The following is a 144,179-nucleotide window of genomic DNA, read 5'->3' as shown; positions in this document are numbered from 1 at the left end:
CATTTTTATCTGTCCACTGCTTGACAGACATCTAGATTGTTTCCACTTTTTTGCTATTCTGAATAATGCTGCTATGACCACAAGTTTTTGTGGGGGGGCATCTTCATTTTGTACAAGAAATTCATCTTAACAAAAGGACATAAGTAAAGATTTTAATGGTGTTACTATATTAATATCAGACTTCAAGACATGCAACATTATCAGAGATAAAGAGGGATATTTCATGATGACAATAAGCCTAATACTCAGAAAGATAGAAATTTAACATATGTGTGGATCAGAGCAGAAGGTATACCACAAGGACAGAGCACTTGCCTAGCATGAGCAAGGCCATGGATTCAATCTCCATCAAGCACCACCCAAAAAAAGAGAGAGAGAGAGAGAGAAGAAAGAAAAAAAGTAAAAGTATGGGTTTGCTATAAGAACTTCAAAATATATAAATCAAAAATTAACAGAATTAATAAATTCTGTTAAGATAAATATATAAGTACATACAAAAATCTATAAACATGGTTGGAGATTTTAACATCCTCTGTTCTATAACTGATAGAGCTAAACAAAAAGCTAATTAGGATATTGGAAGATCTATATAACACTATCAAGTGTGTTAACCAGTTGGGCGCCAGTGGCTCACACCTGTAATTCTAGCTACCTGGGAGGCCGAGCACAGGAGGATCACTGTTAGAGAACAACACAGGCAAAATTTCATGTGACCCCATCTCAACCAATAGCTGGGTATATCTGTCATCCCAGCTATAGCAGGAAGCATAAAATAGGATGTGGTCCTGGCCTGCCTGGGTAAAAAGCAAAACCCTATCTCAAAAATAACCAGACCAAAAATAGCTGGAGGCATGGTTCAAATAGGACAGCACTTACCTAATAAGTGCAAAGCCCCGCGTTCAAACTCTAGCACCACCAAAAAAAAGTGTCTTGACCAAATCGGCATTTATGTAACACTATCCCCAAAAGCAGGCTATACGTGCTTTTGAGTGCACGTGGAATGTTCATTAAGGTAGAGTACATGTTAGCTTATGAAATGTGGCAATGTCATTCGACATGTGCTGCATACTATTTCAAGCAATTGAAATCTTACAGAACACCGTCTCTGAGCAGAATGGAATTTAAATTAGATGTCATGGGCTGGCGGAGTGCTCAAACACCTGCCTAGCAAGCATGAGGCCCTGAGTTCAAACCCCAGTGCCACCAAAAAAAAATTATATAAATTAGACATAACTAATGATAAGATATTTAGAAAAAGTACTACATCCTGGAAATTAATTAATATACTTCTAAATATCTCATGTGTTAAAGAAGAAACCACAAAGGAATTTTTAAAACATTTTGACCTCAATGAAAAATTTAAACACAATACATTAAAGTTTGTAGGATGCGAAGTGGATAACTTAAAGCTTTCACCATTCATATTAGAAAAGAAGCAAATCTTAAAAATCAATTATCTAAGTTTCCACCCAAAGGAACTAAGAAAAAATGAGAAAATTAAATCCAGTATGGAAGGAAGGAAAACAGAGAGCTAAAACCAGAAATCAATGAAAACACAAATTCACAAGCAACTGAGAAAATTAAGAAGGCAAAGAAAAAGAGATGCAAATTAACAATATCAGAAATGAAAGATCCTCCAGACTTAAAAGAATAACAAGGAAAGAGTATGAATGGGTTTATACCAAATAAATTTGACAGATTTCTTGAAAAATGTAATTTTGCAAACAGATACAATGAAGGAATACCCTGAGTTCAAACCCCAGTGCTGCTGAAAAAAAAATTTTTTTAGATAAAGAAAACTATGTAATATCACAAAATATCCTGAAAGGACTAAAATATATTTTAAAAAAATAAAACACCCTACAGAATTGAAGACTTGATATTATAAAAACTATCAAATTTCTTATATTTAATCTACAATTCTCAATTAAAAATCCCAACATTATATTTGTAGAATCCAAAAAGTTTCTTTTAATGTTATTGAAGAAAAAGTGCATAAGATTTAGCCCTGCAATTTGGGTAGGGGATAATGTTTTATAGCAAATATCAAAGTAGATTGTAGAGCTGTAGAAAATAATAAAAATAAAATGATGCAATATTAATTCAAAAATGGGCAAGAAACTGTCTAGAAAATAGAATCAAGATTCGTGGGCCAGCTTAGTGGTACATGCCTGTAGTCCCACTACTAGGGAGGCAGAGATTGGGAAGATCAGAGTATGAGACCAGCCCAGGAAAAAAAGGTTGGCAAGACCCCATTTCAACCAACAAACCAACCCTACACCTGCTATCCCAGCTATGTGGGAGGCAAAGGTAAGAGAACTGCAGTCTGAGGCTGGCTCTGGGCAAAAACGCAAATGTCTATCTGAAAAATAACTAAAGCATAAAAGGGATAGGGGTGTGGCTTAAGTGGCAGAGTGCAAAGGTGAGGAGGAGGAGCTGGAGGAGGAGGAAAAGAAGGGGAGAAAGAGAGAGAGAGAAGGAGTGGGGAGGGAGGGAGAGAGGGAGGAGGAAGAGAGGAAGGAAGGGAAGGAGGGAGGGAGGCAGGGAGGAAGGAAGGGAGGGAGGGAGGGAAGATAAACACCAAGCTCAGAGAGACATACTTAGAACTGCATTTATAATTATGGTATTTTTAGAGATTTTACAAATGAGATGAAGAGAAAAGCATCCAGGAGGGAAACAAAAAGTCTCTGAACAAGCAATTCACAGAAGAATAGATGGGAATGGCTGGTAAACAAAAAAGATAATCAAACTCATTATTAACCAAGAAAACTAAAATTAAAATTAGCTTTCACTCTACCAAAGTGCAAAATTTAGAAAGAGTGATAATATACAAAGCAATATTGGCACAGGCATGGGAATAGGTGCTCTTGTGAACTATTATGGAAGTGTAAGTTACTACAGACTTTCAGAGGTATAATTTGCAGTATAATTTAATACACAGCTTTTAATGCTTAATGCTTAAGCCATTGACTCTATGTTAGGAAAGTAACCCACAGAAGCGTCCACATAGATCCCCAAGATATTTATATTTGTTACAGCATTGTTCCTAATGCTGAAAGATTAGAAACAACCTCAAGGTCTTCTCATAGGGGACAATTAAATAAATCAGTGGAACACTATGCATCTATTAAAAAGAAAGAGAGTTTTATATACTGGCATGGAACTTCTTCAAGCCACAAAGGTCAAAATGTGTTGCTGAATAATTTATAAAATGTTTATATGAATTACATAATTTGTATAGGTACACATATGGATATTAAAAAACTACTAAGTATGATTAGCTTTGGTTAATGAGGGGAATGAAATGGGAGGAGATAGAATAAGAACTTCTTTTCTCCATTCTGCACTTAAAATTACAGTAAGAATGATCTCTGGTGAAATGTTTGTAGTTACAGAGGTTGTTTTGCAGAGCACATGCTGCCTGGGCAGCACTCAGATCTCTTTCTCAGGGCAATGGCACTGCAAATGCTCAAGCCCTAGTATTATTGTAGTCATTATTGTCAGCATCTTTACCCCTTACAACTATCGACACTGGTATGCCTTTCATCAAGAAATGTTAACAAGATTTATAACAGAAGTTCATCTATTCACAGAGCACATCCATGAGGCCAGGCTATAATTCAAAAAAAACACAGACATAATAAATGACTTGCCAAGATTCTAAAACAAGTCAGGAAATGATCCAGAGCTAGGATTCCACTCTTGTATAAATAAATATATACACTGGCTCTCAGTGCAGTACTATAAATAATCCCATCGCCTGGTACTTCAGTCTCTCCTCAAGTAATTGAGTGTTTAAATGACTTGCAAACCTTCACTTTGACTTAAAAATTGCCTATGTCTGGCATTCTTTTTAAAGGGGTGGCATTTAAAAGTTTAACATCAACCTTCCCAAGAAAGTCAAGAGAGTAAAATGAGTTTTCACCTTCTATAAGAGGACGACGCTAGCAGAACATAGTGTTTTTCCAAATGACAGCTCTGATCATATCATTTAGCCTAAAATCAAAAACTTAGCAGGAGTGCTCTATAATTCCATTATCCTAGTTCTTACAATTTTCTTAAGAAAAGGAAAGCATGAGCAGAGCTCCAGTGGCTCACACTTATAATCCTAGCAACTCAGGAGGCAGAGATCAGGAGGATCGCAGATCGAAGCCAGCCCTGGCAAATAGTTCAAGAGACACTATCTCGAAAATACCCATCACAAAAAGGGCTGATGAGTGGCTCAAGGTGAAGGCCCTGAGTTCAAGCCCCAGTACTGCAAAAAAAAAGAAAAAGAAGCATGAAAGACACTGAACTGAATCAGGAAAACTGATTAAGCACTACCTGTCCTAGTAACTGTGTGTGTGACTATGTGGTTCCTCGTTTGTAAAATGAAAGGAATAATAATTTCCTGATTAACTACATGGGGTCTCTTGAGGTTCATATAAGAGAGAGATTGAGAAGGTACTCTACAAAATTCCAGATAAATTATGATTAACGTATGAAATTGGAGTTCTTCATACAAGTGTATTTTCTACTCTGCCCCAAAATAGGAAAAAAACAAGTCTGACTTGCTACCCTCCCTACACTTCTGTTGCTCACATGACCCTCCTTTTCCTAGACCACAGTCAGAGCTGAGTTAAAGGAGGCAGTTCAGCAGTTCCCGAAATCATTTACCTATAAGAGGCACGGAAATATCACTGGAATGATTAGCAACTATAGAACCAATTAAGGTATTCATAGATAAGTTCTTAAACAGCTGGAGGAATATAAACTTGCCCCATTTGAATACAATTCAGGAAAGTGAAAAGGAAAAACAATAATATTAATTTAACTATTTATTATTATTATTTTATTATTCATATGTGCATACAAGGCTTGGGTCATTTCTCCCCCCTGTCCCCACCACCTCCCTTACCACCCACTCCGCCCCCTCCCTCTCCCCCCCCTCAATACCCAGCAGAAACTATTTTGCCCTTTTTTCTAATTTTGTTGGAGAGAGAGTATAAGCCATAATAGGAAGGAACAAAGGTTTTTGCTGGTTGAGATAAGGATAGCTATACAGGGAGTTGACTCACATTGATTTCCTGTGCGTGGGTGTTACCTTCTAGGTTAATTCTTTTTGATCTACCCTTTTCTCTAGTTCCTGGTCCCCTTTTCCTATCGGCCTCAGTTGCTTCCAAGGTATCTGCTTTAGTTTCTCTGCGTTAAGGGCAACAAATGCTAGCTAATTTTTTAGGTGTCTTACCTATCCTCACCCCTCCCTGGTGTGCTCTCGCTTTTATCATGTGCTCAAAGTCCAATCCCCTTGTTGTGTTTGCCCTGGATCTAATGTCTACATATGAGGGAGAATATATGATTTTTGGTCTTTTGGGCCAGGCTAACCTCTCTCAGAATGATGTTCTCCAATTCCATCCATTTACCAGAGAATGATAACATTTTGTTCTTCTTCATGGCTGCATAAAATTCCATTGTGTATAGATACCACATTTTCTTGATCTATTTGTCAGTAGTGGGGCATCTTGGCTGTTTCCATAACTTGGCTATTGTGAATAGTGCCGCAATAAACATTGGTGTGCAGGTGCCTCTGGAGTAACCTGTGTCACAGTCTTTTGGGTATATCCCCAAGAGTGGTATTGCTGGATCAAATGGTAGATCAATGTCTAGCTTTTTAAGTAGCCTCCAAATTTTTTTCCAGAGTGGTTGTACTAGTTTACATTCCCACCAACAGTGTAAGAGGGTTCCTTTTTCCCCACATCCTCGCCAACACCTGTTGTTGGTGGTGTTGCTAATCATGGCTATTCTAACAGGGGTGAGGTGGAATCTTAGTGTGGTTTTAATTTGCATTTCCTTTATTGCAAGAGATGGTGAGCATTTTTTCATGTGTTTTTTGGCCATTTGAATTTCTTCTTTTGAGAAAGTTCTGTTTAGTTCACTTGCCCATTTCTTTATTGGTTCATTAGTTTTGGGAGAATTTAGTTTTTTAAGTTCCCTATATATTCTAGTTATCAGTCCTTTGTCTGATGTGTAGCTGGCAAATATTTTCTCCCACTCCGTGGGTGTTCTCTTCAGTTTAGAGACCATTTCTTTTGATGAACAGGAGCTTTTTAGTTTTATAAGGTCCCATTTATCTATGCTATCTCTTAGTTGCTGTGCTGCTGGGGTTTCGTTGAGAAAGTTCTTACCTATACCTACTAACTCCAGAGTATTTCCTACTCTTTCCTGTATCAACTTTAGAGTTTGGGGTCTGATATTTAGATCCTTGATCCATTTTGAGTTAATCTTGGTATAGGGTGATATACATGGATCTAGTTTCAGTTTTTTGCAGACTGCTAACCAGTTTTCCCAGCAGTTTTTGTTGAAGAGGCTGCTATTTCTCCATCGTATATTTTTAGCTCCTTTGTCAAAGACAAGTTGGTTATAGTTGTGTGGCTTCATATCTGGATCCTCTATTCTGTTCCACTGGTCTTCATGTCTGTTTTTTAATTTAACATTTTAGGATGCTTTTTTACATACTAAGCTCATGCCAAGGGCTTTATGTGAAGTATTTCACTCATGTACTTGTTTTTAAACTTATTTTTCTGATTAAGGAAATTGAGATGCACAGTGCAGATGGTAGAGGTACAATTTGGAAGTGTCTTCCCCCAGGACCTGTACTAACTATGTCTCACAGCCCTCCCCAAGTCTAGCTAAGTCTGTCATATGTGTTTGCATCTTGCATTTGTGCAGGAACAATTCAATGAAATTGATCAGGTAGACTAAATCTGAAACCAAATAATTCACAGATCATGCTGTTGGCCAGGAACCAATGATCAATTTTAGAATACAAATTTTAAACCTTTAATATATCACCAAACAATGTGTCTGGTTCAGAACCCTGCAAAAGAAAATAGACAGAAATCTGTGAAATAGATTGGCAAAATTGTTTCAAAATTTTGGCACTGCTTAGGGATCTATAATTTTAATTGATAGAAAATTAGTTTTTCACTGGTTCCATTAAATAAGTACTAAACATGCATTTATAAAACACTTTTGAAAGGAGTGTCAGTTAGGATTCAATGGTATGTTAACATGTTTCACTCTACCTAATTTAAACAGAAAGGGATTTACTAGGATGAACTGGAGGTTTATAAAAATGCACATGAAGAGCTGGCACAATAGGTTTGAGGCTGGGATTTCAGGGACAATATCCAGAACACCATTACAAAACTGACCCAACATGGGCACCATGCTTCTGTAACACTTATGGAGTTGGGAGTCTGAAGGTTCTCCATAGCTGTGGACTCTGCCATGATCTGAATCAGAAAAATGGATGCCCTGCTCCCTGTCTCTCATTACCCTTGAAATTTAGGGACTGGACACTGGCACCTCTCAGTTCCAGACTGTCAGAAAAATCAATACCTGCCAGTGGAAATAACTAAAATGGCAGCAGTCCACCACAGTGTTCACTTTCAACTTCCCTATTTCCCTGAGGTACATCCGTTTTACAGAAACTAGGTTTATGAATCCAAGCTGTAAGGTCTTCTGGGAGATGTAGTATCTAGGTTTCTAATCTCACACAGTAAAACCTGCTAGTAGGGAGTTATAGTTGAATTAAATGCTTCCATCTGTGATGTTAGCTATAATTAGATATCAGATAATTAACCAGGCTGAAGTACTCACCCATCTGACAACAGTTCAGAGTAGATGCTTGACTTAGGGCAGCTCACTCAAAGGGAAACCAGTCCTTAAAATTGAAGGAGATATTTGTCCCAAGGTGGCCGCTCTGAGTATTCCTTCCCTGGATAGTGTGTTTAGTTCACAAACATAACCCAAAATGAATAAAAGTCCTTTCTGGGAATCTTTTTTCCCAAGGTTGCTAGGGAGGTTGCTTTAGGATGTCACTAGGTCATCTTACTGTTTTCTCAGGTCTTCATTTGAGCCATTGAATCCACCTGCCACCAATGGGCTTTTGTTGTTCCTATTGTTGAGACAGGGTCTACACTATGTAGGCCCGGATGGCTTCAAACTTTCAATCCTCTTGACTCAGCCTTACACTAGAAGCATGTACCACCATGGCCTTGCTTCCAATGAATTTTTAATATGAGCCAGGAAAATAATTTTTTGCTTATTATTGTATACATTAAATTTCTATCATTTTGTTTAAAAAGAGGATTTATTAACAGGGAATCAAAGATGGTTTACTTATAAATCAACAAATCTTAACAATGTTACACTGTATGGCAGTCTAATATTCACTACAATGGGAGATAAAAGGGAGTTCTAAAACATGTCCCACATGCCTTGAGATCTATTCCAGCACTCACTTATTATCAGAGTCATGCGATAGCTCTGAATTCATTCTTCTACAAGTCTGAGCAAAGGGGGAATTGCATTGTATTATTTTCTAAAGATTTTCTTTAGCTCCTCAGTTTTATGATCCTATGTATGACATAGGGTCATGACAGAAGAAGTAGTGAGAAAAAGTGAGTAAAAGTTTCTGAAGACTGACATGCCAAGCAGGTTAAATGGATAGCAACTGAAAGCTAGGGAGACTATGGCAGTCATTTTTATTTTATTTTATTATTCATATGTGCATACAAGGCTTGGGTCATTTCTCCCCCCTGCCCCCACCCCCTCCCTTACCACCCTCAATACCCAGCAGAAACTATTTTGCCCTTATTTCTAATTTTGTTGTAGAGAGAGTATAAGCCATAATAGGAAGGATAGCCATACAGGGAGTTGACTCACATTGATTTCCTGTGCGTGGGTGTTACCTTCTAGGTTAATTCTTTTTGATCTAACCTTTTCTCTAGTTCCTGGTCCCCTTTTCCTATTGGCCTCAGTTGCTTCCAAGGTATCTGCTTTAGTTTCTCTGCGTTAAGGGCAACAAATGCTAGCTAATTTTTTAGGTGTCTTACCTATCCTCACCCCTCCCTGGTGTGCTCTCGCTTTTATCATGTGCTCAAAGTCCAATCCCCTTGTTGTGTTTGCCCTGGATCTAATGTCTACATATGAGGGAGAATATATGATTTTTGGTCTTTTGGGCCAGGCTAACCTCTCTCAGAATGATGTTCTCCAATTCCATCCATTTACCAGCGAATGATAACATTTCGTTCTTCTTCATGGCTGCATAAAATTCCATTGTGTATAGATACCACATTTTCTTGATCTATTCGTCAGTAGTGGGGCATCTTGGCTGTTTCCATAACTTGGCTATTGTGAATAGTGTATGGCAGTCATTTAGAAGGAACATTTCTTGAGGCTGATTCAGGAACATGTGAAAATGATGAAGGAAGAGGATGGACATTAGAAAAATTAGCAGAAAGTAATATTTTGGTGCCTATATATACTGAATATGAAGATGAGTCAAGATAGACTGCTGACTCCAAGTTTGCTAGTTTAGGATATTAAAAAAATAATAAATCAGATGCGGTGGGATGTGCCTATAATACCAGCACTCAGGAGGATATGGCAGAAGAATCACAAGGTTTGAGGCCAGCTTGGGCTACATAGTGAGTTCCAGACCAATCTGGGCTACATAGTGAGAAGGAGGAGGAGGAAAACAAGGAGGAGAAGGAAAATAAGATCATTTGTAAAAATGAGATTGTTGGGTACAAGCATATGGGAAAGAATTAGTTATCTTCCTTTTTTTTGTGGTACTAGGATTTGAACTCAGGGTCTTGGTCTTGCTAGCAGCCACTTTACCACTCCACCCTCCTTTGCTTGTAGTTTATTTTTCAGATAGGGTCCTAGCTTTTTGCCCAGGGTCAGCCTCAGACTATGATCCTCCTACCCCCACTTCTACCCACTAGGATTACAGGTGTGGGCCACCATGCCCAGCATGAGAATTGGTTGAGTTTTAAACAAGCTGAATCCAAGCTGTTAGTATATATTCAAGTAGAAAATCTACAGACTTGAAAATTAAGAATTGAAATTCAAATTCCATGAATGAGAAGAGTCAAGCAAAAAAAGTAGAGACAAAATTCTGTAGAAAACATTGTGAAAGAGGTAGCAGGACAGCAGAAAAGCACAAAGAAACCAAGGCAATGGAGAAAAGCAGGAAACAGTTACAAACCTGTCCCTGGCTCCTCAGAGGGGAAAGGAAACTGAACACACCATCACAAAGTAATCCAAATGTCTCTGATGACAGGCTGGCAATTCTACCCTCTGTGAGTCTTAAACCTAGTGCAGGGATTTGATGAGAAAGTGACTGCTCTGATGTGGAAAGCTAGTTTCAATGAAGAAAGACATTCTGTTGCTTCCCTTATATCAGAGGGCCATAGCAATGTGCCATCTTGAGAGAGAGCTTACTGTTTGAGAATGAGATACTCTGGGGTGCAGAAAACAAGGTTCAGGGAGCCTTGGGACACTTGGCCATAATATCTGGATAGAAGACAGCCACAAGAGGTGGCCGAGGAGAGGAAGAGGGTCTCATGTGGGCCTACAGAATTCAAGCAGTAGAGGGCTCCAGTGGTAGTGAAGGACAAGATAGTTAAGGCCCTAACTTCCCTGGCCAGGAGCAGTCCCATCACCCAAGGCTGGGCAGAAACAAAGCACCATTTGTGGATGGCTTAGTATTCAGCCTCTAGGACAAGCTTCCTGGCTGCCCAGACCCCCAGACCCTATGAATCAAATGATGCCCACAGTCTTCTCCCCCACACAGGGAGGTGAATTGTCAGGGCCTGAAAGTACTGAGACCTGCCCCTGGAGGAACCGCATCCCAGCCTATGTTTACTGACAGTCAGGAATGAGGGCCCAGAGTCCAGACCTTCTGACTTCCATAGCCTCCTTCTTCCCACAAGGAGGCGAATTGCTTCCCAGGCTCTGTAAACATTAAGACCATCAGGCAGAGCAACTAGGTCCCTCAGTTCTCCCTCAGTCAGTTGCAAAACTCAGTGATCTGTTTGCTTACCCACTCTCTGACACATTTAGAGGTAACCTCCAGTTTTGATGCTTGCTACCTTGGGGATGCAAATGTTGGCGGGGGAGTGAGGAGCAAGTGGGAACCAGCCCAGCCCATAGGCTATAAAGCTCTGTACAGCAGGCTCCAAGTACACAATGAAGGGAAGCTTCTATAGTGAAAACAGCCCAGAAGCAGATAACTGACCCTTCTACAAGAGTCTCCAACCTTGATCAGAGCAGCACTGGGGATCATGCCTGGTGCCCTGAGCTTGTGGACAAATGCTTGGCTTCTGAGAGCCATATCACCAATTCAGTGGTGAGAAATAGCACCTCAACCTGGCCACTACTCTGTCCTGCCTGAGCACTGAAACTATTTCAACTGAAAAACTGTAAGTGATTAAAACTTCCAACTGGGTTGAGTGCATGACTTAAGGGATAGAGTGTCCGCCTAACAAGTGTAAGGTCCTGCAATCAAACCCCAGTACTTCAAAAACACAACAAAAACTTCCAACCAATGACTTTTCTTTAGATATGTAAATCCGAAGTGATATTTAAAAAATAAGGCAACATGTCACTCCAAAAGTCAACAATTCCACAATAAAGAACTTGGATGTTAGAAAAACAGATGAAATTTTAAACAATGAACTCAAAAGAATAATGATAAGAATGATCAATGAAATTAAAGAGGACATATATGTGCTTGCTTCAGCAGCACACATACTAAAATTAGAATGATACAGAGAAGATTAGCATGACTCCTGTGCAAGGACAGCATGCAAATTTGTGAAGTTGCATAAAAAAATAAGGGGATTGTATAAGCACCTGAATGAATTCAGAGAGCAGACAAATAAGCAGATGAATGAAATAAGGAAGACAAAACAGGATATGAAAGAGTAATTCAATAAAGACATAGAAATCGTGAAAAAAAATCAAATTGAAATTCTGGATATGAAAAGACCAATAACCCAAATAAAAACCTCAGTTGAAAGCCTTGCTAATAGAATGGAACAAGATGAAAAAAGGGTGTCAGGAATTGAAGATAAAGTAGAGGAACTGATCAATCAAGCAATGACAAAGAAAAAATACTAAGAAAATACAAATGGAACATGCAAGATCTCTGGGACATCATCAAAAAGAACAAACCTGCAAATCATGAGTATAGAAGAAGAAGAAGAGATACAAGCCAAAGGCATAGACAACATATTCAATAAAATAATAGCAGAAAATGTCTACAAGCTTAAGAAAGTGAGGGTCATCTAGATACAGGAGGCTTTCAAAATACCAAACAGGCAAGATCAGAAGAGAAACACCCCTCAGCATATTATAATTAAAACACTAAATATACTGAACAAAAAAGGAATATTGAAAGCTGCAGAAGAGAAGCAATAAGTTACATATAAAGGTAAAACCATCAAAATAACAGGAGATTTTTCAATACAAACTCTAAAAGACAAGGACATGGAATGATATATTCCAAGCCTTGAAAGAAAATAACTGCCAACCTAGATTAATGTATCTAGCAAAGCTATCCTTCATAATTAAAGAAAAATTAAAAACCTTCCATGATATAAAAACTTAAGGAATTCATGACCACTAACCCAGCACTGCAAAAGATATTTAAAGGAAAGAGGAAAATAAATGCAACCAAGAAAATTCAGGCAAGAATAAACCCACTAGATGAAAAGATTAGCAAATGAGTGATTAGGAAAGCAGCAAACTTCACAAAAACAACAAAATACAAGAAATACTACATACCTTTCTATATTACCACTAAAATTTATTGGTCTCAATTCTCCAATTAAAAGACATATGGTAGATTGGATTAAAAAGAAGACCCATCCACTTGTTACCTACAAGAAATGCATCTCACTGACAAACACTGGCTTAGTGTGAAAGGATGGAAAAAGATTTCCTAAGCAAATTGACCCTGAAAGCATGCAGCAGTATCTATACTCATATCTTATAAAACAGACTTCAACCCAAAATTAGTCAGAAAACACAAAGAAGATCACTTCATATTAATAAAGGGAACAATCTATCAAAAGGATATAACAATTATTAACATAAATCTACCAAACATTGGTGAACCCAATGTCATTGAACAAACACTACTGGACTTGTAATCATAGATAGATTACAATACAATAATAGTGGGAAACTTCAATACCCCACTCTCACCAATAGATAGGTCATGCAGACAAAAAAAAAAATCAACAAAGATACTTCAGAATTAAATAATACCATAGACCAAATGTACTTAACAGATATCTACAGAATGTTTCATCCAACAGCTTCATAATACACATTCTTCTCAGCAGCCCACAGAACTTTCTCCAGAATAGATCATATTTTAGGACATAAAACAAGTCTTAACAAATAAAAGAAAACTGAAATAAACTCCTGTATTCTATCAGACCATACTGGAATAAAACTAGAAATTAACAGCAAAAGAAACTACAACACAAACAAAAAAACACAAACATGTGGAGACCGAATGATACATTGTTGAAGGACCAGTGAATCACTGAAGAAATAAAGGTGGGGGAGATAAAAAAAATTCCTAGAATCTAATGAAAATGCAACTTACCAGACCCTCAGAAATACAGCAAAGACAGTGCTAAGAGGAAAGTTTATAGCTATGAGCACTGACATAGAAAAAATAAATAACCTAATTATATACCTCAAGCTCCTAGAAAAACAAGAACAAGCCAAACCCAAAATTAGTAGGTGAAAAGAAATAATAAATATTAGGGTAGAAATTAGTAACATGGAAATTAATAAACAATACAATCAATGAAACAAAAAGTTGTTTCTTTGAAAAGATAAATAAGATGATAACCCCTTAGCCAAACTAACCAAAAGGAGAGAAAGACCCAAATTAATAAAATTAGAGATTAAAAAGGGGCTATCACAGCAAATACCAATGAAATACAGAGGATCATTAGGAAACACTTTAAAAACTAACATGCTAATAAACTGGAAAATCAAGAATAAATAAATAAATTTCTAGATGCATATGGCCTACCAAAATTGAAACAAGATGATATAAATCACTTAAACAGATATATAACAAACAATGAGACCTAAGCAGTAATAGAGTCTCCCAACAAATAAGCCTAGGATCAAGTGAATTCACTGCTTACCTTTAAAGAACTAATATCAATGCTCTTCAAACTATTTCATAACATAGAAAGGGAAGGAATGCTACCAAATTCTCTATGAAGTCACTATTATGCTGATACTAAAACCTAATAAAAACAGAGAGAGAGAGAGAGAAATTATAGATCAATTTCTTTGATGAATATAGATGCAAAAATTCTCAACAAAATACTTGCAAACCAAATTCAACAACACATTTAAAAGATCATACACCATGATCAAGTTGGTTTCATTCCAGGGATGCAAGTCTGGTTTATCACATGCAAATCAATAAATACAATAAAGCACATAAACAAAATCAAGGATAAAAATCACACGATCATCTCATATGCAGAAAAATCCTTTGACAAAATTAAACACCTACCTAGGAGCCAGTGGCTCACACCTATAATCCTAGATACTCAGGAGGCAGAGGTCAGGAGGATCTCAGTTCAAAGCCAGCCTGGGCATATAGTTTGCAAAAAAATCCTATCTCAAAAAAATCCACCACAAAAAAGGGCTGGTGGAGTGGCTCAAAGTATAAGCCCTGAGTTCAAGCCTCAGTACCACACCAAAAAAAAAAAAAAAATTAAACACCTTTTCATGATAAAAGCCCTTAAGAAGCTAGGAATAGAAGGAACATACTTCAACATAGCAAAAGCTACATACAACAAACCTATCGTCAACATCATACTAAGTGGGAAAAAAACTGAAATCATTTCCTCTAAAGCCAGGAATGAGATAATGGTTTCCACTCTCCTGACTCTTACTCAGTATAGTACTGGAATTCCTAGCCAGATCAATAAGGCAAGAGAAATAAATAAAAGGACTCAAATGGAGAGGGAAGAAGTCAAATTATCCCTACTTAAAATTGATATGATTCTATACTTAAAAGACCCAAAAGATTCCACCAAAATACTCCTAGATCTAATAAACACTTTCAGCAATGTAGCAGGATATAAAATTAACATACAAAAATCAGTAGCTTTTCTACATACTAACAACAAACAGGCTGAAAAAAATCAAGAAAGCAAGTCCATTCACAATATTCACAAAAAAATATCACAATAATAAACTTAACTGAGGAGGTAAAAGACCTCTACAATAAAAACTATAAAACCTTGAAGAATTGAAGAAAGGGAGGGGAGATGAAAGGAAGCAGTGGAGGGAGTAAATTCAAGTATGATACATTTGATACAATGTAAGAACATTTGTAAATGCTATAATGTACCCCCACCTAGCACAAAAAAAAAGTCAAAAAAAAGAAAGAAATTCAAGAAGACACCAGAAGATTGGAAGTCATTTCCTGTTCATCATGGGTCAGCAGAATTAATATTGTAAAAATGGCTATACTACTGAAAGCAATCTACAGAATCAATGCAATTCCCATCAAAATCCCAATATCATTCTTCACAGAAATAGAAAATCAATCCTAAAATTCATATGGAAGCATAAAAGACATCAAATTTAAACATAATCCTGAACAAAAAGAGCAATGCTCTATATATCATAATTCCTGACTTCGAATAGTATTACAGAGTCATAGCAATAAACACAGCATGACACTGGCACAAAAACAGACATGAAGATCAATAGGACAGAATAGAAGACCCAGAAATAAACCCACACAACTACAGTCATCTGATTTTTGACAAAGGAGCCAAAACATATGCTGGAGAAAAGACAGCCTCTTCAACAAATGGTGCTGGGAAAACTGGTTATCTACATAGAGAAGTCTGAAACTAGACCTCTATCTCTCATCCTGTACAACAATCAATTCAAAATACACCATAGATCTTAATGAAAGATCTGAAACTTTGAGACTATTATAGGAAAACATATTGCACATACTGGAAAATATAGGCATAGGCAATTAGTTTCTGAAGAGAACTCTAGTTGCCCAGGAAATAAGAGAAAGATTGACAAATAGCATTGCATCAAATTTAAAAGCTTCTGTAAAGAAAACAATTACTAGAATCAAGAGGCAACCCATGGAATGGGAGAAAATCTTTGCCAACTATTCAATGGATAAAGGATAAATATCCAGAATATACAAAGGATCAAAAAAAAGAACACCAAAAAAATGAGTAACACAATTAACAAATGGGTAGATGAATCGAACAGACAGTTCTCAAAAGAAGTACAAGTGGTTAATAAATACATGAAGAACTATTGAACATCCTTTGCCATAAAGGAAATGCAAATCAAAATGGTATGCAATGAAATTCCATACCACCCCAGTCAGAATGGCAATCATCAAGAAAAGAAACAACAATAAATGCTGGTGAGGATGCGAGGTAAAAGAAACCCTCATAATACTGTTAGTAGAAATGTGAACTAGAGCAAACACTATGGAAATCAGTATGGAGGGTCCTCAAAAAACTAAAAATTAGACTTACCTTATGACCCTGCTATACCACTCTTGGACATATCCAAAGGAATATAAATCAACATACGAGAGAGATACCTGCATACCCATGTTTATTGCAATATCATTCACAATAGACAAACTGTGAAATCAGCCTAGCTGCCCAACAACCAATGAATGGATAAAGGAAATGTGGCATACATACATAATAAATGAAATTATGTCAATTGCAAGAAAACAGATGGAAATGAAGATCATCATATTGCGTGAGATAAGCCAATTTCAAAAGTCAAATATCGAATGTTTTCATTCATATGAAGAATCCATACTTTAAATGATAATAATAATGAGACATGAGTTTGAAAGGTGGATGGGTGGGGGGCGGTGGGGGGGTGGAATCAGTGGCGGCGGGGGGGGGGGGGGGGAGGGGGGCAGAGCAAAGGAGATCCTTATATTAAAGGTTGCAAATTGTGACAGACATAAAGATGTGCCACTCCAATCCTTCGAAAAAGGACTTGCTAGCTAGGGCATAGTGGCATGCTACTGTAATTTGAGCACTTAAGATACTGAGGCAGGAGGATCACAAATTAAAGGCCAGCTTGGGCAAAGAAAAAAGAGAAGAGAGGAGGGGAGGTGGAGGAAGAGGGAGGAAAGGAGATAGAGGGAAGGAAACTTGGTGCCTTACTTGGGGAGGAAGTAGTATGATAGCAGTGGCCTACAGCTGTCAACTCAGGCTCTGCCTTGGAGGCAGTCATGCCCTTCAGTACTGAGGAAGGCAAGGCAAGGTATAAAGCCCAGATGAGACACTCTGACCTACAGTACTGAATCCAGGGCTCCCTGTTTCATCATCCCTTTTCCACTGTCTAACTGCAACACAAACTAACCACAACAAAGTTGCCATCTCAGACCTCCTACAGCAACTGAAGCTGCAATTTTGGGTTGAGCCCCAGGTTAACAAATTGAGTTCCTTTTTAATGATGAGGCTGTATCTGCTCAGCTAATATATTACTACAATCTTATTCACAATAGTTTTCTGCCTAATATAAATTAAATTTACATACAAACACAGAGCTTGTAGTTCCCACAGCTAGCATTACCACTAAACCAGACTCTGCCACCAACTTTAGAAATTTGGACAAGTTATTTACCTCTATTCTCAATGTCTTTATCTGTAAATAAGGTCTGATCTTAGGGTTGTTCTGAAAAATAAATGAGTTAATACATCAAAAAGTATATATAACAGACCCTGGCTCATACAACGTATTCAATAAATGCTATTAATATTACTGGCCTGAGTTCTTACATTGTCTATATTTTTTTCTTATCTGTCTTATCAACCAACATTTTATAATAATTGGACAAAGCAATTATGAAACCGGAGTTGTGGACCAAAGGGCCAAACTCCTGAGATTCATATGCCAGGTCTGGTTAACCACCACTAAATGGCAAGTAAAGAGGCATGGTAAAGCAGAGAAAGGAGGTTTATTACACAGCTCAGAACATGCCATGGGAAGAGGCAGAGTAAGCACTCAGCTCATCTTCAGCCATCTTTGAGGTACAGACATGAACTACAGCTTTAAGAAGACAAAAGAACTGGGGTAAGGGGACAAAGGTATGCATAGTTAAACAGTTCAAGTCACAGGTATGTTCTGTTTGACCTTTATCTCAGTCCAAGGGTTCCCAGAGGGATTCAGGAGAAGCTGTTATCACTGTCATCACTTGAGGGGAGTGATCTGTTTCCCATGAAATGATTGCTCCTCTTCTAGGGTGCAGCCTCATTATAGGTAATTGTCCTCATTTGGAGGGGTGGTCTGTTCTGCAAGTCTCCTCTGTTTCTTATAGGAAGTTTCATTCCCTTGTCATAAAGATGTTATCAGTTCTGTCCTTTCTGAATCGAAGGTGATTGCAAAGTGACTGCAAAGAGAATGGATTAGAGCAAAGGTAGATACACAACCAAGGACAGATGCCATACTTTTCTCTTGCTATTAGTTAACTCATGTGCCCAAGAAAGGAGTTGGTGCTTTTCAGCAAAAGCAATTTGAGTGTGTCTTACAACCACAGATAAGGTCCTTATATTTCAAGAACCCTAATTATCAGACTCTTCGGATTTGAGGACCTAAATTAAATCCTCTTTAGTTAAAATAGTATTTTTTCCTATCAATTTAATGTTTTGGGTTTTCCCAAAAACATGAAAAAAATGCACGAAGATGAAAACCAAATAGATATGTGAAGATTAGATTGGGAACATCTATGTACAAAGTTTTTCTGAAATATAAAACATAAAAAGATCAGTTATCATTCCAAAATTATTCTGAAGATGGACTTGAGCACCTCTTACACAATCACAGTCCTGAAAATTATTATTTAGGGGTTAGGCTTCTTTCAACACCTTAGACATTGGATCACATGTTGAAGAAGCATGTTTAAGAAAAACAAGCTGTCCTTGCTTTTGACTCCAAGTTTGGGACTTTCTGTCGTTGGTGTAGAGCCTGAAAAACATGACTCAATTTTCAGCATTTCTACAGGACCCTACAAAGTTAAAATACTGCAAGCAATGGGCCCCAATGATTTAACACTTCCCCTCCCCAAAATGAGAATTCCAGGGCGCGTTGACAACTCCACGCGGGCGCTTCTGTGAAGCGCAGAGACTTTCGGGCTTCCCTCCCAGACCACCGCGGCCCGTCTGCGAGGCCTGGCGGAGAGACGTATGTCTCCTTCCGGGTTACTGCGGGGAAACAAGGGAAAGGGGCAGTGGCTGCGTGACCTGGCCTGGGGTGCGACTTCGGGGAACAAAGACGTCGCGAAGGCTCCGCGCGCCCTCTGAGCCGCTGCCCATCCACACCAATCACGATAGCGCGGGCAGAGCGCGCCAATAATGGAAACGCAGACTCGGGACTTTTCTCCGGTGTGACAAGATCCCTAACCCTATGTAGCAGCACCTAGGACTCTGCATTCTGAACTGGCGCCCGGACCCGCGAAGTTTGAGAACAATCGCTTCACACCCAGATGCATGGCTATCCCCAATTCAGCGACCGCGCGCCTCAACCGAGCTTGGTCCTTTCCTTTGATCCCGCCCCGCTGCTCAGCGCGGATTGGTGACTGGAAGCATCTCTGGCGCTGATTGGGCGGCGGTGGAGTCGTTCCTAGCGACTGTAGAGTTCGGCTGCTCCAGAGTGCTAAATTTAGCTCCAGACCTGGACCGCGCCAGCAGCAAATCGGATCTCTATGGAGGTGGCATAGGCGGTGTCCCCGAGCTAACAGCATCACCCTGTTCCCGCATCCTTCTTTCCTCTGTTTTTAACTCCCTCCCCTTCCCTCCTCTCTTCCAGTCCGCGACGACTGGCTCTTGATCTCGTTCAGAACTCGGTGAAGGTGAGGAGCAGAGTCGCCACCGCGGCTAAGCGGTTCGCTCTGAAATGGCCGCTGCCTTAAGCTGTCTAAAATGGCGGTCAGAGGCTCAGCTGGGGTCCGCGGCGCTGCTGTGCAGCCCAGCCGCGGCTAAGACCGTTGTCTCTGCATGGCTGGTGGAGATGAAGTAGAAGGAAGGTGCTAAGATGACTTCAAGTCGTTAGCAGAGATGACAGCCTGGGGCGCGACCAGAGTCCGGAGGCGAGGGTGGGATGCGACAGGAAGTGAGCCCGGGACGTGGCGGTGTGCGGGCAGCGCGCACCTGTGACAGGTTGGAGCTCAGGGGTGGCTGGCGCGGGTCGCGCATGCAGGTGAGCTTGTGGAAAAGCGATTAGGGGCTGGCGGGGCTGTACCTCCTAATTACTGAGCCTTTATGCCTGGCCTGCACCCCGACCTTGCCCTCCTGCTCCTAAGGGTATGGTGCAGAGCTGGAGCCGCCCGAGGATGAAGGTGAAAGGATCGTGTTACCTGTCAGGTTAGTCCAAAGAAGAGACAGAAGATGAGTGGTTCCCCCTCATTTCCAGGGAGTGGAATGGAAACTTTTACTCCAGGGCCTGCAGATTCTTTGTCCTCCAGAGATCTGGGAGATGCCTCACAAGAGGCAGGGATAAGGCAATCCTTTGTGAAGACCAACCTTCCACTGTGCTGTGCCCGCTGACAGCAAGGCAGAGGGATCCCAATCTTTCAGTGAACCAGTGGCTCCAGAAGTGCTTTATTTTTTTCGTTAAATCCAAATCGAGACTGCAAGGAGAATCTACTGCTCTTTTACCCCCAGTCAGAAACAGGTTTTTGTGTTGCTGCCAGTTTGAAGTTGTTGACTTCCTGACATGGTAACCCATTGTTAAAGCATTTGTCTGCACAGCCCAACTACTACTATCAGATTTTTTTCCATTCTGGGGGGAAATAAAAAGAATGTTCAGGAACACACAAGTAATGGCTAGACACGTGGACTGTGCAGTCAACGTTTTGGGGCTCTGTTCTTGGTTCCTCACAAGATATGTTAACTTAGTAGGTGACTTCACTTCTTTTCGTCTGTTTCTAAAGTGAAGTTATTTCTAATCCCTGGCTCTTATTTAAGGATTAGGTGAGTTGATGTATATGAGGAATTGAGCACAGTTACTGGTACAGAGTAAACAGTGATTACTCAATCACTGCCATAAGAGATTGGTTATTGAGAGAATAAAACTGTTCTCTGAAGGCATACTTCATGTAACATTTTCATGTATAATTCCATTTAGACTTAATGCTTGATATTAGAGACATGAAGATGGGGCTGTACTTTTTTAAATTAGGCTTAGAATTTGAAAGTGTTTCTGTGAAGGCAGGGGACAAGGAAGCATTTCAAAGGGGTGAAATTACCAAAATTTTAAGCAGGATGAAAATACTCTAGATGTTAGGCAGCTTGTGTTTTAGTCCAAGAGCTGCATTGCAGTGAAAAGTCATTTGCACTGCTTAGGTCTAAAATAAATTATAATGCCTGGTTGTTTTAGAGGTTGTAGTTAGTTCTGTTGTTGCAGTGTCTAATTTTAATTTTTCTTATTCTAGGCTTTTGGTTACTTCCCTTCCTACCCCATCCCTTAATTTTAGTCTTTTGGAGAGTCTACATTTCAAGATGCTAAGGTGGAAAGTGTGAATGCAGAAGGGAATACTCCCCATTTCAGGTATTCTACTCTAGTTACTAATAGAAAAACCATTTGATTCAGGACCTAACAATGAGAATATGAAACTGATTCTGTAACCAGATTATGAAGTTTAAATCAAAAGTAGCAATATTTGTATAGGCACAATTTGTATGCCTTAACTTACAAAATTTAATTTAAATCATAACTTAAATAAATAGTATGCATTGGAGTTTAAGTTTGCATTATTCTTTTAATTGTGCTTTTTACTACATGAGGGGGAAAAACCTATTAAAGTGAGAGTTTATATTTTCTTTAGGTCCTGGTTAAATTTTCACCTATAACATAATGGAATGCAGAGTAATCACTAAAAATATATATTACGTGAGTCTTAATTTGAGTTAGTAAATGTGTGTGTAATTTTTAAGTCCAAGGAAATAGTATGTAAACTTTGATCTGTAGTTCATCCTTCATTGTTAACACATAATACTTAGTACATCTAATGGCAGTAGTCATCAGTAAGCTAAAATAAATTTCATATACTATGCACCATGAGATGGGGTTGATAAGTTAATGGCCCATGCAGTCTGTTTTGGTACATACAGTTTTATTTTTCCATACCTTTCCTTTTACCTCTAGTTTATGGCTGCTGTCGTACTACAACTAGAGTTTAGTAGTTGCAACAGAGACCATATGGCTCACAAAGACAAAAATTTTACTTTCAACCCCTACCATGGACCATATTCCTAAAGATCCCTTCATTAGAAATATGCTTATCAAGTCTTCATTTTTCTTAGCCCAATGGTTCCCAGATTTTTTTACATACAATATTCTTGAACTTAGTGTTTTGAGAAAAGGATTGATGTGACAAGTTTTTTTAGCTTATTTTTGTATAAGTTTATTTAAATATAAATCTAAGACTACTAAACTCATTTCTATAGCTTTTATTTTTATGTGATAATCTACCTTTAAGAAAGGTGTGCCATGCCTGAGAGCACCAGGAAGTCGCATGAGAGATCACCTGATAAGCGAGCGTGTGATGTTCCATCTTCGCATTGATGCATAGGCAGCACTCACAAATTAACTGATGTGGTACTATTTATCATCTCTCGTCTTACAGTTTCAACGTATTTGTGATACTCAATGTTTATTCTAAATTAACCATGTTTTGTACCACAAACTCGTTGCCCATGGATCTTTTGCTAAAACAAGGAAGTCTTAAGCAAGAAGTAGAATCTTTTTGTTACCAAATTGTATCTGAATCAAATAATCAAAAGGTTGGAATATTACAAAATGAAGATGAACAGTTGCAACCTTCAGTTTCTAAAAAATCAGAAGGTGAGCTTTCCAGGGTCAAATTTATGTCCAATTCCAACAAAATAACATTTAGTAAGAAACCAAAAAGGAGAAAATATGATGAAAGTTACTTGTCTTTGGGATTTACTTACTTTGGAAACAGAGATGCACCTCATGCTCAGTGTGTATTATGTAAGAAAATTTTATCAAATAGCTCTTTAGCCCCTAGTAAGCTTCGAAGACATTTAGAAACTAAACATGCTGCGTATAAAGACAAAGACATAAGCTTTTTCAAACAGCATCTTGACTCACCTGAAAATAATAAACCCCCAGCACCCAAAATTGTCAATACAGATAATGAAAGTGCTACAGAGGCATCATACAATGTGAGTTACCATATAGCCCTGAGTGGAGAGGCTCATACTATTGGAGAATTGCTTATCAAACCTTGTGCAAAAGATGTAGTGATGCGAATGTTTGACGAACAATACAGTAAAAAAATAGATGCCGTACAACTGTCAAATAGTACTGTTGCACGTCGAATTAAAGATCTAGCTGCTGACATTGAAGAAGAACTTGTTTGTAGACTGAAAATTTGTGATGGGTTTTCACTGCAACTAGATGAATCAGCTGATGTTTCAGGACTTGCTGTGCTGCTTGTATTTATTCGTTACAGGTTTAATAAGTCTATTGAGGAAGACCTATTCTTATGTGAATCTTTGCAAAGTAATGCTACTGGTGAAGAAATATTCAATTGCATCAACAGTTTTATGCAGAAACATGAAATTGAATGGGAAAAATGTGTTGATGTTTGTAGTGATGCTTCTAGGGCAGTGGATGGGAAAATTGCTGAGGCTGTCACCTTGATAAAATATGTGGCTCCCGAAAGCACCACTAGTCACTGCTTGTTATATCGACATGCACTAGCAATAAAAGTAATGCCTACATCTCTAAAAAATGTGCTAGATCAAGCAGTCCAAATCATCAATTATATTAAAGCTCGACCACATCAATCCCGACTACTGAAAATTTTATGTGAAGAAATGGGTGCTCAGCACACGGCACTTCTTCTGAATACAGAGGTAAGGTGGCTTTCCCGAGGTAAAGTTCTTGTAAGACTTTTTGAGCTTCGGCGTGAACTACTGGTTTTCATGGATTCTGCTTTTCGGCTGTCTGATTGTTTAACAAATTCATCTTGGCTGCTAAGACTTGCATATCTTGCTGATATTTTTACTAAATTAAATGAGGTTAATCTGTCAATGCAAGGAAAAAATGTTACAGTATTTACAGTTTTTGATAAAATGTCATCGTTGTTAAGAAAATTGGAATTTTGGGCCTCATCTGTAGAAGAAGAAAACTTTGATTGTTTTCCTACACTCAGTGACTTTTTGACTGAAATTAATTCTACTGTTGATAAAGATACTTGCAGTGCCATTGTGCAACACCTAAGGGGTTTGCGTTCAACTCTTCTAAAATATTTTCCTGTGGCAAGTGACAATAATGCTTGGGTTAGAAATCCATTTACAGTAACTGTTAAACCAGCCTCATTACTAGCACGGGACTATGAGAGCCTGATTGATCTAACATCTGATTCTCAAGTGAAACAAAATTTCAGTGAACTTTCATTAAATGATTTTTGGAGTGGTCTAATTCAAGAATACCCAAGTATTGCAAGACGTGCAGTTCGTGTACTTCTTCCTTTTGCTACAATGCATCTGTGTGAGACGGGGTTTTCATATTATGCTGCAACCAAAACAAAATATAGGAAGAGACTTGATGCTGCACCTCATATGCGGATCCGACTTAGCAACATTACACCTAATATTAAACGAATATGTGATAAAAAGACACAAAAACACTGTTCTCATTAAAACTGGAGGGTTTTGCATGTCTCTTGATAACCAAATGTAAGATGAAAATAAAAGATGATTTACTTCATTTCTAGTATTTGGGGTTTTAAGAAAACTAAATCAAAAAAATTAAACATGTTATTGGTGGCATTTCTTTACATTTCAAAAAATTTCATGGTCATAATTGGGGAATGCTGATCCAGAAGATAAAATTCCAGTTCCTATGCATAACACTTTAGTATCTTATCACTACCCATTTTTCTGGCTGTGCTTGCCCTTCACCTTTCCACTCCCATGAAACTTACTATTCCCTAAACATACCCACTGTTTCATGCTGTGAGTTCTCAAAAAACTATTGTCATACCCACCTTGTTTTCTGACAACTCCTATTTGCTTTTCAATAATTTGACTTTATTTATTTTAGGTGCTTTCATTTTCTTTATCTCTGTATTTTGGCCCTATTTTATACCATTGTATTTTGTTTGTCTCAACTGAATTCTGTTGGTCTCATGATTCCCAGCGTTTCTGGAGAGGGTCTTTTTCAACTCTATGTCTCAGTTATCTAGCAGAAGGCTTTATTAAAGTAGATGCTCAATAAAAGAAAAAATGTTAGTGAAGATGAACCAACAAAAAATAGAAGTCTCCTATATCACTGTTAGGCCTGGTGCCATGTGTACATCACACTACCCTATGGGGGGTTTGTTTCGGTTATTCTAGTAGCTAGAATTCATTGTAGCCATTCCATAGAAGTCATCAAAGATACCATAGTTCTGTGATTCCAGCTGATCTACTGAGGGAGAGGGAAAGAAAAATTAAGAACTCCAGGGCTGGTGGAGTGGCGTAAGTGGTAGCATGCTTCATAGCAAGCACAAAACCCCAAGTTCAAACCCCAATACCTTCATTTTTTCAGTTTTTTTTTTTTTTTTTTTTTTTTTTGCAGTACTAGGACTTTCACCTTGAGCCACTCTGCCAGCCCTTTTTGTGTTCAGTATTTTCAAGATAGGGTCTCACAAACTATTTGCCTGGGCTGGCTTCGAACTGCAATCCTCCTGATCTCTGCCTCCTAAGTAGCTAGGATTACAGGCTTGAGCCACTGGTGCCCGGCTTCTGTATAGTACTTGAAGGTGACTAAACTTGACAGTTTATTCTTGAAATACAACTATAAAAGATTCATAGCTGACTTTCCTATCTGGACTACTATTCCTGTGTCAAATCATAGGTCACCTCAATGCTAAATATTTTGTGCTGTTTCTGTAGTCAAGAGCTACTGTATGTAACCATTATTTATTTAATTTCACTTATTGAAACATCTCCCATTTTGCAGAGTAGAATTACCTCTCACATTGAGGCAAAATGTGGTAACAACTAGTTATTTGACCATAGCATTCTGAACTTTCTTGAGCTTCAGTTATCTCATTTGTAAAATCTCCTTAGAAGTGTTACTTTGAAGATTAAATGAGATCGTATATAAAAACCCCTAACAGTGAGTGGTCAGGAATAAGTGTACAACACAATTTCTGCCATATCTAGCCATGTGCCAGTTAAACTTATCTCTACACATCTGAGTTTTTGTTCCCTGAAGAGACTCAACTTTTTAGGCCATAGGACATCATGATCTGGAGAGACCAAAATTAAGCACCTCTAGTCCTGGTTATTTCCCCTTTGTCCAGGGTAAGCACCTATTCATCTGTCAGGCACCTTAGTAATTGCTTTGTATGTGATCAGTAACCTTTACAATAATCCTACGCAATTTGGACTTGCTTGAAGTCACAGTAAGTAGCAGAATTTATCTTTCCCCAAAATGGTGCTTTTTCCAGTCATTGCCTTTCAGATGTTTCTAAAAGAATCAAATAGTGACTTGTGAGTATAGCCAAAAATTCCCTACCAAAATCTGGACTTCTATTTGAAATCCTGTTACCTTCTAAGTTCACCCAAAATTAACCATCCACCTCATAGTGTGACTGCTTGTTTTCATGTAAAAATGTGGATTAAATTGCTGTCAGATAAAATTCTCAAAAAAGATGCATCATAATTTCTCATACATGTATTACTTTTTATGTTTTAATCCCAGTATTAAATATGCCATAGTTTGAAAAGTATGTGCAATGTCATGTCTGTTACCTCAAGACTGTTAACTAGACTCCTTATGTGATTGCTGAGCCTGACCCATTGATAAGATCATCCATCCAGGATGTCTCCCTCTTAATATATGGCTGCTTGTTTTCTTGTCTTTCCTGTAACCTCTGGATTCCTACATTTAAATCCAATCTCATTGACTGGGACCTGGCTATCTGCTACAAGACCCCCTTAATGCTGATCCTACGAACTTGATACCAACTGTGCACCTGTTCTGTGGATTGCATGGCTAGTGAGAATGGGCTTTTAGCCCCTAAAGACAGGTCTGACTTGAGTCCCAGTGGCTCATGCCTCTAATCCTAGCTACTCAGGAGGCGGAGACCAGGAGGATTGAAATTTGAAGCCAGCCCTGGGCAAATAGTTCATGAGACCCTGTTTTGAAAAAACTCATCACAAAAAGGGCTGGTGGAATGGCTTCACCTGCCTAGCAAGCATGAAGCCTGAGCCTGAATTCAAACCCCAGTGCTGGGGGTAAAAAAAGTGAGTCTGGTACCTGTCAGATGGCAGGCTAGATGATAGTCTAGTTTCAAACAGCAATTTCTAATTGCTCTTACTCTACTGCTATTAACCATGACCAACTCTCATAAGATTCCTGGTATTCAAAATTGGCTTTCTATTTCATAAGAACCAAAGTAAAATAAGCAGCGCTGCCAGCCTCTTTGCCTACTAACAAAGCACTTTGGTTATTCTTCTGCCAGACAGAATAGTATCCAGAGATGGATACTAGAGCCTCTGTTGAACTAAAGGGAAGCCTCTGACAAACCTTTCACACAAAAGAACTATTAAAAGAAAAAATGAGTGGCATTTCACTGAATAGTGGAAAAGCTACTTGGAGGTCTTAAGTGATATTTACATGGCACCCTCAAATAACAGCTTCCCTTCCTGCTTATGCCTGGAGCAATAAAGTTCTAATGTGTCCAACCCCAAAGGACTTTCTGGCTTTTAATTTCTATAAGTAACTGAAATTACCTGATTTCTTAATTGAGGGTTGTTTCATATTAATCTTGCCTTACCACCACATACCCATAAATACACCAATGGTAAGCTCTTTGTTGCTTAGACTTCTTTTGGAGTTATGTATAAAACTAAGGAAGTTACTAATCATAAAAAATTTCCTAGTTTAAAAGGTCAATTATGGTAAAATACAATTTGTACTATAGCATTGTGGAAGATTAGCTTTATAATCCATTTAAGCAAAAAAGGCAGGACCTAGTCTTGCATTTTAAGGGCTTGTAATCTCCCCAGTTGCCTTAAAAATGAAATTTTACTCACCAAAAAGTAATTCACCTATAATTCATGAAAGACTCCATCAGCTGTGAAGATCTAGCTGGAACTTACTCCTGTTTATTTAGTTTCATTTTTTAAAAGTTGGTATAACTGCATTGTTAATTAGCACAATGGAAAGGATTCTGGGTATCAAGAGACTTGTGTTCTGCAACTAATTAACTGCCCTTAAGTTCAGCCCTCTCTCTAGGCCTTACGTTTTTTTTTTTTTTAATGAAAGACTCGAACTAGAATGAGTTCTAAAGTTCTTATTCGATGAGAATGTGGATTAGGTGCTCAGTTATTTGAAGTATGTATTTTTTTCCTAAAAAGCCAAGCCCTTTTGATGAGTCTTATGCCATAATACTTTCTATCAACCAACTGATAAAATTTATAAATTGCCCCATCATGGATACTTACTGTGTGGAAGGAATGAAGTGCTTTTTTAAGAAACACTTTGAAATTTACAAAACATTTAAGGGGAGACTAAATATATTTGGTTAGTCCTAGCTAGTCTTCATCCCATACATGCTCAGTTGGTAGAGCTTAAGACAGTAGTTTTCAAACTGGTTTGGACTCCAATCCATAAGAAGAAACAGATTTTACAATATGATTCATGTATGTACCCTAAAATTTCATGACAGTACTAATCCTGCATGTACTTAATGCCATCTCAAAGTTTTTATTCTAGTTACTTTTAAATGATGGTTGGGACCTAAATCAACTTCATAATCCATTTTTAGGTTATAACCCACTGTTTGATAAACACTGGTGAGTATAAAGGTATGCCCTTAACAGAAATCATTTAGGAACCTGGATCTAAGCCTATTAAGGTATAGTATTACTCTAGCAACAGGAATTGGTCCAGGAATTAGCATGTGACTCCAAAAAAACCAGTGAAAAGTAGGGGCAATATTTTTGGGGCTTTGAAAAATGTTTCCTCACTCTTAAAGAAGAGATAAATGTCCTCTGTGGCAGCTGGAATAGTGTAGCTCCCTTGCTACCGGCTCATGGATAAAACCAGCACATAACAGAAGCAAAAAAAAAAGAAGTTAAACCAAAGCCCTAACTGTACCACACTTGCACTAGCTTGGCATTAATTTTTGGGCTACCTAGGCTAATGAATGCCCTTTATTATTCAAGGCAGTTTAAATAGAGTTTTCTATTATAGGCAAAATTATCTTTAATATAAATAGTCTGGAGGGAAAGCAATGTAAAACTAGAATTTCTTAGTGAAAGCAATCCCAAATTAAGATGGTCTAATTCCTGGTTATTCAGCCATCTACTAGTGTTCTCATTTGAAACTCTGCCACTGATAATATATGTCTTAGTGGAACAACTTGATAATGGATTTTATTTATTAGCTTAGTCATAAATCAGCCATAAATTAAATTTATATCATTCATTTTTTTCTTTAATATGCTGAAGACCCTGATAAAGATAATGGAATTTTTTTAAAAAGCACAATGACATTCTTTGCAGAAGAAATTATCAGCCAGAAGTAGTTTGGTCCTCTACCTTAAATTAGTTTTCTGTCAAAGTTGTAAACAAGGAGCCATTAGTAGCATAATATCCACCTATACAGGACGCTTTCTTTTGAAAAACTTTTAAGCTTAGACAATAATAGGACCTTCAAAGACATGGAAATCTTGAACTGTAGGTAACTCCAGTTTGAAGAGTATATGTCACTGAAAAGAATAAAGGCCATACTTTGGATCTCTTCATCCCATACAACACTATGCCAAGCTCCTGTCACTGTTTAAATTGACAACTATCGAAATTGTCATAAAGAAATGCAGTATGCCAAATTTGATCTATAAAAATTTGCTTTTTTTTTTTTAATTAAGCAAAGGGATAGTCAGTCTCTACACCTCAACTAGGGACTCTTCAACCTGACTCTCACCACCATGTGTTTTTTGTTTGTTTTGCTGCTACAGTTCTTCCCTGACTCTCTAGGAAGAGGGTCCCAGAATTCTTAGTGGGTAAAAGCAAAGTATACTCACCCATAGGAATTTCATTGTTGGAATTATTTTAAGCTTAATTTTAAACTCCCTCCTTGAGTCATGATTTCAAGAATTCATATAAAGAAGTATTTTATCTCTCCAAAATATGTAAGGGAAATGCTGAGCTGAATAAAAAAGCACTGAGCTTGAAAAGACAATAGGATTTTATTCCAAGACTGTTCTCTATGCTACTAAGACAGTATTTTTAAAATCACTATGTCCATTTCCAGAGCACTTCATAGGAGTTAGGCAATTGGTTCTTGACAGATTATATAACTGTGTTACACCTATGGAAGAATTAATTGTTTGACATTTAGGAAGTACTTGGGTTTTTTAGAGAGGGGCCTTTAAAATGCAAAATGTTAATTTTACTGTTCTAGATATATAAATGAAAGAGTTAGACATCACCTCCTATACTACTAGAGGTAAAAAGCTATGGTATATTGTATATTGTTAAAGTCTCAAATGCTTTTGAAGTGCTTTCAAGAGTTTTCCAGATTCATCCAACATTCACCATTTTTTTCCCTCAACCAAACACCTATTTCAGGAGGCCAGTGAAGATTGCTATAGAACACATCTAAATAGCAACTCACTTTTTAAATACCTGTCCTAGCTTTCAAATATACATATGAACTATCAAAGCACCATAATTACACCAGATAGCTGTCATCAGGAATTAAGCCAATCTCCCTATTCAGAAAGGCTTTGATAGGGAGTTTTGGGTTTTTTTGGCAAACTACTTATTCTAGAAAATAATACTAAAGGCTATAATATCTAGACAAATACAATATTGTGGTCTAGTCTGTTGTAGGCTTGAAGTTCTGAGTATTAGTAACATTTTCACAGTAACCTGACTACAAATCAGTAGTCACCTTATTCCTGTATGTATGAAGTGAGTCCAACACTCCTTAAAAATTGTTTGACACCACTAAACTCGACCTATTCTGATTTACTTAAATTTATGCTCAAGAAAAAAGGCACTTTAATCAATTAAACTATGCCAGAACGTAAGAGATGAATAAAGCTTATGAAATAAAAGCCTGAAGCTCAAGACACAAACTCTACCAAAATCAATGAAGAATTATTTGGTGTATGTATGCAGCATTACCTAATGAAATATGGAAACATAACCATGCCTCTGTCTTATGTTGCATAACTGCTACTAAAAACCCTGGGAATCAAGACAAAAAGTAAACATTGCATTTTTGAATAAAATATTTAAAATCAATGAATCCTGTTTAAATAAAGGAAATATTTCATTAATGAAAAGCTCTAATTTTTTCCAATTTATTATAGAGTATAAGAAGAAATGTAAGCTTCAAGAAGGACCTTGAGTTTCTCATCCACCTCTGTGTTCTCAGGGCCTAGAATAATGCCTGATACTAATAGTTATTTAAGAAAATGTTTAATGTCAACATGGTAGTGGTGGGGAAAAGACTAGATTTGAATCTCAGCTTTGATACTTTTTAATTGTGGAAACTTGAACAAATCATTTAAATTTTCTGATTTCTGGTTTTTTCATCTTTGTTTCTTCTTAAGAGGAATACTATATAATCCTCTTTTACTTAGCCTGCTCTAAGTCAATCTAATTATGTAAAATCACCTAAAGTGTATAACATTATTAAAAATCATTATTTTAAAACAATGTTGCTTAGTAGAGATCCTGTGTGGACTGGAGTTAATAGGAGCCTTCTTTTTTCTTTTTCTTTTTGACCATATATTGGGTGCCAGATGCTTTAATTATATGGTACTTCATTTAATTATGATAACAACTTTGTGAAGTAGTCTAGCAACACCCCCCCCCTCCATTTTGGAGATGAGGAAACTAAGGCTTAGTGTTAGTCATTTCTTGCATAACAAATTACCCCTTAAACTTTTTTTTTTTTTTTGCAGTGCTGGGGATGGAACACAGGGCCTTACATAAGTAAGCCCTCTACCACTGAACTCAATCCCCAGACAACATCAACTTATTAACACAGTTGCTATAGGTCAGGAATCATATGCAACTTAGCTTTAGATTCTGCTGCTGTCTCACAAGCTGCAATGAAGGTGGTGGCCAGGGCAGCAGTCATTTTAAGATTCCACTGGGGAAGAATGCATTTCCAAACTCTCTCCTCTTGGTAGGATTCTGTTTGTCTCAAGCTGTTAGAAGTTCTTTAAGACACATGGACTTCTGTAGGGCAGCTCCCAACATGCCAGCTGGCTCTATTCAAGTGAGTAAGTGAAAAAGTGACAGTAAGGTTGAACTCAATCTTTTATAACATAGTTTTGGAATTGACATCCCATCACTTTTAATATGTTCTATTCATTAAAAGCAAGTCACTAGATCCAGCCCATATTCTAGGGGAAGGTATTACACAAGGGCATAAATACCATGAGGCAGAGATCATCATGAGCCATTTTAGAAGGCATCTCCCACAGGCTGAGTGTTCAGGTTGCTTATCCAGTTTCACAAAATTAATGAGTAGCAAACCTGAGATTCTAAGTCATATCTGCATGGCAGCATAACCTACAATTTTTCCAACTATTACTCTTCTCCTAATAAATACATGGGAATGATACATGATTAACATCAATCCCTACACATAATCTTTCTAAAATGTTAAAAAATGATTCCCTAGGATAGAATAAGCTACCTTCCTTCTAATATTTTTTCCTAGGATTGTTCATCTAAATCATTTTCTTAATAAATAGGGCAAGGCAAACTGTTTTCATTCCTGGGCTGTGGCAGCATCAGAATTTTCATTTCAGACTGCAGGTATGGCTCAAGTTTAGAGCACTTGAGGCCCTGGAGTTCAGATTCCCAATACTGCCAAAATTTTTTTTCATTTTTAGAGAAATCACACAAAGAAATTACCTTTCAGCAAGACTACAGGAAATAATCTGGTATTACTAATAGACCTTTGGAGAACATATCTTTCATTTCTTAATTTATTCACAATTTAGTGGGGGGAGACATAGACATTTGTAAATAATAAAAGTATATACAAGGATCTATGTAAGTTCAGAGTAGAAAAGTGATCAAAGAAGTATGAGTCAGAATGCACAAGGAAAAAAATACTTTGAAGTTTGAATGTGAATCTGAGTTTACTGGTGACTAATGCACTGAGTTGTTTAAAGAAAAAAAATGGGTGAAGATTGTTGGAACCCAAGATAACGAACGGACTTGGAATTTTAAGGAGTTTCTGAAAGTAAGGGGACAGATGAAGTCAAATTGGCAGAACAAGAGTCAAACATCAAGCTCAAAGGTGATAGAAAACATAGAGGTTGGGGGCTAGGAGAGGGAGAAGACAGAATGCCCTAGAACAACAATAAATGGTAATTGTTGGGGAATGGAATTTGAAACCTGTAGTTGAGTTGGCTTCTTGTCCATTCATTCTCTTCAAAGTCAAGTGTATCTCAGAATAGTATTTAACCCTCACTAGCACAGTATGATTGGAAACTTCAGACAGATAAACCAGGCAGTTTCCCAGGTGGCTAAATTCAGGAAAGGAAGCTTTACTTCATATCCAGAATATTAGCCGCTGGCATTCCCTGTCCAAGATTGCATCTTATCCCTCCCTCACAATCACTAGAGTCAACTCTGATAAACAGGAGTGGTATCATACACAAAACAGGGAACACCAAGAAGAGAACAAAATCAAAAACTACTAAGCCAGGCGCTGGTGGCTCACACCCGTAATCAGGAGGCAAAGATCAGGAGGATCGTGGTTCAAAGCCAGCCCAAGGCAAAGAATTTACAAGACTCTACCTCAAAAATACCCAACACAAAGAGGGCTGACAGAGTGTCTCAGGTGGTAGAACACCTGCCTAGAAAACATGAAGCCCTAAGTTCAAAAACCAGTATTGCCAAAAACAAAAAATCAAGAACTACTAAATACTCAAGGTGATACCAATCAACAAACAAAAGAACTAACCCCAAGCAAATAGTTACTTGAGTAAACAGAAAAGGATATTTGAATTTATAATTATTTAGTGCATATAAATATTTACTAGATAGTGGATGTGATGTGAACTTAAGGCACTGTTCTAAGTACCTTAAGTTTTTATATTTAATCCTCCTGCAGAATATCCCAGAAGAATATGATAATATTGCATCTCTGAAACAACTATTATGAAAAAGAACCAGCTAAAGATTACAAAAATTAGGACTGGAGGTATACCTCAAATGGTAGAACTCCTGCCTAGTAAGCAGAAGACCCTGAGTTCAAACCCCAGTACTGCAAATAAATAAATACATAATAAAAAAAAACAGTGAATGGGCATTGATAAAGAGCAAATTAGCAAAACTGAAAGAATAAGCAAAGAATTATTCCAAAAGAATAGTTTGGGGAGGACTATTTGAGATAACACACAAAGATTCCAATGTATCTTTCATAATTCCAAAGAGAGAGAGATGAGAGAATTTTGGGGAGGAAATAGTTAAGTGATAGAAGAAAAATTTCTCATATTACTCGAATGAAAAAAGATTTTTAATGCCATTTGCATTTTTAAAAGACAAATATTATGTAACTGCATTTTTATTGCCAAGTTGCACCCAAAATGTCACTTTTTGTAATATATTTGATTTGAAATCAAATTATATATATTTTTGTGTTTTCAGGATAATTGTACTGTTTTGGTTTTGTTTTGGGTTTTTCTTTTCCCTCTTTTTTTGTTTTTTGTTTTGGGATAGTACTAGGGTTTGAACTCAGGGCCTGGCTCTACCACTTGAGCCACCTTCAGCCCTTTTTGCCTTAGTTATTTTGAGATAGGGTCTTGCTTCATGCCCCACCTGACCTAAATCATAATCTTATGCTTCCCTGGGCAGCTGGAGTGACAGGCACACACCACCACATCCAGCTATTGGTTGAAATGGGATCCCTCGAACTTTTGGCCTGAGTTGGTCTCAAGCTATAATCCTCCCTATCTCTGCCTCCCAAGTAGCTAGGATTACAGGCTTGAGTGATCATGCTCAATGTATTTTTTTAAAACTTTATTTTGAAATAAATTTAGACTTGCAGAAAAGTTGCAAAAATACCCTTCATTTAGCTTTCCCTAATGTTAACATCTTATATAACTATATAGTGTAATTATCAAAATTAATAAATTAACATAAAGACAATGCCATTAGTCATATTATAAATATTATAAATATACCTTATATAAACTAGGACAGAAAACAAGTCAATAGGAATGATTAACCTAGATAGAAATAGATATAGAACAAAGGGAATGGATAGTTACTGCATCCTTATGTCTACAACTAATCTTAAAGCCACTATTTAATACATCCTTCCACATCATCTTCCATATCCATTTTGCTAGCATCCACAGCTGGTTGAAGTTTTCATATGATTTGATGATCTTCGATCTTGAGAAATCTTGAGTCCTTGTTGTTTCTGCTTGAATTAGATTGCTATAGTCTCCTTTTAATATTTTTCACTATCCATGGCAATACTAGAAGACCAAAGTCCAGTTCCAAGACATTCTCATCCTTGCTCTTGTTATGTAGCAGCTACCATATTTCCCCTGATATCAAAACTATACAGTAATCTCTTTTGTTCTCCTATTGTTCCAATGGCAATGAAGGCTCAAAATAACTCACTATAATGTAAACTTCCAGTTAAGTGGAAGTTTTGTGGGGAGAGCATTCCTTAGATACTAAGATCCCTAAACAGGCAAAGCTCAAAGTTCTGGGAATAGAAAGCAAAACATTTTCATGAGTGCATTAGCAGATATAATAGTGGAAAGTGCTTATCTCACCCCTGGTATTCCCAGCTGATGTCTTACAAGTAGAGAGAAACAACACTGTTGGTTACTGGTCACTATACATAATGCTACAGGACAGGAGTTGGCAGGCTGGTTTTTTTGTTTTGTTTTGTTTTTTTCTGTCAGAGCCCAAATAGATATTCGTCTGTCACACATTCTTTGTTTTTGTTTACAACTCTTAAAAATGTAAAAAAAAAAAATGACTGGAGGTATAGCTCAAGCAGTAGAGTACCTGCTTTGCAAATACAAAAAGCCTTGAGTTCAAACCCCATCCCCACCAATAATAAAGTAAAATTTAAAAAAATGTAAAAAAAAATTTGTAAAGACTGTACAAAAACAGGATATGGGCCAAATTTACTCTCAGACTATAATTTGCTAATCCATATATAGGACAACCCCCTAATCTTGCAAGGTGTTCTCTCTCTGCCTGGCATTAGAACTGAATCTTCAAAAAGCCAGTCATGAGGTCAAAGGGCAGATGCTTCTGGAGGATGGGATGTACGTATAGGAAGACCAGTTAGTCTTGTGAGTATAGTATTCTGGGTCACTAGGGATTAACACTTATTTCCTTATAATCCCTTTAATGGTCAAGATGTTTTCCTTCCCCCTGTACACAGTTTTATTCAGATATCCCTTTGGGAGAAGACTGAGAAAAATATTTACACATCAGAGTTCTGATATAATCCAAGATCTAGAATACTCTGTACACACAGGTCTCTGGGTCTGTGAACTTCCCAGGACTAAGAATTAACAGGGGAATTATCCTTAATGGTGTCTATCATCTGGCCTTTATCTTCTTAACTTAGAGTTTGTTCATTTATACAAATCTTTAAGTCCTTGGTGCACTACCCATCAATTAGCCACCACCAGAAGTCTGTAGATTAAACCTTTCAAGTACCACTCTAACCCTACTTGGTGGTAATTGTGCACAATGTGACTCTGACTATTACGTTCTGCTACCTAGACTAGCTCTCTCATGATTCCTTGCCATCATTGAAATTAGAAAGACCATTTCAATGCCAACATATGCAGCCTTTATTCCCAGAGAACAGGAGGAGCTGGAGCTCACCAGGGCCTTCTTGGAGACCAGCTAATATAAGATCACAACAAGGCTTTCAAGAAAGGTAAGGCCAACCTCATCAGGGAAGAAGGCTGCTTCCATAAGCAAGGAGCACTCAATGGATTTTGTGGACATAGGAAGCCATTTTTGAGGTTCCATTCTTTTCTAATCAATGCCCTAATTTCCACATTGAAGATCAAGTAAAACTTAATTCTACCTCAGACAGAATGCAGACTAATTCAGCATTCTACTGAATCAGATTCTATTTCTAGTTTTTGGTGTGTTAGAAATATGACTATAGAACTAAGGAAAACATTAGGACAATCAGAAAATCCCTGGTTTTATGAACATACTCTGAAACAATAATTTAAGGCAATGAATTGAACAGTTGTAAAAGCACAGGGTAGCTTTTAAAGTATAGAAATTTATTTCTTTCATTCTGGAGGCAGGAGAGTCCAAAGTAAGTGCACTGGCAGAGTCACTGGTGAAGGCCCTTGTTGTATTTCACTGTTCATTGATTTTTTGTTTCATTTATCTAACACTGATTTTTTTTCCTTTATTTTAATCAGTAAGTTTCCTATTTCTTCATTCTTGGTCCTCGTATTAGAGCATAATCCCATTCATGAGGGCTGTGCCCTCTTGATCCAATCACCTCCACCTTTGGAACTGACCACTTCAACATGTAAATTGGTGGGAGTTGGGAGGTGGGATTGGGGAATGGAGGGTGACACATTCAGACCATAGCAGAGCTTGGTTTTGTTTTTGTTTTTTTAAGTCATGTTCATTATTACTTATGTTTATATTATTCCTCTGATCAAAAGGAAGGAGGCTTTTTAGGAGCAGGAATTGAGGGGTAAAGCTAGGGAGAAATGTTAAAACTCTAAATCTAACCATGCTGTCCCTACCTAATTAATGTATTACTTCTGAGCCTGATCTTGATCTTTCTGTCCCTGACCTTATCCCCCCCATGCCAGTTTCTGTCTTTGTCTTCTAATGTCTTTTTCTCTCTCTCTGTCTCCCTCCTCTTCCCCCTTCCTCCTCTTCTTCCTTCTTTTTTCGCTCACTCTTGTTCTGTGAAATTTCTGCACATCATAAATAATTTTCTGGAATCCCCTGTTCTATTATTCCCTAACCAAACTGTGGGTATGAGTGTGTTTGCTCCACTATATGGCTAGCAGAGATCCTTCCTGATTTCCAGGGCTTACTATCAGCCAACTTCCACTTTACATAGTAACTCTCCAGCCCAGTGTGATATTTCCCCTCTCGGTTCTTGGCTCAGGTATGTACACAGCTCTTGTTTAAAGTATTAGTAGTAACCCTAGGGCTCTTTCCTAATTAACCGGAGGTAGTATAAAAGGTAGTGTAGCATTTGGGCTCTAGAACTTATACTGTCTAATCTCAAATCCCAGTATTTACTTATTTCTATGTGCCTCAGCTTCCTTGTCTACTAATGAAAATAATATCAACCACCTCCTTAAGTTAGTATATCATGTAAAACATTTAGAACATAGTCTGAAACATGACAAATATTTAGTGTTTGTTAATTATTACTATGAATCCACCCATGACCTTGCTTACAGAGATCCATGTTACTTCTATCACACTAATAATCCAGCAAATGTTTATGAAGTGACCACAGGTGCCAGATAATGTGCTAGGCAGAACACAGAAAACTAATGCTGACTTCAACAAGCAGCATTTGATCTAAAACAGACCCTTGGTAAGGGTGGGTATATGGTCCCAAGGAGACCACCAATCAAGGAAAATCAAGATGCATATAGTTCAGTACTGTAATTTAGATGCTTGATTAATTTTTCCTATACCACCCAACTTCTGCTAAAGACAAGCCACATTTCAAAAATCTAAAATTTTCACTTTATCACTTCAATTAAGCACATTAACTTTTACCTTGATTTTGGGGCACCATTTGGTATTCAAGTGGCAGATTTTTCACAAAACTAAGGGCAAGGAATCAATCAGCAAGTCACACAATGATTTTAAACACTACTGACGATAACATAGAACTGACTGAGAGCTTCAGTGCATCAACTGAGCTGTTGTGCACATGGGAATTTAATTTTTTAAGATTTTTTTTTTACTTTATTTTTTTTACCACACTTGGTCAAAACCACTTGCAACCAATCCATGGACAAGGCAGGCTTACTGTATGGATAGTATCAATGGCAAGGAATAGCTGTTTTTCTAGATAGTCCTTTCCTATTATCTCTATTGACATTTTTATTTATTTATTTATTTGGTGGTGCTGGGGTTTTGGTGGTGCTGGGGTGGTACTCAGGGCCTCATGCTTGCTAAGCAGGTACTCTACCACTTGAGCCACTCACCAGCCTTCTATTAACTTTTTAATGCAAGAAAGAGTATTTACCCTTGACTTGAACATATTCTGTTTTCTTCAAAAGGTCAAAAGTACAATTTATAATTATGGATCATAATCCCCTTTGTCTCTCTCAACTAAATTTGCCAGATGTTGTCAAAATTACATCTTTTCCTATTTTTTTATAATTAAAAAGAAACTATACCTTGTTTTCCTCCACATTCTCAGTTCTCCAAGTTCTCAGAAATCTTTACTTTGTTTTGTAGGTTTTGAGTTTTTGTTTTTGTTTTTTTTCAGAAACCTTTACTTTGGATCTTGAAATGACTCCAGTCCTTTTTTTTTTTTTTAAAAAAAAAAACAAAAAAACCTCTCAGTTTGATTTGATGGTTTGTCTGTATATATATATATATATATATATATATATATATATATATATATGGTTTTGCTTTGGCTATAGATGTGAAAAGAAATTTGTAACCAGAAAGGCATCAGAGAATTTATCATTGATACCTGCCCTTTATCACTGGTTGTTTCCCAGATCCAGCTGGATTTACTACTGACTTATAATCATAGTAAAAAGAAAATATAAAGTTCTAATAGGAATGATGCTTCAGAGGGAAAAGAAGGACTTCTTTTAAATGAATTAGCTAAAAAAATAAAGAACAATTCTTTGTTCTGGTTTATCATTCTCATCCAAAACTAAGACACTTTTATTTGTATACTCTGATAAGTACTATCTTTTCTAAGAGAGGAAAGGACTCCTGGACAAGTCCCAAGCTCAGCAGTAGGAATGTGAAAATGGAAATGTGCAGTGCTGTGGGGCAAAGATTAGACCCTAGGACAGCGTTGTTTTACCACAGTATGTTTGCTTTCTGTTTTGAGTTCCTTGGCGGTTCACAAATGTTCTCTCTCTTCATCCTTTATCTAATCAGTCACAATAAAATGTAACTGTCAACCAGAGAACAGAATGTCTATGGGGCTGGTGATGTAGCTCAGTGGTAGAGCTGCTTGCCTAGCATGCAAAAAGCCTAGGTTTAATCCCTAGCACCACAAGTAAAGCAGAATGCATATAGCCAAGAAAAAGACAGGTATTTGGCGTAATAGCAACCATAATTGTCTTTGTTATATATAGCTCTACCACACTATCTTTAAATGTCTTTTTCTTTAATTTTAATTTTATTATCATATTATTATTGTACTGTGTTCACTGTGACATTTACAACAGTTCTTACAATATATCAAAGTTGAATTCACTCCCTCCATCATTCCTCTAAATTTCTTTCTCTTAGAATTGCCTCACTATTCTTTCTCTACAAAGCCAATCATTATTCAACCTGTAATAAGTTATTTTAATAAATCATTATAATCTTTCAGTAATCTTTAAAATCACAAAAATCACCCTACCAAAATTATTAGTAGAATAAATATACTCTGGGCAATTTTTATATGAGCCACAGCAGTTGTATTTAATTTCTTCTCAATTTGATAGGAAAAAATGAAAGCTTTTTCTATATTTTAACTTCAATGCCAAAAATGACTTTTTAAAAGGACAGAACTGGTTATGCTATAAAAATTGCCAGTTGCTTCACCTGGAATCACAAAATGCTCCCATTTTCTCATTTTCTCACATCGTTCCCATTTTTACTAATATTTTCAGTTTAAAATTAGTAGCCATGATGAGTACTAGGTCCCAGGTCCAGACATGCTGGAAACTTCTGTAATGTTTGCAAATCTTTGAAATTTTCACCTCATCATTAAAGTGGTCCATTAAGGTTACAGAACAATCTGTGGCAAAATTACTAGGAATAGAGAATATCTAAATGTATAGCAAATACAACTCTGGGTCATATCTTAGATCTGGATCCTGAATTCTCAGCTCAGGAGACATATGAAGCAAACAAATTTCAAAGAGAGAGTACTTGGTTAGGGAACTTGGCGTCCTGGCTTCTAGAGTCTGCCTTGTGCAACTTCAGGGGAAAGACCCTAAATATAGATCTCACCACACCTCAGTTTCATCATCTGTAGAACTGGATACTGCTATGTACCCTTTACCATTCTTTCTCAAGAATACTGAGATCTGGCATGTGGAAGCATTTTGAACTACTCATACCATTGAAGCATTATTGTTATTATTCTCATAATCTTTACACTTGGTACTTACTCTTTTTTTTTTTTTTTTTTTTGGCGACACTAGGGTTTGAACTCAGGGTCTCAAGCTTGCGAGGCAGGCGCTCTATCACTTGACCTACTCCAACAGCCCTTTTTTGTGTTGGTTACTTTCAAGATAGGGTCTTGTGAACTATTTGCCCAGCCAGCTTCAAAACTCAATCTTCCTGATGTCTGCCTCCTGGGGAGCTAACATTACGGGCTCCTTTCACAGAAACTAAAGAAGATATATAAAGAAAGACATATGTATTCAGATAGCATATCTCTGGGAAAATTCCACAATTCCAATATATGAAATAAGTAACTTGCTTAAGTTTTTAAACAAGTTAGCAGGTGATCCAAAGCCAGAATTCCAGTCTAGTACATATGCTATCATATGTACTAGCAATTTTTTAACTGTCAGAATAACATTATAAACTTTCCCCCTAGTAACTGAGTGCTTAAATGTCTTAAAAAACTGTTCTTCTAACTTTAAAAATTACCTATGAGACATTCTTTTAAAATGAATAGCTTTTTAAAATAACAACTATTGCCAGGAGCTGGTGGCTTATGCCTATAATCCTAGCTACTCAGGAGGTAGAGATCAGGTTCAAAGCCAACACAGGTAAATAGTTTTCAAGACCCTATCTCAAAAATAATACAAAAAGGACTGGTGGCATGGCTCAAGTGATAGAGAGCCTACCTAGAAAGCGCGGATCCCTGAGTTCAAACCCCAGTACCACAAATAAAATAAAATATCAGTGTTACAAAGAAAGCAAGAAAATGAGATTAATTCCAGCTTCTCTTTAGAAGACAGCTCTGCCTTTCCAAACAGCTACTGCATTAGAGTTCTCTAGGGAAATAGAACTAATAGGATATGTGTGGATGTGACATGATATGAGGTGTGTGTGTGTGTGTGTATAGAGAATGAGAGAGAGAGAGAGAGAGACTGAGAGAGAGACATTGGCTCATTGGCTCACTTAAATGTAGAGGCCTGGTAAGTCCAACATCTAATGGGATAGGCCAGTAGGCTGGAGACAGGAAAGAGATGCAGTTTAAATACAAAGGCAGTCTCCTGATAAAATTCTTTCTTGCTGCAGTGGGATGTGGTGGCTCACACCTGTAATCCTAGCTACTCAAGAGGCAGAGGTAGGAGAATTGCAGTCCAAGGCCAGCTCAGATAAAAGCAGGAGACACTATCTGAAAAACAAACTAAAAAGCAAAAGGACTGGAGACATGGCCTGAGTGGTAGAGTGCAAACCTGTAGTTCAACCCCCAATACCACCAAAGAAAAAAAACTTTACTGTTTGTATGTGGTCCATCCACATTATGGAGAGTAATCTGTTTTAGTCAAAGTCCATCAATCGAAATGTTAATGTGATCTAAAAAAATACCTCCACTGAACACACCCAGAATGTTTGACCAAGTATCTGAGCATTATGACCCAAGTAAGTTGACACATAAAATTAACCAGCTGAGCTGCTTTGATTATATTATTCAGACTCAGGTAAACGGTTTAGTAATGTTTAGCTATTATTTTAATTTTGAACACTGTTCTCTGTTATTTAATTATTTGAATTTACACATAAAATTATATTTGTCATGTACAACAGTGACATTTTGAATTACATATACACCATGGATTTTCTCCAGGCAAATAGTTGGCAAGACCGCATCACCAAAATAACCAATGCAAAATGGACTAGAGGAGTGGCTCAAACAGTAAAGTGCCTGCTTTGCAAGCATGAAGCCCTGAGTTTAAACCCCAGTCTCACCAAAAGAAAAGAAGAAGAAGAATCAGATAGAAGAGAAAGCCTTTTAGCAAAAAAAAATCCTGCTTTCCCCACTCCAGGTCCCAGTCTGAAGGAAAACCCTCTATAACTACTTGTGTAGACCAGATTCTAATTGCTAAACCTGCTTTCTGCTCACAGAGGGAGAGGACAGCCATAGGGAAGGGAAGGCTGATATTTTGTCCATACATTTTTTGGAGGGGGGCAGAGTGGGACTGGGGTTTGAACTCAGGTTTTCATACTTGCAAAGCAGGCACTCTGCTGCTTGAGCCACACCTCCAGTATATCTTGCTCTGGTTGTTTTGAAGATGGGGTCTTGTGAAATAATTGTCTGGGCTGTCCTTGACCAGGGGTCTTCCTGAGCTCAGCCTCCCAACTAGCTAGATTTACAAGTATGAGCCACCAGCACCTGGCACAATAAATATCTTGAATGTATTCATCCCATCTGAAATACTGTATCTTTTGGCTAATATTGCTCCAGCACATACACACACACAACTGCCCCAGTCCCTGAGATGAACTTTTTTAGACTCCACATATGAATGAGATCATGCTGTGTATGACTTATTTCATTTTACATAACATCCTCCAAATTCATCCATATTGTCATATGGCAAAACTTCTTTTCTGGGTGTGGGGTGGTACTGGGACATAAACAACAAGCCTCACACTTGCTAGATTGCTAGGCAAGCGTTCTACCATTTGAGCCACTCCACCAGCCCAAGACATCTTTTTGTGGTTGAATAGGATTCCACTGTGTACATATACCATGTTTTCTTTATCCATTCATCTGTTGATAGGCATTTAGGTTAATTCCATGTTTTGTCTATCATGAGTAATGCTGCAATAAACATGGAAGTGCAGCTATCTCTTGGACATACTTCATTCCTTTTGCATATATACCCAGTAGTAGAATTGCTGGCTCATATGGTAGTTCTAGTTATTTGAGAAACTTCCACACTATATTTCATAATGACCATACTAAATCACCTCCCCACCAACAGAGTACAGGGTACCCTTTTCTCCACATCCTCTCCAACATTTATTATCTTTCATCTTTTTTTTTCTCTAGTTATTTTTTTTCTCTTTTATTATTCATATGTGCATACAAGGCTTGGGTCATTTCTCCCCCCTGCCCCCACCACCTCCCTTACCACCCACTCCGCCCCCTCCCTCTCCCCCCCACCCCCTCAATACCCAGCAGAAACTATTTTGCCCTTATTTCTAATTTTGTTATAGAGAGAGTATAAGCAATAATAGGAAGGAACAAGGGTTTTTGCTGGTTGAGATAAGGATAGCTATACAGGGTATTGACTCACATTGATTTCCTGTGCATGGGTGTTACCTTCTAGGTTAATTCTTTTTGATCTCACCTTTTCTCTAGTTCCTGGTCCCTTTTCCTATTGGCCTCAGTTGCTTTTAAGGTATCTGCTTTAGTTTCTCTGCGTTAAGGGCAACAAATGCTAGCTAATTTTTTAGGTGTCTTAGCTATCCTCACCCCTCCCTTGTGTGCTCTCACTTTTATCATGTGCTCAAAGTCCAATCCCATTGTTGTGTTTGCCCTTGATCTAAAGTCCACATATGAGGGAGAACATATGATTTTTGGGCTTTTGGGCCAGGCTAACCTCACTCAGAATGATGTTCTCCAATTCCATTCATTTACCAGGGAATGATAACATTTCATTCTTCTTCATGGCTGCATAAAATTCCATTGTGTATAGATGCCACATTTTCTTAATCCATTGGTCAGTGGTGGGGCATCTTGGCTGTTTCCATAACTTGGCTAATGTGAATAGTGCCGCAATAAACATGAGTGTGCAGGTGCCTCTGGAGTAACCTGTGTCACAGTCTTTTGGGTATATCCCCAAGAGTGGTATTGCTGGATCAAATGGTAGATCAATGTCTAGCTTTTTAAGTAGCCTCCAAATTTTTTTCCAGAGTGGTTGTACTAGTTTACATTCCCACCAACAGTGTATGAGGGTTCCTTTTTCCCCACATCCTCGCCAACACCTGTTGGTGGTGTTGCTAATGATGGCTATTCTAACAGGGATGAAGTGGAATCTTAGCGTGGTTTTAATTTGCATTTCCTTTATTGCTAGAGATGGTGAGCATTTTTTCATGTGTTTTTTGGCCATTTGAATTTCTTCTTTTGAGAAAGTTCTGTTTAGTTCATGTGTGCATTTCTTTATTGGTTCATTAGTTTTGGGAGAATTTAGTTTTTTAAGTTCCCTATATATTCTGGTTATCAGTCCTTTGTCTGATGTATAGTTGGCAAATGTTTTCTCCCACTCTGTGGGTGTTCTCTTCAGTTTAGAGACCATTACTCTTGATGAACAGAGCTTTTTAGCTTTATGAGGTCCCATTTATCTATGCTGTCTCTTAGTTGCTGTGCTGCTGGGGTTTCATTGAGAAAGTTCTTACCTATACCTACTAACTCCAGAGTATTTCCTACTCTTTCCTGTATCAACTTTAGAGTTTGTGGTCTGATATTAAGATCCTTGATCCATTTTGAGTTAATCTTGGTATAGGGTGATATACATGGATCTAGTTTCAGTTTTTTGCAGACTGCTAACCAGTTTTCCCAGCAGTTTTTGTTGAAGAAGCTGCTATTTCTCCATCGTATATTTTTAGCTCCTTTGTCAAAGACAAGTTGGTTATATTTGTGTGGCTTCATATCTGAGTCCTCTATTCTGTTCCACTGGTCTTCATGTCTGTTTTTGTGCCAGTACCATGCTGTTTTTATTGTTATTGCTTTGTAATATAGTTTGAAGTCAGGTATTGTGATACCTCCTGCATTGATCTTTTGACTGAGTATTGCCTTGGCTATTCGTGGCCTCTTGTGTTTCCATATAAATTTAGCAGTAGATTTTTCAATCTCTTTAATGAATGTCATTGGAATTTTGATGGGAATTGCATTAAACATGTAGATTACTTTTGGGAGTATCGACATTTTTACTATGTTGATTCACCAATCCATGAGCATGGGAGATCTCTCCACTTTCTATAGTCTTCCTCAATCTCTTTCTTCAGAAGTGTATAGTTTTCCTTGTAGAGGTCTTTCACATCTTTTGTTAGGTTTACACCTAGGTATTTGATTTTTTTTTTTGCGGCTATTGTAAATGTAATTGTTTTCATACATTCTTTTCCAGTTTGCTCATTGTTAGTGTATAGAAATGCTAATGATTTTTCTATGTTGATTTTATATCCTACTACCTTGCTATAGCTGTTGATGATGTCTAGAAGCTTCTGAGTAGAGTTTTTTCGGTCTTTAAGGTACAGGGTCATCTGCAAGTAGGGATATTTTGACAGTTTCTTTACCTATTTGTATTCCTTTTATTCCTTCTTCTTGCCTAATTACTCTGGCTAGGAATTCCAGTACTATGTTGAATAGGAGTGGAGATAGTGGGCATCCTTGTCTGGTTCCTGATTTTAGAGGGAATGGTTTCAGTTTTTCTCCATTAAGTATAATGCTGGCTGTAGGTTTGTCATATATAGCTTTTATAATGTTGAGGTACTTTCCTTCTATTCCTAGTTTTGTTAGAGCTTTTGTCATGAAATGATGTTGGATCTTATCAAAGGCTTTTTCTGCATCTATTGAGATGATCAAGTGGTTTTTGTCTTTGCTTCTGTTAATGTGGTTTATTACATTTATTGATTTTCGTATGTTGAAACACCCCTGCATCCCTGGGATGAAGCCTACTTGGTCGTGGTGAATAATCTTTTTGATGTGTTGTTGAATTCTGTTTGCCATTATTTTGTTGAGGATTTTTGCATCAATGTTCATTAAGGAGATTGGCCTATAGTTCTCCTTTTTGGAGGTGTCTTTGCCTAGTTTTGGGATAAGTGTAATACTGGCTTCATAAAATGTGTTCAGCAGTTTTCCTTCCCTTTCTATTTCGTGGAACAGTTTAAGGAGGGTTGGTATCAGTTCTTCTTTAAAGGTCTGATAGAATTCAGCAGAGAATCCATCAGGTCCTGGACTTTTCTTTTTGGGGAGACTCTTGATTGCTGCTTCAATTTCATTTTGTGTTATAGGTCTATTCAGGTGATTAATTTCCTCTTGGTTCAGTTTTGGATTATCATATGTATCTAGAAATCTGTCCATTTCTTTAAGATTTTCAAATTTATTTGAATATAGGTTCTCAAAGTAGTCTCTGATGATTTCCTGGACTTCCATGGTGTTTGTCGTTATCTCCCCTTCTGCATTTCTGATTCTACTAATTTGGGTTTTTTCTCTCCTCATTTTAGTCAGGTTTGCCAGGGGTCTGTCAATCTTGTTTATTTTTTCAAAGAACCAACTTTTTGTTTCATTAATTCTTTGTATGGTTTTTTGGTTTCTATTTCGTTGATTTCAGCTCTTATTTTTATTATTTCTCTCCTATTTGTTTTGGGATTTGCTTGTTCTTGTTTTTGAAGAGTTTGAGATGTATCATTAGGTCATTGATTTGGGATCTTTCAGTCTTTTTAATATATGCACTCATGGCTATAAACTTTCCTCTCAGGACTGCCTTAGCTGTGTCCCATAGGTTCCGGTAGGTTGTGTTTTCATTTTCATTGACTTCCAGGAACTTTTTAATTTCCTCTTTTATTTCATCGATGATCCATTCTTCATTAAGTAATGAGTTATTTAGTTTCCAGCTGTTTGCATGTTTTTTGTCTTTACTTTTGTTGTTGAGTTCTACTTTTACTGCATTGTGGTCAGATAGTATGCATGGTATAATTTCTATTTTCTTATATTTGCTGGGACTTGCTTTGTGCACTAGGATATGATCTATTTTGGAGAAGGTTCCATGGGCTGCTGAGAAAAATGTATATTGTGTAGAAGTTGGATGAAATGTTCTGTAGACATCTACTAGGTCCATTTGATCTATTGCATATTTTAGATCTTGGATTTCTTTATTGATTTTTTTGTTTGGATGACCTATCTATTGATGATAATGGGGTGTTAAAGTCTCCCACAACCACTGTGTTGGCGTTTATATATGCTTTTAGGTCTTTCAGGGTATGTTTGATGAAATTGGGTGCGTTGACATTGGGTGCATACAGATTGATGATTATTATTTCCTTTTGGTCTATTTCCCCTTTTATTAGTATGGAATGTCCTTCTTTATCTCGTTTGATCAATGTAGGTTTGAAGTCTACTTTGTTAGAGATAAGTATTGCTACTCCTGCCTGTTTTCAGGGGCCATTGGCTTGGTAAATCTTCTTCCAGCCTTTCATCCTAAGCCTATGCTTATTTCTGTTGGTGAGATGGGTCTCCCATAAGCAACAAATTGTTGGATCTTCCTTTTTAATCCATTTCGTCAAGCGGTGCCTTTTGATGGGTGAATTAAGTCCATTAACATTAAGCATTAGTACTGATAGGTATGTGGTGATTCCTGTCATTTAGTTGTCTTAGTTGTTTGAAGGTTTGGGTGTACCTAAGTTGAGGTTACTCTCTACTGTCTTGATTTTTCTTTTCCTGCGGTTTGTGCTGCCTGTCTTTTCATGGTTAAGTTGGGTTTCACTTTCTGTGTGCAGAATCCCTTGCAGAATCTTTTGTAGTGGTGGCTTTGTGGTCACATATTGTTTTAGTTTCTGCTTATCATGGAAGACTTTTATTGCTCCATCTATTTTGAATGATAGCTTTGCTGGGTAGAGTATCCTGGGGTTGAACTTATTTTCATTCAGTGCCCGGAAGATCTCACCCCACGCTCTTCTTGCTTTTAATGTTTCTGTTGAGAAGTCTGCTATGATTTTGATGGGATTACCTTTGGATGGTACTTGTTTTTTTCTCTCTTACAGACTTCAATATTCTTTCCTTAGTTTCTGAACTTGTTGTTTTAATGATGATATGTTGTGGGGTAGTTCTATTTTGATCTGGTCTGTTTGGTGTCCTGGAGGCCTCTTGCATCTGTATGGGAATATCTTTCTCTAGATTTGGGAAATGTTCCATTATTATTTTGTTGAATAGATTACGCATTCCCTTCGCTTGCACCTCTTCTCCTTCTTCAATGCCCATGATTCTCAAGTTTGGTCTTTTGATGGAGTCGGTGAGTTCTTGCATTTTCTTTTCACAGGTCTTGAGTTGTTTAATTAATAGTTCTTCAGTTTTTCCTTTAACTACCATTTCATCTTCAAGTTCTGAGATTCTGTCTTCTGTTTGTTCTATTCTGCTGGATTGGCCTTCTGTTTTGTTTTGCAGTTCTGTTTCATTCTTTTTTCTGAGGTTTTCCATATCCTGGGTGGTTTCCTCTTTAATGTTGTCTATTTTTGTCCTGAGTTCATTTATCTGTTTATTCATCATGTTCTCTCTTTCACTTTGGTGTTTATACAGTGCTTCTATGGTTTCCTTTATTTCTTCTTTTGCTTTTTCAAATTCTCTATTTTTGTTGTCTTGGAATTTCTTGAGTGTCTCCTGTACATTTTGGTTGACCCTATCCAGTATCATCTCTATAAAATTCTCACTGAGTACCTGTAGTATGTCTTCTTTTAAATTATTCTTGTAGGCTTCATTGGGTCCTTTGGCATAGTTTATCTTCATTTTGTTGGAGTCTGGATCTGAGTTTCTGTTTTCTTCATTCCCCTCTGGTTCCTGTACTAATTTTTTGCTGTGGGGAAACTGGTTTCCCTGTTTTTTCTGTCTTCCCGTCATTGTCCTTGGTGTTGTTACTGTCCCTGTACTGTGTGTAATTAAGTATTTTCTAGCTTGTTATAATAACAATGGTGATATTTAGAATGGAAGGGTGAGCTGAGATGGAAAGCAAGAAGTTAAAGAAAAGGAGAAAACAAATACACAGACAAGAGGGAGAAAGCATAGCAAGGTTTCAGACAAGAAAGTTTCAAATGTATAAACAGGGTGTGTTAGTGTACTAATTGACAGTAAGCTGAATAGACATTAGAGAGACAGAGAGAAGATTGAAAATCAAAAATAAAAAAAATAAAGATAAGAATAAAAATAAAAAATAAGTAAATGAAAGAAATATCTATATATAAATATGAATTAAAATAAAATGGAAAATAGAAAATTAAAAAAAAAACCAAAAAACCTCCAAGTTCAAATGCAATGAAGTTTCAGTGTTAATAATTTGGGTGTCCGTCTTGGTCTCCAATTCTGGAGATGGTGTTCTGTAGTTGTCTCATCAAAGGGGATGCATAAAGTAGAACAAAACTACACATACACACACACACACACACACACACACAAAAACCCCACCAAGTGTCCCAAGTTCAAATGCAATACAGTTTCAGTAAGTTTTTCCACTTGCAGGTGTAATTCAGTTGTTCTCTCATCAAAGGTAGGGAGAAAAAGAAAAAAAAAGAGTGTGGAGACAGTTCTGAGAATGGTATCTGCAGCTGTGGCTTGCCTGCCCACTGCTGTCAACCTGCTGTTGCTGGAGGCATTGTTTATGCAGATCTCAGGGGTGAGCTTAGCACTCACCTGGCCCCGCAGGCTTTGTTTGTTCAGAGTTCTCCTGTGCGAGAGCCTCTGCTACAGGCTTTCCCCTTTCCAAGCACTGGGAAAGGTGACACTGCACCCGCGTTGTCAGGCCTGCATGTTTATTTACAGTTCATATGGGAGGTGGGTCTTCCCCCCTCTCCTGTGGAGTTTTCTTCCCACCGCCACTTTCACAAGCTTTCCTGCTCCTGATTACTGGGTGGTGCTGCTGCTCCTGCCAGCCGCCATGTTTGTTTACAGTTCATGTGGGAAGTGGGTCTTCCCCTCTCTCCTGCAGAGTTTTCCTCCCTCTGCCACTCTCACAAGCTTTCCCGCTCCTGGTTGCTGGGTGCGCGCCCCACCCCCGCTCCCGCCAGAGCCTCTCCGGCCTTCCCGGGCTTGTTTATTTGCAGTTTATTCACAGTCCCGGGAAGGATTCCCTTCCCCCAATCTTCAGCGCTCAGTGTGCCCCACCCTCTTTTCTGCGTGTCTTTATTGTTCTTATTGCTTATTACTCAGTTTCTCTTTTTTCCCCTGGGTGGAGGTCAGTCTGTCCAGGGAGCTATGCTGCTCTGGCCCAGGCTTGTCTGTGGGAGTACCGCAGTACCACGAAGCTCACCTGGTCCGCGTCTTCCCAAGCCGTCTGGGCGTGGGCGACTGGCAGCCCGGGGGCCCTTCTGGTTTCTCTGTTTAACGTGAAGTGGAGATTCTCTGCACTGGCTGGAGGTGTGGAGGGGTCAAAGTTATGCCTCTTCTCAGTGATTATGCCTGCAAAGTGTGTCTCCAGCGTCTCTCCAAGATTTCACTATAGAAGGCTTGCTTTCTGCTTCCTCTAGCCGCCATCTTGGACAATTCCTCTTTCATCTTTTTTTATAAGAAGCATTCTAGGAGTTATGAAATAATATCTCATTGAGGTTTTTGTTTACACTTCCCTAATGGTAAATGGCATTGAGCATTTTTTGTATACCTGTTGGCCATTTGTATGTCTCCTTTTGATAAATGTCTACTTAATCCCTTGCCTGTTTTTTTTTAAAGGTTGTTTTCTTGCTATTGAATTACTTGAGTTCTTTATATATTTTAGTTAATAAGCCCTTAGCAGATGTATGGTTTGCAAATATTTTCTCCGTTTATAGGTTGTCTTCTCACTCTGTTGGCTGTGCTTTTTAGTTTGATATAAACCTATTTTCTACTTTGTTTTCATTGTCTGTCATATCCAAATAGTCATTGCCCAGACCAATGTCATGGAGCTTTCCCCCTATATTAGCTTCTTGTAGTTAATAGTTTCCTGTCTTACATTTAACTCTTTAATCTATTTTGAATTGATTTTGTATTTGAGGTGAGATAAAGGTCACCTCCATGCACATTCTTCTGCATGTGGTTATCATGTTTGCTCAACACCATTTATTCAAACACACTATGCTTTCTCTATTGTGTATTCTTGGCATCTTTCTTAAAAATCAGTTGGCCCTAAATATGTGGGCTTATTTTGGTTCTCTCTGTTCAGTTCCATTGGTCTGTATCTGCCTTTATGCTAGTAACATGCTGTTCTAGTAATGAACTATAGAAATGATCCTTGAAAGTATAGTCTTAACATGCTGTTTTCGTAACAATAGCTTTGAAGTCAGATAGTGTGGTGCCTTTGGCTGTTCAAGATCTTTTGTGGTACCATGTGAAGTTTAGGATTGCTTTTCCATTTCTGTGAAATGCCATTAGTATTTTGATAGGAGATTGAATTGAATCTGTAGATTGCTTTAGGTAGTGTGGACATTTTAACATTTTTAATTCTTCCACTCCATGAACATAGGACACATTTCCATTTTTTGTCTTATATAATTTCTTAATGTTTTATAGTTTTTGATGCAGAGATTTTTTACTTCCTAAATTTATTCCTAAATATTTTTTCTGTAGCTATTGTAAATGAGATTCTTTTCTTGATTTCTTTTTCAGATAGTTCCCTATTAGTATATAGGAACACTATTGATTTTTATGTTGATTTTGTATCCTGCAATTTTGCTGAATTCTAAGTGGTTTTCTATACATAAGACCTTGTCATCTATAAACAGGAATAATTTAACTTCTTCCTTTGGATGCTTTTCATTTCTTTCACTTGCTTAATTGCTCTGGCTAGGACTTCTAAGAATAGAAGTGGTGAGAGTGGACATGTTTAGATTTTAGCAAATTTTTCACCTTTTTTCTACAGAGTATGATGTTAGCTCTGGGCTTATCATGTATGGATTTTATTGTACTAAAGTGTGATGCATCTATACCTAATTTGATAAGCATTTTTTATAATGAAAAAATGTTCTGTCAAATCCTTTTTATCTATTTAAATGTTCATATGGTTTTTATCTTCATTCTATTAATTTGATGTACTACACTTACTGATTTTTGTATGTTGAAACATACTTGCATCTCTAGGATGAATCCCACCTAATCATGGTGATTGAACTTTTTAATGGGCTATTGAATTTAGTTTACTAATGTTTTTTGAGGATTTTTGCATCTTTGTTCATCAGGAATATTGGCCTGTAGTGTTTTGTGGTTATTGTTGCTGCTTACTTGTCTCATTCGGGTTTTTTTTGTAGTGTCCTTTTCTGGCTTTAGTCTTAGGGTAATTCTGGCCTCATGAAATGAATTTGGATATAGTCCCTTTTCTTTGTTATTCTGGAAGAATTTAAGAAGAACTGTAGTAGCTATTTGATAGAATCCAGCAGTGAAACCATCATGTTCCAGTATTTCTTTAATGGGAGACTTTTTATTACTGATTCAGTCTCCTCACTTATGATCTATTCAGGTTTTCTATTTCTCCATAATTAAATATGGGTAAGTTGTATGTATCAAGAAATTTATCCATTTCTTCTAGGGCATCCAATTTGTTGACATATAATTGTTCATAATAGCCAGTTGTGACTTAATCAATATAAACATAGGAATATGATATTCTAGTATTATATTTATTCTAACTGTATCTTCATTTGTATTTCTATTGTATTAGTTGTAATGTCTCCTTTTTTATTTCCAATTTTATTTAAGTTTTTTTCTTAGTCTAGCTAAAGGTTTGTCAGCTTTATCTTTTTAAAAAACAAAGTCTTAGTTTTTGACCTTTTCTATTGTTTTTCTGCTTCACTCTGTAATCTATAAAGAGGAGAAATATAAAGTCAAGGAAAGATCACTGGAATAAAAGTTTAGAAAACACATATGGATATCAGTTTCTCCAAACCACAGCTTCCTCATCTGTAAAATTAAAATAAGAATATTTCTCATGGGCTAGGAGTGTAATTCAGTGGTAGAACACATGCTTAGCATATGATGTGAAGCCTTTAGTTCACAAAAAAATTTTTTCCTGCATATAAATTATTCAAAATGTAAACTCAAGCATTTTGTAAATTATTTATGTGAATAATCTGTGCTCTGAACATATACTTTCTGTCCTCCAAAGAATGACAAAATACTGGTTTATTCCACTTACATGTCTCTAGTGCAATTCAATAATTTGTATTTTCTAGAACATTGATTCATCAACTGCATTTTTCACACACTTTGGTCACATTTGATTATAAGATGTGTTATAAATAAGTACTGTTGCTATTAAAAATAATAATGTACTACAGTATGCAAATGATTTTCTTTTTAATAAATGAGAATGGATGCAATATTATTCCTATAATAATATTTTCAGTAATTTGTATTCATATGTGTTTTGTTACTTTGGGAGGAAAAAAGGAATAGTAAGAATTACACATAACTTGAACATCTCCCATCTAAATTGCTGCCAGTAACCCTGCTGACCTTTCAGAAGTATTTCTTGCAGATGAGCATCACCCATTCTCTGACTTTAGGTTTCTTGAGAGAAATAAATTGAATTACAGTGAACTGAAAGCATCAGTTGTCCTCCTGTACTTCAGGATAAAGTGTGTCTCTAGTCTATTTAGTACAGAAAAGTTAGCTAGGATCTATTCTAAGTTCTTAATCTCTTGCTCTCCAATACTTCTCTTCTAAGAAGCTAGTCATCTTTTAAAACTCTAAGGGGAAAGAGAAAAAAAACCTCAGGGATACAGCATGACAAAGTTCCTGCTGTCATTGAGCTTATATCATAATATGTAAGAAAGAATTTAAGCACACAACATGTAAGAAAGAATGCAAAATATCATTTTGGGTAATAAGGACTATGAAAACATTAGGAGGTCACATGATAGAGTGCTTGGAAAAGGAAACATCACATAAGGTGATCAAGAAAGGCTTTTTCTACAGCACTGGAAATTGAATCCAAGGCCTTGTGCATGCTAGGCAAGTGCTTAACCACCAAGCTACATCCAACCAGTGAAAGCTATTCTACAGAGGTGGCTATTCAAGCTAAAACCTAAATCATGGAGGGGTAGGGGGAACCAGCCATGTAAGAAACTGGGATAAGACCTTTGGGAGCAGTGGAACTTGAAAAAGTAGTCATCTATAACCTTGACATGTTTGAGGAATAGAAACTTTTCATGAGCTTGAATGTTAGAATAATAAGAAAAGGGCCAATGTGATTGAAGTACAGAGATCAAGAACATGGTAAGAGATGAGGTCACATTGATATTCAAGGGTCACATCATGTAAAACATGTAGGTTATAAGGAGTTTGGATTTTATTGTGAATATCATGTATGTTATATCCATGATTAGAGGGTTTTAAGCATAGAAGTGGCATTATCTGATTTACATTTTTGAAAGATGTCTAGCTTCTAGATAGAGAATGTATTGGGGAAAAGAAGATGTAGGACCAGTTTTAGAAGATTATTGCAGTGATCCAGGCTGGAGATAACACTGGTTAGAGTAAGATGACAGCAATATAGATCAAGAGAAGAGGACCAATTTTAGATGTATTTTGGAGATAGGGCCAATAAAACTTCTGTTGGATTGGATATGGATGATGAAAGACAGAAGAATTAAGAAAGATTTACAGATTTTTGACAGATGGTGAACAATGGAGGGAAAGTATTCTGAACATATTACATTTGAAGTACCTATTAAATATCCAAAGAGAAATTTTAGTAGCCATTTCAATACAGATGTATATTATCTATAGCTTGCATGGGGGAAGGGTGGTTCAGCAATAGACAGATGAATTTGGAAATCATCATATAACTGGTATATAAAGTCATAGAACAGATGAATTACATTAAGAAAAACTATTCAGAAAGAAGACTGAGAATAAACATTTGGGGGTACTTCAATATTTGGAGGTCAAACTGAGGCAGAGAACTTAGCAAAGACTGAGCTGAATTGGTAAAGGAGCCAATCAGAAAAAATCCTAAAGAAAAAAATTGAGTAAATAAAATTTCAAAAAGATAATATATACAAATATTTTCTTAGCTTCTGTTTATTCAAAGAACTCTACTGGTGATGCAAGAGAAGTATGCAATCTCAAGAACCTTCTAATTTTAGAAGGGAGATAAAAATAATGCAGTATGTAGTCCTCCAACTGGTCTCCCTATTTCCAGGTTTGCCTTTCAGTTCATTCTACATAAGCCACAAGGTTAATTTCCCTAAGATGGCACTCTGATCAGTAAAAGTTACTAGCTTTAATACAAAACTGGGGGCTCGGGGGCATGGCTCAAGTGGTAGAGAACTTGCTTATCAAGCTCAAGGCCCTAAGTTCAAACTCCAGTGCCACCAAAAAAAAAAATAATAATAACTGGCCAGTTTTGACATCTTCAAAGACTTTGCCTATACAATAAAGTACCAAAGCATCATTCTGACACTCAAGGAAGGATGGCCACAGTTTCATCTCCTATTATTCCTTTTATGAATTCTTAGTCTTTTTTTCTTGGTTGTCCAATTTAGCATTGATTCTACCCATGTTTATAATTGGTGTATTTATCTTTTCTTTGTCTAGATTGAAAGTAGATTATACCTAATCTCCTTGCTTAACCATTAGTATACTACCTCTCTAACTTCGTATTTTTTTCTTCCAAGTAGACAAAGACCACCAAATTTTATCACATAGGGCATAGGTGTAATAGAGAAAAATGTGTAATAGAAGCAGATAAGGAGTTAACTATAGGAATGAAGGACTGGGTATACCTACAAATAGGGAATTAGTGGGAAAACAGATCACAAAAGGCCTTTTATGCCAAACTGAGGAATCAGAAGTTATTCTGTTAGGTGAGAGCTAATGAAGTTTTGATGCTCATATCTGTGCTTTTGAGAATGAACTGGTAGAGAAGATAAATGAGGGTGGCCCCAAAATTGCAAACAATGGGCATTAGTAGGAGTGAATTTTTAAGGACAGCAATACTAGTCTAACTGGCTCCCTGATAAAAGATTGGGTGTCTGGGAGTGGTGAAAAATAAAGTCAACAAAAGTAGGATAAAAGCCAGAATATGAAGGACTTGAAAGCCAGGAAAAAGTGTATGTCCCAAGATTCATAAATTCCAATGTTTCCCCTACTTGGGAAAAGTTCCTTATCTTCTCTAGAACACAATTTTATTTTCCCATGGTTTTCTTCAATTGTAACTGTTCTAATTTTCTATAATGCTCTGATCTATGGTGTTTTGCAAACCCTGACTGGATTGGAAATACATGGAGAGCTTTAAATACTATTGATGTCTGGATTCCACTCCCAGAGATTTAGATTCATTTGGTCTTGAATGCAATCTGGACACTGAGATATTTAAAAGGTTCTCAGGTATTGTGCACCCAAAGTTGAGATCAACAGATAAGAAAATAGTGAAGCACTAAGATTCTTAAGCAAGTTTTAAAGAAGGAAGAATAACATGAGTATACAGACTAGACAGGAAAGACTAGAAAACAAGCTAGAATTTTTCAATAATTCAGGAGAAAAACTTATTAAGATCTGATAAGCATGCATGCAATGATACTGTAAGGAAGAAGATGAATGCAAGAAACACTTAGAAGTAACACCAGAACTCAGTGACTTAAACCTGATCAGAAGGAAAAAGAAAATGTAAGATTAAGTTTCTAGCACAGTATAGTGGGATCTTTTGCAAAGCTAAAGTAGTTGTGAAACAGCTCACATTATTGATAATGTAACATTCTATGTTAGCGTCTATCCTATGTGCTTTATATACATAAGCTCATTTAATATTTACAACTCTGTAAATGATACCATTCCATTTTATAGATTCAACACCAAGAAGAGAGCAATTAACTTGCCCAGAGTTATACAATAAATGATAGAGACAATATTTGAACTCCACTGGTCTGATTCTTTTTTCCTTCTAACAGGAAGATGATTAGTTACATCCTAAATCTACTGTATTTGAACAAAAAAACTCAAAAAAGCAAGCCAGGTATGGTTCACACCTGTAATCCCAGCTACTTAGGAGGCAGAGGCAGGAGGATCATGAATTTGATCCTAGCCTGTAGCTGCTGGCTTGCACCTGTAATCCTAGCTACTCAGGAGGCAGAGATGAAGAGGATGGTGATTCAATGCCAGCCCAAACAAATAGTTCACAAGACCCTATCTCAAAAACACCCAACACAAAAAGGGCTGGTGGAATGGATTAATGGCTTACCAAGCATAAAGCCCTGAGTTCAAACCCCAGTACCTCCAAAAATTAGACTTGATCTCAAAAAGAAAATACAGACAAAATGGCAGGGGGGTGTGGCTCAAGTGGTAAATCCCTTCCTAGCATGCCAGTAGCCCTGGGTTCAATCCCCAGTATTGAAAAAAAAAAGCAAGCTGGCTATAAAGGCTAAAGAAGAACACAAATGAGTACATAAAGTCATATTTAACTGTAGAGAAATAATCTGTGTGTGTGTTTTGCTGGGGATCAACCCAGGAACCCAAAGTTTCACGAATGGGATATAAAATTTGCATATAATATCGCTTAATATTGGAATGTAAACTAATTCAAATTTAAAACTGTTGTGTAGCCCAAACTAAACAAGGCTGTAAGTTTGCTTCTCTGTTTACTTACGCTAGTGGAATTTCAGAATTGAGTTTAAAGTGAGCCATCCGGGCTTGAGAGATATGATAAAGGAATCCTTAAGCAAGGAGAGGACAGAAGATACTCTGGGAGTAGTTAATAACCAGTGGAGTGTGGTGCCACATGCCTGTTATCTCAGCACTTTGGGAGCTTGAGGCAAGAGGATGGCAAATTTGAGGTCAGCCAGCATAGTGAGACCCTGACTCAAAAAAAACCAGCATTTGACGTGATTAGATAAAACATTGTGATGAAAATATGTAAACTAACAAATCAGGACTTTTAAAGAGTTTTTTTGGACAAAACAGAAGTGTAAAATTAGCAATTTGAGATGTGAACATTAAAAATTCAATTTTCTGTGATCTAAATTCCATGTGATGACCTGAATTTTCATGCATTCAAGATGTGATGGAAGCCTGACACAGGAGGCTCAAGCCTATAATCCTAGCTAATTGGGAGGCTGAGATCAGGAGGATCACTATTCAAGACCAGTCCAGACAAGTAGTTCACAAGACCCCATCTCCAAAACAATCACAGCAAAATGTACTGGAGGTGTGGCTCCAGCAGTAGAGCTTGTTTTGCAAGTGTGATGCCCTGCGTTCCACCAAAAAAAAAAAAAAGTGATGAAAACATTTCAAAATTGTGACTATTTATCTCCCACTAACTGAATTGGAAGATTGTTGTATCTGTATTTCTACTTGTTCTACCTTGGGTTACTCCCTGCCAGCTAAGTCCCTCACATTCAGGCACACCTGCAAAGCCCACAGAGGGATTCACGATTAGCAAGATTAAATGAAAGATTTAAATCTTTTTTATTTTTAATCATTGCGTTTCAAGTTCCTCAATTATGAGAACATATCCAGGTTGTAGGGTAAAATGACTATTCTCTTTGATATTTACACTAGCATCGTGGTTTTGAATACCATTGTTCCTAGCACACAAATATATTTTGCATCAAATATGAGGAATGTACGCCAGTGTAAAAATAAAATAGCATATATATGGTGATCTTTCTCACATACAGTTTACAAATTGGAAAGCCCCACAGAAATTATAAAGAAATATTATTCTGGTATTATCTTGAAGCCATAAGTATCCTGTAATTACAAAATGAAGTCTATCGTATTTGAAACAATTTTTCCCTTTCCCAAAAATAAGTTTTTTTTTTTACATATAACTAACTCCCAAGAATGAAAAGGTTTTCTCCAGTTCTTAAAAGTTCAAGTGAAATTGATTTACTAGCAATAATTGTAGTAATATAGTAAGGCGGGGGATGATCAACCTATTCTATGGCAAAGATCTAAAAATGCTGGAATTGTGTCGGAAAACTTAAGCCACGCCACACCCTTCTATCAGATTTAAATGTTTAGGAAGGTGCAATTCTCCTGATAATCGTATCAGGGACTAGGTGCTTTCATCACCAAGAGCTGTTTTGACATGTCCAACTAAGTTTGGGTCTTTGAAAATCCTGCCCTTTATTGAACACTTAAGTCATGCATATTAAAAAACACGCTTTCTTTTGATTACACATTGTATCAAGAACTGTAGGTTCAAAATGGAGATGGGGACATTGCTGTTGTTTAAATATAAGGAAACGTGACTCCATTTTTGTAGCTAAAATGTCGCAAAGGATGGCACGCAGATGTACCCATCCTTTAAAATATTACCTAGGAGTATAAACGGTTCAACCTGCCAATTTTGAAAATCTTAACCCTCTTCATGTGGTCTTTACATAAAATGAAAATGACACTGGTGACAATCTTTAACGTGCTTTAAAAAAACAAACAGGAGTTGGCACTGTGAAATCTTCAAACACTCCTCCAAGAAGTCTGGACTCTGTGTTCCGGGGGCCCGCGGCGCCGTGAGCCCCGCTTCCGTCCCGTTCTGGTCAGGAACGGGCCGCCTTCTTTCCGCACGGGGAGCACGTCTGGTCTCCACCCCGCGTCGGGGCTCCAAGCCCGGACCTGCGCCAGGTGGCGATTCCCCCGCGCTGCGCCCCAGGGCGCCAGGCCTCCGAGTGCCCGCCGGTCCCGGGGAGGCCGGGTCCGCGAGGGGCCATAGCCGCTCCCCCGGGGCGCCCGGGAAGCCGGTACAGACACGCCAGGGAACGAGGCGTGAGGCAGGAGAAAGGTGCGTTTTCCTCCAGTGCTCCGGAGGGAAAACGAGGGAGAGGGGGAGAGCTAGTACAACTGAACCTGGGGTACGGGCTCCAGGAACAAAGAGCCCACGCAGGAACACCAGGCAGCCACACCAACGCAGACTCAAAAGAGCGCTCCGGCTTTACGCAAGCGCGCCGCAGCAGGACAGCCCTCAGCTTCCCTTACGCCACTGGCTTGGCCTCGGAGCCTTTGCGAATATGGCTTTGCGCACTGCGGCGGGCCTGCGCCGCAACCGAGCTTGCCTTGTGGCTCCTCCCCGCCGCCCTGTGCGGATTGGTGGCGGATATCAGCCCGGCTGCTGATTGGGTGGAGAAGGAGCCATTCGGGGCGGCTCTGGTGGGTTCGGCTGCCCCAGAGTGATAAGTTCGGCTTCAGACACGCCTCAGCGCCAGCAGCGAGTCGGAGCTCTATGGAGGTGGCGGCGAGTACCGGGTGGTGGCTGCAGCAGTGACTCCTTTGAGCTGAGAGTTTCAAGCCGTCCCCGACTCCTTCCTCCCCCTCCCTCCCCTTTTTTGTTTTCCGTTCCCCTTCCCCCTCCCTTCCCTGTCCCCGACGACCGGATCCTGAGGAGGCAGCTGCGGCGGCAGCTGCTGAGTTCTCGGTGAAGGTGAGTGCTCCTGTCGCTGCCTCCGCCGCCGCCGAGCGGAGCGCTCTAAAATGGCCGCCGTCCCTGGCCACTTCTTCTCGAGCGGTACAAAATGGCGGCCGCAGGCGGAGCCGGGCGGGGCGGCCTTTTTTTTTTTTCTTTTTTTTAATTTTAGCGTTTTCTCTGCGTTTCGGGCACCTGGAAATTCTGGCCTCTGCTCTCCCTTGCTAGTGCTGGCGGAGTAGAAGGAAGCCGCCACCTGGGTCCGGCCGCTGTCGGGTCGGGGCCGGGCCGGGGTGAGGCGTGCTGGGCCGGCGGGCGGGCGAGCGTGGCGGGGCGCGCGCCGCGGCGGGGGGAACGTGGCTCGCGGCCGGGCCCGGCCGTTGGCGCGGGACCAGCGAGGCGCAGGAGTCCCGGAGCCCGGCCTCCGGCGGGGAGGAGGTGTGCGGCCCCGGGGCGGCCGCCCGCTCGGAGAGGGAGAGAGGGCTTCTGTCCCCTTTGTGGCCCGGGCGGGCGCTGGCGCGGCGGCTGTCACCCTGGGGATTTATGGGCGGCGGGAGGGCCGGAGGCCGCCTTCCTGCGGGAGAACAAAGAGCCGTGCTGGCCGCCTCCGCCCGCCGGGGACCCGGCCTCGGGGCGCCTGTCGAGGCGCTTCCCCGACGTCTTTGTTCCCGGGGAGGGACGCGGGGCAAAGGGGCTGCCATGTTGCGTCCGGCCTCGGCGGGGAGGAGGCGGTGCGGGGCCGGCCGCCCAAATTGTGGCGGTGGGCGTTCTCCAGGCCGCCCGCCGCGCAGCCGGCTTTCTGTTAAAAGCTCGGACACCGTGGAACGTGGCTCCGTGCGGAGCAGTTTGCGGTGTTCTCGTGTTTCTCGGCGAAGCTGACTTGGCATCCTTGGCCACCAGGGAATGGCCAACTGGCTAAATGAAATCGGATTTTACTGTCCATTTGCGTTTTTGAATTACATTCTACTTTAGTCTTAGGAGGTCTGCAGTGCAGTGAAAGTTCGAGCAGCTGCAGTGCTAGCATCAGAAATGTATTGTAGTTGAGTGAAAGTTTACAGAATTTGTTTATTATGTTTAAGTTTATTATGTTCGCAGGATCTAATACTGTTGCTCTTTTTCATTCTAGGTTTTTCATTTCTCCCATCCCCTCCCCTCCCCACCCCATCCATTAATATTATTCTTTTGAAGATTCTTCGTTGTCAAGCCGCCAAAGTGGAGAGTGCGATTGCAGAAGGGGGTGCTTCTCGTTTCAGGTATGGATACATTCATTTTAGGAATCGTTTTAAAAAGGCTCATCACAAAATCAAGAGTCACTGTACCGTATCCTGACTTAATGTGCTGTAATTTTTAAAGCCCTTAAATTCTTAGTAGTCTTCTAATTACTACCTGAAGAATAAATACAGTTATCTTGCTTTCCTTTAGTCTTGTTCGGTGGTGCAATTTCTAAAATACAGAATAACCTTTATCTTAGGAATGGGACATAATTGCTATAGTAAAGAAAACTTTTTCTTTTAAATAGTGCTTCTTCGGGCGGAGGAGGAAGTAGGGGTGCACCTCAGCACTATCCCAAGACTGCTGGCAACAGGTATAATAAACACATAAAGCAAAGGCTTTAGTAAGTAGTAGGTTTAGAATAAAGTTTTTCCCATATGTAACAGTAATTGCAGCAGTAAATACTAAGAATCCTAGTCTTAGAGGGGTATGGTTTTTTTGTACATAAACCTAGATGTGTAGTATTAGCTTGTAATTATCCCTTGATTAGTTCATCTAAATGTGAATTAAGTATCTCAAAGTATTTTCTTCCCCTTCTTGGTTATGTTTTTTGGTGGTGGTCTTAAAAGTTATTACCATTGGTATGGGGTATAGTCATAAGACATTTCTTATGTCTGAGCTCTGGCTCTCGGGCCAGCAGCATTGACATCACCTGGAATTTAGCTAGAAATGCATATTTTTAGGCACTACCCCAAATGTACTAAAGCAGAAACTGGGAGTGGGCCCCACAATCTGTTTTAAGAAACCCTTCATGTGATTGTGCTACACACTGTTTGGGAACCAGTGATCTCCAAAGTTCTGAGGAAAGTTGAGAAAAATCTAAATAGTTTTCCCTGTGTGATAGTCTTAACATTTGGTGATTGGATGCTGTCTTCTAAATTTTTTTACTTACCTCCCCCACCCCTATTTTTTTTTCTTTTAAATCAGCGAGTTCCTGGGGAAAACCCCAGGGCAAAACGCTCAGAAATGGATTCCTGCACGAAGCACTAGACGAGATGACAACTCCGCAGCAAACAACTCCGCAAATGAAAAAGAACGACATGATGCAATCTTCAGGAAAGTAAGAGGGTAAGTTTCAAGGTCTGTTTTACTCAAAGGAGAGAAGTACAAAACAGCCATAGTTTTCTGGTGCGTGTGGTACATTACCCAACCAGAGCAAGGTTCATGCCCATAGAATATATTTTTCAAGGAATTAACCTTGAACTAAAGACCAGAACATTGGCATTTTGGAAATGGGCTTATAGTAGCTTTTAGCAATTGATTTACAGCCCATAAGTCTGTCATACTGCCCTTTTCCATCTTGGGTTGGTGTGTAACCCAGTGAACTAGGGAGTATAATGATAACTTATGGTCCAATCCTGATAATGAGGCCCTTGTGTTCTGGACTTTTGAGAAAGGTTTTTTGTCAAAACAGCTGGGAGCCCCAATCTGATGTAGATTATAGTCTAAATAAAATAGAAGTTTTATTTTAACGTCCCTACAGTTAGATGAGTAAGAACATACATTATGTCTTGGTATTAAAGGGAGTGAGTTAGAAAAAAGTCAACATGATTTTAACGCTATTTTTCAATTCAAAAAAATAGTTCTATGTTGACTCACACTTAAACTGTGCTTTTTTTCCCAGCATACTAAATAAGCTTACTCCTGAAAAGTTTGACAAGCTATGCCTTGAGCTCCTCAATGTGGGTGTAGAGTCTAAACTCATCCTTAAAGGGGTCATACTGCTGGTAAGTTTAAAATGTTGGCTTAATTCCCAAAGGAGAGGAAACTATAACAAACCCAACTTGGGTTTGGTTTTTGGTTTTTGGTTTGTTTTTTTTTTTTTTTTTTTTTACCATTTGCTTAAAACCTGATGTGTGAGTTTGATAATAGATGTGTATCTGAATACTCATACAACCAACCACTTTCAAAGGCATGAAGTTTAAGGGGTAAATTTTAAATTGTGTTTGAATAATTAAGCAAGGGTTGTCAAATCAGCAAGCTATTTGTTTTCCTTTTTTGTAAAAAGTACCATATAATTGGTCTTGGAAATGCATGATTTAAGATTCCATTGTGAGTTTTTGATTGGCTGTTTCGGGGGGAGGGGGGTTGTGTGTCTGTGGTGGTGATGCTTGGGATTGAACCCACATCCTTACATGTGCTGAGCAAGTGCTCTACCAGTGAGACACACATCTTATCCTCCAGTGTTTCTTGAATACTTTTTCTATCCAAGATGTTTTCTAATTGGGAAGGGAAGGAATGTGGCTAAATGAGATCTGTTTAACTGCATGTTCTTAAACTGTAAGAACTTACATTTAAAACTGTAAGAACTTACATTTAAATGTTGTTAAGCAGCTTATGTGTATTGTGTAAATTAGTTTATAAGATAAGCCCTGTAAGGTACTCTTTTTTTTTTTTTTTTTTTCTTTTATTATTCATATGTGCATACAAGGCTTGGTTCATTTCTCCCTCCCTTACCACCCACTCTGCCCCCTCCCTCTCCTCCCCTCAATACCCAGCAGAAACTATTTCGCCCTTATTTCTAATTTTGTTGTAGAGAGAGTATAAGCAATAATAGGAAGGAACAAGGGTTTTTGCTGGTTGAGATAAGGATAGCTATACAGGGCATTGACAGTGAGGTACTCTTATTCCAAATTATAAATGAGTTAAGAATTTGTTCTGAAATTTAAGATTCTTAAAATTGTAAGGAAGTACTTCCAAGAAGTTATTTAATTTTCCAGTTTAATTTTTTCAAATGACATTTTCTGTAGATTGTGGACAAAGCCCTAGAAGAGCCAAAGTATAGCTCATTGTATGCTCAGCTATGTCTGCGATTGGCAGAAGATGCACCAAACTTTGATGGCCCAGCAGCAGAGGGTCAACCAGGACAGAAGCAAAGCACAGTGAGTGATAGTTTCTGTTTTCTTATTTTAAAGCTGATTTGAAAGATTTCCTTAATAAAGACTGCAAATACTTTGTTTCCAAACAGACATTCAGACGCCTCCTAATTTCCAAATTACAAGATGAATTTGAAAATCGCACCAGAAATGTTGATGGTAAGGATTCCTATTTGATACTAAGTAGTACTGTTACTTTCAACTTAATTCCAAATGCTGCTGACTATTTTTTGTGGGCTTTTTTCCTCTTTAGTCTATGATAAGCGTGAAAATCCCCTCCTCCCCGAGGAGGAGGAACAGAGAGCCATTGCTAAGATCAAGATGTTGGGGAACATCAAATTCATTGGAGAACTTGGCAAGCTTGATCTTATTCATGAATCTATCCTTCATAAGTGCATCAAAACAGTAAGTATGAGAATTTTGGCTTACATTGAAGCAGTCAGTGATTGAAATGAGTCAGTCAGAATTGCTTGCATCATCTGATGGGGGGATGGCTAAATATGTTAAGGCCAGTAAAACCTACTTGAAATTGTCGTAGAACAGCGTCTAAGGGGAGTATGCATGTTAAAATTGCTTAATTTGGAGGGGCTTTTCAACATTGATTAAAAAGCACTGCTAGATTCTGTGTAAGAACTATGAATGAGTTATGCAGCCCTAGGGGAAACACTGCATAAGCCAGAATAACTAAAATTTTGTCAATATGTGGCATTTAATTCTTCTGGTAGCTTTTGGAAAAGAAGAAGAGAGTCCAACTCAAAGATATGGGAGAGGATTTGGAGTGCCTCTGTCAGATAATGAGGACAGTGGGACCTAGATTAGACCATGAACGAGCCAAGGTATGTGTTTCTTACGGGATCAATTTAGGTAGTACATCTTAGTTCTGTTGAAGTCAAGCTTTTTGGGGGGAGGAGGGACATAGGGGATTGCTATATTTAGTCATTTACATTTGCTGTACTACAGAAGTCTCAAACCTTAGTACACATCTAGTTTAGTTTCTCTGTTTATGTGGTTTTCTCTTTTGTTAGTCCTTAATGGATCAGTACTTTGCCAGAATGTGTTCCTTGATGTTGAGTAAGGAATTGCCAGCAAGGATTCGTTTCCTGCTGCAGGTAAAACTGATTTAAAAATAATTTTGATAAACTTGAATTTTTCTCTTTAGGGATATTAAAATAAAATTTATTCTTTCTAAATTAAAGGATACCGTAGAGTTGCGAGAACACCATTGGGTTCCTCGCAAGGCTTTTCTTGACAATGGACCAAAGACGATCAATCAAATCCGTCAAGATGCAGTAAAAGTAAGACAGGCTTTTTCTTTTTTGTGTAACTCTGGTAGATTCTTAGGTATTTTTATTAAAGGCAAGGGACCCTTATTGCCCTACCCTTAACTTTCTCAAAACTCATTCTAGTGGTGGAGCTTAAAGTTGTTACGGTGTCTTATGCCATTTTTTGGAAGCAGTTATTTACAGAAATAAAAGTAACCATCCAATATCATAGAAACTTTTCTGTTTTCCCTACTGTATGAATTTTAATTACAAGTAACACAGTGTCTAGGGACAAGTGCTTATTTGCTTCATTTCCAAAGGATCTAGGAGTGTTTATTCCTGCTCCTATGGCTCAAGGGATGAGAAGTGACTTCTTTCTGGAGGGACCGTTCATGCCACCCAGGATGAAAATGGATAGGGACCCACTTGGAGGACTTGCTGATATGTTTGGGCAAATGCCAGGTAATTTTGAACAAAGCAATGGTTTTATTAAACAACAACCAAAAAAATCTGCTTAATGTTTTAAAGGGGCTCTAAGAGTTGTCCATGTATGTATTTTAAGGTAGTGGAATTGGTACTGGTCCAGGAGTTATCCAGGATAGATTTTCACCCACCATGGGACGTCATCGTTCAAATCAGCTCTTCAATGGCCATGGGGGACACATCATGCCTCCCACACAGTCACAGTTTGGAGAGATGGGAGGCAAGTTTATGAAAAGCCAGGTAAGATGTTTAACAGTGCTTTAGGAAGAAGAGTTACATCCTGCAGTATATGATTGTACTTTTTTTCTAAAAAGAAAAAGCAGATATTTTAGGTGCTTTTTTAAACCAAGTTTGTATCTGGCAGTTATTTCAAATGGAATGAAATGGTTACTAAGATTAGTTAAGTAGTAGTAAAATCGCATCACTATATTTGACAGATTAGAGTTTTATTCTTCCCTGTTCATCTTTTTACTTTCTCTCAGCAAATACGGTTAAGCAATCCTTAATAGCTTGGCTCATCCCCTTTGGTACTTGATTACCATAATTTGTTGGACCCCCTTTTTATCTAGACTTTTCTTTCTCCCTTTCTGAAATAGGGGCTAAGCCAGCTCTACCATAACCAGAGTCAGGGACTCTTATCCCAGCTGCAAGGACAGTCGAAGGATATGCCACCTCGGTTTTCTAAGAAAGGACAGCTTAATGCAGATGAGGTACATTTGCCTACATTACTTATATGGTAGTTTGTCAATTCCAAAATTCTTGCCCGATGATTATAAAAAGACGCGATAAGAGGACTTATGCTGGAGTTCTTCTCCTTTTTTCTCTCTCTCTCTCCTATACTACTATTTCTTTCTTGTATGTCCAGCGTCCAATGAGCGAAGATTATGAGATATGAGGGCAAGTCTCTAAACAGTCTTATGCTAGTTAGTGTGAGGAAATTGGTTGTCAAGATAAAAGCAAGACATTTTCTAAACTCCAGTTCAATTTGCTGATTTTAATTTGAATATTTTAATGCCAATCTTGTACAAATTAAGATTTATAACAGTATCTTACTCTTTGGTAGTTTAGATCTTAGATTTTCTTGTGAGAAATTAAACCTGTTATGTTGAAATTGGAGTAGCCTTTTGGTTTTCAGAGAAAATTAGTATTTTTGTTCCAGATCTTGTCATGTTTATATAGAATTGATTATAAAATGTTAAGAGTCTTAACACTTAAATGTTACACAACTGTATGCTTTTAACTTGGATGTCTGTTATGATTTGTTTTCACTTGCAGATTAGTTTGAGGCCTGCTCAGTCGTTCCTAATGAATAAAAATCAAGTGCCAAAGCTTCAGCCTCAGATAACTATGATTCCTCCTAGTGCACAACCACCACGTACTCAAACACCACCTCTGGGACAGGTATGGGCCCCATAGTATAGAACCTTAGTCCATTTTTCCAGTATTTACTGGAGATGTGTGTATACTTTTTTTTTTCTTTTTTAATTTTAGTGTTGTCAGGTAGTAGAATAGATACCTAGTAAATTCGAGGCCCCAAGTTGTACCACCAAAAATAAAAAAATTCAGTGTTGCCTTCCCTGTACCTTTTTCTTTTTTTTTTTTTCTTGAACTTTCACATCTGTGATGTTATATTGCTTATCTTACAGACACCTCAGCTTGGTCTCAAAACTAATCCACCACTTATCCAGGAAAAGCCTGCCAAGACCAGCAAGAAGCCACCACCATCGAAGGAAGAACTACTCAAACTAACTGTAAGTTTCAAATAGTCCCATAAATAATCTCTAGTTCTTGGGGTATATTTGAGATGGAAAAACAATGGCAATTGGATTTTACTCTCTAGGAAACTGTTGTGACTGAATATCTGAATAGTGGAAATACAAATGAGGCTGTCAATGGTGTAAGAGAAATGAGAGCTCCTAAACACTTTCTTCCTGAGATGTTAAGCAAAGTGATCATCCTGTCACTAGACAGAAGTGATGAAGATAAAGAAAAAGCAAGTTCTTTGATCAGTTTACTCAAACAGGAAGGAATAGCCACAAGTGACAACTTCATGCAGGTAGAACACTTTCCTGATTGTTTAGTCATAACTAATCCACTCAAATTTGGCAACTAACAAGGTATGTTGTATATTCCTTCTAAGGCTTTCCTGAATGTTTTGGACCAGTGCCCCAAACTGGAGGTTGACATCCCCTTGGTGAAATCATATTTAGCACAGTTTGCAGCTCGTGCCATCATTTCAGAGCTGGTGAGCATTTCAGAACTAGCTCAACCATTGGAGAGTGGCACCCATTTCCCTCTCTTCTTACTTTGCCTTCAGCAATTAGCTAAATTACAAGATCGAGAATGGCTAACAGAACTGTTTCAACAAAGCAAGGTCAATATGCAGAAAATGCTCCCGGGTAAGAAAATGCTAATTTGTTAATACTGCTAAATACAGACTCTGTGTACCTTGAGTGGCTAAGTAAACATTGTCATGAAATCTTAACACTTAATAAAAAAGAGATTATGACTTGAACTATTTTATTTGACTTCGTATGTCAGGAACTTATGCTGGATTGGGGTTTTTTGTTTTGTTTTGTTTTACATGAATCTTAAACACTGGGAAATCATGTATAAAGCTATGTCTTCATACAGGCTAGCTGGGTAAAACTATTCAATAATACATATGGCTTTGTTTCTACAGAAATTGATCAGAATAAGGACCGCATGTTAGAAATTTTGGAAGGAAAGGGACTGAGTTTCTTATTCCCACTCCTTAAATTGGAGAAGGAACTGTTAAAGCAAATAAAGTTGGATCCATCCCCTCAAACCATATATAAATGGATAAAAGATAACATCTCTCCCAAACTTCACGTAGATAAAGGATTTGTGAACATCTTAATGACTAGGTAAGATGAATGATCTACACATAGTAAAGTATAAGTTGGCATGGTGGGAGGGAACGAGCAAAAGTTGTTCTGTTTCTTGGAGCCAGAAAATTCACTTCCAGGTTCTAACAAGACTTCTTTCTGTCCAGCTTCTTACAGTATATTTCTAGTGAAGTAAACCCACCCAGCGATGAAACAGATTCTTCCTCTGCTCCTTCCAAAGAACAGTTAGAGCAGGAAAAACAACTGCTTCTTTCTTTCAAGCCAGTGATGCAGAAATTCCTTCATGATCATGTTGATCTACAGGTCAGCGCCCTGTATGCTCTGCAGGTGCACTGTTACAACAGCAACTTCCCAAAAGGTGAGATGACTGCTGCTAGAGGGATGGGAAGTGAAGAGCAGTCTGAAATGGCACGCTGAGTAATGGAGTTACGTTTCTTCTGATCTTTAGGCATGTTACTTCGTTTTTTTGTTCATTTCTATGACATGGAAATTATTGAAGAGGAAGCTTTTTTGGCTTGGAAAGAAGATATAACCCAAGAATTTCCGGGAAAAGGCAAGGCTTTGTTCCAGGTAAATTTTTCTTAAAATTTGGTTTGTTTTATCCAAACTAAAATACAGGCAAAAGTAGTTTCTTCACCCTTATGTGTCATTCTGCACTGTTAAAAGCTGTGGCCATGATAAGGGGTAAAGTTATGAAGTAAAATAGGCTTAAAACCTACTAGTATGTAAAGATGTTTGAGGCAGCTGATAATTTGGGGGAAATGAAAGGTACTTAGTATGGGTGATTATAGAAGTTTTAGTAACACTTTTTTTTCCTTTTTTTTTTAAACTCTGAAGAGACTGCTAATTTTTTAGTTTCATTTTCTGTTTTATCTAGTAGAATTATAGTCCTTGGAGAAGAACGTTAGCACATCAGGCCATTCTAAAATTAGTGTGCATTATTGTCCCCTGGAGGGTGGTTTAAAAGGTTTTTGGCCAGATTGAAAAGGTTCTATACAAATCTAATTTACAGGTGAATCAGTGGCTAACCTGGCTAGAAACTGCTGAAGAAGAAGAATCAGAGGAAGAAGCTGACTAAAGAACCAGCCAAAGCCTTAAATTGTGCAAAACATACTGTTGCTATGATGTAACTGCATTTGACCTAACCACTGCGAAAATTCATTCCGCTGTAATGTTACCACAATATTTAAAGCAGAAGCACGTCAGTAAGGGTTTCCTTCTGCATAAGGTTTTTTTGTAGTTGTAATGTCTTAATCATAGTCTACCATCAAATATTTTAGGAGTATCTTTAATGTTTAGATAGTATATTAGCAGCATGCAATAATTACATCATAAGTTCTCAAGCAGAGGCAGTCTATTGCAAGGACCTTCTTTGCTGCCAGTTATCATAGGCTGTTTTAAGTTAGAAAACTGAATAGCAACACTGAATACTGTAGAAATGCACTTTGCTCAGTAATACTTGAGTTGTTGCAATATTTGATTATCCATTTGGTTGTTACAGAAAAATTCTTAACTGTAATTGATGGTTGTTGCTGTAATAGTATATTGCCTGTATTTCTACCTCTAGTAATGGGCTTTATGTGCTAGATTTTAATATCCTTGAGCCTGGGCAAGTGCACAAGTCTTTTTAAAAGAAACATGGTTTACTTGCACAAAACTGATCAGTTTTGAGAGATCGTTAATGCCCTTGGTGGTTTTTGTGGGTGTGAAACAAATGGTGAGAATTTGAATTGGTCCCTCTTATTATAGTATTGAAATTAAGTCTACTTAATTTATCAAGTCATGTTCATGCCCTGATTTTATATACTTGTATCTATCAATAAACATTGTGATACTTGATGTAGTTGTATGTGACTTTAGCATCTGGAAATTGTTTGGGTTTTGCGGTGTAGGTGACCCATCTGTTTAAAGACTTGGAACATTTTTTTGTTTTTCTAGCAAGAATTTATTTTAGTATAACAAGTTAAACTAGGGGGAAATGTGAGTGGAAGTAGGGAGAACATTTTCTGTTCCCCACCCAGGAAATGGGACTCCAAGACTTTCTGATTTGTAATCTTAATTCCCTTTTCAGAAAATGAGAGACAAGACTCAAACAATAACTAATTCCTCCTCAATTTATAAGTAGTGGATTTGGAGGAATATTGCTATACATAGCAATAAAAATTTTATGGAATTGTCACGCTGAAGTAAATTGGTGATGTCAAAATGAACATACAGATTTCATTCCCAGAAAGATTCTTGTTCCTCTTGAGAAATCCCACTATTTCCAGGAAAATCTTCTCTTTTCTTGGTCCAACTAAGGGACTGCATGGAGGATGAAATTATTCTCAGTACCTACTGAAGGATTTACCTGTGTTCCAAGGCCCTGGAACATGTTGACAATCCTAGGCTTAACATTGGCGCTTGGATGGGGCATTAAGAAACTGCACTGCTTGTCTAGCTTGCTGTCCTGGCACCCAAGAGTAAACAGCTTGATCTTGGTTTGGGAGACCAGGATCTGCTGAAATGGTACTACTGAACCTGGTAGCTCACTTGTTTTTCCTCCCAAGTATGGTGATGGATAAACCCATTATATATCTGTTAGGTCAGTAGCTAACTAGTGTTAGCCATCACTAAAATGTTAACAAATTTATAGCTCTTAGTGGGTATCTCAAGTATGACAAAATGAAGCAAAGACAACCTACTTTAGATTTGAAGGCTATACAAAATAAAGGGACTGAGCTATAAGTTCCTCTGTTCCTCCCTAGTCCTCTTCCCCACCAGCAGGTGGAAGATTTTTTTTTTCCCTACCCCAGCAAAGGTAGCATGTGGTCAAGGAGATGGATTGGCCTCTAGGTCACTAGAATTCAGTTCAGTTTAGGGTATGGAGCAGAATGGAATCTGTAGTGTAGTGGTTATTAGAAAAGTTAGGTTTGCATTCCTCCACACCATACACTCCAGTAGTGCTTCAAATAACAGCTCTATAGCGAATAGGCAATAATTGCTATCTCATTCCAAAGGCATTGATGAACTAAATTGTCTAGCCTGACATGCTATGGTACAATGTTTGGATGTACCTTGAATGAATGACTTTTGTAATGTTATTGCTATCAGTATGTATTGTGACATCTCAGATTTTTATATCTGTATTGTCCTCAGTTTCTTTTAAAAGAATTGTTAACTATTTTCAAACTTCAGTAAGGCACACTCCTGTGCACCTGAAAGCCTTCCGAAGGTCATCAATAGCCCAATGCTATATCCAGAAGGTTTTGACTATCCTGTAAGCAGCATTTGTCATCCATTCTTGACAAGACTGTTCGCTTGTTTCCTGTGGACTTGGTGCTTAGGTTTTTTTTTTTTTTATCTTACTGGCTGTTCCATCTCAGTCTTCAGTGGGAGCCACCCATTCTCTTAAAAACAGATCACCTTTTCAGTTGCTATAAAACCCTACATCCAATTTATCAAGTTTTGTAGGCTTTGTTTTCCAAATGCCATAGAAACTGGACAACTCGCTTTATCCTCTTACCTACCTTCATTTTATGACTTGGTACAACAGTTTTTATTGGCCTTCCTTAGCCCTTGTTTTTAACAGCAGCCAAAGGAAGAAATTGTGTGTAAATCCTGCCACTTAGAACTCAGTAAATGGCTTTCCACCTAGTTTTAAGTCAAAATAAATTTGGCACCTTTTTGCATTATTTTTCATACTGCCTCAAGCCTTTACAGGTAGTATTCCTCTGCCTGGAACGTTGCTTTCGTTACTGTTTCCACCTTTTCACTCCTTTTCTAGCTCATCCTTCAAGTATTGGCATAGATGTCTGACTTTGTAAAGCTTGCCTTTCTGTGCCAAGACTGAGGAGTTTTGTACCACTCAGGGTTCTTGGTTGTAGAGAAGAGATACTCCACTTAAGGAATCCACTGGGAGTCTAGAAACCCCAGGCTTAGGAAGAATGTGCTAAGGGAAGCTGGGCAGCCTGAACCACAGAAATAGTCTAGCATGGCAGTGTTGTGACTAGCCCCAGGCCCTGCAGCTTCCGTTGCCAATGTCTGAACAAATTCTCCAGTGACACTAGTTCAAGCATCAGCCCCAGGCAGAAGCCTTCTCATCATTTAGAAGAACCAGGATCTGGCCTTTGGGCCCCTGTTGTCAGGCAGGCCTCAACTCCCACGAAGGCTTGCAGTATGGTAGAAAAATGAAGGGATTTAGGTTGACAGCCAAAAAAATCCACTATGTAGACCTGCCAATGCCCATCTCAGCCCCGCCTGTGGCCACCTGCCTACTGCCCATCTTGCTATACTTACAAGACTTGCTGCATGAGGGCAGTGAGTGTGCCTTTTAATCACTATTCTGTTTCCATATCAGGTCTTGTGAATTGGAGTTTTAAACAATTTCAGGGCCAGGGGTGGTATCTTAAGGAAAAGCATACAAAGTTAGATTCAGGGTCTAGAAACAATCGTGTGTAAGAGGGTAGCCTTGAGACAAAAAGCCTTGACTTCATGGGAACTCAAGTTTTATAGCTGACACTATACTGAAATAATTTTGTAGTGCCTCAGCTCACTAGACAGAAACTAAAAACAGGATAGTTATCCATAAATGTATGGAAAGTGACAAGTTTTTCTCCCCATTTGTGACCTCCTCAGCCTTACCATTTCCCAGTGCTTCCAATCCAGTTACAAGCACCCAGCTCCCCACCGTGCAGTGATTTATTGAGTGCACTCAAAAGTGAGTGCCCCTCCTGGGCCAGACTTGTGATGCAGAAGACTCAGTTTCTTCCAGTGGGAAGACAGACACTGGGACAGCTCATGCTGTGATGAGGCCAAGGTGATGGGATCACACAGATGTGACAAGGTGCCAGGTGAGCCAGAAGGAGACATCCTGGAGAAGCGGAGGCCTCAAGAAAGTTTTCCTGACACACACGTGAGGAGGGCTATCAGGCAGAGGCATCTCCTTTTTACTTGGGAGTCCAGCCTCATCTTTCTCCTGCCTCTAACAGAGCATCCGTTTTCCTCCACTGGAAGGGCAGAGTCCTTCTGACACCACAGAATGAGAGGGTACCCTTCCTAACCTGTTGGAGCAGTACTGTGGGCCAGCCATGGTGATCAGCATCTGGTGAAGCCAGAAGATCACAATTTAGGAAACTTTCCATTTGTCTCACTAGCTTCAGAGACAACCTGCCAAGGAAAGGCAAGAGTTCCATCCAGGGAGATGCTTGAGCAGTCACACAGGCTATACCCTCCCAACCCCCAGGTCACTTGGAGTTGGTTCAGGAGAATGGGACAGTGCACCACCGCAAGGAGGAAGGTCTTACAGTGACCTCAGTTGGGCCCCAGGGGATCACCCCTGGCAGGTAAGATCCAAAGTTCTTGTCCTACTTCCCAAAGGAGAGGAAAACCAGCCCTTATGGGGCTGGCAGTGTGGCTTAAGTGGTAGAGTGCCTACCTAACAAGCATGAAACCCTGAGTTCAAACCCCAATACTGCCCTCTCCTCCCTCATCCTCCCGGCCCCCAAAAAAGAGCAAGCTCCATTCTCATTGTAGAGATAGCATAAGAATTTTGCCCTAGTTTTTCCCCTCCATGCTACCCCTCAACTGTGGATGGCACAACAATGTGACTGATAAGCAATGCATCCTTAAAGTCTGCTTAGGTCAGCTGCTGCTGGACATGCAGCTGGGTAATAGAAGAGACAATAAATGAAAATATATAGTCCTGTTACTTGAAGAGAAATGCAGCAGGATGAGGGAAAGGGGGTGATGGCAAGATGCTGCTTGAAAGAGGGCATTAAAGACCAGGCCACATGAGGGAAGTGACATAAGTAAAGCATGGAGGAAGAGCATTCAGCAGAAGGACCAAAGTCATAGGCCTTGAGATGACAATGAACATAGCAAGAAACAATCAGGAGGCCAGTCTGAGCAGAGAGTAAGAGGACCTGAGCCAGGAAAGTAACTGGGGTGACATGTAGAACCAGTTGGACCTAGTAAGGACTTTGACTTTTATTCTAAGTGGAATTAGAATTATTATTTAGTGGGTGCTCATTCATTAAGACAACTCAGTGTCTGCACTGTGTTTTGTGGTGTTGGAATATGGTTATCGTAGCTAACATTTACTGAGCATTTAGTATGTGTCAGGCTGGACCAGGCACACCAGATTCCTGTTTAATCTTCACAGCATCCTTCAGGCAGGTAATTTATCATTTCCATTTCACTGATGAAGAGACTGGTTCATGGAGAAGTCACACATACTGCCCAAGAGCTTTTGTTTATTCTACAAGTGTCATGACAGCTGCACATGCTCTTTTGAAGTGAGTTCTCAAACCACTATTAAGTCCTAGGGCAAGATTGAAACCCTTCACTGTGATTCAAGAGTTGGTGCTTCCAACCACTATACCAGCAAAATGTTGGGGGGCAAGGGGAGCAGAGAAAGGAAAGGACCCTATCAAAGGTAGGAAGCTCCTCATATAGCCAGAGCTGGGTGGCACACAGAGGGACACGGCCTCTTCACAGAGGATTGGACCATAAGACCTAAGGTCAGGAATACTCTGCCCCAAATCCCCTGTAATGGGCTGAATTATAGCCCTCAACCCAAAAGACATGCTGAAGTCCACATTCCATCATCCTGTGAAAGTGACCTCACTTGGAAAGTCTTTGGAGATATGATCAAATTAAGATGAAGCGTTTGTTTGTTTTTGCAACACTGGGGATTGAACCTAGGGCCCTGAGCATGCCAGGCAAGTGTTCTACCAACCTTTTAAGGTTTGCATCCCCAAACCTTTTAAAATATTTATTTCGAGATGGAGTCTCACTGGTTTCAAACTCACTATGTGGCCCAGACATCCTTGAACTTGTGATCCTTCTGCCTCAGCCTCTGGGAGGCTGGGGTTACAGGCATGTCTGGCTGATGGTATTCTTATAAGAAGAAATGCACATAGATAGAGGGAGAATGCCATTTGACTACAGAAGCAGAGACTGGAGAGATGCCTCTACAAGACAAGAAAGGCCTAAAATCACTGGCAGTACCAGAAACCTAGAGCCTTCAGACTCCCTGCCAACATCTTGCCTTTGGACTTCTAGCCTCCAGACAGTGAGAGAATAAACTTTGTTTTAAGCCACCCCTTGGTGGTGCTTTGTATCTGCCCTAGAAGACTGATAGACCTCCTCTGGGCCAGCACCAGCACCATGCCTTCTAGCTTTCTCCTTCCTCTCTCCTCCCCAGAACCCATGAGCTGCTTCACAACTCAACTGACTGCAAAGGTAAGGGGAGGGCTTGGACAAATGAATGAATAAATGAACAAAACCATGAGTTGAATGTATGACTGGTAGTTTTATTTTGAGAAGAATTCTTTGAAGAAATTTATTGCACTTGTAATCCACTTTAGAACTGAGCAGTTAGAAAGTAAAAATTAACCAAAGGAAAAGATTAAAAGTTAATCATATTAACATTTTCCATAATTTGGGGTGGAGTGACCTTTCTTAGTATCAGAGGAAGTTCCAGATTTTATGGAGCTTACAGTTTATATGATTTAGAGGGTTCTCTTTATTAAAAAAAAAATACAAATTAATAAATACAAATTTAGGTACAGGGCCTTAGAAGAGGCCCAAGTAAATGAGGGATCCTAATGCATATGCTTTTTGTTGTTTTTTTGTGTTTTTTTTTTTTTAACTCAGGGCCTCATGCTTTGGTAAGCAGGTACTTTTACTGCTTGAGCCACTCTGCCAGCCCTGCATATGCTTCTTTTTGGTTTTTTTTAACTTCATAGAAAACCCACCTATATGTGAGAAAAAAAAGAACAAACCTATATAACATAAACAAAAATGTGGATGGAATTGTCTTAGTATGGTTCAGAAGTGCTATAAATGCCAGAGATAGTGGTGCGTGCCTATAATTCCAGCACTGGGAATGCTAAGGCCAGCCTGGGCTATATGGTAAGACCCTGCCTCAACACCCTCCCTTCCAAAAAATATACAAACAAAGGTCAAACTAAGAAAAATATTGCCATACACACATTGAAGTGTTGACCACAAATAGCCTTAAAAAGCCAAGGGCCAAGCTACTGGCGCTGCAGGCATGCTCCTTGCGGGGCTCACACTGCTAGGGATCAGCTGGCCTTGGTGCAGGCGCTGCATCACAGTGAGCTCTTTAGGGCCAAGGCCTGGGGCACCCTGTGGCCTTTGGGGAGCTCAATTCTGACAAGCAGACGAACCTATTTATGCTGTGGGAAAGAAATGATTTAATCATCTTTTTGGCACACCAGAATACACTATTTTAAAACCCAGATAAAGGAATCCTTGAAGAATCGCAGTGAGTTGATAACCAGGATAGTTCCTGGGGATTATGGTGGATGCCCTACCATATTTTCCCAAAATCATTCTAACAGTGTTATCTTCTGGAGACAAAAATCAAAAAAGATTAAACTTTAGATTCTAACAGTATGGTCATTCATATGCAATAGGAGTTTTCAAGATGAACCTCTAATTTTGTACTTTCTGGTGATCTCATTGCTGGTGGATATGGTATCACAAATGAATCCAGCCAGCCACAGATACTGTGAGGAGGAAGCTTTTCATAGCATCCTGCATTGGCCAGTAAAAGTAAAATTCAAATTCTACATCCTTTTTTTTTGGCAGTACTAGAGTTTAAACTCAGAGCCCCATTCCTGATAGGCAGGTGCTCTACCACTTGAGCCACTGGACCAGCCCTGATCTGTATTGGGTATTTTTGAGATAGGGTCTCTCAAACTATTTGCCCGGGGCTGTCTTTAAAACCACATCCTTCTCATCTCTACCTCCTGAGTAGTTAGAATTAAAGACATGAGCCACCAGTGCCTGGCCAAATTTCACATTCTCCTGCATTTGTTGATCTGACCAAAGATTTTATGTCAGATTTATTCCTGACAACATTGATTCTAATACCTTCCAGTCTGAATCATGGGATAATTTGGCTTACATAAAGAAATAAGAACAACACTAAACTCACTACCACGTGACTAGGAGTGAAGAGTCTTTTCCAATAGGCATTGTTTTGTTCTGTTAATAAAAGATTCTTGGTGGGGAAAAGGCTACCATTTTCAACCCCCAGTCATACTATTCTCAGAACCCTCCTAGGTTGCAGACATCCTTATCTCAACTTAAACAGTAGGAAACTGAAGGTAAGGGAGGTGAAGCCATTGTTCAAAGTCACCAGGTTTGCCAGTGGAATACCTAGGATTTTAGAGTCTGAATAACTTTAAACTCCATATTTTTCTTACTACACAATAGTCAAAATTGAAGCTAATTTTCAAGAATGAGAAAAATAAACCTATAGATACCTGCACAGGTGGTTTTTTTTTTTTTTTTTTTTTTTGCAGTACTGAGGTTTGAACTTGGTCTCTTGTACTTACTACGCAGGTACTCTCATCACTTGAACTGTGAACCCAACCCTAATCACTTTTTTGAACGCATTGTTCACCTGAAAGTGTTCTGACCACTATTAGTTTTCAATCATTAAATAGAGGCCCTTGAAAACAGTTTGTTGTCAAAGAAATTAAACATAGATTTAATTACTTTTCTAGGGGACAGAAAAGCTGTAAACAAGCATACTAAGTTTTATTTTTTTATTTTTGGCAGTACTGAGGTTTGAATTCAGGGCCTCACACTTGCTAGGCAGGTGCTCTATCACTTGAGCCACTCCACCAGCCAAGTTATCGGGGTTTTTTCGGGATAGAGTGCAGTGAACTATGTGCCCAGGCTGGCTTCGAATCATGAAAAAGATTACTTTTTAAAGCAGTACATTAAATGGAGATGGAAAATTCCCACCTACTGCAAAAACGGAAAAGCCAGCTGTCCTAAGGTAGGCAGAGAGGGCTTGGAGATGGGGACATTTGAAGCTGAGCAGGAATGCAGATTCCCAAGACCTCGACCTCAAGCGATGCAGTGCGTAGAAAGGTGATGTTGGTGTGAGAACCGTGCTTCAGGATTTGGAGAGTGGCTCCAAAACAAGCCACTGGTCAAAGATTTTGTTGAACTTGAATGAAAATCATGTTACAAAATATGAGTGAAGGAAAACACTAGTTCTTTTTTTGTTTTTTGATTTTTGCAGTTCAGGGTCTTCACCTTGAGCCACTCCACAAGCACTATTTTTGTGATGTTATTTTTGAAGATCAGGTCTCTCCTACTATTTGCACAGGGTGGCTTCGAACTATGATCCTTCTGATCTCTGCCTCCTGAGTAGCTAGGATTACAGGCGCGAGCCACCGGCTCCTGGCAAGTTCTTAAAGTTTTATTTTATGTAGCATGATTTTAAATGTACATTGAAATTAACTTAATGAATGAAGTATTAGTAGACATTGAGCTATTTCACATTTATCCCAGAAGTTTATGAATTTAATCAAAAATCTCGTGGGTAGAGAGAGAACCTTTCCAGTGTCATGTTATGTTATATATTGGACATTGTATACACAGCCATATGTGGTATTTGGGGTTCAAAACACAACTATTGCTTTATCTTTGGAAATGCTGGGCTGGCAGAGTGGCTCAATGGTAAGAGTGCCTGACTAGCAAGCATGAGGCCCTGAGTTCAAACCCCACTGCTGCAAAAAAAGAAAAAATTAATTGGAAATGCTTAGTAGTGAATACCAGTGTAACATGGGGACTGCAATATGTAACCACATTATTTTAATAAGCTTACATCAATGATGACGTGCCATGGAGAGACAGATTCACATCCATGTACCTTGTGCTCCAGTGCCACAATGCAATAGGGCCCCAGAGAGGGGACACCCCAGCCTCCTGTTCCAGGAGCAATGCCTTTCCTGAAGTTCTGATCCCACCTCATCCCAGGCCTCCAAGAAAAACACCTGTTTATGGTGGAGGCTGCAGGGGAGAGCATCTACCATGACCTTGCACTGTGAGCCAACACTGGGTCCCATCTTCCCATTATGCCTCACTCCTGCCTCAGTCACCAGAAGCCCAGGAGCTTCAGGCCATCCACCTGAGCTCTCACCATGAGCTCCATATACCTGCCACTCTGTCTCCTCCCAGATCCTTCTTCCATACCCTCTGGGTCCCATAGTCTTATCACCAGCAAATTTTCCCCATACTCTCTCTCTCTCTCTGAATATTTCTGTCATCATCTTGCTCTAAAGGAAACCTGGCAGAGCCAGGTGCTGGTGGCTCATGCCTGTAATCCTAGCTACTTGGGAGCTTGAGATTGGGAGGATTGAGGTTCCAGGCCAGCCTGGGCAAATAGTTTGTGAGAACCCATCTCCAAAATAGCCCAGCAAAATGGACTGGAGGTGTGGCTCAAGTGGTAGAGCGCCTGCTTTGTAAGTGTGAAGACTGAGTTCAAATCCCATCTCACAAAAAATAAGGAAATTTGACTGTCCCAATATCATCACTTCCCCTGCTGTCTTTCTTCTTCGGCTGAGTGGCCTTGGAGTGAGCCAGTGTCCAAAACTCAGGTCCTTTGACATTTGTGCCCTCAGACTTCACAGCCTCCCCATATTACTTTCTCCCTCTTCAAAACAACTCTTTCACATCTTTTCGCTGTGCCTCCTTTGACTCCTGCTCCTTGCCCTTAGACACCTGTCTTCTGCCCACGAAGCCTTTCATCCAGTATATCTGGAGGTTTGTTAGACATGTATAACAGCTGGTCTCACCCCAGAGCTACTGGATCACAAGCTCTAGTGGTTCTGTTGTAGCGGTTCAGGAGAGTTTGATGAGCCCTGATACTCACCACTCTACTCAGGCCCTCTTGTTCACCACCAAGGATTGTACTATCATCCCAGCCATGGTGAAACTGGGCCTCAGCTTCTACTTCATCTGAGAAGCAATTCTATCCCTCTTTATCTTCCTACCATCTAACCAACTGGCTTGCCATAACTGCGGTGAATCATGACTCTTCCTTTCACATGGGTGAGGCTCCCAAAGGTCAAACCCTCTCCTCATGCTTGGACCTAATTCCCTACGGCCAAATATGTGCAGAGCACTTGTCATCATCACGGGAAACCAGTGCAGCTGTCCTGGGGCTCATACTGCCAGGTCATGTGACAACTGAAAACATCAAAGCTGCCTTGAATAGAGTTTGGATAAGATCAGCTGATTGCAATGTGAGATTCCAGAGCAAGAATCCCTGGTTCTTCTTGGAAGATGAAGAGGATGGGAACTTGAGTTTTATAATTTCTGTGAACCATGACAAAGAAGGATGTGTTTGGTCCCACCGCTGGAGCGGTCAGATGAAAACTGATGGGAGGACTGCAGGCTGCCAGTCCAGCACTTGTTCCTCGCACAATTGCATATGGTAGCATATGGTAGTGCTCCTGTCTTCGCCCCAGAGCACTCCTTCACACTGCCTTCGCTGCCAGTCCAAGCTGGAGGCATCAGGGAGATGGGATAAGTAAGGAGCAGTTTTATCTGTAGTTTCTGCAGGCGCAGACAATGGGCAGAGGCCAGGGCAGGAAATGAAGTCTCCCCTTCTTTTTAGTTAAGGAAATTGGAGTACCAGCTCCCATGGGAGAAACCAAAGCAGCATTGTTTCAAAGAACAAGGAGTTCAGAAGAGAACAACGCTTTTGGCATTGACCCCTCTATGGAGAAGATACTATCATAGAAACTCCACCCTTCTTAGATTAATCTGGCTCTTTGGAAGTGAAGACTAATTTATAGGTTTATTTATCGGGCTTAGGCTCCCAGGCAGTGATCTCTCAAGAGTGTGACTCACACTCCATGCCTTCACCACTGTCAGAATGAGAACAAAATCAGTGAGCTATGGAAGAATCTGCTAAGATGGTAAGCAACCCAACAATCTCCAACCACATGGACAGCCAAGCCGCACATTTGCTGATGGTCACCATGTTTGTGTAGGGCTCCCTGGACTCGTGCCACATGGCTACCATTTACTGCTGAAGTGTAAACATGACTCCAACAAACTGAATTTGCTAAAAATGTGGTAGGAGAAAAGGACAGAGCTCCTAGAAACCTCAGAGCAGAGTCCAGTCCTTTCCCACAACCTCCATTTTTAAGTAAGAAATTTAACTTAAAGACCAAAATACAAAAAAGCACCTACTTAGAACTGGCACTTGGAAAGCAGATAAAACGTTTATCAGCCAAGTCCCTGAGCTGTCTGCTGGGGATATATAATCAGATCATTAGTGCATAGTGTGAGTGCACACAGAGCCCAGGCAGGGAGCCGGACACACCTCAGCACTATGGCAACCCAAAACAGTTACCAGTGTCCAAATTATAACCCTGTGCTAGCAAAAGAGGATTAAAACTCCAGGTAGGTCAAATACTTCAAGGATCACAGGTGGAAAGGAGAGTGGTGCTCTTGAGAAAGAGTACAAGGGAAACCTCTGGAGAGGTGGAGCAGGACTAATTTTACATTACACTACATATTCTGAATCTGTGATAAAAAGGATGAATGAAGCTGAACTGAGGTTTTTTGTCTTTAATTTTTTTTGAACTCAGGACCTCACACTTGCTAGGCAGGCGCCCTTATGGCTTGAGTCACTATGTCAGCTCTTTTTTGTGTTGGGCATTTTTGAGATAGGATTGTGTGAACGATTTACCCAGGTTGGCTTTGAACTGTAATCCTTCTGATCTCTACCTCCCAAGTAGCTAGGATTACAAGTGTGGCCACTGGCACCTGGCAAATTTGAGTTTTTGACAATAACTTCTGGTTGAACACACCTTCCTCTCACCAATTCCCCTCATGTTCAGTTACAATGTACAATTATCTAACCTCTTGTTAAATTACTTTGAGATAGTTTCTGTGATTTGTCACCAAAAGTTTCCTAGTTGCCATAGGGCTATAGAATGCAGCATTTTTATAGCTTACTTGGCTGTGGACCTCTTTTTGAAGGAGTGTCTAGGAACCAGTATGCCCTGGAAAACACTCTTGAAACACATTGGATTAGAGATCTATTTAGTTTGTTTTTTGTTTTAGGGGTGCTGGGGTTTGAACTTGGGGGCCTCATGTTTGCTAGATGGGCACTCTACCACTTGAGCCACTCCACCAGCCCCAGAGATCTTTTTAGAAGATAGACTGGATAGGAAGGTGAATTCAAAGTTAGTGACTTCTCAATAAGACTTTAAAAGTCCACCCCCCAGAGGATGCTTGTACCTGTAAGTGTTCTCTTCACTGTTTAGTTGTGGATGTTAGAAGCAAATAGAGATTTGTCTCTCAAGGGCTATATTTGTGGCAATCTAGGATCAGCTATATCAAGACAAAGGCATAAAGAGTTGAGATATTTTCCAAAACTCTACTTTAAAAATGCAAAATATTACCCAAAACATTTATAAGACAGAATAAAGGAAAGCAAAAAACAAGAACCAAATACATATATTTCATAAGCAAAGAATATAAGGTATCTGTGAACACTTAGGCTTAAAATAGCAAATATGGTTTTCAATTATTCAAAACAGAAACATCTCGTTACTCAACTGCGTTAGAAGCCTAAAAATATTTTTATCAAAGGGAGGTAGAAAGAAGCAAGAGTTTTTCAAAGGATAACCTATGAATGAGTAAATGACCCATTCTTCACTTGGTCCAGACAAGCTGAGCATGGTAAATGGTGTCATTCAGTCATTCAGGAGAGATTCACAATCCTTGCAACAATCCTGAGTTACAGTCTTTTGCTATCATGGAGTAGTTGTCTGCTTAAAACATTTATTGTAAAAATAGTAATTTCAGGGGGAAACATTTCTAAGCTTTCAGATTCAGAATAAAACAGTCTTTCTTGCACAAATTCCAGTAAAATGTGTTTTTAAATTCAGTAGTCTTAATTTTATGGTTGAGTTGCTTGGTCTAGCTCTTAGTTAACATCAGAGAAATGGCTTGATTTAGATGAGGAAAGTAACCTGTCTAGGGCAAGTACCTTGCCCAAGGTCACACAGCTCCTGAGCATTAGGAAGTAAAATTCTACTCTAGGACTCCCGGATTCTAGCGTCTCTGCTCTTAACCGATTATTCTATGATGTCTTCTCTTGCTGATACCAACCCCATCAAGAGAGGGGGGACTGATTCTGCTGTGTAGGCAGAAGCCCTGGTTTCACGACAACCAGAAGCTGTACTTCTGTGACTTCTTCCTGTGGCAGCAGGAGTGGAGCTACAGCAGCAGGCCAGTCCAGCTCTATTTGTCGGAGGGCCTCACCCTTCCCCGGTGAGTGGAGACCCACTCCTGGGTTGTTCTTACAGTGGCCAGGCTCCAAGCTTCAGCGGCAGAAGGAAGCTGTGTCTGCAGGAGCCCCACAATACCTTCTGATGTGGGCAGCATGGCCAGGGAAGAGCACTGCTGTTCTGCTAATCGGAGGACACTTAAGAAATGGCTGACTCCTAAATTGCAAATGGGTGTTGCTCAAAGACACCTCTGCAACCAAAACCAGGAGCTGGGGCAAATTACTGGGGAAAGCATTAGACTCATTAGGTATGACTTTCCAAAGGACTGTCTTCAGAGGCACTTCCCTAGTTACGCTTGAAGTGAGGGGAGTCGCCAGGTGGGAAATGCTTTTTAATTTAGATGGATTCTGTCACTTGGGGATTAATTTACCTTGAGTAGTACAGAGACATTGGAAAGTGCAGGAAGAAATGAACTGGATCCTAATCTGCGCCTCATCAGGCATTAGCTGCATGACCTGCACCAGTTCAGTGAACCTGGTGCTCAGGCTTCTGCCCTTCCCCAGCAAGGATATCCCCCCAGACTCCTCACTCAGTCCTTGTAGTTCCCGTGTCACCTGTGTGCCTCCCTTGGCCTGCAACACCTTCCCTGGAATCCCCAGGGCAAGCTATAAGTCCCCTCAGCCTGTCTTTCAGTAAATCTTGGTATGACTGCTTCCTCCAACTGGGAGCTTGACAGCAGCCTCAATGCCGCTACACCCTGTGCAGATTATCAGCACCCCACTCCTTACATCACAGGGACAAGTTTCTCTTCACTAGGTTTTTGAGGACAAGAGGGCATTTTCTCTCTCCATTCTCAATTCAGTGTCTTACAGTGTGTTATACTCAGGGACTATACTAAAGCTTTACAAATTGTTATGCACACAAATATACATACACACACATATACATATATATATATATGTAAATATATATAATTTTTGTTTGGCAGAACTGGAGATTGAACTCAGTGCCTTGCACTTGGTAGGCACTCTACTACTTGAGCCATGCCCCAGTCCTTTTTGCTTTTTTTCAGATAGGGTCATAAGCTAACTTTGCCCAGGCTGGTCTAGAACTGAGATCCTCCTACCTCCACTTGAGTAGCTGGGATCACAATATGCCCAGCTTTTATTTTTTTGTTGGAGGGGGGAGTGGAGTGGGTACTGGGGTTTGAACTCAGTAGAGTACACTTGCCCACAGGTGCTCTACCACTTGAGCCATCCCATCAGCTCCTTTTTGTGTTGGGTATTTTTGAGATAGAGTCTCAGTTGTTTTTTTTTTAACCAGGGCTGACTTGAACTTTGATATTCCCGATCTCTGTCAAGTAGCTAGGATTACAGGTATGAGTCACTGGTGCCTGGCTCAACTTGTTTCCTGAAACAGGAACATACTTCTTTTTGCCAGGGCTGGTCTCAAATTGTGATTCACCTATCTCTGCCTCCTGAGTAGCTGGGATTACTGGCACACGCACCACCACACTCAGCCCCAAAAACATTACTCTTAAATTGTTAATTATTAAATTATTGAAAATAAAAATTCATAGTTTTCATTTATCTGTGAAAAAACTTGTGAAGAATTACAAAAACCTTGAGGAATCAACCTTTGATTTAATGCAGGTTTTTTTCCAAATAGTTGTTTAATTTGTATGCTAAATTTTCATATACAAATGTTACTGAATGAAAAGACACTTATGCACAAAGATTGGTAAAAGAATTTTATTAGTGGCCTAAGGGGGGACTGTTGCACTCTACTAAAAGAAAAGCATCTTTTCACATCTTATTCAACCTAACAAAGTATTTATTTGCAACTTTACCTGCATGGCTGCAGTATTACACTATGAAGAACACCTTCCTTTCAAACATACTTTGGTGCAATTATACAGGAGACACTTCTTCCTCCAGCAAAGAAAAATACTAACTCAGAAGGAAATAATGTCATTAGTACCAAGTTTCTGTTATCACTTGGTAAAGTAAAAGACTGCAACAAAAATCAAAACGGTATGCTGTGTAACATGTAAAGATGAGGCATCTGCCACAATTTCAGCCAGACATTGGTAGGAATGCATCAGCATCTGGGTGTGACTCATTGCAGTCTTCACATATGACAGGTGAAGCTGTACCACAATGAAGAATCTCATTTATGCACGAGAAATTCGGATATTGGACTCTTAACACAGAAAATCATCTCTTGGGTCTTAGTAATTAATATACAAACAGATAGAAAAAAAAACTGCCTTAAGAAAAATTTCACAATTGTTTGACTAAACATCTCAAACATTTTTATCACAGCTTTCATACATTAAAAAAGTCTCCTCCAGAGATGAAGCTCCTTTATGAAATAAAACCTAGTCGCTGTCATCTGACCCATGTTCTGAGCCTCGATCTGAGGCCTCATTGTTGGATCCCTCTGGTTCCGATTCATTTCCAGAGCCTTGGGCAGAACCCTCATTCTCAGAGCCCCGCTCTGATTCGTGATCTGACTCAGCACTAGGAGAGGCCGGGCGAGAGTCGTTCTCTGAACCTCCGGAGGGGCTTCTCCCGGACTGCACGGACTCATTGTCTGACTGCTCAGAGCCTGAGGGCCTTCTCTTTCTGGACGGCTGGTCACTGTCCGAATCCTCATCTGACTGTTGTCTTCGGGACCTCCGAGGACTGCCGGCCTCACTGCCAGTCTTGTTCTGGTTGTCATCAGAGTCGCTCTCAGATGAGGTGTGTCTCTTTAGCCGTTCATCCTCATCTGAGTCGCTGTTGCTGTTGCTGTTCCTGGGATGTCTGGCAGAGATAAGCATAAGTTAGAGACTGAGGACTCTGCACTTAAAAAAAAAAAAAGGGCACTCAGTGTTGTGTATCTTGACCTGGGTGGTGGTTACACAGGTGTTCATGCTGCGATACTTGTTTTGTGTGCTATTTTGTAAACGTAAGATACTTCATTGTAAAAAAAGGATTAAAAATGACAGCATATGGAACTTCAGCAACAAATCAGCATACAAAAAGGAAAGGATAACTCTAACTGGGTCATGTCAGGCACTTTGGTCAGAATGAAGCATTTCCCAATTTCAAGTACAAAATTATGAAAATGAAGGGATGCATTTGTTTACCTTATCAACAAATTAATAGCCACCAACGCCGTATCTGGAATCTCAAATGCCTGTCTAGAGTTTGAAGTTCCAAAACTGAAAAGTGGGACACTTCCCTGTCCTACTACCTGCTATCTGTGCTGACACCCGCCAGACAGTGAAGTCACTACTTCTTCCTGGGATCTGCTAATGTACCAAGTCCTCCCCACCACAGTGAGACTCAAAACTGGAAGCTGGGCTAAAAGGGCCCTTCAGCTTACTGCCTTTGCTCCCAAGCTCCCCCACCTCCCTTTGGCATCTTTCAGAGTTTTGGTTTTCATGACATATTCCAAGAAAAGAACATTGACACACAGAGTCCAGTCGAGGAAGGTGAAGGAGGGGAAATCTATTATTCTTATCACAAACCAAAACATCACTACAGATGGAAAAAAGGCTCTTTGTGTCTAAATCTGAAAGAAACTATACATATTACATACCTGTAACCGCTTAGGGAGAACATGACCAAGAGTAACTAAGAAAGACACTCTACATATATGTATCAAAGGCCTGTGTGTCCTGTCATCCAATTCATTTCATTCCAGCTTGTCAGGACAAAGTTCAGATGACCAAGTGGCTCAAATAAACTTGGCCTTAACCTCAGGCACAGGGCTGGTAGCATCTCAGCCTCATATTGGACCTTTCTACCTTCACATTTTAATGGAACTCATTCATTGAAAACTGCACATTTCATTCCCCTGATCAGAAAAAAGAGATTCCAAGAAGGTAGAGAGAAGACATCGTGGCACAGTGACCATCCAGTTACCTGTTTCTTCCAGATTTTGAGAGTCTGTTTTCCTTCTTATTAGAACAAAGCAAAGCACATTTTCCTTAGTACAGACAAGCTGATTAGCAACCACTTTTGGTTTGCTCACATCATTAGAGGACTACATCAAGAGGAAAATTCCTACCCTTCATCAGCAATTTTCAGTTTATCTTCATCTGAAGAATCATCACTTGATGATATTATGGCTTTGGATTTTATTTTTCCCTTCATTGAAGGAGGCAGACGTTCTGGCTTGGGCTAAAGGAAGAATGTCCAACATAACAGATTAGCCAAGACTCTTGCATTAACTAGGACATTTTATTAAATTGGGCTTGCATTATAATAACACAATAAATATCTATCAATAAACTATGAAAACAAGCATTTGTACTGGAAGAAGCTGCATGGAAAGGACATATGCTAGTGTTCTACAATATTCTAATGTCTATGGGGGACAGAAAAACAGTACTGCAAACTTACAGCCTTTTTCTTCTCTGCTTTTGGTGGACGGCGCTTCTTTGGTTTTGGGCCATTTTCTGTTTCATCATCATCAGATCCTTCTTCACCCTTTGGAGGTCTTAAACAATGAACAGCAAGTTTGTCAACAGGCTGGGAATGTAGGCCAGCACATGCCTAGCATGAGTGAGGCTCTGGGTTCAATCTCCAGCATCTCCTCCCACCAAAAAAAAAAAAAATTGTCAAGAGCCACTCATGCCAATAAAATTTAAGACTGGAGGAAGCCAGGGATAAGAAAGAGTAATAGAGGGGACAAATATGATCAAAGTACATGATATGCATGCATGAAAATATCACAATGAAACCCTCTGTATAATTAATATATGCTAATAAAAACACTCCCTCCCAAAAAAGTCTAAGACTACTTTGCAACAAAGTAGTCCCCTGCGGTATGGGTGCTGGCCGTAACTTACTCTGTGGCACACATAAAGCCATGTATTTATGCAATGTCTGCTGCCTAACTTGTTACTGCTGAGCTTCCTCACTCACCTGCATTAGAATCTGTGTATGGTGAAGTGATTGAGAATGTGAGAAAAGCCCCAGGCCCCTGACCTCCTCTTTCTGCCTTCTCAGTACTGATTCCAGCCTGTTACTAATGTCCTCACCACAGCTCCACTTACACAGGTCTGTGTGTGAATGAATTTGCTGGGTTCTTTCCCAAGGTCTGGAAGGGCAGACCAAGGTCTGGAAGGAAAAGATAGCTGAATGGAGGCTCCCAGGCAGGAAAGCATCATGAGCTAGGGGACAGACAGTTTGAGGCACTTCCATGTGAAAGATGGCAAGGCACACTGAGTCTTATAGCAGATCACACTAGGTGTTGTTGCTTGCTTGTTTTTTTTTACACTGGGTAGTTTAAAAGACACTTTCACCTTCACACATTCACATTTTGGGCACTGAATAAAAACATGCCTTTTCACAGATGAAATATGCTTGGTGACTTTTCAGAGCTCATACGTGCACAGTTAGTGTGGATATAATGTAAGTCTGCTCCTTCTACATTACATACATTTTCCAATGAATGTAATAATTTTTAAGACACAAAAATGGCAATAGTGACTAGCTTGGTAGCTCACAGGAAGAAAGCTGTGGAGATGTATGGGAATGAAGTACTCAGGGCATTGTGAAAGGAAGTCTATCTTTGGATTAAAGCAGGATTTAGGGACACAAAGGTTTCACTGTTTGTGAAGATTAAGTGGTTACCAGGTATTCGCAAATTCTAAACAAAGATTCAGAAAGTGAAAGGACATTTGCCCCTCTTAAAAGGTTATTTAAAACATTAATGATGATATTACCTTCTCCTCTTCTTCTTCTTTCTCTCACCACCCTCCTCATCTTCACCCTCTTGTTCACTACCACTGCCTTTTCTTCTCTTCTTCTTCTTGGATATAGGTAGGTCGTCATCAGTGTCATCATTGACAAATTCATCAAACTCGCCTCCTTTCTTAGATCGCTACAATCCAAGCAAGACCACAATCAGCTATTTCTAGGCTGGTGTGATGTGGCTGGACTGGTAAGATGTAGGAGGACCCATATAGTGTTCTTCAACCACTTGACAAGTGAAGGATCTCTTACTAAGTCTCATGGAAGAAGGCCTTGGCTAGGCCCATGTTTTAAAGACTTCTAATGGGAAGACTATCTCAGTTGGTTAAAACTTTGCGAAAGTCATCACCTGCTTAAGTGCTCACTTCAAGGCAAGAGACACTTAGCTAATTTTGGAATGCATTTCTAAATACATTTGACTCAGGATGGGGTTATGTCCTGATAAACATGCTGTAAGTTAAAAATGCATTTAATACATTCAACTTACTAAATATTATAGCTTAGCTCCACAGTACACTGCAGAGTAATGGCTGTTTACCTAATGGCTGTTTACCTTTGTGACCATGTAGCTGCTGGAAACAGCAGGTTCACTACCCCTGCCCAGCACTATAAGAGTATCACACCACATCTCCCCAGCCTGGGAAAAGATCAAAATTCAAAGTATGATTTCATTTTGCACCTTTGTAGAATAAAAAAATTTGTAAATTAAACCATCATTAAGTTAGGGACCATCTGAGAGGTGTAGCTCAGTGGGAGAGCTCTTGTGTAGCATGCATGAGGCCCTGGGTTCAACGTCAGCAACACACACATATACAAAAAGAGCCAGGACCATCTGTACTGGATATCATAGCTAAGAACCAAGTACTGAGTAAATTTAACCAATTATCTTCATTTCTGAAAGCCAAAAGACAGAGCCTGATATCTCCAGTGACAGCAGGAGTCCTCTCTTACCCGTCCACCACCACCTCTTTTTTTCTCCTTTGTTGCCTCAGTCTCGCCAGTAAACATAAGAATATTTTTGGTCTTCTCCACATACTGGGCTCGTTGTTCCAAAAGTTTCTTTTGCTCTTCCTTTTCTCTGAGACGTTTCTCTTCCTATGAGGAAAAAGAGTAGGGGAAAAAAACCTATTAAAATATTCTTACGATTAAAAAAACCCTCATGGTTATAATTCTAAACAGAGAACTCTTTTCCCCTAACATGCAATGTGCATGGATGCACACAGTTCTTTAATTCTAGTGTAAGTAAACAACATTACAGATACCTGTTCTTTAAGAAGTTTCTGTCTTAATAGCTCCTTTTCTTGCTCTTGCTTGGCCCGCAATTCCCGTTCTTCTTCATCTTGCTTCCGTGCCCGGGCCACATGGTATTGGGCCTGACTCAGTAAGTCAGAGCACTGTCTAGAACATTTTAGATTTAGAGAAACACTGCCACAGTCAGTATATATTTTTTATTTTAATATATTTAAATTTTTTAACAGTATATTTGGGAATATCTGTTTTCCTTATAAACATTTAAGAAATTTGAAGCAGGACGATTAGATGTTACCTATGTCTTAGTTAGCAAAACTAACGTTTTTAAAAATCAAAACCCAATACTATCAACTGTGTTGTTTCCAAATTATAAATATCCTCATATGGCATGCTAAAAATATTTCCAATGTAATCTTCAAATATGACTGAAGACTCAGGAATCCTATCTTGACTTTGGTGACACAGCTGACACTAATAAAAAAGTATTATTCCCTATAACTTAAGTACTTTTACTAATCAATTTTGCCAAATCCCCTGAAAAGGCCTCTCCCCGAGAGGACTGTAAAGACTGACTCCTGAAGGCCAAGAACCGCTGTTCATTACTGTGACACACTCTCAGTCCACACCAGTATCACTGCCTCTGATAAAGTCACCCTCCATAAATAGTTGCATTACCTGGCTTCTGTAGCAGCAAGGGCTAAATCGAATCTCATTTTATCTCCCACTTTACTCAAGTAACTGAAGTATCTACATGGATTGAGAAAATAAAAGACTTACAAAGAAGATTCCAATGAAGTAAGGCCTTTTAGATTTTTAATATGTTCTACAAAAATAGTCTGAGAAGAGGCTTAAATATTTACTATTTTACACGAATTTATTTAATGCATCAAGGACTACCATCTCAATAGGAAAATCCTATGTGCAGTTCATTTTAAAAAAGACTCATCAGCAAGCTACTCAGTATGTTTAAGAAAACAAAATTCATCAGAAAAGGCAAAAATATAATTAATATTATCAGTACATTCACAAATAACTAAAAAATTCAGCAGTAAATATTTTAAAAACACTAGATTTAGAAAACATGTCAGCATGGAGGTTAGGAACCTCAGGCCATGAAAGCACTTACAATTTATCAGACAAGGCAAGAAATGTTAAACAAGAATGTAAATATGGTTGGACAAAACCTGAAGAGATGTTAGGGCTTTTTTTGTTTGGTGGTGCTGAGGATTAAACCCAGGGCTTCGTGCATGCTAGGCAAACATTCAACCACTGAGCTACATCCCCGGTCCCAAGATAGCAGGTTTTAATTTCACATGCATTGAGTTACCAAATAAATACTAAAAGGTTAAATACATTTTGAACTGAGCTGACTAAATCTATTAAGCAAAATTTAAGTGTTCAGATCTTAATCCTAGCTCAGTGAAAATCAACATCCCATAAAGACACACTGGATGTGAAAAATAAAACCAACATAAGAGTCTAAAAATTTTACATGTGTAAAATGTTGGATCATATTCCTGCCAGATTAGTGGAACATCTTAGGTAAGCTTGCACATATAGCTAGCCAGCTCTAGGGGTCAGGCTACACCAGCCATATCTGGCAGGAGGCTGATTAAAGTTTGGTGCCATCTGGTGGCAACTGTCTACTTTGGCCTAAATAGTGCCAGAATGATTCTAATGGTTACTTTTATTTTAATTTTTTTGGCAGTACTGGAGCTTGGACTCAGGACCTTGTGCTCAGTAGGCAGATGCTCTATCACTTGAGCCATGCCTTCAGCCCCTAAAAGTTATTTTTTGAAGGAACTGATTTTCGGAACGTTTTGTTTTAAAGAAACAAATTATTTCCAAAGTCGTTTCTACAAAATACTTACCTGTGTGCAAGCTCCAGTTCTTTCACAGCATTAAGTACTTCCTTCAGGTTACTTTTTTCATCTTTCAGGACAGAGGTAGCTAATCTTTGTAAGACTAAAGCTACATTAAACATAAGAACTGTATCACTGGGTGCCACATGTCTAGCCTGTAAACAAAAAAACAAGCAAATATTTCATATGATGTAATGTCATGAAAAGGTTTTTAATCAAATTAAGAGTGCTAGTACATATATATGTGAATATGCATACAAAATAATTTAAAAATACAATGCAGTAAAGGAATGGATGGGAATAATGGTGAGTGATTCCTACTACCTTCAGCAAAGTTTGCTTGCATTCCTGTAACTTGCCACACTTGAAGAGGGCCCGGGCCAAATACAGCACAACTTCAGTATTTTGGTGCTTATAGAACTTTCTGAGGCAATTCTCGTACTAGAAAAAAAGAAAGAGTTAATTAAAAAATACAACAGGAATTAATGATATTTCCATTTTTGTAGTAAAATTTCAAGAAAATCTCTGTAGAAAGGTATTCTGTCCTTTGATGGTGAATTTCAAAGAATAATTTGGGAAATGATTTTGACATTCATCAGGATACCTTTTTATAACATAAAAATCTGGTTAAAGGTAAAATAGATTTATGAAATAGTTTTTCCCACTTAAAATTTGGATCAACACAGAAAGAAAGGTAAACAGATTGGAAACCCTTTTTCTTTCTTTCTTTCTTCTTTCTCCTTCCTTCCTTCCTTCCTCCCTCACTCTCTCCCTTCCTCTCTCTCTCTCTCTCACCCTCTCTTTCTTTCTTTCTTTCTTTCCTCTCACTCTCTCTCTCTCTGTCTCTCTCTCTATTGCAGTACTGGAGATCAAAACCAGGGCCTTGTGCATGCTAGGCTAGTGCATACCACAGCCACACCCTCAGCCTGCAAACCCTTTTCCATATATTTAACGGTACTATCTAGAATCCATTTGTTGGCCACTTGTTAGAAACCACGTGCCACCTGGATCTTTTGGGTTGTACTCTTTACCATCTTTCTTTAGGATTTGTAGCACCTACTGGCAACAAGCATAAAAGTCTGTTTGTTAACCTGGGAAAACCAACATACTAACACCAGTGTTAATTTTGACATGAACATGGCACTTTTTGACCATGAATACATCTTGTAATGGGTTACCAAAAAAATAATTTTATGGAAAATGGTTAATAGTTTTTCACTGAATATCCTAGTGATTAACTTGCATTTATAAGAGGCAGTGTTATTGTTCTGCAGATCAAGAAGGCTTGTCTCAAAGAGTCCAATCTCTGAGGCTACCACATGCAATCTGGATTCTGTAAGTCCCTGTGAATAGTGCCTTTTCAATGCTCTGAACATGGGTAATAATCTACTCATTTTAGAAAAACCACTTCCCAAAGCCTAGACTGTTCTTTTCTCCTGCCTTTTGTAAGAAGCATGTTCTTGCTGCCATAGTACAACCAAGAGCCCCACAGCCTTTTTACTTTTCATTATGTTACAGACTATGCTGAGTATGACTTTTATTTCAAATTCAAGCACTCAACAAATTTGATAAATATAGCAAAATTCTACAGGCATGAAACCTTCTCACAGAGTTTTTCATTTTCTTTTTAAAAATTAAGACCTGAAAGCTGGGTGCAGTGGAATGAGTCTATTGTTTCAGCTGCTTGGGAGACTGAGGTGGGAGAATCACTTGAGCCTAGGCATTCGAAATTGGCCTGGGCAACATAGAGACTCCATCTCAAAAAAAAAAAAAAAAACCATAAAAAGTAAGTAATTTAGCCTTTCTGAAACTCAGTTCAGTTTCAGAAACTGAGTAAATAAATACTAAATCCTCCTATTTACTGGGTAAATACCTACTAGTATTCTAGGCACATTAGTGTCGAGTCCTTTTCATACTGGATCCTCACAAAATTCTGTGAGGTTAAGGTACAATGACCTCCATTTTACAGACAGGAAAACTGGGTCAAAGAGGATGTTCTTTGCCCAAGGCATGTAATTAGTGATGGAACCAGGATTCATATCCATCTGGACACCAAAGCCTGGCCTTATTATGTAATTACAATCCTCTGCACAGACACAGTATCAGAAGGGATGGCATGCAGCATTCCAGATACAGCCAGAATGGTTGAGAAAGTATCTGTTCATCAACAAACACGACACACAAATATTTTGAAAGATAAGACATTACCATCTGAACAGCGCTGATGTACTGCTTTTGCTCCACATAGATGTGTGCTAAGTTCAACCACACATCACTGATATCTGCTGTTGCTTCTCTTACTTGGGCAAACACATCTCGAGCTTCACGGAAATATCCTTTATGGGCCAAAACAGCTCCTAAAATTAGTTTTAAAAAGCTCACATTTTAAGAATTTCCTAATTGTAGCCAGAAAAACAGAAAAACAGTAAATCTTTTTTTTTTTTTTTTTGAGGGACTTGGGTTTAAACTCAGGGCTTCCTGCTTACAAGGCAGGTGCTTGCAGAGCAGGCATGCTACTTGAGGCACACCTCCAGCTCTACAAGTCTGATTTTAAAAAACTGTACTGAGTACATTGGGTGGGGAAAAGTGATCTACGAACATTTCTCCAAAAGCATTCATTTCACAAATCATTATGGATACCCAAGTCTTATAATCACCTATGCCATTAGCAGCATACAGATTCTTTGCATCATTTCTGAGTACTTGTTTGTAGATGGCCAGAGCACGATCCTGATGACGCTTTTCCTATAAGAAAAAAGCATTATTAAAAAAAATTCAAACCAAGATGCAGAATATCACTTTTGTTTTTAAAGAAAAGAGGAGATTACCTTTTCTCTGTCTCGGGTAGGCTGATGCAAAGTTTGGAGCCACACATTGCCAAGGGCCAGCATAGAGTAAGTGTCACTCTGTGTGGATGGCTGTTTTAATATTCTCTCAAATTTCTTCTGGCCTGGTCCCCATTCTTGTTTTGCCAAATGAAGATTACCAATCAAAGACCAAGCATCTGGATGATCCTAAAACACATACATGAAGTAAAATCTGTAATTTAGATTGTCAGAGGGCAATCATCTTTCCACAATAGTTAACAACTGAAGAGGTTTTACAAGCTACATTTCAACAATGATTTTCGAACTGAAAATCTGTTAGTGAGTTGCAAAATCAACTTACTGTATATAGTTATCATCATACAAAATGCAATCAAATGGAATAAAGCAAAATTTATCAATATACTGCCATTGGCAAGAACAAATAATGATTTGCAAACTTTAATTAGTTTGTACACACACTTACACTTACAAATACATGTGTACTAATCTGTCATGTGCAATCTATTCTTACTGTGGGCCACAATCAGAAAGTTTAAATAACCTCTCTGGTTCCTTTCAAAATTAAGATACTATGACTTCATAAACTTTTCTCACAGGATACTAACTAAATGCCAAGTCAGGTCATACTGTTGACCTGACAGGTGAAAGGACAGGGTAGGAGAAAGGAAGAAGAAACAAAAAGGAGGGAAATACAAGCGATTTATATAAAAATATGGTCTCTATTATCACATGATTAATAATGCAATCTACTATACTCCTTAGTACCTTTAACAAGAAAATGAAAAAAACCCAAGACATCAAAAACCACAGATATCAGGTTACTAGAAACATGATAGCCACTAAAAGGAAAGGGGGTTAAAAAGTAAAAATTATTACTCAAAACTGAGTTAACATCACCAACCTGATTAATCTGAAGAGCTTCTTTAAACCAATCTGAAGCTTCATAAAAATTTCCTTTATCTCTGGCCATGGCTCCTAGACGTAAATAGCCTGAAAACATACATTTAAAAGGTCTCATGTTCAAAATATTAGATAAAAGGATTACAATTGTGTTTTGCTCATCCATCCATACAAGGAATAGACAAATCTCACAGATGAATAAACAGCTAACATCTATCTAACAAGTTAAAGAGTAGTTTTATCACCACTTGACTAAGTCTTATGTGTAAAATCTAAGATTCATCTCTTCCACTCCACTCTCAATACTAGCACATTGCTCCAAGTCCTTATCTCAAGCTAAGTTATTTAAAAAGCTTAAAGGACTGCAGGTGTGGTTCAAGTGGTAGAGCACCTGCCTGGCAAGCGTGAAGGCCTGAGTTCAAACCTTAGTACTATTAAAAAAAAAAAAAGAGCTTAGAGCTTTTTTCCTCTCCAATGTATACCACTGCCAGTTATATTTTCTTAAAAAACTACCTGTCATATGACAAAATAGTGAAAACAAAGACTATTAGGGACCATTGGTTAGAAGATCGAGGTTCTAACTGTGGTTCTTCCACTTAAATAACAATATAGCACCACACACACACACACACACACACACACACAAATATAAAAGTTGTTTTCTTTAGAAAATGTGTCCTCAAAAAACCAATAATGATAAAATAAAAAATTATGAAAAATAAAAAATCAACCAATAATGGATCACTACTGCCCAATTTAAACTCAGTCTGGTATTTGACTAAAATCTTATTTATAAAGAAGAATACGTAAATAAATCTTATTTATTCTAAATCACTTTGCATCCATGATGGGCAAGACAAATGCCAAGCTAATAGCTTCTGATTTGACTAGAGTCAAACCTCAAGTTTTCAGTTCCTGTAAATAAAGTGCAGTAGCCCCTTACTCTTGAGGGATTCACATCCCAGCAGATCCCCAGTAGATGCCTGAAACTGCAGATGGCACTAAACCCTGTGCACACTGCCTTTTCCTACAGATACATGCCTATGATAAAGCTTAATTTATAAATTAGGCACAATAAAAGGTTAACAGTAATTAATAATAAACCAGATATGACAACATACTGCCATAAAAGTTCTGTGACTATGCTCTTGCTCGTTCTCAAAATACCTTATAATATTGCAGATCTTAGTAACCTCAGCATATGTTTTCCTTTCTTTATCAAGTCAAATACTTTTACCTGTTCACTTAAAGGAAGCCCTGAGTTTAAACCCCAGTACCACCAAAACACAAAATCAAAATTCTTACAGTCAACATAATTAGGATGCTCTCGCAAGATGTTTTTATACAGTTTCTCTGCTTCATGGAATTCGCACATTGCCTCATACAACCTGGCTAAATTGTACGAGGTAGTGACAGAAATGGCATTGTAATAGTGCTCATCATGCTCAGCTTCTGCCTTGGCACGATCCAATGAAGCCAAAAAATATTTCTATGAGGAAGAAAAGAAAATTACATTGGTACAATACTTGGTTGATATATCTAAAATGTATGCATTCAACTCGATCAAGTGTGAAAGAAAGCAAGGTTTCTATCTTCCTACCTTTGCCTCCCCTAGGTTTCCAAGTCTAAAATGCAGGGCACCAACGTTATTCAGAATCTCAGGGGGGACATCTGCTTGCACTTTTTCCTGAAGGATTCGTGTTGCTGTTCCATAGGCTGAAAGGGCACCCTGTGTTTTTATGGTGAACAGAATAAGGTAGATGTGTAAATCAAAGAGAAATACTACACCAGCTCACAAAAACCCCACATCATGTAGGAGATGAAAAGCATGAATACAATACCTGTATATCAGTCTGTTCTAAGATTTGTGCCAATTCAATCCAAGCTTCAACATCATCAGGATACTGTTCTGTGACCTTCTTCAAATGGCCCTGGGATAGATGAGATCATTAAACTAACACTGTCAAAGTAAAAACTGTGGCTATTTCAACCTGCTTAATGAGTCAACTGTTATCTAACGTAGAATAAGTTCAGTTAATTAAACTGCCTCTATCATCGCTCTACTAGCAGTAACAAGAAATGAGGGTTGTGGTCTCAGGATAGCAAACAGAAAATAACTATGACTTAAAAATACGTACCTTGGCAATATCTCTTTTTTCTTGATCTTCTGAGGCAGCATAGAGAGAGCCAAGAATTTTCATAGTTTCATAATTGTTAGGATACGCTTTCAAAACTTTCTCAAAGCACTGAGATGCATTTTCCTTGTCACCTCGATAAATGTACATCTGTCCCAAACCAAAAAATGGTAGCACAAAAGAGGATGAGGCAAACTGTGTGGCTTGATAGTAGTACTGAAAAGCTTGGTCATAATCTTCCTAAAATGAAAATAAGACAAAAGTGTTAAAAAGACCCAAAAAAATCTATAAATAAAAAGACTAGATGTTTAGAGAAGTTATAAAATTATCTTACCTGAACATGGAATGATCTAGCCAGTTGATAGCAACTTTCCGCCTGCATAGCCTCCACTTCTGTATTATGGAATGCATGGAGAGCCAGGTGCTGGACTTTACTGTAGTCCTGAATAACAAGGGTCAGAAGATCAACTGAATGATGTTGTAAGATAGCTTGGAGAGCTGCTTTATCCTAAGCAGTTACACCTCATTTGCCTATAAGGTATATTTTCATCTTCCTCCCCTAAATAGTTGTCCTTTTATAACATTTATAACCTCAAGCTTAATAATTCATCATGAAAAGGGAGCCAGAGACTGTTAGTAGCTGTGTAGGCGATTAAAACTCTTACCTCAGTTCTGCTCATCTACAAAACAGGGACAAGATTATTTATCTCATAAGGTTGTTGTGAAGATTACACAGGTAAATACCTGGGGTGCACTTTTAACAAAGCTGAGGATTTAGTAAGCACTGAATGCATACTGAACAGCTCTTATTAATAAGATGGACATGTTTGTGAACTTTTACCTAAATAGTTATTTAATTAAAGTTCTTGATACAATTTAGTACCTGTTTTCAATATAGCAGATTAAACTTTCATGTTTATTGTACAAGAACTTTGCCAGAGAAATCTTGGATTTAGTATTTTAAGAAATCTAAAATACTATTACTTTTATAGAATTGTGGCAACTTTAAAAATCATGATCAATATGCAAAAATAAACAAACAAAAATGTCAACTCCTCACTGCCTGTGTAAGTGGATGCAAACTGTATTACGTACTATTAGTTACTACTTGGGTCTCATACATTGCCTATCGTAAGCTCTCCAGATGCTCTGTTCTCACTGCACCAAACTGCTGGGCCTATTGACAGACCTGTGCCTTTCCCCTTTCTACTAGTGACTGCCTCCTAAAAACCTAGTTTATCAGCTATTTCGCTGTGGTGAAAACCCTCCTTAACCACTTGCTCACTTCCTCATTTCTCTATCTTAAGTGGGTGGAGACTTTTATTTTAATATTTACATTTGCTTACATGCCTGTTTTCGAAGAAACTGAACTCCTTGAGTGCAGAACCCATGTCTTCCTCAACTTTGCATCCTGTCATGGTGTTGGTCACAGTACAAGGGTCAATAAATATTAAGTGAATGAAGAATGAACAAATGGACTCATCCCTGGGTAAGTAATACAAGCCCTAATTTGGAAAAATCTCTAACATTTGCAAATTTCCTTCCAAGTTAAACAACAGTAAAGTATCGATTTCATACTGGAAAATAAAAATCAGGACTTAAAAATAAATGACTACTACCTTTTTGAAGAAAAAGTGATTTGCCAAGTGGTTCAATACCATAGGGTTGCTAGGGTCAATAGTGTAGGCTCTGGAAAGAAGCTGGACACCATTTTTGATGGAATCAGCCTAAAAGACAACATTGCAACAAAGCAGAGTGAAAATATTATTCAATTAGCACTTCCCAATGTTTTCTTTACAGTCTCAAGAAATACAATTGTATAATCTTGGTTCAGACACCAACATATAGCTCTCATTTTACCAAAGATGAAAATGTCAAATAATTAATTACCAAACTGTTAGAATTTAGTTTTCTTAACAAACTTCATTATAGAAGCACACCCACTGTAAAGAACTCTAACCCTAACCCTTATCTCTGATATTGGGTGGATGTAATAAATATATTTGATAGAACAGTCTTAAATACTGTATACCAACTCTAGGGTAAATGATATAAAATATTCCAAAAAAACTACATTTTCAACAGCTTTATTAAGCTCTGTAAAACTGTACACTGTGAATGATCAGTATGTTATGCTGAGATAAGATGGCAACTTGTGCCATTTCATTATTGTGACAGGAACTAGAAGCCTCTTGATAATTCTTAAATATCAATACTGCATTTGTAATAAAATCCCCCTTTTAATTCACAGTATTGTTTCTTGGAGGGGGGCTGTGTTACTTTTTCCCTCTTCTTTTTTGCTCAGTGCTTGCTTGAGATTTATCAGTCCCTGCCTCAGCTGTCTTTTTGGTGTGGTGGACATTTCTGGGTTATCCAACAGCCATTTTACTCTTTTTTTTTTTTTCTTTTGTGGTACAAGAGTTTGAACTCAGGGCTTTGTGCTTCCTAGGCAGGTACTCTACCGCATGAACCATTCTGCCAGTCCCATTTTCTCCCTCTTATACTGCTAAAAGAACAGAGATTTTTGCCTTTGGAGCCCTTTTGATTTTGAGAAGGAAAGTCTCAGGAGATCAATCAAACCAGTCAAGATGAGCTATTCCTTTCTCTGGAGACTGGTCTGAAGGCAGACGCTCTCAGCTGGGCACAATGTAATTTTTTGGTTATCACAACTAGGGAGATGCAATTGGCATTTAGTGAGTAGAAGTCATGAATGCCACTAAACATCTAGGACAAATAAGAATTATCTGTCCTACAATAAACAATTATCTAGCTAAAAACATCAACAGCACTGGTGCTGATAATGTTGGTAATTCCATATAAGAAGCATGAAAGGGAGCTTCCTTCTCAATATAAAAGAGCTTCTCTTGTTATCTTTTGGGGGCAGTATTAGGGTTTGCAATTAGGGCCTTGTGCTTGCTAGGCAGGTATTCTACCACTTGAGTCACTCTGCCAGTTGTTTGTGTGTGTTGGGTGTTTTTGAGATAGGGTCTTGCTTTTTTTTTTGGGTGGGGGGGTTGACCTTGAACTGTGATCCTCCTGATCTCTGCCTCCCCAGTAGCTAGGATTATAGTCATGAGCCACCAGTGCCTGGATAGACAGAACTTCTCTTAAGAGAACATCTTCTACCCTTTCCCTTCACTCCCTCCTTATAGGATCAATGTAATAATAAGATGCCTGGAGATGTAGCAGCCATCTGTGACAGAGGTAACAGACATGACAAAGAAAGACTGTACATTAACGAAGGGTATATGATTTTATTTTTTAGTTTTATTTATTTATTTATTTATTTTTGGTGGCACTGCGATTTGAACTCAAGGCCTTATACTTGCTAGGCATGTGCTCTTACCACTTGAGCCATTCTGCCAGACCTTTTTGTGATGGTTTTTTTTCAAGTTAGGGTCTGACAAACTATTTCCCAGGGGCTGGCTTCAAACCTCAATCCTCCTGATCTCTGCTTCCTGAGCTAGCCAGAATTACAGGCATGAGCCACTGGCACTGAATGATGTTTTTAAAACAATGGTTTGATGACACTAGTGCAAGTCTGAGACCCTAGACACCTGGCTCAATAACTATTAAGATCCTTAGTTTTGGTCACTGGAGTGTTTTTTGTAGACGTAGAGCAACCTCATTTGGTGGAGACACAATACCTGAATTCTGAGGCTATCCTACTAGTGTGAACAGTGAATATTTTGCCACAGAAATATTAGTTTGCTTTTGGAGTGATGCCCCAATGACAGCAGTGATGTATTTTATGAGGTAAGGTACCATGGTGTCTTTTTTATAATCTGAAATCTTGATTTCTAAGACATACCTGGTCCCAAGAGGTTTAGATGAAAGACATAGACCTGACAAATCAGTCAGAAACTAGGCATTTTCCCTCACATACCTCTTTATTGTTGAGTTCTAGAACAGCCAGTCCAACCAGTGCTCCCACACATTTGGAATTAAGTTCCAGGGCTCTGCTGAAGGCCAGACGAGCTTTCTCTAGTTTGTTAAGTTTCACAAAGCAATGGCCCATTCCTAAACGAACTTCGGCTAAATAAATAAATACATTTAATATTTTAAGAAAATAAAATCAAGCATTCAATATGTCAAACCAGGGAGGTTTTAGAGTTCAATGACAAAAATGCTTAAACGTTCTCTATTTATAAGTTGCAAAATCCCCTAAATTAGCCTCAATATAGATAGTCTATAAAACCTCTTGGCCTGAAACCTGGTTTCAAAAGTGGTATGATTTAGTCATTCTCCACCTCTTTTCCTTACAATAGGTACCTTTCCCACGAGCAAACAGAATACACATAACACTGGTATTTTTGTCTTCCAATACCCCTGCTACACTGTATCTTCATTCTGAAGAGCAATTTTTAACCAGAGGACAAAAGTTCCATCAAGACCTTAAATATGTGTCTGATGACACATATTTATTCATTCCCTTCAGAACTATGCACATACATTCTACCTTATTTCAAGGCCATGTCAGAACCCAAACACGTCCCTGTGTAAGGCCAACCTCTCCCTCTCCACCGGTCACTAGATTCCTTCTCATCTATTTGAGGATACTATTCCAGCAACCCTCTCTACTTTTTCATAAAGCATCATAAAATCCTTTCTTTCTACTGTATCACTGTCAGCCATGTACAAACATTCCACCTTAAAAAATCCTCTCTTGATTCCATTTCCCTTTGTAGTTGCCAACTCATTCATGTTCTTCACTTGAAGGCAACAGAGATGCCTGCATACCCATGTTTGTTGCAGTACTGTTCACAATAGCCAAGCTATCAGCCTAGGTATCCATCAACAGATGAGTAAAGAAAATCCGGTACACATACACAAGACTATTATTCAGCCATAAAGAATAATTATGTCATTTGCAGGAAAATGGATAGAACTATGGAGATCATCATGTTAAATAAAGTAAGTCAGACTCAGGAAGACAAATACCACATTTTCTCTCATATGTGGAATCTACATTTTTTTTTAAAAGGGATCACAATAAAACCCATATAAAAATTTTAAGAAAGTTTCAAAAGGGGGAAGATTGGGGGATAAGAAAGAATAGTGGGGTAAATATGGTTAAAATATATTATATGCGTGTACAGAAATATCACAATGACCACTTCCATTTTGCGTAATTAATATACACCAATGCGGTAGTGTGGGGGGGACCAAAACTCCTTGGAAGGGCTGACACTTGCTGCCGCTAATTTTCCTTTCTTCTTCTCGAGTCCTCTCTAACTAGGTGGTCATTCCTATCACACAAAGTAAAACTCTTTTGTCAAGGTCACTAATGATTTGTGTATTACTAAATCCAATCATCAACTTTCCATCCCTATTTTATTTGGCCTGAGAATAGAATGTGATGCTGTCCGTCACCCACTCTTTGAATCATTTTACATTTGGCTTCAAGGACACTGCAATTAACTTGTCTTCTTCCCATACCTTTAGCTGCTCCTTCTCAGACTCCTTTGCTAGCTCGTCCTCATTTTCTCAAACTCTAAATGGCAGAGAGCCTAGGGCTCCATCCCTAGACTTCTTTTCTGTCTACACTCACTCCCCTGGTGACTTCATTAGTCTTATGGCTTTTCTACCATCTGTATGTTGATGACTTCCAAATTCATTTCTTCATCCCAGACCTCTTTGATAAACTCCAAGACAAAGGTCTGACTTCTTCACCTGTTGCCTTTGAAAGGAACTTAAACTTTTATCATGTCTATCAGTAGTTCCTCCTGAACTACTTTCCAAAAGTAGTAAAATGTAACAGCACTCTTTTGATTTTGTTTTCAGGAGTTACCTCTGACTTTTGCTCTTTTTGCCTCAGACATCAAATCTATTCTATCAGCTCTCTCTTCAAAATACAACTAGAATCTGACCAGGTATACCAGCTCCGCTACTACCACCCTAGTGTGAGCCACAGTCATCTGTGATCTGAATGACTGCAGTAACCTTCTTCCTGGTCTTATACTTCTGTCCTTGCCCCCTCAACCTCATACCCCACTCTAGTCTCAAATCAGCAGCCCAAATGATTCTCTGAAATATCAGTCAGTCCATGTCATTCCTCAGCCCAAGCCTCCCAATGGTTATTGCTGTCAGAGCAAAAGCTGAAATTCTTATGATAACCACAGATGCCCTACATTAGTACTGGGTTGTATCTTTGATCTCATTTCTTACTACTCAGTCATCTCCTTCTCTCCATTTCAGATACACTGGCCTCCTCACTATTTCTTAAACTTACCAGACATCTTTCTTTGGGACCCTTGTACTTTCTGTCTTCTCTCTCTGGGAATAACATTCTCCCAAATATATGCATGGCCCTTAGTTATTTTAGGGCTTCACACAAATGTTAATTTGTTAATGAAACTTTGAGTTTCCCTGGTCATCCTTTCTAAACACCTCCCAGTGCTTCTCATATTGCTTTGTGTTTTATTGTTCTTCTTAACCCTTGCCAATATTTTACATAGTATATATTTTCCTCATTTATCTTCCCCACTGGAATGTGAATTACTTAAGGAAAGGAACTTCTCTGTCTCTATGGTTTATTGCTGCATTACCATGATTTATTACAGTGCCTGGCATATAGCTGGTACTCAATAAAAATCTGCTAAATGAATGATATTTTGGAAAGAAAGTAGTATAGGTAAAAAGATAATACGATTTACTACTCAGCTTTTAAAGAAAAAATAACACTAAGAATAAAATAATCTTGACTTTTATTTCACTACTCCAACAGTATCTATTCACAACTGACTTCATAAGCAACTATCAAATTTTCAGATTTTAAGCTAGATCATACACAGGCTTATACTTAAAAGTTTTTCTCTTACCTGGACATCCTGGGTTAGTACGCAATGCTTTCTTATAGTAAGCGAGAGCTCCTCTATAATCCTTCTTGTTGAAGGAAATGCAAGCTTTACCTGTAATGATTTTAGTTTGTTTTTTGTTAATGATTTTAAAAAATAAATAAGACTGTCTGATTAAGAAAAAATAAATCTACTATGCTTTACACTAACTTACCTAAATATATCTCTTGGTAAGGAAAGCTTGACACTAGTAAACAGGATTTCATACTAAAAACTTGTTTTCCATAGAGTATATTAATTCATTCCTAAAAATAGAATACCTTGTCTTTTGCTAAATGATATAAAGTAACAATTGAAATAGTTTATAGTTGTCTAAGTAGAGGTAATTTATTGAAGCAAATAATAAATTATTGATATGTTTTATTCCTGCAATTTCAACAATTTGTTCCAGATAGTTTCATGTTTAAAAGATAAAGTTCTATGTTGCTGTCCAGCTCAATTAAGGAGCTACTACAAAGATAACAGTATAGGAGTATACCGAAAAAACAAAAAAAACCAAAAGAGATTTCTAAGATAGTTGCCAAAGACCACTCACCAAGAAGGGCTGGAATATTATTTGGAGACTGGTTGAGTACAAAATGAAACTGTGCATCAGCTTGATCCATTTTGTCACCTTCAAGTAGGCAGAAGCATGCTCTTCCCAACAAATGGTTCTGTAAAGTAGTGTGCAGACTTTACTAAGAACTAGCTTAACTTACCATGAATGTGTAAAAGTAAAACGAAAACCACACAAGGAGGAGGTAGAGCATAATACAAATACTACAAAGTCCTCTACCAAGTGTATTGCTTGTAAGCTACCAATAACCAATTCTCAACTACAAAAAAGTCAAATCCCTTAAAATATACTTGAAATTTGTCTGGAAATGTTGGAATTATTGACTCAACATGTGGTTACGTTTTATACACTAAATTTGCCCATATCACTTTAATATTCTAAGGACTGAAGCAATTCCTTCTTCTTTGATTATAGAAACAATTTTTTTTTAAAATTCCTTCAAAAAAACTTGCTGCCTATCATACACATTTTGGTTTCATGTGTTTTTTTCTCATATCATAAATCCAAAGAAATTTATTTTACCTGATCATACATAATAATTTTATCAGCCATTGTATACAACAAGGTTGCCTGTGTAATAAGATCCTTCTTATTGTCCTTATTCTTTTCTTTTCGAGCCTGTTGTACATAATAGGCTGCCAATGTATCCAAACAAGTCATCTGGTCTTTTTCATGGTCTCTATAGTCCAAATTGCCATCTATACGTGCTGCTTCCAACAACTTCACAAACTCTTCTGTTTTTCCTTGCTTGTAGTACTCCAGCTAAAAGGTAAAGGCTGAAATCAGAATCACTAGAGCACATGGCCATATAACACAGATGTTAATAGCAGCTCTATTTGTAATAGCAAAAAGCTGGAAACAATCCAAGTATTAATCAACGAGGGAATGGATAAACAAACTGTAGAGTATCTGTGCAAAGGATGCTTCTCTGCAATAAAAAGGAGAGAGCTATTCATACATAACACAACATGGATAAATATCAAAATAACTGTGCTGAGAGAAAGAAGCCAGATCAAAAAAACCAGACAGTGTGATAATTCCATTCATATAAAACCAGAAAATGCAAAAAGCAGCTCAGTGGTTGCCTGGCATGGGGGGAGGGGGTTGGGACACCTTTGGGAGGATGGTTTCACAGGTGGATAGATAGGATAAAATGTATTGAGTGGTATACTTCAAATATGTGCAGTTTATTATAGATCAATTAGCCTTTGCAAAAGTTGTTAAGAAAGCTGAAAATGTTTCTAATCTGCTTATCTAGCAATAGTTGATTTTAAACTAAAATGTTCAAACAAGCAGAGCCTAAGAAAGAAAGTGATAATGGAAGACAAGTGGAAAAAAAAAACAACTTGAGTTCTGGTTCTAAATCTACAAAACTTACCTGTGATTTTGGTTTGTTACATAACTTCTCTGGCATCTGTTTCATTTATAAATACGAAGGGAATACCTATCACGTAACTAGCTACTATGGGTCACATACCATGCCAGGGACTTCACTTCAAATACCTTTTCTCTCAACTGTACAGACATACTATGAAGTGACTACTAACGTCACCGTACTTTAGATGAGTACACAGGCTCAGAAGTCAGATCATTTGTCTAAGGTCAGACTCAGCAGTCAACTTGAGACTTAAACAAAGTCAAAGACTACACTCTTTCCTCTGTAACAACCCATATCCCACAATGTCTCATCAGTTCATTCTATCAGACGTCCCATGCTACTCTTCCAATATTCCAATTTTTGGATAAATGCTGCTAAACAGGCACATGTATTTAAAAAAACAAAACAAAACCATTTTCTTCTAGTTGAAAAAAATGTGTAACAAAGATTAATGGCTTGGTCTCTAGGGAATAAGAAAAACGTTGCATGCATTTCCAGACAAGAAGGCACTTTTTGTCAATAAAAGTACTTCTTTGTATATCCACATGCAAAGGGAAGGCACTCTTTTTGTTGTTGTGTTCTTGTTACTTGCTTTTAAAATGGGGTCTTGCTATGTAGCCCAGGCTGATTCTCTTGCCTTAAGTCTCCTGAGTTGCTGTGATTACTGAAGTACACTGCCACATTTGGCTGGATGCTTTTAAGACTAGCCTTCTCAGAAAATAAAAGTAAATATTAATAAATGAACTTCAACAAATTAAAAAGCTTCTGTAAAGCAAAGGAAATAGTCACTAGAGTGAAGAAACTGTCTACAGAATGAGAAAAAAATCTTTCCCAATTAAAAGCTGGGCATGGGAGAGAGTACCTGTCATCCCAAGTAAGCAGGAAGTAAGGCATACCTAGGAGGATCGAAATGCAGGCCCACCCAAGCATAAATAAGAGACCCATTTAAAAAAATAACTATGGGCTAGAGGCATTGCTTAAGCAGTAGAGCACCTACCTAGAAAGCATGAAGTCACGAGTTCAAACCCCAATACTGGGGGAAAAAAAAAGTAAAGCAAAAAGTGTTGGAGGTGTGGCTCAAGTGTCAAGAGTACCTGCCTAGCAAGCCAAATGCCCTGAGTTTCAAAATCCAGTACGGCCAGCAAATAAACAAACAAAAAAACCAAAAGAACAACTAAGAAAAAGAACTACTATATGATTCAGCTATATATACCACTCCTTCATTTATACCCAAAGGAAACAAAGTCAGCATACAATAAAGATACCTGCACACCCATGTTTATTGCAGCACCATTCACAATAGCCAAACTATGGAATCAGCTTAGGAGTTCATCAACAGAATGGATAAAAATAGATAAAATGTGGTATATACACACACTGGAGTATTATTTAGCCATAAAGAATGAAATCACATCATTTGTAGGAAAACAGATGAAACTATAAATCATCATATTAAGTGAAAAAACTCAGATGCAGAAAGGCAGGTATCCCATGTCTTCTCATGTGGAAGCTAAAATAAAGAAAAAAAAGACAACCTTAAAGCAGTAAAGAGACTATGAGGAAAGGATAATGGGATGGGGGGGAAGGAGGAGAGGACAAGTTGGTACAGTGGATACCATGAAGCATGATGTATGCATGTATGTAACTGCTATAGTGAAATCCATTCATATGTATAATCAATATGCATTAATAATTATAATTAATTAGACTTGCTTAAGAGTTGGAATTGGAGACAAGCCCAATTCCAGACCTACTTCTCTGACCCTTCAAGATAATATTGGAAGTCTCTTATAAATGTTTTTAAAGCTACTGTGACACATCTGCTTAGAAGTAATGATTATAGTATTTACATTACCTATTCTCATAAAAAGGAAACATGGTACTGGGGGGTAGAGGGTATAGAATTTTAGGTTTTATACTGATTATACTGAGGATTTCCAATAATATTTGTATTATGAGGAGGACCAAACAAGACAAAAAGCCTAAGGCTGAGATAAACTTCACCCAAAGGGCTTTTGTGGGTCAACTGAAAACTAATCACCTCCTACAGTATTTTATGGAAAATGTTTTACTATTACGAGCAAGTACTGAGCAGCAATATCTACACAGCATATCTATCCATAAGCCAATCTTTTCTGAACAATCACTAAATAATTAAAACTCAATACAGAGTACTATATAACTTAAATGAATTTTGTCTTTATCAATATATACTAACTTACCAGCAGAGTAGCACATCAAGAAGCTGGCCTTACTGTTCCATAAATGGTAATACAATTAATTTTCATACAGATGGTACAACTGATTTATCACATACCCAAGAGGAAAGCACGTATTTTCCCAGTCAATAAATAAATAAATAAAATTGCATCATGAATACTGACCGCCAAAGCAATCCATATGTGCAGTTGTGTGTGTTCTTGTTTCAGAATACTGATAACTTCATCTCCCTCTGGTAATTGATCGAAGTCAAGTTCAATGACCTAAAACACAGAATGTAGGCTTTATCTCTTTTTTTCTTTTAAAAATTCACATTTTTTTCTTTAATTGCTGCTTTCCTTGAATATATATACACTTTCACCACGTGTTACTATTTAGGGAACACATGCCAAATAGGCTGTACTGTATTATTAAAGTAAAAGCACAGATCAGGAAACAAATCCTGCAGGTTGTCTCCACTCTAAAATTCTACAAATGCTTTGCTTACCCAAAACTAAAAAAACAAAGCCCTGCTTAACCAAACATCCAAGTGGTGCTAAGCACCCTGGAGACAGATGCCATAGGTCTGACACCTTGAGAAAGAAACAAGACCCTGGAGGCCATGAAAAGGTGAATACCACTGTACACCTAAGTCATGGAGGCAGCACTTGTGTGTCACAGACACTACTGAATTTGGGCACAAAGATAATAAGAAAATGTCCTGGAATCAGACAGTGAATATCCTAAAGACCACCAGATTTTTATGTGAATTATATCTTAATATTATGCTTCAAACAGAAATAAGACTGGACGGTAAAGCTGAGCGCTCTATGCAGACAGACCATAGGCCACCCACGATGGAGGTGTCGGTGAGGGTGGGGTGGGGGCGTTAATCCCACCAGGACTCAGTGGCAGCTCTATCTGAGCTCCATATCTGGCAGATGGAGCTGTATCTGGCAGGTACCACGACAAAGTCGAGATCTAAGCTAGAACCGGCGACCTCCTTCCTCTATATTCCCAGGGAAAGACGGCGAATGTGGGCAGCAGGCAGCACGGTGGCATCGGTGCCCCGCCTCTGTAATCCGCGAGATGCCTCAGTTTACCCGGCACTCTCACAACTCCCCCGCCCGTGATTAGGAAAAGAGCAGAGTATTGTCAAATAGACGCAGGTTGGAGGGGAACTTTCAGGATTCCTGCTCCGAGGGGTCGCGGTGACCCCAGCCCCGGATGGCGCAGGGCTGGGGGAGCAGGGGATCAGTTTCGGCTGGGGATCTCGATCGGGGCTCCTGCGGGAGAAGGATGCGTTCTCTTCGGAAACGAAGCGAGTGTGCTTCGTTGTGGGGGGGTGGGGGAGGCAGGTCGTCCAAGTTCATCGTCCCCACCCCCTCCACACTGGACACCTACCTCGTCAGTGTCCCGGAGGGGAATCTCTATGGAGCCCCGCGACATGATGAGATCGGAAGGCAAGCGGGCGTCTGGCCCCGCCGCTCCGCAGCCAGTAGTCCTCGCTTCTGGATAGTCCAGAGGTTAGTGACGGCTCGGGTTCCGACGGTGCCTGCCCGCCCGCGGCGCAGCCGGATCTTCGGCTGCTCCTTCCCGTCAGCCGCTTAAACAACGAGCAGCGGACGGCGACCGGCCACTTCCGGAGCCCCGCCCCCTGCCCCGGAAGCACTGCCCGCGGAGGGCGTGTCCGATACGAGCGCCGCCTGTGACTTCTGGTGTTTCCCTCTTTGGAATGACTGCTCCGAGGCTGTCAGCGTGTCGGCTGCAGGAGGCCGGAGAATCTGTGGGGCGCCGAAGGAACTGCGGCCTCGGAGTCTGAGCCCACACAAGCCCCAGCTTCGAGGCCGCAGGCACAAGCCCCAGCTCTGAGGGCGTGGCTGCTCCGCCCTGTAATGGGCGGGGCCTCTGATGACGCGGACTCTGTGGGAGGAGCCTGGTCAGCCTTGTTTTCTTCTCAAGATTGTTTATTTCAGTCATTCATTGGCACCCCTATCGTTGGTTCATCGTCTAACAGCTCTTATGTGCGACATCTTTGTGCCCAGCTTAAAACAATATGTTTAAATGAATTCTGGGATCATGGTTATAATGCATGTATCTTTTTTAAAAAAATAGGGTTTTTTTGAAGCACAATAAAAGGATCTGCTAGATTTGTGATTTTTAAAAAATTGTGGAAGAATTTGATCAAACCTAAAATCAATATTTCTTAAATTATAAAATTGCATTAAATAAATTTTAGTGATTTCATTAAATTATAGAAGACTATGCTTGAATTAGTTCGTTATGAGTGTTTTTATTAAATCAATGAAGAATCTCATTAAATAGACGTTGTATTTTCCAAGTGTTTCTCAGGTGCATTCCGTTTTCATGTCTATTACCTCCACTGAGCCCAAACCACTGTCATCACTCGCCTGGATTACTGTAATCGTTTCCTCATTTACCAAGTACTTCATTCACTCTGACTCCACACCAGTCCAGCTTCAGCCATGTTACACACTTATGTTTGTGTATTTTGTGACCTGGGCATGGTGGTTCACACCTGTAACCACAGAAATTTGGGAGGTGGAGATCGGGAGAATCGTAGTTCAAAGCCAGTCCAGGCGAAAAGTTAGCAAGACCCTATTTCAAAAACCTTAGGGGTGTGGTGGCTCACTCTTGTAATCCTAACTACTAGGGGAGGTAGAGGTAGGAGGATGGTGGTCCAAGGCCTGGCTGGGGAAAAATGCAAGACCCCATTTGAAAAACAAGCTAAAGTAAAAAGCCCTTGCAAGAGGCTCTGAGTTCATACCCTAGTACAGCCAAAATAAATAAATAGATAGCATATGAATCAATTTTAGTAATAAATTTTATTTAACATGATATCTTAGCTATGATCATTTCAAATGAAAATACAAAATTTGAGATAATTGTGCTGGCAGGGAGGCTCAAGTGGTAGAGCACCTGCCTAGCAAGAGGTGATGCCCTGAATTTTTGAGGTAATTTACATTTTTTTTCAAATTAGATCTAAGAAATACATATGTATTTTGCATATATATATACTCAACTCAGCTGCTTAACTTTAATTGGATCTGTATTTTGATTTCCTAAAATTTATACTTGAATAAAGACTCACACATTTTAGTCTTTTAATAATTTATATTAAAAATAGAATTGAATATTCAATTCCCCAGCCAAAGGAGTTATATTTCAAGCACTCACCAACATGTGGTTAGTGAACACTGTAGTGGGCAGCACAGCACAATATTTCCAATAGATACTGTTAGTTTATAAAGTGAGCATTAAACAGAAGTACAGAGTATGACTCTTACTGTTCAAGTCTCAAAGCCTCCCTGGTGTGAGAGATCATGTTGTTAGGTTCAGTCTTTCAGTCATTGACCATGAAAGGCCTCCTCACTGATCGTACAGAATACTGTGATGAAATGATAGGGGAATTCAACTTAGATGGCCATTTGGAGGAAATGATATTTAAGTTGGAACTGGGAACATTGGTAGACTTGGCTAGATAAAGGATATAGGTAGTGTGTACTAGAGGAAGAGGAGAGCTTTGTGAACTTGGAGGAGGCCACGTGACTAGAACGTAAAAAATGAGAAGAGCTGGCCAAGTTAAAGGTCAAAGAATCTTCACCATGCTGGACTTTGTCCAGAGACAGGAAAACTGACATAGCATAAGTGTAAGTGTAGATATACCTCTGCATGGTTAGGAAACACAAAACACTTTGCTTTAAAAGTGTTAGACTACCTAATCTCCAAAGGGTCAAAGATTCAGCATTTTCCATGTGTCACTAACTCTCTAATAAAAACAATTTAACTGCTTACTCTAAATGCCAAAGTCTGAAGCTAGGAAATGACTTGGGGACATATGGCAGTCCTATGAGAAAGTTGTCCTCTTTCCATCATGAACCAACCAACACAGTCTAGTTGTGTGTGCAGTTGATAAACCAGTCCTTCCAAAGTCTGAACTTGCTCATAAACTTTTGCAAGTGTTTTTGTAAGTATGCTTTTCTCCTAAATGCTTTTGTTTTTGATAATTTCTTTTGACATAGAATATGATAAGAATTTGGAGTTTCATCTTAGATGCAAAGTGACTGGAAAGCTTTAATACACGTGTGTGTGTGTGTGTGTGTGTGTGTGTGTATGTGTGTTTGCATGACAGAAAAAAAAAGAATGAAAAATTGATTTCGTTGGGTTTTTTTGCGGGGGCATACAGGTATTTGAACTCAGGGCTTTGCACTTGCTAGGCAGGCGCTCAAACTGTTTGAACCACATCTCCACTCTAATTTTTTGTTTTTAAAAGATTGCTCTATGTGGTGGAAAACAGATTGGAAAGTGAGAGGACACAGGCAGATTGTTTAGCAAACTACTTTCCCCATAACATGATAAAAATCTAAGAATAAGTTTAAGATACTGGAGGGAGAGAGAAGGGAATGGGTTTAAGATGTATCTCTATTAGCCAGGCACAGTGGCTCGTGCCTGTAATCCCAGCTACTTGGGAGGCTGAGAAGTTTGAGGATTGAGATTGAAATTAGCCTGGGCAAACAGTTCTTGAGACCCACATCTCCAAAATAACCAGAGCAAAATGGACTGGAGGTGTAGCTCAAGTAGTAAAGCATCTGCTTTGCAAGAACCAAGTCCCAAGTTCAAACCCCAGTCCCACCAAAAAGAAAATGTATCTCTATTGATTGATTGATCTATTGTTGATTAACTGATATCTCTACCACTAAGGACTTACCAATGCATCCACTATAGGGGTCACTGAAAAATGTCAAGAAGGACTTCCAGTTTCTGGCATGAACAACTGAGTGGATGATGAGTCATTTCCTAAAATGGGAAAGATTAGTGGAAGAGAAAATTTGGGTAAGGATAGATCGGTCACTAGTTGAGTTTCAAATGTATTGTTCTCAAGTCAGCCAGTCAAGTCAGACAGTCAGCTGGACATACAGATCTGGCCAGCAAAAGACAGCTCCTGAGCTAGATAAGTAAATCTGAGAATCACGATAAATTTACAGATAAAATTGAAAACTATGGGATTAGATGAGATAATCCAGAGAAAGAATGGAGAATGAGAAGAAGAGGAAACCCCAGGGAACTCTAGCACACAAAGGGCATGAGGAGGAAGGTGGTGTGCAAGGGAGCAGAGAGAGAACTGGATGGATAAAGAGTCACCTGGCAGCAGCTGGGACTTGAACCTCACAGATGGCTACAGCTAGCTTTTTGGTTTTCCTTAACTGAAGCAGGACTGATTAAATTTTAAAGCTGTAGATTTTGTTTCAGTTGGCATGACTGTGCCATGTCTCTTTACAAAAAGCTGTGGTGCCTGCAAGGCCTGACTGCATCAGACCAAAAAAAAAAAAAAAAAAGCATTTAGTATATGTGTGGCCAATGTGGGTTTTATTAGGCACCTATTCTGTTTGTTTTTTTGTTTGTTTGTTTGTTTTTCTTTTATTATTCACATGTGCATACAAGGCTTGGGTCATTTCTCCCCCCTGTCCCCACCACCTCCCTTACCACCCACTCCGCCCCCTCCCGCTCCCCCCAACCCCCTCAATACCCAGCAGAAACTATTTTGCCCTTATTTCTAATTTTGTTGTAGAAAGAGTATAAGCAATAATAGGAAGGAACAAGGGTTTTTGCTGGTTGAGATAAGGATAGCTATACAGGGCATTGACTCACATTGATTTCCTGTGCGTGTGTGTTACCTTCTAGGCTAATTCCTTTTGATCTAACCTTTTCTCTAGTTCCTGGTCCCCTTTTCTTATTGGCCTCAGTTGCTTTAAGGTATCTGCTTTAGTTTCTCTGCGTTAAGGGCAACAAATGCTAGCTAGTTTTTTAGGTGTCTTACCTATCCTCACCCCTCCCTTGTGTGCTCTCGCTTTTATCATGTGCTCATAGTCCAATCCCCTTGTTGTGTTTGCTCTTGATCTAATGTCCACATATGAGGGAGAACATACGATTTTTGGTCTTTTGAGCCAGGCTAACCTCACTCAGAATGATGTTCTCCAATTCCATCCATTTACCAGCGAATGATAACATTTCGTTCTTCTTCATGGCTGCATAAAATTCCATTGTGTATAGATACCACATTTTCTTAATCCATTCGTCAGTGCTGGGGCATCTTGGCTGTTTCCATTACTTGGCTATTGTGAATAGTAGGCACCTATTCTGAATAGATGGTGAGGATTCTGGGTTTTCTGTTGCTGATGTTATGGTTGGTTATGGTATTGATAAATACATGTTTCATTTAACCAGCCTGAAGAGTGAGCTATTTTATGTGTTGATAAACTCTGCTAATTATTAAAACGGCATACAGACTATGTCATCTTAACAAAGAAAGTTAAAAACTTTTAATTAGATAAATTTTTATTTTACTTTTATTTTATTTTGGTGGTACTGGGGTTTAAACTTAGGGCTTCATGCTTGCTATACAGGCACTCTATCACTTGAGCCACTCACCAGCTAGATATCTTCTAAATAGCAGAATGAAAATGGAAGTGTTTTAAGCAGTAGGTATAAGTTATTAAGAAAGAATAAAGGAACTATAATAGTTTGCCAGGGCTGCCATAACAAAGTACCACAGATTGGGTGACTTAAACAACAGAAATGAATTGCCTCATAATTCTGGAGGCTGGAAGTCTGAGACCAAGCCATTGGCAGGGTTGTTTTTTCCTGAGACCTCTTTTCTTGGCTTGGGTATGGCTGTCTACTCCTTGTGTATTCACATGGTCTTCCTTGTTGTGCGTCTAAGTTCTAATTGCCTCTGCTTATGAGGACATCACTCATATTGGATTAGGGCACACTCTAATGACCTCATTTTAATTTAATTACCTCTTTAAAGATCTATCCCTAAATACAGTTACATTTTGAAGCACTGGAGTTTTAGACTTCAATATAAGAATTTTTTTCAACAGATTATAATAATCAGAAAACTTTCCTGCTGAAATGCCTAGGTTCTCTGGATTAAAAAAATAGTAGAAATCCTCGTAAATGCATTGCTGTGTCATCTAATAGTCTTGCATCAAGCCTCTTCCAAGACTACTTAGCTTGTGACAGGTCAGAGTAAGATATTGTCTTCCATATTCTAGGGATTTATGTGTGGGGTGGGGGTTGTTTTTGCTTTGGTTTTGATACTGGAGTTGGAACTCAGGGCTTCACACTTGCTAGCCAGGTGTTCTACTACTTGAACCACTCTGCCAGCACTTTTTTGTGTTGGATATTTTCATACAGGGTCTTGCAAACTGTTTGCCTGGTCTGGCTTCGAACTGCAGTCTTTCCAATCACTGCCTCCTGATTACCTAGGATTATAGACGTGAGCCACTGGCACCTGGCTGGGACTTGTTTTTTAATGCTCACATAGAGATAGAATTAGAGGCTTTGGGCCCATATTGGAACACTTAAAAGTCCACACACTGCCAGGCGCCAGTGGCTCATGCCTATAATCCTAGTTACTTGGGAGGCTGAGATTGGGAGGATCATGGTTAGAAGCCAGCCAGGACAAGCCAGCCAGGACAAATAGTTCGTGAGACCCCCATCTCCAAAATAACCAGAGCAAAATAGACTAGAGGTGTGGCTTAAGTGGTAGAGTGCCTGCTTTGTGAGTGTGAAGCCCTGAGTTCAAAACCCACTTCCATGGGAAAAACTAACTAAAAGGGATGACTGAAAAGATCCCACAAACATAGGTGGCAGTCTGGCTGTTGGGTATAAAACATTAAAGATGGTGAGCTGGGTGTGTAATCCCAGCACTCCAGAGGTGAAGGCAGGAGGAACATGAGTTTGCGATGAGCCTGGGCTATACAGTAAGACTCTGTCTTAAGAAACAAACTAGCGGGGGTTGGGGAGATGGCCCAAATAATGCATACACGTGTAAGTAAATGTAAAAACGATAAAATAGAATTTTTTTAAAAAAGAAACAAAAAAAGTTAAAGACAGTGCACAAGTCTGTATCTCAGGTAGGTTTGGTGTTTGGCATTATCTGCTTGGTTTGGGAATGTCTAAGCAAGAGATAAGCATAGAAATTATAATCATGCAACTCCTTAAAATGCCTGGGCAGGTTATTATCCTTTTCGGTTGGTCCTTATTTCCTCTAACAGCAGCTAAATACCTAGCAGGTATAGAATGTTTGCTTGTGTCAAAATGTTGCATACCAAAACTCATTTAATCTTCAGAACAACCCTTATGACATGAATAACAGTTATCTGTCAATGGTGGGGGGTGGAGGATAGTCGCATCTGTCTCCGAATATTGTGAAAAAGAACAGGTGTAATGTGTTTGGTCAATGCTATCTGTCTCTATTTTGGAAGTTGCCACCATCACTGTGTCCCTTGGGTTTTTTCTCACTTCAATTGGGACACAGACTCTCAAACTCTACTCTTCCTTTCTTGGGTCCCCAAAGACAAGAACCACAAAATCACTCTTTTTAAAGGATTTTATTACTGATTATTGTTGAAGGAAGGAAGAAAGAAGATGGAACTTGAGGTGGGTCTTTCACATATGAGTGGGACTTGGATAGGCAGAGTTGTGGGGAGTTTCAAGCAAAGAAGAATTATGAAACAAATCTTGACAAGAATAATATTCTTTAAAGCCCATGAATGACAAGTGAATAATGACAGCACTAAAACTGAATTTTGATGTTCGATGTATGTCCCGGCTCCTCCAGGAAACCCTCTGTTATAATTTGGATCTTGAACATACCCCAAAGGCCTATGTGTTAAAAGTTTGGTTTGCAGGATAATACTATTGGGAGGTTTATTTTTTTTTTTTATTTTTTATTTTTTTCATTTTTCTTTTATTATTCATATGTGCATATATTGGGAGGTTTAGAACCTTTTACAGGTCTGGTGTGTGGGGAAAGAGGGGGTCCTTAGGTCACTGGGGATGTGCCCTCCAGAAGGATTGTGGAACCCCAGTCCTCCTCCCCCCACTCTTGCTCTCTCTTCTCCCTCACTTGTGATGTGAATGATTTTGTTCTACCAGGCACTCCCATCATGAAGTCCTGCCATGCCACAGTCCCAAAGCAACAGGGTCAACCGACAGTGGCTTACAACCTCCAAAAATGAGTCAAAAGAACCCTTTTTTTCTTTACATTATGGTGTTTTGCTATGGTGACAGAAAGCTGACTAACACACAATCCTTTTTATCATTCTGTAAGAATCTCTCCCCACCATGTTTTTCTTGCCTCCAAAAATAGCTTGGCATTGAATTATATTCAGTATACACACACACATACACACCAGTACTTATTACAACATATTTGCCACTTTCTCTTTAAAGTATATTTTTTATGATTTTATTAGCATATAATAGTTATACAGGGGAATACATTACGACATTTACATATGTGCTTAAAACGTATTTTAGTTACATTCGCCCCCTCCATCCTTCGCCCTCTTTCGCCCTTCCTCTCTTCTTAGAACAATTTCAACAGTCTTCATTCTTCTATTTCATATATGGATACAAAATACATCCACCATATACAGCCTCATTCCCACTTCCTTGTACCCACCCCCTCCCACTGACTTTCACCCCTGGAAAAGATTTATTTTTCGCCCTTGCCTTTCCTTTTTTTTTTTTTTTTTTTTTTTATTAAGTGTAAAACACATTCTTTCTGTGTGGGGTCTTTCTTCCCTCTGACACAGATCTGGGAGAGATTTGTTCTGCCAGGAAAAGGAAACTAGAGGGCGCTCAGTACCTAGATAAAGTTTGAATTGCTGTTTTTTTTTGTTTGTTTGTTTGTTTTGTTTTTTTTAAAAAAAACAACCCACAATTGGAAACCTAGCAAAGGACTTTGCTTCCAAAAGCAAAATGCATCGGTGGAATTTGCAAGTTATTACCCTGTGCGGATGAAACTTTCTGCTTAAATGTTAAATATTTGGAAGATATTTTCAGAACCTTGAAAAGGGGAGATTGTTCTTCACATTATTCCTAAAAGTTTTAAGAAGTATTTGAAATGTAAGGAAAGGTGGTTATTTTAATTGAATTATCTTAGCTCTTTATTAAAGATCTTTATTTATGAGCTTAGAACTATTAATTGCTTTTTTTTTACTGATTGTTTATTCATCCATGTTATGAATACACCACTGCATTCTGGGACTTGGTAGGGCAGAGAAAAAAAACCCTGCACTCCAGTGCGAATTCTTTTTACTTAGGAGTTTTTATTCCTAAAGAAGTATAATAATTTAAGAAATTCTCAATTATCCTCTCCACTTATCCCCTCAATTAGTGTGGAAAATCAACTTGACTGTGTGTTTTGGGGTTGGTGAATTGGTGGCTTAAACAGTGTGCTAAACTTAGCCAACTTATCACTGTTTGGCTAAAGAGGTATCAAGGCCAGGTCAACACTGACATGGAGGGCAGGCTGCTCTACACTTGAGACCTGTTTATGGGAGGAAGGGAGGGAAAATGGGGAGGCATTGAGATCAAAATGTCAGCACTATTTTTAAATCCTTTTGTTTGGAAAAAATTATTTTTCTGATATTAACAGTGCTTTAAAATTCTTTTATGGTGGGGTGAAGGGGGAACTTTTCAAGTTCTGTAGAGATTTTCCTTTTCTATGTTTCAGAGACAGAACTGTTTCTTAAAGTAGATCTTCTTGAACTTTATTTAGTGTCACAGGCATCATCTGGAGAGCAAGTCGAAACAGATTTCTGGTTGCTCCTCAGGTGTGGGCGGCGTGGATAATTTTCATTTTTACTGAATTTGCACCTGATGCTGATGCTGCTGGGCCCCACTTCAAGGAAAACTGGTTAGAGAAGTGTAGAGTTGGACCAGAGAAAGAAGAGTTATAATTTCTTGAACACTTACACTATGTCAGGCACTGTGCAAGGCACTTTACACACATTCTGCTTAATCCATACAAGAACCCTCCATGTTGGGAATGGTTGTTCTTAATGTATAGCTCTAGGAACTGAAAGCTAACTGAATTGTCCAAAGATCACAAAGCTACTAAGTGACAGAGCCACTGGCCACCAAAATGTATGTGAGGTGTTTCCTGAACATCAATCAAATCCTCCAGTGGACATGATACATGTGTGTCCTATGACATAAGTCAGTTCTGGCACTACCTGCCTGGAGATAGTAGCAGATTCCACAGACTGAGGACTCAGTCTCACAAGACTGTCTCCTGCTTCAGTTGGGAATCTCAAGTTCCAGGTTCTGGCTCCTTTACTTCAGCTATAAATTGGGGGTTCCTATGACCCCTTCCTTCAGTTCCACTAATTTGCAAGAGTAGCTCACAGAACTCTGAGAAACAGTTACACTTACTGCTTTATTATATCAATAAAGCATATGATAAAGGAGACAGATAACCAGCCAGATGCAGAGATGCATAGGGCCAAGATATGGGAGACAGGCCCAGGGCTTCCACACCCTCCCTAGGAGCACCATCCTCCTGGCACTTTCACACATTCAGGAATCTCAGAGCACTCTGAACCCAATAGTTTAGGAGCTGTCATGGAGGCTTCATCGAGTACACATGATCAAGTTCCTCAATCCCCAGCTTTTCGCTCCTTCCAGGAGGATGGGGGTTTGGAGCTCAAAGTTCCAAGTTTCCACACATGACCAGCACCCACCCAAGAGCCTACTGAGAACCACCTTATTCAAACAAAAGATACTCCTGTCACCCAGGAAATCCCAAGGGATTAGGAGTTCTGTGTCAGGAACTATGGTCAAGCACTAACTACTGTGATGATCTTAGCACTACTACTGCTTAGGAAATTAGGAGCTCTGTGCCAGGAACTGGAGACAGAGAACAACTATATATATATATATACACACACACACACAAATAGTATATAATTATATGTTATATTATATATATTTATTTGTAGTGGTACTGGGGTTTAAACTCAGGATTGGTTTCATGCTTGCTAAGCAGGTGCTCTACCACTTCAGCCACTCCACCAGCACTTTTTTGTGTTGAGTATTTTTGAGATAGGGTCTCAAAACCTATTTGCTGGGGCTGGCCTCAAACCATGGTCCTCCTGATCTATGCCTCCTGAGTAGCTAGGATTATAGGCATGAATCACTGGTGCAGCACAAATATACATACATAAATATACATATATGTGTGTATACATATAATGCAATATGTAATGTATGTAATATCACAATATTGCAAGAAATAGGAACATAGTAAATCAAACAGAAGAACAGAGGAAGTTTAATATAAAGAATTGTTAACTAATTGCCAGGCACCTGTGGCTTATTGTGTCCTAGCTACTTGGGAGGCTGACATTTGAGGATTGCGGTCTGAGGTCAGCCCTGGCAAATAGTTCTCAAGACCTCCATTTCCAAAATGACCAGAATAAAATGGACTGGAGGTGTGGGTTAAGTGGTAGAGTACCTGCTTTCAAGTGCAAAGCCCTGAATTCAAACCCCAATACCACCAAAAAAGAAATTCTGCCAAGAGGATTCCTGTCCATATTATGTAGGTATAGTGGAACAAGAAATAAATTCTTTGCTGTGTGAAAAGATATATACCTTGTAAATTTTGGTAGATGTCAAATTAATCTTCTGGGAATGTATCTCAGGGTAGAGCATGTACTTAGCTTGTGCAAGGCCCTGGATTGCATTCCCAGAAGGAGGGGAAAAAATATTGCATCCATTTATACTGCCCTCTTGCTGAAAGTGGATAATTCCTTCCTCTCATCCTTAGCATCACCAGAGAAGCCTTCGAAAGTTTGATAAGTAAAAGCAAACAAAGTCTTCTGGTTATTTTAATTTGCATTTCCTTATTTATACCTGAGGTAGAACTTCTTGACATATGTTTATAGTCTTTCAAATTTGTTTTTTTACAAGACATTTCTATCCTTGCCACAATTTTCTACTGGGTTCTTTTTTATATTCATTAAATTGACACCAAGTCTACTTAAGTAAAGGAAAAGAATGGTTTGAGAAATAATTTTTAAATATGTGTGTAACAGGGAGGAGACAGAAAAGAAACAGACAAGACTGTGTTCTGATAATGTAGCAGTGGGGAAGGGATGGCATAAGAGAGAGAGAAAAGTTAAAGAATCTAAACGTGAAGAAGGTTGTGTAGCACTGGGGTAGGTAATGTAGCCTAAGAGATGCATACAACCATATATGGGTTCAACTTTGCTTTTTGCTTCTGTAACCCGCTTGCAAGGGTACATAAGGTGAGACCCTTTGTTCCTGGGGCTCGGCCTTTGGACTTGAGTCCACTGAGTCTGTGCTACCACAGTACAAAATTGCTTCCTGTTACATTGCCTCAGTGTCCCATTTCTCTGTTTTAGTTTCCCATAACATTTCTGTGGGCTCGCTGCCAGGATTGCAGAGACAGTGTTTTCCACCTCCCTTGTCATCAGGGTGCATCGCCTCGACTGCTGGGAAAGGTGACCCTGCCAGCTAGCTGCAGAGGAGGGACTTGTCCTCCTGGAGAGTTTGGGCGAGGGCCTCGGACACACAGTGGAACCCAGTGAGGCACAGGAACCAGTGAGGGGCACGCCGCTGTCAGACTAGTAAGAATCTAGGTTCAAATATTTGGCCTGCCCCTAAGTGGCAGAAAGGGAGCTTGATCATCTCCTGGAGTCACATGAGTGGTTTTGAGCAAAATCAAAACCATAACTCCTAGGCGCTGGGTGCAGGGCAGAGACATTGGATGCCTACATGTGAATATGTGCAAATGAGATGTAGCCTTGCTATGAAGCGAGTGCAAAGTCCTGATCTGTGGGTCCGTGGTGAACTCATGCGGTCTAGGGTGAGCCCTTACAGGGCCTCTGGTCCAGCATTTATAAGGACTCACTATGGCCAAGAGACACCTAAATCCCCATGAGGGGAGCAGCCGGAGACAGACGAAGCAAGGGAGGACCATATGTAGGTGCAGTTCCTGGCAAGGTGACTGTGCCCAGGTCACCAATAAGGGGCATGTATTGTTCTCCCTTGTGTGTCAGAGAAGAGGAGCCTCCTTTACTTCTCTAAAACCTCTACCCCTCTGTGTCTGTCTTGACGTCTGGTAATGGGAGGAAATGGGTGAAAATCAAAGTAAAAACACTTCCTTGCAGTGTATGGTTAAGATCTTTAAAAAGGAATTTAATGGAGACTATGGCATTAAGTTAACTCCTAACAAGCTTAAGGCCCTTTGTGAAGTAGATTGGCCTGCTCTTGGTGTAAGGTGGCCCTCAGAAGGGTCACTAGATAAAACTGTAGTTAATGACATTTATAGGGTAATTGTAAGAAGGCCTGGGCACTCAGATCAATTTCCCTATATTGACTGCTAGCAGTATTCTGTCCTCAGCCAGTCCACATGGCTGAGGCCCTGTCTGGAAGAGGCCTATAGAATTATGGTAGCTAGGGTGGCCGCAACTTCCAAGTGTAGAGAGAAAACAAAGGAGCCTATACTGGCTGAGGAGCCTGAGGAAGTACCACCACCCTATGTGCCACTCTATCCACCTCTGCCCCCAGCACCCAGTTCTGCACCCCCAGCCCCTAACATTTGATGGGGAACTTGAGGGACAATCACACCTATAAAATCTGGCCATAAGACCCTGGGCCTTCAACTCCCTTGACCTCACCAAGTTCTAATGACCCCATGCCCACTCTGAGTCCATCAGTTCTCACTCCACATCCCCCATTCAATCAGAGGCATCTAACCAGTCTCCATGAGGACCCCTCCTTTCCTAAGACTCCTGCTGCCCTGCAGATGCCCCTGAGGGAAAGCCCAGGGCCCAATGTATTAGACCTGGATGGGCAAATACAAGGAGGAGGATGGGTATTTGTCTACCAACCCTTTACCACCACAGACCTCCTCAACTGGAAACATCACACCCCCTCCTTCACAGAAAAGCCTCAGGCTCTGATTGATTTGATGCAGTCTATCATCCAGACTCACACACCCACCTGGAGAGACTGCTGACAGCTTCTTCTGACTCTATTTAATATTGAAGAGCGACGCTGGGTAACATATGCCAAGCATATGCTCACACCTGTTTCTCCAAGGAAGACCCCTGCTGGGATCCCAGTGACGACTGAGATTACCAGCAACTTGAATGACTTCAGGAGGCATTATTGGGAGGCATGAAGGAAGAAGGGAAAAAGGCCATGAACATGAACAAAGCATCAGAAGTCCTCCAAAGGCCAGATGAGAGTCCCAGCCAGTTCTATGAGCATTTGTGTAAGGCTTATCCTCTTCTACACTCTCTTTAACCTGGAAGCCACCAAAAACCAGCAGATGATTAACACTGCTTTTCTTGGCCAGACCCAGGGAGACATACAGTGAAAATTGCAGAAACGGGAGGGATTTGCTGGAATACAGCTTCTGGAGGTATCCCCAAAGGTTTTTGTCAATCGAGATCAGGAAGGTAAATAGGAGGCTGATAAGAAGATGAAAAGGAAAGTGGACCTCCTTGCAGCAGCCCTTGCTGGATAGTCAGGCAGGCCCCAGAGAGCTAATCCAGGCAGAGGCAGAGGTGATCCCCCAGGACAGTGACAAATGCCCCCAGGATGCCCCTGCCTTAGGGAAGAACTAGGGTGAAATCAATGTGCCTACTGCTGTCAGGAAGGGCACTGGAAGAATGAATGTCCCCAAAGGGCCAGGGACTCCCAAAAGGGCCCCCCAGACCAGAGGCAGAGGCCAGGTTGTCAAAGGAAACTATCAGCCCACCCGCAGGGGAGCCAGACCTTCGGAGAAAAACATTGCCAGTCTGGCAGGCCTATGAGGAGGACTAGGACAGACCAGGCTCCATTCTACTGGGCCCCCAGGAGCCTTTAGTCTGAATGAAAATAGGAGACCATCTTATTGATCTCATGGTGGACACAAGCACAGAACATTCAGTTGTGACCTAACCAGTGAGCCCTCTTTCCAAAAGGCATACAACTGTTATTGGGGCTACAGGGGTCTGGGCCCACCACTCCTTATTAATGGCTAGACAATGCAATCTTGGGAGTCATGAAGTAAGGCATGAATTCCTACATCTCCCTGATTACCCTGTGGACCTGATGGGCAGGGACTTATTATGCAAACTGAAGGCACAGATAACTTTTGATTTGGCTGGCACAACAGCCTTAAAGTTGAGAGGACATGAGGCAAAAACTCTAATCCTCATGGTTGCACAAGAGGAGGAATGGCAGCTCTATGCCCCTAAGGGGAGGCCTCTTGAGATTCCTGAGCTTCCCTTCAAGATTCCAAGTATATGGGCTAAAGATAACCCCCCCCAGGTCTGGCCTGAAATGTGCCCCCAGTAGTGGTGGAACTAAAGCCAGGAGCCACCCCCATCAACCAAAAACAGTACTTCATCCCCGACAAGGCCCAGGTCAGGATTCAAAAACACTTTGACAGACTCCTAAAATATGGGATCCTCAAACCCTGCCAGTAATCCTGGCACACCCCCTTATGATCAGTCCAGTAACTGGGAACTGAGGATTTCAGGCTAGTTCAGGACCTCCTGGCAGTAAACTCAGTAACTGTCACTTGGCATCCCATATTCCCAAATCTATACATGCTTTTAGGCTTTGTTCCTGCTGAGGCAAAGTTTTTTGCCTGCCTAGATCTTAAGGATGCATTCTTTTGCATCCACCTGGCCCCACAAAGCCAGCTTATTTTTGCCTTCCAAAGGGAAAATCCCAACACTGGGGAAAAGGGGCAACTAGCCTGAACTTGATTGCCACAAGGTTTAAAAACTTCACCCACTATTTTTGGAACTGCCTTGATATCTGACCTCAAAGCTTTCTCAGCTGACCAGCATGGCTGCACACTCCTCCAGTATGTAGATGACTTCTTGGTGACTGGACCAACTTGAGAGGACTGTGTGGAAGGGACTTGCCTTCTCCTTTCTGTTTTATGGGAGGAAGGATACAGAGTCTGTAGAAAAAAGGACCAAATTTGCCAAAACACTGTCAAATACTTCAGCTTTCACTTGTCCCAGGGGCAATGCAGGCTTGGCCCTGAGAGGAAACAGGCTGTCTGTTCCAACCCAGCCCCTAAGACCCACCAGCAAATTAGAGTTTTTGAGAGCTGCATGCTTCTGCTGAATCTGGATCTGTAACTACTCCTTGGCAAACCTCTCTATGAAGCCACAAAGCAGAGAGAATTGGAGCTTTTAGTATGGGGAAGAGAACAAGAGAAAACTTTTAAAGAAATCAAGAAGGCACTCAAATGCCCCTGATCTAGGCCTGCTGGATGTGATGAATCCCTTTTTCTTGCATGTCCATGATGAAAAGGAACAGCTGTTGGGGTCCTGACTCAACTACTAGGCTCCTGGCACCGTTAGGTGGCTTACTTGTCAAAACAACTTGATGTCGTTTCCTGAGGCTGGCTACCTTGCCTGCATGCCCTAGCAGCCACCGCTTCTAGTGACAGAAGTGGACAACCTTATCCTAGGAAAAGAACTTACTGTCCAGGTTCCCTATTCTATCCTGACACTCATGGATTATAAGAGAAATTATTGGCTGATCAACTCTTGGGTGATCAAATACCAGAGTATGCTATGTGAAAACTCACACATCCAGCAGGAGGTTGTTAAGACTCTAAACCAGGCCACCCTATTGTCAGTTGATTTGGGACCCCTGGAGTATGACTGCTTAGAGGTTATGGATGAGGTTTTCTCAAGCCAGCCAGATTTAACCGATCAGCCTATCAGCAATCTGGATGTTGAACTATTTCACAGATGGTAGCAGCTTTGTCTGGGACAACACACACTTTGCCAGATATGTGGTGGTGACTTTAGACTCAGTCACTGATGCTCGTCTGCTGCCAGTTGGGACTTCTGCACAAAAGGCTGAACTTGTCACCCTCATGCAGGCACTCCAGCTCACTGCAGGTATATGGGTAAACACCTACACTGACTCTAAATATGCTTTCTCAATCATTCATGTCCATGGGGCCTTATATAAAGAGAGGGGACTCATTATTTCCAGAGGAAAAAGTATCGAGTATGGGCAGGAGATCCTCGAACTGCTACATGCTGTGTGGGCTCCTAAATGGGTGGCAGTTATACACTGCTGAGTGCACCAGAGGGAGATGCAACAATTGCTTGGAGAAACTGGAAAGCTGATAAGGAGGTCAAACAAGCGGCCTTCATGAGGGGACCAGCCCCAGCTATCCTCATGGTTACCTTGTTCCTATGCCCCTTACCTGAATGGGACCCACAGTACACACCACAAGAACAGGCTTGGTTTAAGACTGAGGAGGGAAATTTTCTATTGGATGGATGGTGGAAGTTTGCCAATGGCCACATTTCCATACCTGAGTTGCTGACCCTTACATTTCTCAAGCAGTTCCATGAAGGAACTCATTCAGGGTGAACAGACCAAGAGATCACCTTGGCCTAGCATTTTTATGTCCCCAAGATCTCCAGCATAAGTAAGGTAGTATGTGAAAGATGTAGCCTATCTGCCAAAAATAACCCCAGACAAGGGTCAAGAGCATCAACTTGGGTGCAGAGCATTGGTGGAACTCCCCTTGAAAACCTGATTGTGGACTTCACTAAAATGCCACAAACTCAAAGATGAAAACATCTGTTGGTGTTTGTCTGTACCTTCTCCTGATGAGTGGAAGCCTTCCCCACACAGAATGAAAAGGCCCGGGAAGTGGTCACATGTCTGCTAAAGGAAATCATCCCTTGGTTTGGAATACCTGTGTCTATTGGGTTGGATAATGGGTCAGTTTTTGTGACTGAGGTGGTACAGCTGATAGCTAAGGGCTTAGGAATCACCTGGAGATTGCTTACGGCTACTGCTGCCAGAGTTCAGGAAAAGTGGAACACATGAATAGAACCCTAAAATTACAGTTGGGAAAACTATGTCAGGAGACTCATCTACAATGGAATCAATTACTACCCATAGCATTACTGAGGATTAGGTCTAGTCCCACAAAGCAGACAGGGCTCTCACCCTTTGAAGTCCTTTATGGATGCCCAGTCCCCCTTAATCAAGGGGATATGAGGGACCTTAAAGAAATATTTGACCTCACCTTGAGGCAACAGATGCAGGCCCTTGGGTTGACTCTATCGAAGATCAATGACTGGGTCTGGGAGAGACTTCCTGTCAGCCTGAAAAATCCTATGCACTCTTACAGGCCCCGGAATGCCATCTGGGTAAAGGAATAGAATATCCAACTATTAAATCCCCTTTGGTGAGGCCCTTTTGTTGTTATTTTGTCTACCCCTACCACAGTTAAAGTAGCAGAGATTGCTCCTTGGATCCACCACAGACAAGTAAAGCCAGCCTCTCTTGAGTGTGAATACATCCCTGATCCAGGTTCACCATGCAAGATCACCCTCTGGAATGCCCGCACCCTTTCTTGGCAGGACTCAACTTCCCAGGAGACAACAGGGGACCACAAATGATGGGATAACAGCCCTGCTCTAGTCACTCCAGAAGCTAACTAGTCTACTCACAGTGGAAGCTTGAGGAGTCCTCTTCTTCCCCTTCCTGGGATGGGTCTTTTCTGTGTTTTCCTTTTGACTTTAATCAGTCCCTTGCTGGGGGCCCTCAGATCTCAAACTGTGACTTAGGTATGCATACTACCTGGGCAGGAAATGTCACCAGGACTTTACTTTTCCATACTTACTACTCTTGTGCAGGCACCATCATCGGTTATGCACCAACAACTGTACCATCTATTCAGTATGCTCCCATGGTAATCAGCATGTATGCTTCAACCCCACCTACAGCCCTCCGGAGCAATGGTTGGAGGTCCGGAAATTTGACAGAGCTGTCTGGGGGGCGGAGGGAGTTAGAGACCTCATAAACCACACCCAGGTGCTCAATCCTGATAACCCAGTGTCAGTGTTTTTTGATGTATGTGTGGCCATAGACCAGGGTGGCTGTGGAGGCCTAGCGTGGGAGAAAGCCTATATGTTAAATGATAAATGCATGTGCCCAGACCCATGTGGCAGGTCATGTGTTGGTGCAGGTTGGCATTATTGCGCTTACTGGAGCTGTGTCTCATGGGCTACTTGGCAGACAGTAGGACACTTAGCTCTCCACCACAAGGGAACACCCACACCTGACTGTACCCTTGGCAATTATAATCCTGTAAATTTTACTATACTTAAGCCCTCAGATTAGGGAACAGGGACATACAGTCAGTATAAAGATAAATGGAAAGGGGCACAGTCCTGGGACCCTACTGCACTTCAAGTTGGTAACTATCAACCATGAGAGTTCCTCTTACCAAGTCTTTCATTCCTTTTATGAGGAAATGAAAAGTGAGTTCCCTATATTTGACAAGACCAAAAACTTGTTCCTCTTTTTGGCTGAGTCTATAACCCAGACACTGAATGTCACTTTATGCTGTTTGTGGAGAAACCAACATGGGAGACCAGTGGCCTGGGGAAGCAAGGGAGCTAGACCCATGGGTGCACTTTAATGAGACTGCCTTCCCCAATCACAGGAAAAACATCTGGCTCCTAAAAATTTCTATCATTGGGAATTACTGTATCTTCTACCCAAAAGGCCAGTTCTCTATGCCAGTAGGGGATTTAATTTGTTTAGGACAAAACAAGTTAATGATTTGTTTACAATGACACAGCCCAAAAGACCCAATGTGGGGAGCTCCAAACCATACAGAACCCTAGCCCCACCCACTGACCAACTTTTCTAATCTCCGGAAAGCTTGGAACAATCTTACCCCAAACATAGATTGGTGGGTGCCCAGGGGGCTATATTGGATCTGTGGGAAGTAAGCTTATACGGTGCTACCTAGCAGCTCGTTTGGGTCTTGCTTACTAGGCCTAATCAGACCATCCTTCTTCTTGCTTCCCCTCAGACAAGGTGAAAAACTGTGAATCCCCATATATGAAGACAAATTAAGTAGACAAAAATGGGGTGCCTTACAAATTGGCAATTGGAAAGATAACAGATGGCCTCCTGAGCAAATCATCCAGTACATGGTCCTGCCAGTTGGGCAGAAGACAGGTCCTGGGGTTACCACACCCCAATATATATGCTCAACTGCATCATCAGGCTGCAGGCTGTTGTTGAAATTATAACTAATGAAACCACAAGAGTTCTCAAATTGCTAGCAAAACAAAGCACGAAAATGTGCAATGCTATCTATCAAGACCACTTAGCTCTAGACTACTTGCTGGCTTCTGAGGGAAGAGTTTGTGGAAATTTAACCTAAGCCAACTGTTGCTTACAGATTGATGATGAAAGGAAGGTCATAGAAGAAATCACATGACCCCGTCCAGATTTGGGGATGGAATCCCAATGACCCGTTTGGAGGATGGGTCTGTGCCTTGGGTGGATTCAAGACTCTGATAGGGGCAGTGGGCCTTGTCCTGCAAGCATGCTTAATATTATCCTGCCTGGTTCCCCTGGTATTGCAGTCTATCAGGACCATTATGGAGACCACTATAGAAATAAAAATGGCCACACATGTAATGATGCTAGAACCCCCTAGATCAAGATTATGTTCTTTGACCCTAGGTGGGTCCGAGTGTCAAAGAGGGGAATAATGTAGCAGGAAGGAGGCCCAGAAAAGAAACGGACAAGACTGTTTTCTGATTATGTAGCAAGGAGAAGGGATGGCATAGCAGAATTATAAAATTTGAAGAATTTAAACGTGAAGGTCACGTAGCACCGGGGGTGAAGTAGCCAAGAGCGTCACATGCAACTATATATGGGTTAAACCTTGCTTTTTGCTTCTGTAACCTGCTTGCAAAGGTTTTTTTTTTTCTTTTTTCTTTTATTATTCATATGTGCATACAAGGTTTGGTTCATTTCTCCCCCCTGCCCCCACCCCCTCCCTTACCACCCACTCCGCCCCCTCCCTCTCCTCCCCCCTCAATACCCAGCAGAAACTATTTTGCCCTTATTTCTAATTTTGTGGTAGAGAGAGTATAAGCAATAATAGGAAGGAACAAGGGTTTTTGCTGGTTGAGATAAGGATAGCTATACAGGGCATTGACTCACATTGATTTCCTGTGCGTGGGTGTTACCTTCTAGGTTAATTCTTTTTGATCTAACCTTTTCTCTAGTACCTGGTCCCCTTTTCCTATTGGCCTCAGTTGCTTTAAGGTATCTGCTTTAGTTTCTCTGCGTTAAGGGCAACAAATGCTAGCTAGTTTTTTAGGTGTCTTACCTATCCTCACCCCTCCCTTGTGTGCTCTTGCTTTTATCATGTGCTCATAGTCCAATCCCCTTGTTGTGTTTGCCCTTGATCTAATGTCCACATATGAGGGAGAGCATACGATTTTTGGTTTTTTGAGCCAGGCTAACCTCACTCAGAATGATGTTCTCCAATTCCATCCATTTACCAGCGAATGATAACATTTCGTTCTTCTTCATGGCTGCATAAAATTCCATTGTGTATAGATACCACATTTTCTTAATCCATTCGTCAGTGCTGGGGCATCTTGGCTGTTTCCATAACTTGGCTATTGTGAATAGTGCCGCAATAAACATGGGTGTGCAGGCACCTCTGGAGTAACCTGTGTCACAGTCTTTTGGGTATATCCCCAAGAGTGGTATTGCTGGATCAAATGGTAGATCGATGTCCAGCATTTTAAGTAGCCTCCAAATTTTTTTCCAGAGTGGTTGTACTAGTCTACATTCCCACCAACAGTGTAAGAGGGTTCCTTTTTCCCCGCATCCTCGCCAACACCTGTTGTTGGCGGTGTTGCTGATGATGGCTATTCTAACAGGGGTGAGGTGGAATCTTAGTGTGGTTTTAATTTGCATTTCCTTTATTGCTAGAGATGGTGAGCATTTTTTCATGTGTTTTCTGGCCATTTGAATTTCTTCTTTTGAGAAAGTTCTGTTTAGTTCACGTGCCCATTTCTTTATTGGTTCATTAGTTTTGGGAGAATTTAGTTTTTTAAGTTCCCTGTATATTCTGGTTATCAGTCCTTTGTCTGATGTATAGTTGGCAAATATTTTCTCCCACTCTGTGGGTGTTCTCTTCAGTTTAGAGACCATTTCTTTTGATGAACAGAGCTTTTTAGTTTTATGAGGTCCCATTTATCTATGCTATCTCTTAGTTGCTGTGCTGCTGGGGTTTCATTGAGAAAGTTCTTACTTATACCTACTAACTCCAGAGTATTTCCTACTCTTTCTTGTATCAACTTAAGAGTTTGGGGTCTGATATTAAGATCCTTGATCCATTTTGAGTTAATCTTGGTATAGGGTGATATACATGGATCTAGTTTCAGTTTTTTGCAGACTGCTAACCAGTTTTCCAAGCAGTTTTTGTTGAAGAGGCTGCTATTTCTCCATCGTATATTTTTAGCTCCTTTGTCAAAGATAAGTTGCTTATAGTTGTGTGGCTTCATATCTGGATCCTCTATTCTGTTCCACTGGTCTTCATGTCTGTTTTTGTGCCAGTACCATGCTGTTTTTATTGTTATTGCTTTGTAATATAGTTTGAAGTCAGGTATTGTGATACCTCCTGCATTGTTCTTTTGACTGAGTATTGCCTTGGCTATTCGTGGCCTCTTGTGTTTCCATATAAATTTAACAGTAGATTTTTCAATCTCTTTAATGAATGTCATTGGAATTTTGATGGGAATTGCATTAAACATGTAGATTATTTTGGGGAGTATCGACATTTTTACTATGTTGATTCTACCAATCCATGAGCATGGGAGATCTCTCCACTTTCTATAGTCTTCCTCAATCTCTTTCTTCAGAAGTGTATAGTTTTCCTTGTAGAGGTCTTTCACATCTTTTGTTAGGTTTACACCTAGGTATTTGATTTTGTTTGAGGCTTGCAAAGGTATATAAGGTGAGACCCCTTTGTTCTCGGGTCTCAGCCTTTGGACTTGAGTCCGCTCAGTCTATGCTGGCACAATATAAATTGCTTCCTGTTGTATTGCCTCAGTGTCCCAAGTCTTTGTTCAAGTTTCCTATAACATGCATTCCCTACTTTTTTTTTTTTTTTTGGTACTGGGGTTTGAACTCAGGGCCTACACCTTGGACCACTCCACCAGTCCTGTGTTCCCTATTTTTGCATTTAGTCTTTTGATATAATTTTTTTTCTTTTTCTCTTTTCATACCCAAATTAGATTGCTACTTACACAAATTTATTAACTTTCTTTTTAAGGTTTCTAGGTTTTATAAGTCATCTCAGAAAAGCCTTCATGTTTCTCAGATGAAGAAAGTGACTTTGTGATTATAACAGATTAACCCACAATTTAAGATAGTTTATGACTTATTGTTTCTATTGAGTCATCTGGGATGGCTCTTGGTGTAAGGACTCAGTAGGAGGTCAGCGTTGTTTTATCTCAAAGGTTCTGACCAGTTGTGCCTTCATTTATTTACTAAGCTTTCTTTTTCCAGGGAATCTGAAAACTTACCTTCACAATCTACTAAATTCCCTGTGCATTTGACTCTATTTCTGATTTTTTTTGGTTCCCTGACTGTCTTTTATCACACGTCTTTATTGATTGAAATTTCAAAATCTGTTTTGGTGTTGGGATAGACTTGGAACAGAGTGCGCAGAGGAGATCTTGCTGGCTAGGTGAGATTTAGCTGACATCTGCAGAAGAAGTCACCAGCTTTATGGAGATGGGGCAGAAGCATTCCAGGCAGAGAAAGCAGCATGGATGAAAATAGGAAGGCAGACAACAGCTCGTCTGCCTGAAGGAAATGCAAAAGACTAGCTGGGTGGGCGAGGAATTAAGCAAGGGTGAGAAGGACGGGAGATGGAATTGGAAAGATGGCTGGATTTTGTAGGACATCATAGACCTCTGTGAGAAGCTTGGTTTTGTCCTAAGAACAAAGGGAAGCAGTTGACAGATTTGAAGTAGGGAAGTGACACAGTCCAGTTTCCCAGAGTATAACAATGTCACTCTGGCTATTTTGCTGAGGACCATTCAGACTTTGCTGCAGGGGATGGTGCCGGTCAGCTCTGGTGTGGGCAGAGGAGAGGGGAAGGAATGGACATCCAATCACATTCCGGAGGCCGAATTAACAAGGTTTGTCAATAGCCTGGGTTTTGTAAGGTAAGAATAGGAAGGAACCATTTTGTTCCTTTCTGAGCTGTTTGCATTTACCCATCTTATTTACACATACATTTTAAAATGGCAGTGGTTCAGGGAGGGTTGAAGGTCTTTATAAAAATACCATTTGCTGAGATGGGGAAGACATAGAGCAGTGAAGAAAAAGGGGCTGAGGCCAAATCAAGAGTGAGACATTAAGGTTGAGATGCTTGAGAAATCCTAAAGCAGGCAGCAAACAGTGATGATTTCATTTGTGGATCTGGGGCCAGGAGGAGAGGTCCAGGTGGAGACCCTAGCCCATCTACAATGTTATTTAGAATCACAGCGATGCTTGGGATTATGTAGGGGGAACAGACAGCCTGGGAGGACCATCTCCACCAGAGATGGGTGAGGAAAAGGAGCCAGCCAGAGACTTGGGAGTAGCTGGAGGCTTGACAGGATGGCAGGAGGGCGCCATCTCCAAACCCCATTCCCCAAGCCCTTCCTGGCTTCTACTGCTTTCAGAGGATAGGCCAAGCTCCTCTCCACCCTCAGCAAGGCCCTCCCACTCTGGCCCATGTCTGCTCCAATGCTCAGCTCTCCATGACCCCTAGCCTCTTCCAGTCACCTTCTTTGGTCCTTCACAAGGGTCTTCTTGCTTCTCTGCCTGGAAATCCCACTCCAAACCCTTTGGCCCCTGGGTGTGACTCATATTCATCCTCAAGTTACCTCTTAGCCAAGCAGCTGCCCCTGTTACATTCCACTCCAGGGTCTTATTATTTCCTCACATGACTCATCACTGTATGTTTATTCAGGGAAGTAATTCCATTAGGGCAGAATTGTTTCTTTTTTATTCCTTTTGGTATCCTTAGTTCCAACACAGTATCTAGCAAACAGTAGACATACAATAAACACATGACTCATGAATGAATAAATCCTTTTAATTCCACCATGATTCTGTAAAGTAATTTTAACCCTTTTCCCCCTGCAGGGGGTAAGGAAGACAATTGAGGACATGAGACTCAGAACAAACAGGTGATTTTTTTTTTTTACAGGTTCCAGCACAGTGAGTAGGGATGGGTGGATGGAAATAGTAGTGGGCTGTATTCAGCTGCCAGACCAAAGGAAACCCAGAAAAGGTGGTTGACCAAAAGCTTCCCAGTTGCTGGGGAGTCCCAGGCTGTGTAAAGCAAGATTCCAGCAGAGGGCAGCAGAGGGTCACACAGGACTGGGATTCCCAGTGGATGAGCCAGCTCTGGAGGGGCAGGGAGGTGGCAGGAAATCAGGCCCAGGCTAGGCTTTGAGATGACCTGTCCAGTTCTTCACAGGTCTCTGAAGTGTGCAGAGAGAGAGCGTAAGGCAGTCTTCTTATTGTGTGTAGATGTGCTGATTTCTGATGGTGGCCTGCCTATCAGAAAGCTTCTTTCTGTTGGCCCTTGTTGGAAATGAGTGGAAGGAGATGACATAGATGGAGTAGGGCCCTTGGGCAGAATGGTGAGTACAAATAGGAGTTTTGGTCTTGGCTGTAGGAGGAAAATCTGCAAGAGACTTCTGTTCAGCAAAGGGGAAATAATTTGGCACCCAGCAGAGCCAGGCAGATAGGTGGGAAGGCTCAAAGGCAGACTGCACTTTGGGAGAAAATCAGAGGTAATTATTGGCCCCGGGTCATACATTGTCAGAAATAACCTTTTTTCTTATGTTATTTGACTAGATTTATACTCTGCTTTCCTTTCTTGTTAGTAAAGTTGTTTTTCTTAAAAAATTTCCAACCTCTCTGTGCTCCTGGGAAAAGGGGTTAAGAAAAACAACTCACTTCACATATACACACAATCACATGCAGCATATCTGCACTTATGTACACATATCTCACACATGCTCAATAGACACATGACACACTTTACATACACTCACACACATACAAGCATACACACCGCACACACACACGGACACACACAATACAATACAGCCACACCTGGGCAGACACAGGGTCTTTGTCGTGGATGTTTCGGTTTCCTCTCCAGGAGCCATTTCAGATCCTCACTCCCCCTCTCCCATGCCATTGTGCATAGCAACAATGTGATTTACGTCTAGGATCAAATCAGCTCTTAGTTTCAGGGGCAGGTTTCCATTGGCATAAGCCCACCAACATCATCGTGGCCACTGGCATCCCCTTGGCACTGTGATTGTTTTAGGAGTAGCATACTCATGGCCCATTAGCTGTGAATAAGGGCTCAGGAAGCCCTGGTAGTTGTCAGCCACAATCGTGCTACCCAAGAAAAGAGCAGTTTAGAAAAAGCTGATGGGGACATTCAGGTGAGAGACTTACAGAGTTGTCACCCCCTGAACGCTGGGAGCCCTGAACAAACTGTGCCAGAAGCCCATACTTCCTCTAGACATTAGATTCTGTCAAGCAATAAGTCGTTATGACTGATTAAGGCATTCCAGCTGGGTTTTCTGTTTCTTCTAACCAAAGACCTCAAAGTGGATCGAGTCCTCCCAGAACTCTTATGTGGGAAGGCCTGGGATGGGTCCAGTCCCTGCTTTAGTAAGGATGGATGGTCCTTTATCTCCCTCTTTTGGCCTTTTGGTCTGCCACATGACCATGAGACACCTGGAATAGTTCTTGGAGCTTTACACATAAAATAGAGAAGAAAATGGGATTTAAAACCAAGACCAATTGTAGCCCCTTTGCCTTATAAGGAAAGTGATACAATTCAACCCTGTGGAGGAGTAAATCTCTAAATGGGTCTTGTTTCCGAGATGAGATTCAAGCCAATGGTTTTGAATTATAAGGGGCGGGAAACCTTACTGATGTGAGGAACACACACATACATGTGAGGCAGGCTAGGAGCAGGGAAAGGTAGGGACCCCTACGCAGGTTGCCAGGGATGGCCCATACCCCTCCCCACTCATTGATTATGGGATGGGAATCTCCCGGTTCCTCCCTTCCCAAGAAGGAAAGTTTTAAAAGTACCTGAGAAAGAAAAGCTCGCTCTGTCAGCAGACTCCACCTGTGCCTATCATGCTCCCCTTTGTATTTCCCTTCCCTAACTTTTAATAAACTCCCTTTACGCCCATGTATTCTGCTTGGATTCTTCCATGCCAGAGGGCAAGAACCAAGATACACACACACACGCACTTCATCCTTCTAACCACCCTGAGAAGTGAACACACTGCTTACTCCTTTTTACAGAGAGGGTGTTCTCCCCTCAGTCACAAAGAGGTAAAACTCAGCTTCCAACCCAGGACTCTTTGGTGCTGAATCTCACGGGTGCCTTTGTAGGGTGGAATGCCATCAATTACATCCAGACCTACCTCCAGTGTGTGATTTGCCCTGGGTGGGCTTTTTGGAAGATGGAGTAGGGGAAAGGCTAGAGGGAAGTTATCCGCACACATTGATTAACTTTCCATGGGAGTGGTGGAGGGAATGGGTTGAAAAGAGAAGCTCCTATACCAGATTCTGATCAAAATGGACTTTAGAAAGTCAACTGCCAGGGAGGCAGGTCAGCATAGGAGCTGAGCACCCAGGCCCAAAACCCAACCAGATTGGTTCCAAGGTCTAGGGCTAAGATATATTAGCTCTATGGCCTCAGACAAGTCAGTAACCCATCAAGACTTGAGTTTAATCCACAAAAATGAGGACTATCTCCTAGAGTCTTAGTGTGGATTAAACCAAAAGCCACAAGTAAAGCACCTAGCCCATGCCTGGCATCCCCAGAATGGAATCTGTTACCACACTATATTAAAACATATGTGTTTGGCAGATTCAGAGTCATCCTAAAGCCTCCTTCTGATAAAAATTGCCATGCTAGTCAGGTACCAGTGGCTCATGTCTATAATCCTAGCTACTTGGGAGGCTGAGATCAGGAGGATTTGTAGTCTAAGGCCAGCCCCTGGCAAAAAGTTGGCAAGACCCCATCTTTTTTTTTATTATTCATTTATTTACATGTGCATACATTGTTTGGGTCATTTCTCCACCCTGTCCCCCTCCCCCACCGTCTTCCCCCTTCCCCCCTTCAGTTCCAGGCAGGGCAAGACCCCATCTTAACCAATAGCTGGATGTGGTAGTGCGCCCTTGTCATGGGAGGCTGAGATTGGGAGGACTGAGGTTCCAGACCAGTTTAGGCAAAAAGTTTCTTGAGACTGAATCTCAATGGAAAAAAGATGGGCATAGTGACATACACCTATCATCTCAGTGACAACAAGAAGCATACAATAGGAAGATCTCAGTCCAGACAAGCCTGGGCAAAAATTGAGACTGTATCTCGAAAATAACCAGAGCAAAAAGGGCTGGAGTCATGGCTCAAACAATAAAGTACTTGCTTAGCAAGCACAAGTCCTGAGTTCAAACCTCAGTATCACCAAAAAGAAAAAAAAACTATCATGCTCAAATACTGTATTGGACTGAGAGGGTCCTGGGAGGCAGCACGTGCACAATGTCTCCCTTTTCTTTGTCCCTCGGGAGCAGGTTGGTGGGCTCAGGTGGCTGAGCCTCTGGCATTGACTGTTGGTGTGAAAAAGGAGGAGGGACAGAAGGTCAAAGTCCCTCATAGAGACACCAGGTCACAGGGATTCAACCCACGCGTTTGTTGTAGACTACTGAATTCAGGAAGCATGGCACACAAGAGTTGGTTCTCAAAGAACCTAAAGCCTCTTCTGATATCCTGCCCAGAAACCAAGCTGAAGAAGTTAGAAAATCTGCCCACCACACCTGGTCAGGACCTGTTTCATGGATTGTCAAGGATGGAGTAGGAGTGCAGGTTAGGTCTGCTCTAGGAGCTGGTCAGAATGAACATGAGTTAGGTGAGGCATGCAGGGCACACATTAAAGGAGACACCCACTCTCGTGTGCTATCTTTGCACTTGCATAAGCTTGAGGAGTGTTTCCTACAACTTTGCACCCTGAGCACCTCCCCTGCCTCACCCTCACCTTGAGCCCACCTGGGGCCAAGAGGAAGCAAGCTTCTTATCACTGCTTCTATTTCAGAGCAAGGGAGACATTTTTCTCCTGAGGTAGAGGGCACACTGTGTGCATGGGCCCCACATCTCAAGTAAGAGTGCCAGCCAAGCCCAGAGGGTCCTGAGACGGTCTTCCTCTAAGTGGAAGATCAGACCTTACATTAGTATGCAGAAAAGCACAACCCTTTCTTTTTTTCACTCACAGAGGGAGTTATGGCTCAAAACAGAGCCCAGAATATGGTGAAGGGAGGGTTTTGGTTACTATTGCAGCATACCAAAGAAGCTCAAACCTCAGTGGCTTATAACACACTTATGGTTTTATACTTTCTGTAGGTCAGTGATCCAGTATAGTGTACCTGGGATCCTCTGTTTCAGAGTCTCTCACAGGCTGAATTGAAGGTGTCACCTGTGGTACAGTCCTGGCAGGACTTAAGTGGAGAAAGATCCTCTTCCAAGCTCCCTCAAGTGTGTGTTGGCAGGACTCAACCTCTTCCTCATTGTTGGCCAGAGGCCTTCTACAGTTCCTCACCATGTGGGCCTCTCCAGCATGGCAGCTTTCTTTATCAACACCAGCAAGCTGAGAAGGACACACACACTATGAGCAAGATGAAAGAAAGATAACATCCTAATTTCGGTAGTGACATTCCATCACTTTTGTCAAATTCTATTTGTTAGAAGCAACTATGGCTGGCCAGTCTACAACACACACACACACATGCACCCATGCACACAGGCATGGACATGCAAGGGATTGCATAAGGGTGTGGTTACCCAGAGAGAGACAGGGTCATCAGGAACCATTTTAGAAGTGTCCTACCACAGGAAGGGAGTAGAGTTGAGTAACTGGGATTTTTTTGAGGCCCAAGCATGTGTCAGAGTCGATTAATTTCTCACAATAGGCTTGGGAATGACTGGCCTCAGTTGTCCTGTGCACAAAAGAATACAGAGGAAGGTTTTTGAGACATGACAGGATGTCCAAATAGGGGAAACTGTGGGGAGCACACCAAAGTGGAACCCAGGAAGAACTTTGGGAATGTCTAGTAGATGAACCTGTCTTTAGCTTGTGTGATTTCTGGGAGGTGAGAGTGAGGGTCCTCCCTACTGTCCTGGAATGTGTCTGTCCTGCTGTAACCTGGAGCAAATAACTTGGCCACCGTAAGTCTTAGTTCTCATACCTTTAAAATGATGATAAAACCTATTCAGACTGTGTTAGAGGAATTAAATAAGTAGAGGATATAAACTACCTACTATGCAGTAGGTGCTTAATAAAAGGTCTCTTCCCTCTACTCCTTTCCTTCCTCCACCCATTCAAAATGATACAGTGCAGTTTATATAGAAGATGTTCAGCCTTCATTCCATTTGCCTTCTGGTGGACTATCTGTACTACAAAGGCTAGAAAGCTAAAAACTACATTTTCCAGACTCCCATGCGTCGGCCTCCAGAGGGGATTCCGATGCACTGTGGGAGAGCTGGGCAGAAGCCAGCAGAGACCATACTTCTGCTCCTGCTCTTCCTGCTGGCTTTGCAGTGGAGGGACTCACTGGGTTTTCTCTGGAAATATGGGCAGATACCCCGGACTCTTGTCATCAGCATCTCAGGTGGTGGGAGGCCAGGGACACTGATTTGTGGCACGAGCAGCATTGCTCTGGAGCACACAGCTTCTTGGTCATAGGCAACCCCGCAACTCCCTTGGTGGCCTAACTCTCCTTTGGGGAGGGCTTGTTGAAAGCTCAACCTAAAGTCTTTCCTAAATCCCTCCTCATAGTTCTGTAAGACACTTAATACCCTGTTGTAAATCCATGCTTGCTGCATCTAGCCAGAGTGGATTTTGTTCTCTTCACCAACCAATCCAAATGGGACAGAGAGAATTTCATTGCTGGAGTGTTCTCGGAGAATCGCTGTGTGTGTGTTTTGGAAGGATGTATTGAAAAGTGCCTGGAGAGAAAGTAGCACCCCTCCATCTCATGACCCCATCCCTCTCTTCAGGCTTCAGGCCACTCACTAAGGCTTTTAGGAACTTTTTCAATTGTTCATGAAAAAGACAGTAAAAGAGACAATGTGTAGAGGGAAGGCAGAAGGACCCTGGATGGCAGAGGGCCAGGTACCCTTTTCCATGACCCCCCCCCACCCCCCACCTGCCCTACATTTTTCACAAAGCCTGTGTAAATGCTTGGTGTGGTAGACTTTTTTTTCCCACTGAATCCAAAGGAGTGAATTTCACACTGAGGTGAATGCAGTACAGGAACGGAAGTGGTGTGAGAGGAGGATAGACTTCTGAGAGGCAGAAGAGCCTGGAGACCACACGTCCTCCCAGGGAGCCAGCAGAAATCCTGGGGAGGATATCGAGCTCTTCGGCCCATGGGATTCTGAAGGTCAAGGCCACCTCACCCGGGCACTGGCCGCAGATGCTCTCAGCAGCAGCAGATGCTCTCAGGTGTCAGAACACACATGAATGGAATTTACCACTGGTTCCTTTGTGCTCTGCTTGGCTCTCTACCTTACAACTTCTTCTCTGTTTCCCTCAACTATCAGCTACTCAAGCTGCGTAGACCTTCAAGCACTGGTCCCCTCTCACCTAGATCTGCATGCCTTGAACAGACAGCTGTTCAAGACTGTCATGCCCTGGACAGCAGGGGCCTGGGTCTGATTCATCCTTTGGTCTCTGTAGCTAGCGCATGTAAGTGCCGTGTGCATGTGCCTTTGTGCATTTTTCTAGGGAGACTACCCAGAACTTTAACCATATTCTCAGAGGTGTGCAAGGCCTAAAAAATGTTTAGAGGCTGCCATACGATATCCTGTTACTTTACTTACATGCAGAAGAGTCGTCTTTCAAAAGTCAAATCTGTCCTCTCCTCATGCTAGTCTTCCGTGGAGGTTGTATAGCCACTGAGATTTATACCTTCACGGCCTTAAAGCAAACCTACGATCTGTGTCTGCTTTTAAGATTCTGTTCATCAGGGTCTTACCAACCAGCATCCTTCCCAGGATGCCTTGCCCTGCACCCAGAGAGGTTTACAAGCCAAGCTGACACCAAGTGAGGCTCACCGTGGGTGGGATTCCTGGCTGTTGTGTGCTTTCCAGCTTGCTGTCTCTTAAACTGTAAATATTTATCAAATGAACGGGATGGCAGACTCCGAAGACTGTCCAGGGTGGTGTGTGCGTGTAGGGGAGAAAGCCTTGTGGCAGCTGGCACGTGATGTTCATGTATTAAAGACTAAAGAAAGACAAGAGCAATAAAACCCCATCATGAGTTCATGTCTCCATAGCACCTTCTAACCTGCATGTCTTGGCCCAGAAATCACAGACAAATACCAGTAATGATAAGCTGGGTTCCTGACAACTGCTAAATTTGTAAACTTTTTCAAGCTCCCATATTTATTTCTTAAATTAATCCAGCAACACTTTCATTTGGCTGACAGTTTTGTGTGTGGGTATGTGGATGAGTTCAGTGAGAGAGACAATAAAGACTGGAGAGGGCCAGATTAATGTTTTTTTTGGCATTTTATTTTTTATTTTTTTACCTTGGAGTAATTGATTCTTAGTGTGGGACTGTTTTTGCAACTGAGGTTCCAAATTCCTAGCACTTTCCAAAGTCAGACCACCTATGAATGTCTGTAGATGGCTGCTGTCTAGTAGACATTAGAGGAAGAGGTTAGGAAAGCTGTCTGTATGTTCAAGTCTCCTCACTAGCCTCCTT

General features: G+C 39.9%; 3 protein-coding genes, 2 non-coding genes and 1 pseudogene across 12 annotated transcripts; 4 read left to right on the top strand and 2 right to left on the bottom strand.

Moving 5' to 3' along the window:
- Nucleotides 1–11,559: 11,559 nt before the first annotated feature.
- Nucleotides 11,560–11,666, top strand: LOC141416241 (U6 spliceosomal RNA). The gene has a single exon (XR_012441033.1). It is a non-coding gene; the product is annotated as a U6 spliceosomal RNA (small nuclear RNA).
- Nucleotides 11,667–19,556: 7,890 nt separating this feature from the next.
- On the top strand, nucleotides 19,557–24,630 carry Zbed5 (zinc finger BED-type containing 5). 8 transcript variants are annotated; one of them, XM_074041420.1, is made up of 4 exons: nucleotides 19,557–19,741; nucleotides 20,192–20,252; nucleotides 21,323–21,438; nucleotides 22,370–24,630. In XM_074041420.1, exon 4 carries the CDS (start codon nucleotides 22,560–22,562, stop codon nucleotides 24,561–24,563), a length of 2,004 nt encoding a protein of 667 aa, XP_073897521.1. In that variant the 5' UTR covers nucleotides 19,557–19,741; nucleotides 20,192–20,252; nucleotides 21,323–21,438; nucleotides 22,370–22,559; the 3' UTR covers nucleotides 24,564–24,630. The 8 variants fall into 8 exon arrangements, with proteins under 8 accessions (XP_073897521.1, XP_073897499.1, XP_020042286.2 ...); XM_074041398.1 differs by having other exon boundaries at nucleotides 19,557–20,088; XM_020186697.2 differs by lacking the exon at nucleotides 20,192–20,252.
- Nucleotides 24,631–51,944: 27,314 nt separating this feature from the next.
- Nucleotides 51,945–52,028, bottom strand: LOC141415832 (small nucleolar RNA U3; annotated as a pseudogene).
- Nucleotides 52,029–59,326: 7,298 nt separating this feature from the next.
- On the top strand, nucleotides 59,327–71,716 carry Eif4g2 (eukaryotic translation initiation factor 4 gamma 2). The gene is made up of 25 exons (XM_074041909.1): nucleotides 59,327–59,335; nucleotides 60,259–60,861; nucleotides 61,097–61,216; nucleotides 61,287–61,407; nucleotides 62,241–62,367; nucleotides 62,634–62,699; nucleotides 63,314–63,454; nucleotides 64,011–64,113; nucleotides 65,137–65,268; nucleotides 65,355–65,421; nucleotides 65,516–65,667; nucleotides 65,988–66,098; nucleotides 66,288–66,371; nucleotides 66,459–66,557; nucleotides 66,845–66,986; nucleotides 67,087–67,247; nucleotides 67,604–67,717; nucleotides 68,283–68,408; nucleotides 68,654–68,758; nucleotides 68,848–69,063; nucleotides 69,148–69,406; nucleotides 69,691–69,895; nucleotides 70,024–70,235; nucleotides 70,326–70,447; nucleotides 70,890–71,716. Exons 1-25 carry the CDS (start codon nucleotides 59,327–59,329, stop codon nucleotides 70,953–70,955), a joined length of 3,663 nt encoding a protein of 1,220 aa, XP_073898010.1. The 3' UTR covers nucleotides 70,956–71,716.
- On the top strand, nucleotides 67,767–67,908 carry LOC141416769 (small nucleolar RNA SNORD97). Its single transcript, XR_012441367.1, has one exon. It is a non-coding gene; the product is annotated as a small nucleolar RNA SNORD97 (small nucleolar RNA).
- Nucleotides 71,717–86,676: 14,960 nt separating the features above from the next.
- On the bottom strand, nucleotides 86,677–112,516 carry Ctr9 (CTR9 homolog, Paf1/RNA polymerase II complex component). The gene is made up of 25 exons (XM_020184348.2): nucleotides 112,060–112,516; nucleotides 110,841–110,939; nucleotides 107,601–107,840; nucleotides 107,058–107,175; nucleotides 106,487–106,576; nucleotides 103,552–103,700; nucleotides 101,285–101,392; nucleotides 100,000–100,107; nucleotides 99,669–99,905; nucleotides 99,372–99,461; nucleotides 99,131–99,259; nucleotides 98,836–99,019; nucleotides 97,532–97,620; nucleotides 96,631–96,816; nucleotides 96,460–96,547; nucleotides 96,011–96,159; nucleotides 94,127–94,243; nucleotides 93,812–93,957; nucleotides 92,616–92,687; nucleotides 91,952–92,087; nucleotides 91,641–91,784; nucleotides 90,662–90,819; nucleotides 89,334–89,430; nucleotides 88,999–89,111; nucleotides 86,677–87,746 (listed from the first exon to the last, which is right to left on the bottom strand). The coding sequence occupies exons 1-25, from the start codon at nucleotides 112,102–112,104 to the stop codon at nucleotides 87,320–87,322; spliced, it is 3,519 nt and encodes a 1,172-aa protein (XP_020039937.1). The 5' UTR covers nucleotides 112,105–112,516; the 3' UTR covers nucleotides 86,677–87,319.
- Between the last annotated feature and the right edge of the window lie 31,663 nt (nucleotides 112,517–144,179).

The sequence above is a fragment of the Castor canadensis genome, chromosome 1 (assembly GCF_047511655.1).
Source record: "Castor canadensis chromosome 1, mCasCan1.hap1v2, whole genome shotgun sequence".
Taxonomy (NCBI): domain Eukaryota; kingdom Metazoa; phylum Chordata; class Mammalia; order Rodentia; family Castoridae; genus Castor; species Castor canadensis.
The sequence above is the reverse complement of the archived record's forward strand: the minus strand, read 5'-3'. Positions and strand labels throughout refer to the sequence as shown.

Coding starts and splice junctions, on each gene's coding strand:
- Zbed5 (XM_020186697.2), top strand. CDS start 22,560: ATGTTTTGTACCACAAACTCGTTGCCCATGGATCTTTTGCTAAAACAA.
- Eif4g2 (XM_074041909.1), top strand. Junction 66,099..66,287: donor TAGACCATGAACGAGCCAAG/GTATGTGTTTCT, acceptor CTCTTTTGTTAG/TCCTTAATGGATCAGTACTT. Junction 68,409..68,653: donor AAACACCACCTCTGGGACAG/GTATGGGCCCCA, acceptor CTTATCTTACAG/ACACCTCAGCTTGGTCTCAA.
- Ctr9 (XM_020184348.2), bottom strand. CDS start 112,104: ATGTCGCGGGGCTCCATAGAGATTCCCCTCCGGGACACTGACGAG. Junction 99,020..99,130: donor GAAACCTAGGGGAGGCAAAG/GTAGGAAGATAG, acceptor TCTTCCTCATAG/AAATATTTTTTGGCTTCATT. Junction 92,088..92,615: donor CTTGCTGCTACAGAAGCCAG/GTAATGCAACTA, acceptor AAAATGTTCTAG/ACAGTGCTCTGACTTACTGA.